Source organism: Ovis canadensis, chromosome 3 (assembly GCF_042477335.2).
Source record: "Ovis canadensis isolate MfBH-ARS-UI-01 breed Bighorn chromosome 3, ARS-UI_OviCan_v2, whole genome shotgun sequence".
Taxonomy (NCBI): domain Eukaryota; kingdom Metazoa; phylum Chordata; class Mammalia; order Artiodactyla; family Bovidae; genus Ovis; species Ovis canadensis.
Genome location: NC_091247.1, coordinates 221,132,741 through 221,238,027, shown reverse-complemented (window position 1 = coordinate 221,238,027; position 105,287 = coordinate 221,132,741). Strand labels below are relative to the sequence as shown.

The following is a 105,287-nucleotide window of genomic DNA, read 5'->3' as shown; positions in this document are numbered from 1 at the left end:
ACACACAGTGGGTGCCGGGGTGGGGTGCCAAGGGTCACAGCCTCTCTATTTTAACAATGAATCAGAACGTTGCCCGGGAGGTGGGCGAAGACCACGCCTCTGCCGCTCTCGCATAGGTTCTCCCTAGGTGCTTCATTTACATGAAGAGTGTGGGATTGGACAACCCGAGGGAAAGGGGCGGGGCGGAGGCGGGGCGGAGGCGGGCGGAGCCCAGATGTCTCCGAGTGCGGGACCCGCCGCACGTTTAGCCTGAGCAGCGGCGTCAGGGTTCCCAGGGGGCTCTCGGGGCGGCTGGCACTGGCGAGCCTGGATCTTTCTAATCTCTTTCCCTTCGGTTCATTCCCGCCGCAGTTCCCTAGTCTGGCTTTAGCCCATACCTTGGGCTAGAGACTTAATCTCTCTGTGCCTCAGTTTTCTAATCTATAAAATGGAAGTAGTAAATGTTGAGGACGAAATGAAAAGCCCAGGAGTTTTCAACTGTTTGCACATTCATTTGCACACTTCCATTGATGTGGAGCTCATTCATAAAATGCCCAGTTCCTCCTTTTTTAAAAATATGCCTTCTTTTTAAAGCTGATACTCTGCACTGTGTGCCAGCTCCTATTCCAAAATCTTTAAATCTATGAGGATGTAGTAACCTGAAGGATTCAGTACCAAGGTCCTCATTTCACAGCAACTAGGATCAGACAAATTAACTAACTCATCAGCGTCACCCAGCTAGTAAGTGGCAGAACCAAGACTAAAATCCTGGTGTGTCTGGACTCTGCTGGTCACTACAGAGCATCTTCAGTTACTAATTCTTTCAGACACTTACAGGTACCTGGTACACGCCAGGCCTGTGCTGGGCACCAGGGAAATGGTAACATGAACAAAGTGTGGCTCCTTCTGAAAGGGCACACCCACTGACTAGTGGGAGAGACGGACCTCTGAACAGGTCGTCCTGGCTCAGGATGGAGTGAATGAAACCACATCTCATAACAAGGATAATGATCTTTCTGCTCAGCCCCAATCACTGTAAGCAAAACAGGGAGCAGTCGGCCTTTAGCACGTCTTGGCTGTGTGACCTTGAGACAGTTACTTGATCTCTCTGAGCTGGGGGTGAGGTGGGTGCTTGGTTTGAGTTTGAAGCTCAGATATGGTCCTCTACCCACCATCAAGCAGTAAAACCAGGAGCCAACTCAGGGTGGCACTACTGACAGTTCAATTCATTCAATACTTACGGAGCCCCTGAGTTGTCAGTTGTATATGCTGAGGACTCATCAGTGCACGAAAGAGCAAATCTCCTGTTTTCAGGGCGCTTACATTCTAGTGCAGACAAACAGATCTCAGACAAGATAAATACGCAATATATGGAGTGTACTGGCTGGTGGTAGTGCTAAGGAGAAAACTGAAGCTGGGGTGGGGGTGGGGTTGGAAATGGCTGGTGTGGGGAGGGAGTCACTTCTTTTTGGGGGGAAGGACTTTTATTTTTATTTTTATCCTTTTTTTTTTTTTTTAACTGGAGGATAATTGCTTTATAGTGTTGTATTGGTTTCTGCCATACGTCATGTCAGAGAAGGCAATGGCACCCCACTCCAGTGTTCTTGCCTGGAGAATCCCAGGGATGGGGGAGCCTGGTGGGCTGCCGTCTATGGGGTCACACAGAGTTGGACACGACTGAAGCGACTTAGCAGCAGCAGCAATATATCATGAATCAGCCATAGATATACACATCTCCTCCCTCTTGAACTTCCCTCCCACACAGGGCATCACTTCTTAGATAAGGTGGTCATGGAAGGCCTCTCTGAGACGGTGACCTTTTAGCTAAGACCTGGAGAAGACAAGGCCAAGTGAGCCTACAGGTCCCAGGGAAGAGTGTTTCAGGCTGAGGGGACAGAAGCAGCGAGGCTGGAGTGGAAAGAATAAGAGGGTGTGGGGGAGAATCAGTGGGCAGGGTTGGTGGGCTGTTCTGAGGGGCTCTCTGTATCTCTGGAGCCTGCCTGGTTGTACTTCTCCAAGACAGGGGAAACCGTGGGGGGTTGGGCAGCAGTCAGGGTCCAGAAGAAGGCAGGAGGAGGGGGCTGGGGAGCCAAGGGTGTGTTGGGAGCAGCGAAGGGGGCTGTTTGAGGAAGCCCCCTCCTGTAGGGGACAGTGGTAGTTTCAGCCCTGATATGGGAAGGCCAGCTACAGCCCCATTATATAGACAGGAAACTCAGACTCGGTTCCTCGATGACAGTGCCTGGTCTAAAAACATACTCTGAGTTCTCTGGGGTGGCTCAGGGCATGATGGTGGCGGCCAGGCAGCATCACCTCTTGTCACCATTTCGCCCCAGTCTCCCATTCCTCTTTCAGATCCCTGAAGAGTCTGTGCCTGCTCGCCTCCAGCTCTCTGTTCACACCATTCCCCTGGGCCCAGATAACCTCTTCAGAGATCTGGGGAAGCAGAGCAATGAGTGACAGTTCTAACCCCCTCTATCCCTCTGAGCCTCAGTTTCCTCACTATTCAAGCAGGAATGGTCATCCCAGGCCTCCTGGCTCACCAGCCTGTTGGAGAATCATGTGGTCTCGGCAGGCAAGATAGTGATGAACGGGGCTGTGACTCAACTGAGCATGGGCAGGAAGGCATGAATCTCTGAAGGGGTCATCAGGGCAGGCTCCAGCCCAAGGCTACCCTGTGAAGTAAGTGGTGATTCAAAGCCACCAGGCTTGTTTTTACTGGAGAAGCTGAAAATCTGAACATTTAGATGAAACCTCAAATTTTTAAAATATGGCTAAGTCAAATTGCTTTTAAACACTGTGTGAGTAACCAAATGAATCCTCAGGACTTTTTCATGCAGTGTCTCTGGAATGGTAAATCACAGATTGTCATCCATTAGCAATGACTTAGGACTTCCCTGGTGTCTCAGCGGTAAAGATTCCCTGAACAGGTTATCCTGGCTCAGGATGGAGTGGGCAATGCGGGAGACATGGGTTCAATTCCTGGGTTGGGAAGATCCCCTGGAGAAAGAAATGGCAACCCACTCCAATACTCTTGCCTGGGAAATCTCATGGACAGAGGAGCCTGGTGGGTTACAGTCCATGGGGTCTCAAACGAGTCGGACACGACCTAACAACTAAACAACAAGAAGAAGTGATGATTTAAATGCCAGCCCCTCCAGGACGCCCTCCCTGGTTACCGCATACTTGGGGGAGGGCTCCCTCTGCCAGGATCTTGGGCACGACTCCCGATGGTCCTAGGACGTCTTTCACATTGTCGACCTCGTGAGTGGCGCCCCCTGGAGGTAAGATCCTGGATCTCCACTTTCCATTTCTCAGGCCGCCTTCAGCCAGTCTGGCAGTGTTAGTATACGTATCTAGAGCATGACGTATGTGAGGAAGGACCCACGACTTGGGCATACTTATGTTCTGGGTCTTTCCCTGGAGATGTACATGTGCCCAGCCAGAGACCACCTACAGCTTAAGTCCCAGCTCAAACAGACAGTGAATATAGTTAGAATTCAGCTAAAGCCACGTCCTGGCACACATCAGGGTGGGGTGGGGGTCACCTAAATCTGCCTCACCTGCAAAATGGGCTCAATGGAATTGCCTACCCTGTGGGGTTACCATGAGAACTCGGTGAGTTAAACCAGGTAAAGAGGGGCTGCTAAACAGTGAGTACCTCAACAAATGTTTTCTCTCTCTTCAAGTCTCCTCCTCTCCATCCCCATAGAGACAGTTCAGGGAATGTAAGTCCCTTGAGGGCAGGGACCACCCTGTTCTGCTCAGTGCTGAGCGTGTAATAGTACTTTACTAAGCACTTCCTTAATGGTGCTCAGTAAATACTTGGTCCCAGTCTTCCTCCCACCCTCAGTGTTTCCTGACCATGCCATCAGGGAGAGTTCTCTCAAATGAATCCCTGACTTTGACCCTCCTCAGGCTAAACGCCCTCCCCAACTCAGGGACTCCTGCTGGCCACCGGATAAGGGTCCAGATCCTTAGCTCAGCATCTGAGACCCTTAAGGTTCTGGTCCCTTCAGGCCTCTGCAGATTTCTCCTCTCCTCTGACCACCCCTCCCCAACCTCTGCTCCCCAAGGGCTCTCTGCCTGCCTGCCCATCCCCTCTCATCCACCTGGCCAAGCCATCTTTCAAGACTCATGTCAACGTCACCTCTTCACTGTTCTGTGCCCCACCCCCAGGCCTATACATCAAACCCTGACCTCCAGGGTGACCTCCACATGTCTGTCTCTCCCATGAGATGTGAGGGTCATGTCTTATTAGTTCTAACAGGGTAATCTGAGACTCAGTCTTCTCATCTGCCCAATGGAGCTAGTACCCATGTCACAATACTGTTGTAAGTTGATAATGTCACTAGCACATTGGAGGCGCTTGATAAATTTGTTTCCTATCCTCCTTCATCTGATTATTTGCCAGTCATGGTGACTAAGAGAAAGGGAGAGAGCAAAGTTCACTGGACAGGGAAGGTTTCAGCAAAGGCCTGAGGGAGATGATTGTGGTGAGAAGCAAAAACTAGATTTAGAAACTTGCAGACAGGCAAGCATGGCACTAGGGCCAAGAAAATTCTCAAAAAGATTATTTCAAGGATTATATGAGAACACTGGTGGGGAGGGGGACTGAGTTCAGTGTAATCCAGCCAGAACTGGCTGAAAACCTAGGGGCTCCAGTCCTGTGCGGGGGTAGACACACAGAAATGACCGACACAAACTTCCCACTCTGCTCAGGGAACCCAGTTAGAACATGATCGGTGTTTAAAAGGAAGAAACACAAAGTATACCTGGAGCCCAGATGAAGAAATGACTAATTCCCAGGGGTCGGGGAAGGCTTCCCAGAGAAGGCAACTGAGAGCCAAGGAGAGCGGGACAGGCTGAGGGCGGCCTGTGAACACCTAAAGAAAGGGCTTCTATAGTGTCTGAAGGAGGCAGATGCTTGTTCAGAACAGGACTTTGCTAAGACGGATCTGCTTACGAGAGTAGGGAGTGAGCACCCCACACTAGGATGAACTGGGAACCTCTCCTCAGAACCATCCACATAGCCAAAGGAAGGGCAACAGCTCAAGTCTAGGGAACATCAAGGTCAAGGGAATTTTTTTCCCCCATATTTATTTAGTTGCCTGCACAGGGTATTGGTTGCAGCATGCAGGATCTAGTTCCCAGACAAGGGATTGATTGGGGTCATGGAGCCTTAGCCACTGGACCTTCAGACAAGTCCCAGGATCCAGAGGATTTTGGAACAGGAAGCTAAGGCTTCCCTGACATCCAGGACCTCTCCTCCTCAGTTCCAGACCCACAGAGCGGCTCCACCTGGCCTCCTCACCCTAAGCTCCAGGGAGAATCAGGCTACCCCAAAACCAGAGCCTACTGCTGAGCCGAGGCCTGGCTCCTGGTAACTACGGCCATGGCTTTGTTTTACGAGCACAGGCCTGACCCATCAGGAAACTCGTGTAGTAACAGGAACCGATAAGCCTCTCCTATGGCTTTAGTTCCACGGTTGGATCCCGTCAGCCCTTTACAGTTCTGGCTCCTGTAGGAGACTCTGCTCCTTGCACCCCAATACCAACTCCCCCTTCAGCAACACAGTCCCCAATTCTTAGGGGGGTACATGGTTCTCCAGAACAAGCCACGCTCCTCAGCCTTCCTGGCAGCTAGAAGTTCCTTCTTCCTCCTGCCCTAAAGCCTTTGCTGCCTGCCTAGTAGCACAAGCACCATGTGTTTCTAAAAGGAGGGACCTGACTTTCATTCCTTCTTACTTTCTGTAGCTGAGGCAGATATGATGGCTGAAGCTCAGGCAGCCATCTCAGACCACGAGGTAGAACCCATGTTGAAAACGGCACAAATCCAAAAGCTAAAAGCCTGCCCTCTCAGCTTCAGGCTCACTGCCTTCCATTTCTGTTAACCTGAGAACTCTAGTTTTATATAAGCCAGTTATTTTTAAATCTTATTTCACATTCTATGTAGCTAAATCTAACCATTCCTGATTAAGCTCCTAAAGGCCCCAAACCGCAGGGCCTGACAGATGGACAGTGACAGGAAGACTTCAGGTAGAACATGGGAAGTTCTCCAGAGGGTTCTCACTCCACCACTTTCGATCTTAGGATTGACAAAGATCACTATGATTCAACTTCCTTGGTCTGCTGGGCACAGGTGGGAGACAGACAGATGAGAATGTAATACAGGTCAACATTACAAACGTAGATTGTAAGCTGTGAAAAGACCCTATGGCACTGGGGATGGAAAGCAGGGTCAGGTGTCAGAAGCAGCTGCACACACGGAAGGTCAGGAGCTGTGGAAAGTGGTTCACGCACGTGGTCTCACTTCAGCCTCTGGGCAGGCCTGCGGGGTAGATGTCTTATGACACTTTACATGGGGGGTAACAGTTCCAGGGAGGTCAGCAGTGGGGAGCTGACATAGCGGGCCAGTAATAGCAGTAGGACTCAAACCCCAGCCCGGCCGTGTGCAAAGCCCCCGGGCTCGTCTCTGCTCCTGCTCATGAGGGCCTGTCAGGAGACTCACTGCCCTGGGTCAAGTACCAGAACCATCTAGATGGCCCAGTAACAGACCCCGCCCTCTGCCCTGGATGGAGGCAGCCAAGTGAGGCGAGTGGCCCCACCCTAAGTCACATGGGGAGGACAACAGGAAGGCAGCAGGGAGATCAGGTGGAAGGAGCCAGAGAAGCCAGGTCACAGGGCCTCCCAGCCATATGTTCCCATGGCCAGGTGTGGCCTTTGGACATGCACAGCCAGCACCAGATGGTGTGTTTTTTTTTTTTGTCTTCACTGCTGCGCGGGCTTTTTAGTTGCAGCAAGCAGGCTCTAGAGCAGGGGCTCAGTATTGTGGCACACAGGCTTAGCTGCTTTGTGGCATGTGTGACCTTCCTGGACCAGGAATCGAACATATGTCCCCAGCACTGGCAGGTGGATTCTTTACTCGAGCCACCAGGGAAGCCCGATGGTGGGTTTTGATGGTGATGGGAGAGTGCCTGCCCAATGCAGGGCCAAGACTGTGTCCAGCAGGCCCTCCATGGTGAGTGAAGGGGAAGGCCTGCCCTGCAGACCCCAGATCCCTGCCCCCTTTCCTCCAGGAGCCCCGAGTGCAGGGGCGGAACTTGCATTCCCTTCACACACACTCAATAGCCCACCAGCTTCACAGGGGCCGAGAGCTCACCCTTCAGCCCTCTGCACTCCTGGTGTCAGGGCTGGGCATGGCTCCCCGAATCAGGGCAGCACCCAAAACTCCTGGGCCCTGGTCCACAACCACAGGAACCAGTCAGCGCAGGCAGGGTCTGAATCTCCAGAACAGGTGCTCGGGCTACCCACCCTCGCACCACACCCACCTGCAGCAGGCGGACCTACACCCTGCCACCAGCCCAGCTCCGTCACTAGAGCGGGGAGTGTGCTACAACAAGGCTGGTTTCCGTCGGCTCTGAAGCCGCACCTGGAAGAAGTGTGAAGAATTGGCAGCCCTCACCAAGCACCCACCAGCCACGCTTTCAGTGAGAGAGAGATTTTCTTTACAAATGACTATCACTCTTTTTTTGTTGGGCTGTCTGGGAGCTGCCGGAAACCTATGAAAGCTGCCCAAGTTTGGGGGTGAGAATACTCCAGGACTCCCCATCTCCACTCCTTTGATGTCAGCTGAGGAGACCAGCAAGGCCAAGGGGAGGGACAGGCCCAACGTCCCAGCTAGGAAAAGGCAGAGGCCATCCCTGCTCACCCACCAGCTGGCGTTCCAGGGCTGCAGGCAGACTCTGCATCTGCCAGGGGTGGCGCTGGGCTTCACCCCATCAGGGGGCCCAGGCCTAGCACCACTTTTACACACCCACAGGGAGAACTGTCGGACAGCGAGGGTGACCCATGTCCAGCAGTTTCCACTGCCTAAAATGCCTGCCCTTGGTGTGTGGCCTCAGGGTTAGGGACAAACCAACCACACATGTGCTTAGTTTCACAAATCTGATGAAGGTCCAGGGAGCTTCACATTTGGGCAGATGCCCCAAACTTGGTCCCCGGAGGCTCCTCCTGGGGGAGGCCAGCTCTCAGCTGCCCACACCTTCTGGAGCCCGAACCCCAGGCTGGAGGGGTGCTGGCCTCCCAAGTTTGGGCTGTAGTCATTGCCTGGGTGCAGGCTGGGTTATGAGATAGCCCAGCTGAGACAGGACAGGTCCTTCCTGAAAAGGCTGGTGCCTGGCCAGGGTCTCAGAGCTCACTCCCCGCTGTGCCGGGCTTTGCCTGTCAGCCGGCGGCGCTGTGTCTTGCTGGTACGAGTGGCGCTTGGGGGCTTCTTGGTGGTGTCCTGGGCCCGGCAAAGACGTTTCTTCTTGACCTTCTTGCGACTGTGTGCATGCAGTGAGGCCGTGAGACAGGAGATCCTATGGGAGGAAGGTTGGTGAGGCCTGAGCCTCGGTTTACCCTGGGGAATAAGGTATAGGCGGAAGGTTGGGTTGGGGGGTGCCTGACAGCCTAGCTCATGCAAAGGAAGTCAGGACAGGCCCCAAATCCCATTCTAAAGGCAGCATGCTCTGTCCCAGAGGGCCTGCCAGCTCCTCAGCTCACAGCTACAAAGGTCCTTTACCCCAGGCACTCTGCCCCACACCACCCACCATGGGCCAGCGGGAGGTGACTGTCACAACGCCAGCCATAGGAGCAGGCTCACAGGGGAGGACAGGCCAGGGCTCACCGCTGGGACAGCAGAGGGTCTCTGGACTTCCTAGGTAAGGCTCTGGTCAGCTTCTCCACGGATGACACCTCCTCCTCAGGCCCAGACCCGGCCCCTTGCTAAAGAAGCAGAGAACAGAAGTGGCGGATCAACAGGCCTGCACCTACCTCCTGAACGGTCACCCCTCTGCTGCCGCCCACGCCTGCTCGGCGCTCAGAAGGCGGCTCTAGGTGGGGAAAGGCCACGTGTGCCCTGAAGCAGGAATGACATGGGGCAGAGCTGGGTTCTGAAGTCCTCCACCGCCATGGCCCACAGCGGGCACACTCCAACACTCGCAAACTCAAGAATTCTAAAATGGAGACAAGACTGGTCTTTGTATCAGACCAGACAGAAGAAAGGGCTTCCCTGGTGGCTCAGACTGCAATGCGGGAGACCTGGGTTCAATTCCTAGGTTGGGAAGATCCCCTGGAGAAGGGAATGGCTACCCACTCCAATATTCTTGCCTAGAGAATCTCATGGACAGAGGAGCCTGGCAGGCTATAGTCCATGGGGTCTCAAAAAGTCAGATACAACTGAGCAACTTTCACACACAGGTAACAAATAGAAGAATAAGCATCAAACACAAAGCAAGTGTGAGCTCAGAAAGGATGTAATTAAAGCAGTGGCTCTAGAACTTAAAGACACTATAACCCACGCAAGGGGATGTGGTTTACCTGGTAACTAACTATACATATGTGTGTTAGTCACTCAGTCATGTCCGTCTCTCTGCGACTCCATGGGGTGTAGCCCGCCAGGCTCCTCCATCCATGTGATTTTCCAGGCAAGAATACTGGAGTGGGTTGCCATTTCCTTCTCCAAACTATACACATTCATGTGCATGAATCCCTACACAACCCAGACACAAGCTTAACTGAAACATACTTTCATAAGACAACACCTGCTGGGATGCTTTCTGACACTTTTGATAGTTTCCTTTTTTTTTTTTAAATGCTGGTTGGAACTTGCTATGACTCACACCCCACAGGTCAGAGCAGAGAGATGTGTCTTGCAGGGGTAGCAAGCACAATCAGCCACTCTCGAGGGCTTCTAGTGGACTGACCACCCTTATCCTCACAGCGACCCAGCAAGGCAGCTGCTATCATCAGTGACCCCCAATGTACTGGTCAAAGGAAGAAGCAGGCGAGGCAGAGAAACCTGCCCAAGCTTCCACAGCTGCTCGTGGTAGAGCTGACCTCTGAAGCCCCAGGGTTCAGGGCTTTGGTCCAGGCCCTGGAGGGTTACCCAGAGGAAAGAGCCCCTTGTACTGGAATCCTTGACATGGACCAGCGCTTACTGACTCGCTTGATAAGCCAGGCTGACCCTGTGTCCCTTCTTCCCCCAGGCTAGGAGGGAGCCCCACCTCAGGCGTGGGCAGGCCGAGCAGCCGGGCCCCTGAGAGGTCCAGGTCGCTGATGGTGGTCACGGTGACTGTGTGGTTGGGGTGGTCGTACTGCACCGACTCCGTCTTTGCTGTCACCAGCCGGTCTAGCTCGTCAGCCTCCTCTGTGCAGGGTGGGTACAGGACCAGGCCTCAGCCCCAGGACACAAGCAAGCAGGCTCCGGCACACACCCCACCCCTGACTCCATCCCTGGAATGTAACGGCCCCCTCTCCTCTATATAGTGGCACCCGAAGTCACTGGCTCCAGAGTCTGGCCAGCAGACAAGTGCTGGAAATGACCCAACTCCTCCCTTCATGCTCCAGGGATACCCCAGACCACCTGGTCCCCACCTGGACCCCAGGAGCTGCTGCCACCCTCAGTCCCTCCAGGCCTCAGAAACTGGGCTTTCTGCTCAGGATCCGTTTGCCAAGAGGTCTGGGTCTCCTCCTGGTCTCTGATCGACTGACATTTAGAGGTACCTGAGGACACCCCTGGCTCCTAGGGCACCACCAAGATCCCTGAAGCTAGGGATGTCAGCTTCTCTGCAGTCTTGTACCCCTTCCTGTCCACCCACCAAGGGATAAATAAACTCAACCGACTGGCTATTCTCCAGGTCAGGTCAAGGACTGGACTTACCCAGAGCCTCCTCTCTCTCTGCCAGCATCTTCAAGTATTCCTGGTGGCGCTGAAACCGAAGGGAAGGCAATATGATGAACATGGCCTCTCAACCCAGACACTGCTCCCCTCCAGGATGAGTAAGACCATGGCTTGGAGGGAAAGATCAAGGGATCTTACCCTGAACCTTCCCCACACCTGGACCACGGCATCTCTATCTGCATAAACTGCACCCCAGGCCTGCCTGCCCCCTCCCCTCAGCCCCTCAGCGAGGCTGCAGGGCCCCTGGGAGTCAGAGACACTTTCCTGCCCTCTCCCTCTGCACCTCTTCCCGGAGCTTCTTCTGTTCCTCCTTCAGCCGCTGCTTGATCTCCTCAATGGCTGCCTTCTTCCGCTCCACCTTCCTCTTGTGGAAGCCTGTCAGGTACTCCCTATAGCAAAGAGAGACAATCAGGACACAAGGAAAGAAGGGCTCACTCCAGGAAGGGGACGGGGGTGGGGGGGGGGGCAGCAGGGAAGCTAATACTGCACTCACCATGTGCTAAGCACCATTCCAAAAATGTAAACGTATTAACTCATGTAATCCTAACAACATGCACACTGGGTGGTTACTGTTGTTCAGTTGCTCATTCACGTCTGACTCTTTGTGACCCCATGGACTGCAGCATGCCCTGTCCTTCACTATCTCCTGGAGTCTGCTCACATTCAGATCCATTGAGTCGATGATGTTACCCAACCATCTCATCCTCTGTCACCCCCTTTTCCTCCTGTCCTCAATCAGATACCCATTCCCAATTCACAGATGGGAGACAATGAGGCAGAGAAAGGTAAGATGACTTGCCCACGGGGGTCAGAGAGTGTAAGGTTAGGGAAAGAGAGGGAGGTGCTGCCTCTCTCCCCACTCGACACTCTCCTGGGCTCTTAGTTGCCAGCAACAGGGGCAGGTGGTGGGCATAGGCTGAGAGCCTTTGAACCTAGAGCAGGTGAGGGTCCCTTCTTCACTGGCAAACTCTATTCCTCAGTGAATTAGGCCGCTTCAAGTGGGGCTTTCAAGGCCACCCTCACCCAGACCTCCACAAACTGTCCATTGGATCAACACCCATTTCCCCAGGACTCTGCCCCTCGACTCGTCTGTAGGTCCTGTTGATGCCTCCCTGAGTTTCCTGACGATGCCCCAGCACTTCCTTCCCCCACGCTCCATCTTATCTCAGGCCCTCTCATCTTCCTTAGATCCGGCCGCACCATTCCTATCTGTTATGGGGCCCAACACCAGGCTTTTCGCTGACCCACTACCATAGGTCCAGGTGGCACTCTGAGTGGGGCTAGACCAGACGCTAAGGCTTAGAGGACCGACTCAAAGGTCCGGAGGCCTTTGTTTCATTCGCTAATTACTCATCCAAAACAGCTGAGTCTACTGTGAGTCCATGGGATCGCAGAGTCCGACAGGACTGAGAGACTGAACACCACCACCTGCAAGCGAGACCGCCAGGTTGGGGAGGGTGAAGCCCGCTCTCGGGCCGAGCACACAGCATCACAAGGCGGCCTGGGGAGCAGAAAAGCGACGCGAGGGCGGGGCGGACGATTCCATCCCTCCGGGCTGGGGGGCCCAGAGCCGCGGCTTCCACCCGCCAGGGCTCCGCACCACGCCGAGAGGGCGGGACCGGAAGGGCCTTCCGCGTGAGCGTATGCGGACAGACCCGGCCTCGGCCTTGCCCGGCGGCCCGAACGGGATCCGCTCAGCCTTGGCACTCACCGCCGCTTCTCCTCGTCGAAGCTCAGGATGAGCCGCTGCCGCCTGTCGTCGCCATCTCGCTTCTTCTTCTTGTTGCGGCCCATAGCAGGAACGCTTCGGCGGCGAGGATTCCGCGCACCAAAGACACTTCCGGTTGTAGGACGGCCAGCCTCCCGGAAGTGCTCCGCAGCGACGCTCGGCCGTTCCGCTCGCCGGACCCCGCCTTTTAAAGGGGCCGCCCTGCGTTCCTCCCGTCCCTCTCTTCTTGTATAACAGGCGGGATCTCTGCCCCCGCCCCTACGTTCCCCACTCCCCGCAGCTGAACAACAGGGTGATGAACAACTGTCTCTCTGGCCCTGCACTGCCGCTAGTGGCCATGCCGCTTGCCATCCTTGGCACCCTACTGGGTAGAAGCATTGCCTTGGCTGCAGTGGTGCGCCCCGCCTTACCCCCAGCAAGATGCCCGGCGACAGGCCTTCCGTGGAGGCTCAGAGAGGGGAAGTAACTTAAAGTCAGCTCGTTCTCAAGTGGTGTGCAGCGTCACCCCCGATTGCTGCCCTGTGTGTGGAGTGCTTCTGCCCTCTTAGAACGTCCGGTCAGGTGCAGAGACTGGAACCGAGTAAGAAGACAGCTGCTCTGTGGGGATCTCTGTGCAGTCGGCCCTCGCAGCCCACCCAGTTGGAGCTGCCAGCCCACGAGGGGCTCAGGGAGGCCACATCTGCGAAAGTTCCCAGCGCAGAGTGAAGCACGCCACCTCGGGCAGGTGCCATTGTTCCAAACTCTTCCCTGGGAGTTCCAGGTCCCCTTTACTCCAGGGAAATAGATGTGGGACTGGCAACCCCACCCAGACTCCAAAAGCTTGAGAGCCCTTTGCTGCAGTTAGCTCACAGTCTAACACACTTCCCTTTTGGATCACTTTCTCCTTGTAATTATTTTTATGTTCATTGAGCATATTTTTATGTTCAGGCGCAGCAAGAGATGGCACATTTTCTTAATAGAAATGCTGATGAAGGTGATAAGCCAAAGAATTAACAGCAGCTGCCATTTAGTTCTTTGCACGATTATCTTTTTTTTTTTTCTGGCTGTGCCACATAGCATGTGGGATCTTTAGCCCTCCAACCCGAGATGGAATCCATGTCCCCTAGAGTGAAAGTGTGGAGTCTTAACCACTGGACCGCCACGGTCCCTAAATGATTATCTTTTTTGAGATATGAGTCCCATTATAATGAGGCTCAGTGAGGTGTGGTCACTTACCCAAGGTCACACAGACAAGAAGAGCAGGTGCTGAGGGTAGAGCCCTGTCATCTAAAGACAGAACTCTACTTATTGTTTCTCTGGACCCAGTTTCATAGGCCCTTGGGACACACGGGGTCTGAAAAGAGGTGAAGGGAACCAATGTTTACAGAGCCCCTACTTTGTGCTAGGCACAATGCAGTCCTCCTCATTATCTCAGCTAATCCTTGCAACAGTCACACTAGGTGGATACTAGTATTAATGCAATTTGATAGGCGAGGAAACAGGTTCAGAGAGGTTATGTAACTGGTCCAAGGGCACATAGTGATGGAACTGGGGGTTGAACATAGGTCTATCTGACTCCAAGCCCAGTTTCTTTCCTCCACAGTCAGTGATCTCTCTCCTAATCTGCCCCAGGAGCTTTCCTCCGCCTGGTTGTAGTCCCAGTCCTGGTATATTGTGTGTTCAGCCAGTGTGGAGAGAGTAAGTAGGGCGAGAAAAAGGCAGTCAAGGAGACACTTTCTCCAATGTCCAGCAGAGGGCGCCCCACCCACAGCCAGACTTCCAAAGCTGTCTCTCTCTGGGTGGCCACTTGGGTGCCCCAGGAGAGCCTGGAGATTGGGTGTGGCTCAAGGCAGCTCCCAGCCTGTGTGCTCCATCCTCCGAGGCCCACATAGAAATGTGTCCTGCAGCGGACCCACTGAGATGGGAGTGATCCACCCAAAGAGGCCAGTTGAAAATAATAGCCTGCATTTTACAGGTGAGAAAACTAAGGCTGGGGGAAAGAGACCTATCCAGTGTTTCACAGCTGATGCTAGCTGTTCTGGAGACTGAAATTAGCCAAGCTCCCACCCCACACACACCTCAGGAGGCTGCCCTGGGGTTTGGGGGTTGCCTGCTGAGGTTCTGATTCTAAGCCTTTTGGGAACACTGGCCCAGTCCCCAGGGGTTGTTTCCCAGGGAGGTAGGGGCCCTACAGGAGGGAGCAGAAAGGAAAGGGGGCAGAGGCGTGGTCAGTGTGCAGGGTTGCCCAACAATCAGCTCATGTCCCATCCCTTGTGACAAATGAGCATGATGGAGCTGGGTGAAGCCTTGCCCTCCAGAGTAACACAGCATGGCTGGCCTTGGAAAGCACATCCTCTGGAAACCGGCAGAAGGGCTCATGGAGGCCTCATCACAAGCTGTGTGAGTCCTCTGCACTCCTCTGCTCTGCAGGGAAGAAGAGGCTGTGTGTAGCAGGAGGCCTACCTGCCTCTATTTCTAGGCTCTTTGCAGGGGCTAGCATTCCCCTTCCCCCATTCCTCCTATCAGAAATGGGGCAGCAGGTGGTGCCAGGGCCATCGCCCAAGCCCACCTTCCCATTGTTGGGTTAAGGGTCCTGAGTTTCCAGACTGGCACCCTGGTTGCCCTTACACTCCAGCATTCAAGGGTGTGGCCAGGCACCACAAAGCTGGGGAGCTTGGGGAGCCCCAGAAGGCTCAGCTGGGCCTGGTACAGACTAGGGAGTCACCACCCAGAGCCCGTTTCCTCCTCTTCAGATTCAGGGGATAAGATCTCAAGCGATAGTGGGGCAGGGACGGGTATACTATCCACTGCGTGTTTGTCATGTGCCAGCCCTACGCTTGTCCCCCTTCACACACCTCATTTCATCCTCACAACAATCCCGTGAGAGGCTCCGTGCTATCCTCCCCGAAACAGGCTCAGTGAGGTCAATTAAGGCCCAGAAGGGCACACAGCTGGTTTCCCTGCACTGTCTGAAATCAGACGGCTTCTTAGTTTATGAAAACAAATGAGGGGGCCCCAGGTATTCTTCCCTCTACCTCCCTCTGTGCTGCCTGATACCATGGCATGAATCAGCCTGTTCTTGCCTCTCTCCCTGTTTTCATTTATTCAACACCTTTTGAGCATCTACTGTGTGCTGGGGTCCCCTGAATTGCGAACTGTTTGAGGGTAATGACGGGCTTATTTAGTATTGAGCTCACTACTGGGTACTGAGCTTTCTGTTCAGCCCAGGGGACCCAGGGGAAGAAGATGTCAGTGGCACGTAAGAGGAATGCCTGCACTTCAGTCTTTGCGACCCTATGGACTGTAGTCTGCCAGGTTCCTCTGTCCACGGGATTTTCCGGGCAAGAATACTGGAGTGGGTTGGAAGCCCACTTAAGAGGTATAACATCAAGGGAGTGCCCTGGCGGGTCCAACAGTTAGATGCTTTCTCTGCCATGGGCCTGGGTTCCATCCCTGGTCAGGGAACTCAGATTCCACGAGCCACATAGCACAGCCCCACCCCCCAAAAAGGTATGCATCAAGGTAGTGAATGAAAGTGAAGGAAAGGGCAGAGACAGGGCTTGGGGGAGTTGGTGGAACCCTCCTCTTCCACACCCACACACACAGGAGGCTGGATCAGGGGGAGCACAGGCAGCTGCCTTTATTGGGGGCCATGGGCTGGCTGGCCCATATGTCACTCAAAGGCCACACACTTGATCTTGAAGTCACCACCTGCAGCCAGGTAGTTGATGGCCTCCAGGTTGAGGCGGTTGGGGAACTTGAATTCGTATCCATCAGGCAGCTTGATGGTTAGGTCTGTCTCGTTGAAGGAGACGCATACCTAGGGATGCAGAAGGGCAGTGAGCATGTGGACCCCACAGAGACCCTTGACTCCACGGCCACAGCTGCAGCATGCAGGTCCTAGGCCCTCCCAGAGCCCTTTCCTCACTCGGCCCTGACAACAGCCCTGCTTCATGGGTGAGGCCCTGAGGTTGGGAGAAGGGGATATTGCTCACTGAGGATCACACAACTAGTGAGGGAAGGGCAGGGATCTGGGAAGGGAGAGGAAGGGGGACCGGGGTTGGAGGGTTGGGACCTAGGTCTCTAGCCACTCAACCCAGCTCTGCCCCAGCCCACCCAGTGCCCTGATCCCCTGCCGCCCCCAGGCCCCAGCCCACCTCCGCGACACTTCCAGGCTGGAAGGGGAAGGCAGATTCCCTCTGCTCGGCCCCCCAGGCCCCACCGTCCTTGCTGTTACACACGATGGTGTTGATGTCCCCATGCGCTTCGAAACGAGGGTTGAAGTGCAGGCACAGATTGTTGTCATCTTTGCCCAGGTTCAGCGAGAAGCTAGGGGGTAACAGGTGGGCTTGAGGCTGCCCCCACCGGCTACAGCCCCCTCAGACCCTCTAGTCTGTGCCCCCCAGTCCGTGTGAATGCACCTCGCCGGGGAAACTCACTGAGCTGAGAAGCAGGAAACCTGGATTCTAGCTGTGTCCCTGCTTCCTCCTTGCTTTGTGCCCCTGAGCAAGTCCCTGCCCCTCTCTGGATCTCAGTATCCATATCTACACAGCCAAGGCTGCACAAAGAGCATCTCTTAAGGGTCTTGCTATGCTGACAGCCAGGACTCTTGCAGACATGAATGTGTGTCCCAGCCCCTTTGATCAAGGTCAGAGACTCCCTCCAGATGGCGTCCTCTGGGAGAGCAACTGTCCTGGCCGTCTTGTCTATCTGTAGCCCTGGTGCCCAGCACGAAGCGTGACACACAGCAGGTAGATGCTTAATAACTGCGGGGCTCATGAACATTTGCTGAGTGGAGCTAACAGCAATGCCTATCTCTGAGGGTTTGGAAAGAATGGCACAAGTGGTGCGCGTGAAACCTGCGGCTCTTTTATACGGTCAGCTGGTCATCATCGTCACCGAGAGATCCAGCATTTCACCTTCACACAGCAACCTCCCCCCTCCATGAACTGATTAACAAATAAGGGTCAAGGCGGTGGGTTGACTGATGCAAGGTCACAAGAGTCCGGAGAAACTAGGCCAGCTGGCCGAAAGAATGATGAGTTCAGGAAGAAGTGAAAGAAAAAAAACGGATCTCGGAAGGCGGGCAGCAAGGGTGACGCCCTTTCTTCCCTTCTCCCCGCCTCCTCAGGCCCCGCCCACACAAGGGGCGGGAGGAAGGCCAGTCGAGGTAGATGACGAGGCCGCAGCTGGTTCAGTTTAAGGATGAGACAATGGTGGGGGCGTCCAGACCCCGCGGAGAAAGTGACTCATCCAGCAGACACTGCCTCAGCGGCCGCGGACCTGAAACCTGCCCCCGCCGGAGGGAGGGGCCGGACCCAGCCAGCCACGCCCCTCAGCGGGCCCGGCTCCTCCCTCGAGCTGAGCCCCCGCCCCTGCCGCCCGCCACCCCAGCCCTCGTCCCCCTCACCTCTTGGCGTCTGCGGCCACCTCGCCCCGCACTCTGAGGCACTCCCCAGGTTTGAGATTCAGGTTGCTGGCGACCAGACCCTGCTAGACGAGACCCCGCCCAGCCGGGTTAGAGGACGCAATGGCGGGGGCGGGGGGTGTCTAGAGAGGTGGGTGGGGATTAAGGGGTGGGGTCGTCCCCTTTTTAGGGTGCTCTGACCAGGCCGACCTGAAGCCTGAGGAACCCGGCTGCAAGTTCTAGGCTCTCCATCTTTGTGTGGTCCTGGGCAAGTCCCTACTCCCAGCTGGGTCAATTTCTTGTCTGTAACAGGACTGAGAGTCTAAGAAGACAGGATCTAGAAGTTTCTGCCGTTTAGCCTGGGGATTTTAGATGCCATGTCTAGCCTGCTCCATTGCCTGCCTCGCTGAATAGATGGAGAGAGTCAACCTCCACATGGTCTCTGCGAGTTAGGGGCAAAGGAAGGCAAGTGAGGCTGTCTGTACATCTGCTGGAGAGGGAGAGGAAGAGGCCTGGAGCTGGGCGGTGTCCACCATCCCCTTCAAGGCCCTCTGTGCAGAGAGGGACAGGGGCTGGAGAGGAGTCCCCTAAGGAGCACAGTTAGACCCCTCTAAGAAGGGAGAATGGGCCCCGGGGTAGGAGCCTGCACCCTGGCTGGTTCAGGGTTAACAAATGCAAATGCAAAGCTTAACTGGTGTGAGTGGTTCCTCCTGCCAAAAACTTGAATCCTGTCCCTCGGGGCCTGCAGAATATTCTAGCTTCCTCCTTGATATCCCTTATCACACAGACACACCCCTCCTAGCCTGGAGGAAAGGGTCGTAGGGCACTCTCCCCTAACCTTCATCTGACCATCTGGACAGAATCACCCACTGCTGCGGGCTAACCTATACAGGCTACCCCCAGGGAGTGTGGCTCAGATCCTGGCCACTTTTCAGAGCTCTCTGGAGCACAGGGTGACTCTGCCCTGGCCCAGGGACTGGGGACAGCTGCAGGGGGGAAGGGAGAGGAGTTTCTATGGGGTGGAGGAGGGGGAAGGGAGAGTGTCCTGGGCACTAAGAAAATGCTCCCCCCGCCCCCATGTCCAGTCGGCCACACCCTTTCCACTCCCACTTCTCAAAAGAGCTGCAGTAAGTCAGACCATGGCAGAAATAATTGTGCTATCAGACTCTGGAGGAATCCAGAAATTTCTTAAGCCAGAGAAGGCCTTGGGGGACTGTGGCCCTACCCTCATTTTACAGACATGGCTACTGAAGCCCAGAAAAGACACTTGTTCAAGGCCGCACCACGGGAACTAGAACCCAGATCCTGATCTACCCTAGCTCTCCCCAGCTGAGCCCCCAGACCATCTCTGGGCCTTAGGGTAGGGGGGTCCGCATACTCACACAAGCCATGATTGAAGAGAGAAGGATGTTCCTGGAGTTTCGGCACCAGCTGTCTGAAGACTCTGCAGGAGAAATGGGCTTTGGGCCGCTCCCACTCTTTTAAGTGGACCAGACCCCGGTGAGTCCCGCCCCCTGGATGCTGAGCCAATTGTAACTCAGGAATGGGATGGGGGCCACAGGAGGCGGAGTTAATGGAATTTTGAAGCCAGTTCTGAAGCAGAGATGACCAATCGGAGTGGAGACCCCCCCCTCCCCCGTCATTCCTTCTTAGCCACTCCCACAAGGTCCAGGGTCCACCTCCCAATTCTCCTACCCCTTCCCAAAATTGTGCTGTGGCAAGGATTGGGGGAAGCCAGTGGAAAATAGTTTGAGGATGAATTAGGTCCAAGAGTTAGCGAGAAGAGGGCCAGGGCTAGCTGGCTGAGCTGGGGGGATACCCAGAGAAAACAGCTGAAGGGGTGCAGGGTCCCTCGAGAATTAGATCTGGGGTTCGAGAGGCTCTGTTCCTTGGCAGGGGCCAGGGCGTGGCCCACTCTGGGCGCCTCTGCAGAGGGCCCAGGACCCATTAACCACAAAGCCCTGCCTCCTCCGGAAACAGGGATTGCGGCTGCTGCTCTGCTCTTCACTAGCGCTAAAGAAAGGCTGGGCTGGTGCCAGGCTTGAGGCTGCCGCCCAGACTCGGGACTCAGGCCGCAGGCTTTGGCCCTCCCGAGGGCCCTGCTGCGGATCCTCCAGGAGCCCCTGCCTAACAGCTTCTGGCCTGTCCAAGAGGGTCAGGCCTGGAAGGAGGCCCACGGTGAGCCAGGCCATAAAAAGTTGGGGTCCCGGGTCTGTGCACCCGCCTCCATTTCTCCCTCTGACACCAGGCACAACTTCTTTTCCCCATCCGTTTAGCAGGTATTTTACCGAGCACCTATTATGTGCCTGGCCCTGAGCTGGCCTCAGAGGATTCAAAGATGAAGCCCTCAGTCCCTGCTCTCAAGTAGCTCTCTGTTGGGGGCAGAATTTGACTGTGAACCTAATTAGGAAGTAGCACGATGCTGGCTCTGGGAGAAGTCATGAGAAAGCACTGTAGTGGGGTGGTCCAGAATGGGAAGAATGTGGGTCTTTCCTTTTTTTGGCCACCCCACGTGGCATGCGGGATCTTAGTTCCCTGACCAAGGACTGAACCCGTGCCAACTGCAGTGGAAGGGCAGAGTCTTAACCTCTGGACTGCCAGAGAAGTCCTAGAAGGTCAGTCTTCAAGGATGGGTGAAGAAGCAGGGACTGGCATTCCAGCATGGGCACAGAAATGAGACAGTACACGTCTGGGGAACTGTGAGCATCTGGGCAACTGTGAGCATCTGGGCATGGCTGGAGTTTAGAGGGTGCTAGGGAAAGATGGGGTTATGAGTCTGGGCGGCCAATGGTACTGGATCATGAAGGGCCTCACGGAGGGGTTTGGGTATTGTTTGATCTGAGGGTGTTGGGTAGGCCACAGAAAGTTATATGAAGATTGAGTAGTGAGGCCAGATTTAGACTGCAGGGAAAATCACTGTAGCAACAGACTTGAGGGTGGGTTCAAGGGGTGCTCACCTCACATTCAGAAACCAAGTAGAGAGAGGAGCACGGGGAGCCCTGGGCGGGTGGAGTGGGGGGCTTGCTAAGAGAGGTACCAACAGGCCCTCCTTCACATCACTGTCCCCCTTCTGAAATTACCAGCACTGAAGAGCTAAGATGTGGACCAGGGGTGACTCACATCTAGAGGCCCTGCCCCAAGCTCGCTGCCTCCCCAGCCCCCATCTTCCTCCAGAGACGGAGGCCCACATTGGCACAGGAGGAGAGGGGAGGGCAGCGGGCTGAGAGGCAGGCCCAGAGAGGCTGGGTGGCACCCCCCTGTGAGCCCCTCACCCCTCCTAGACCAAGCCAACTGCCTCAGAAACCAACCAGCAAAAGTGCTTCCCTTTTTCCTCCAGGGCCTCCCTCCAGACCTCCGCATTAGGCAGGGGTGGGTGGTGCCCAGGCCCACTGCCTTTCCTCTGTGCTTCCCCTCTGAGGCCCACAGACACCCTCTCTGCCTGGACAAGGAATGAGGGTATTTCAGAAGGAGCCCTGGACCAAAGCCAGAGATGCTTCAGATGCAGTCCCTGCTGTGACAGCCATCAGGTGGGCCTGGCTGGCTACTCCCCAGTGCTGGGGCTCTTGGGGCCTCAGGAGCTGCTCCTTCATTTCCTCCCCCATCCTGGAAGATGGGGTTCGGCACCAGGAAGTGTATGTTGTTGGATGAGGGCTGCTTTACTCCTCTGTGGCATTTGGCCTGCTGAGGACTTGTAGGGAGATGAAATGGGACGGTGACATGGGGTGGAGGACCCCGGAAGGCCCCTCTGGGAGTCTGGAGACTCACATTCCTGTGCTAGCCCTGTCATGCCCTCCCAGGGCATCCCAGCAAGTTGCTTCTCCCTGCTTGCCTCAGTCTGCCTGTCTGTGAATTGGGCATCAGCAGCCCTGCTCTCTTGCACAAGGTTAGCGCAAGGTAGAGTTCAGGTCTGTTGTATATTCTTAATAAATGATTCTTTTGTTCATAGAGTCTCAGAAGGGTTTTGCCTTCTTGTATCTTCTTCCAGACTGAGTTCGCTTTCCTGGGTCAACATTTCTGGGAGGCCACCCTCTCACCCCCACGTCATCCCTAGGTAGTCCCCCTCTCCCCAGGCTCTGGTGGGGAGTCTCTACAGAGTCCAGTGTCCCCTATAAATAAGAGGGACTGTTTTTCTGGGGGTGGGGGGCAGGGACAAGCTGCTTTATACCCCACCCACCCACCCACAGTCTCAGGGCTTTCTGCTGGTGGCGTCCACTTATCTGTTAGACCCTGTGCCAGGTGCTTCGCTTTCGTACGTTATCTCATTTCATCTTCACCTCCCTCCTGAAGCAGCCACGTGGGTCGGACTTCTGCACAGGGAAGCTGCTCTGGGGCCCTGAAGCGAAGCTGACATCAGAATCGGAGAGGAGGAGCAAGTCCTGATTTGGGGGCTACCGGGCTGTAACTCCAGCCAAGGTCCTTGTACTCCCTGAACCTGTATCCAGGCCTGGAAAGTGGGGATGTTACCCATCTGCCTGGAGTGTTATAGGAGTGATGTGAGGGGGGCTGAAAGTCAGCTCTCTCTCCTGCACTCTCCAAGGCCAAGCCCCTCCCCGTGCAGAGACTCTCCTATGCCTCACTGCAGTGGAGGCAGCCAGCTGTCTGGAATTCCTCCATCCTGCAGCCTGGCCCTACGGGCTGGACCTTGGCTGCTGCTGTGAGAAATGAGTTGAGCTTGTCCAGACAGGAGATCCAGGCCAGCATGGCTCTTCCAAGGCTGCCGGCTCCCACCCAGCCCCCAGGAAGGCTGTGGCTCCTCCAGCTGGCCGTGGTGGGGAGGGCTACCAGACCCCCTGACATACCCTCTGCACCCCCAGGCAGCCTGGCCGGCCAGCTCCAGAGCTCCTTCATTTAATGATCTGGAGACCACCCAGAGAGGGTGGCCATTTGGCCAGGGTCACATGGGGAGCTTGGGCTGCAGTGCTTTCATCTGCTGAGCCAAGGGAAGAACAGTGTGATGCTGGGATTCTTGGACCTCAAAAGTGATCTTTCCATGAAGGATCGGAAGGACTAGTTGGGGGATGCCCCCAACTTCAGATACTTTCCCAAGCAGATTGTGCTGAAGCCCACCTCCTCACTTGCCTGCTCATCCTTTCTCAGCTCCCTGCCTTTGCTTGCGCTGCTCCATGTGCTCAGCCAGCCATCTCCCCAAACACAGGGGGCTCTGTCACTTTGCCTTCCCACCTAGTGTTGGTCCCTCTCTGAACACAGGCCCCAGCTTGCCTTTGGAGAATCACCTCTCCTCTCGTATGAGGTCTAGGTGAGGTCCAGACCCTGTCCTTCATTATCCTCCAGGGCTCAGGCATGAGTCTTTTTTTTTTTTTTAATGGTTCTTTGGTATGTGTGTGTATGTGGGCAGGGGGCGGGTGACATAATTATAGACTCAGAGGAAGCTAAGAGCTTTTTAAGAGCTTAGAAAATATTTGAGACTTGAAGAAAAAAAAAATGTGTTGGCCCCCAAATACTAAGACTGCAGAGCTGAAGTTAATAATGTTTACTTTGGTCAAACCTAACCCTTGCTAGTCATAAAAACTGTATTACCTTTGAAAACAATTTTGTGGGTGGAATTTTCTTCTTCAAAAGCATGTCCAAGCCTTCCTAGAGATTGATCACTCTTACATTAGATCCCCATAGCCAAATAATCTCTAAAATGAAAGTATAAAAATCATTGGAGATATGTATAGTTCAGTTCAGTTCAGTTCAGTCACTCAGTCATGTCTGACTCTGCGACCCCATGAATTGCAGCACGCCAGGCCTCCCTATCCATCACCAACTCCCAGAGTTCACTCAGATTCACATCCATCGAGTCCATGATGCCATCCAGCCATCTCATCCTCGGTCGTCCCCTTCTCCTCCTGCCCCCAATCCCTCCCAGCATCAGAGTCTTTTCCAGTGAGTCAACTCTTCACATGAGGTGGCCAAATACTGGAGCTTCAGCTTTAGCATCATTCCTTCCAAAGAAATCCCAGGGCTGATCTCCTTCAGAATGCACTGGTTGGATCTCCTTGCAGTCCAAGGGACTCTCAAGAGTCTTCTCCAACACCACAGTTCAAAAGCATCAATTCTTCGGCGCTCAGCCTTCTTCACAGTCCAACTCTCACATCCATACATGACCACAGGAAAAACCATAGCCTTGACTAGATGGACCTTTGTTGGCAAAGTAATGTCTCTGCTTTTGAATATACTATCTAGGTTGGTCATAACTTTTCTTCCAAGGAGTAAGCGTCTTTTAATTTCATGGCTGCAGTCACCATCTGCAGTGATTTTGGAGCCCAAAAAAATAAAGTCTGACACTGTTTCCACTGTTTCCCCATCTATTTCCCATGAAGTGATGGGACCAGATGCCATGATCTTCATTTTCTGAATGTTGAGCTGTAGGCCAACTTTTTCACTCTCCTCTTTCACTTTCATCAAGAGGCTTTTAGTTCCTCTTCACTTTCTGCCATAAGGGTGGTGTCATCTGCATATCTGAGGTTATTGATATTTCTCCCGGCAATCTTGATTCCAGCTTGTGTTTCTTCCAGTCCAGCGTTTCTCATGATGTACTCTGCATATAAGTTAAATAAGCAGGGTGACAATATACAGCCTTGATGTACTCCTTTCCCTATTTGGATAAGTATAGTAACCCCCCCATAAATATATTTAATGGGGGCTGTGGATGCATTTTAATGTTTTCTATAAATGCTTGGGACCGATGTATCAGGAGAGTTTGGGGCTGCAAGTAACAGAAAACTCAAGGAAAACTGCTTTAAAATTAAGAAAAATTCACATACCAAGCAGTCTGGAGCTAGGAGGTTTCCATAGCAGATTAATTCAGTGGCTCAATGAAATCATACAAGATCTGGGTTCCTGTCTGATCATGGACTATGGCCATATAGAGAGTCCTCACTCTTCTGCACAACCACAATCCACAGTTAGCCCCTGCTTTTAGGACAGACAGTGTAAAAGATTTAAGATGAACTGTCTTCACATCTGTAACATACTCTCGAACAAGCCTGTTTAAAAATGTCAGTATACATACAGAGCAACTAAGCAAACAGGACAAATAGAAAACAACTGGGAATGTAGATGAAGGGCATGAGTGTTCCTTGTGCCATTCTTACACCTTTTCTAGGAGAGGGCAATGGCACCCCACTCCAGTACTCTTGCCTGGAAAATCCCATGGACCGAGGAGCCTGGTAGGCTGCAGTCCATGGGGTCGCGAAGAGTTGGACACGACTAAGCGAATTCACTTTCACTTACACCTTTTCTGTTGGTTTGAAACTTTTATAAATTAGGAGCTTTCCTGGTGGTCCAGTGGCTAAGACTCTGCGCTCCCAATGCCGGGAGCCTGGGTTCTATCCCTGGTTGGGGAACTAGATCCCACATGCCACAACTAAGAGTTCACATGCTGCAACTTAAGATCCTGTATGCCACAGGTAAGAGCTGGTGCAGTCAATAAATAGATAGTAAACAACTGAGGGAGTGTGACATAGTAAGAAACGTGTATTTGGTTTATAACCCTGGTTCCTGACCTAGAGCTCCTAAATCCTGTGGAATTTCCTGGGTGATAGGAGCATTTTTTGTTCTGATGAGGTGACTCTTGGTGGGCACTTGGATGGCTTCAAGGTGGGGGCTGGTCACCAGAAAGATCAAGCAGTATTCAGAAGCTTGGGACTTTCAGCTCCGCCACCTGTCTTCCAAGAAGGGGAGAGGAGCTAGAGACTAATGATCTATCATGCCAACATGATAAACCCCCTCCATAGGAATCCCCAAGCTACACAGTTTGGAGATCATCCAGGTTGGTGGACACGCCCACATGTTGGCAAGGTGGCACACCCTAACCCCACTGGACAGCAACTCTTCTCAGTACCCTCCAGGACCTCACCCTGTATAGGTCTTCATCTCGCTGTTCACTGGAATGCTTTGTCATATCCTTTATTATAGAATAAACTCATAATCATAGTTTCCCTGAGTTTTGTGAGCCATTGTAACAAATGATCAAACCTGAGAAGGGGGTTGTGGGAACCTCTGATTTATAGCCGGTTGATCAGAGTACAGGTAAGAACCTGGCATTTGGGCCTGGCACTGAAGTAGGGGAAAGTCTAGGGGGGCTGAGCCCTTAACCTGTGGGGTCTACACTGACTCCAGGTAGTGTTGAAATTGAATTAGGTTGTAGGACATCCAGGCGGTATTTGCAGAAAACTGGAGAATTGCTTGATGTAGAAACCTCGCACATTTTGGTGTCAGAAGTACTGTATCCTGTGGGTAAACAGCTTTCCCTTTCAGTTGGTGTCAGAGAAGTGGGATTTGCTACAAAGGCCCTGGCTCATAGAAATGTGTGGGTTGAAAAGAGAAAGTATGAAAGGGCAAGGGTGAGGAACCTTTGATTCCTAGGTGGTCACGTGGTCATCCATGCTCCAAGCAGCAGTGCAGCCTTGCCTCTAAAGTAAACCTAGAATTCTCTGGCACTGCAGTGGTTAGGACTGGCAATTTCATGGCCCAGGGCCTAGATTCAGTCCCTGACTGGGTAACCAAGGTCCTGCAAGCCACGCAGCTTGGCAAAAAGCAAAAAAATTATGTGCCTTCTTAAAAATTTTTAATTAAATAAAGGTAAATGTTACCAGTGGAATTTAGACATGGCTCCAAGTCCTGGGGAGTCAGCTAAATGGATGCATAAGGAATTGCGAAAAAAGTAAAATTTACAGACCTGTAGTTATGATTAACTGTAATAGATAAAATGAAATCAAAAGGGAGTGCTGTGTGGGACTCTGATGCTAGACTAAGCTCAGATTTATTTCAGCGAGTCTGAACTTTGGCCCTTAACTCAAAGCCACTCCCAGGGGGAAAAATTATGGCAGGAACAACAGAAGGTCCCTCTCAGGCTTCTGTTCACCAAGAAAGTAGTCAACAGGCAGGGGTGGGGGTGGGGTGAGGCAAAACTAGGAAACTATTGAAACCAGGGGGTATAATGTGAAGGAGTTGTTTTATCAATCGGTGTCATTGGTTTCCTGAAATATTAGCTAGAAATCTAGTGAAGACCATATGGTATTCATTGTGCTGTTCTTAGACTTTTTCTGATGGTTTGCAACCTTTAGAGGTCTAGGGAAAATACCCTCAAGTGCTTCCCATTTTCCTGAAGCAGAGTCACAGAGCAGAGAAATATACTGGGCCATGCCTTGTGATCACATAATGGCTGCAACCGCTTCCACATCCAAAGCCCGTAAGAGTGAGAGGATGAGGGGGATGCACCTGGAGGGTGTTGGACCACTTCACGGGGCAGCCAATAAACTCCTTTATGCCTTAACCAAAAGTCACCAGAAAAGCACATTTGCTCCTACCTCCTGATGCAGCCAGACTCAGTCAAGCACTCCATCTTCCCAAGAGGAACCACACTGAAGAGAATTTTCCAGACCTCGAAGTCCCATCCCTCACTTTACAGATGAGGAAACAGGCTGAGCAGGCAAGGGGCTTGTGCAAGCTCAAGTGATAAGTGTTATCAGTGACAGTCAGGCCTGCCCATCAACCAGCTTCTGGCTGGGCACCTGCTCTGGAGGCGGCCCTGGGAAAGCTCGAGGCCAGCAGGGCAGACAGTCACAGCAGCAGCCCAGGTGTGAAGGATGCGTGAAATCCCGTGGAGGGGTGTGCACTGCATCTCCCCCGAGCTCCTGGAGGAGGGCAAGGACCTGTCTCCCCCTTCAGTCTCTATAGAGCGGGGCTGCAGCCTCTCAGAGTCAACACAAGTTTCAGCCCCACTCAGGTGGTCACACTTTCTAGGTGTGTGCCCTTCTGTAAGCTAACATCACCTTTTTGATCCTCGTTCCCCAAGGAGTAAAGTGGAATGAGTAATGCAAGCTTGCTGGATTTTCCGAAGGACTGAAACATATTGTTATACAAAGACTTAGTGAGGCGGACGCTCCCTGGTGGTCCAGTGGTTGACTCTGCACTTCCAGTGCAGGGGGCGGAGGTTCAACCCCTGGTCGGGGAACTAGATTCCACATGCCATGTGACATGGCCAAAATTTTTTTTAAAAAATAAACTCAGTGAGGCATAAAGTGCTATTAAGCTAAGGTACCACTCTACACAGAGAACATGCTGGAACTGGGGTGGATCATTTCACAGAGGGAATGGGCCAGTTTTGGGGAGAACAGGCTCAGGCAGGGGCTCCTCCCCCCGTCCCACCCTGGACACAGACTTGAACCCACACAGACACTCCTACTCGCACTTTATTAAGTACGGGAGGACTAGTTACAACAGGGGTAGAGGAGGCGGGGGAAGGCTCAGCCCCCACCCCCACCATCAGTGGCACACGATAATAAATAACTGGGGTGGGCACGGGGAGAGGTGGCACAGCAAACACTGATAGCAAGGCGGGGGCACAAAAGCCCCACTCCCAAGCTGTGGCCACCATCAGCACTGGTCTGATACCATGAGCAGGGAGGGGTGGGGCCCTCACTACAGAAGCCTCCCGAGTCACTAGGGCCCCCTTGTGGAGGAGAGGCGTCTTCAGCACTTGGACCCTTCTTTACGAACAGAAATCTAGACCCCTGGCTGGTCCAGTCAGACCCAGATAGTCGAGAGGCCACTGTCTTCTCAGACTTCTAGATTGTTCTATTTAGGATCCAAGAGACGAATGGCTCATTACTACCTGGGGTCCTGATTGGTCTACCCAGGACCTAGGACCTGAGAGGGTCACTGTCACTTAGGCTTCCAACAGGTCCACTCAGGACCCAACAGCAATGCATCACCATCACTTAGCCTTCTGATTGGTCCATTCAGGGCTCAGGGCAATAATGATTCCTGGTTACCTAGACCTCTGATTGGTCAACAGGCACCCCAGGCCAGGACCCAGGAAGAGCTCTAGGGGCCCCAGGGCGGAAGTGGGGAATTAGGTGCTCAGGGTTGGGGAGATCTTCACAAGGCAGCAGGGCCCAGACTGAAACAAGGGGAGGTCACAGGGCGGGATATAAGGCCACCTGGCTGGGTCAGGCCGGGGTGAACCAGTAAGAGGGGAGGGGGCACCTTCTGGGATACCAGAGTGCCCAGCCACTGCTGGGAGTGGGTGTGGGGACCTTGACTCCTTCCCTGGGTTCCAGTCCCACCCGGGTAGAAACTGGGGTGCAGGAGCCGGTAGCCCTTAGTGCAGCTCTTGGCCCATCACCTCCACCTACGGGAACAGGGTAAGGGAGGGTAGTGGCTGCACTTATGTCAGTGGGCTCAGTCCTCCAACCCCTCCATCAAGTCCGCGATGCTCTCCACGTAGTAATGGGGCACGAGGTCATGCTGGCCGGCCGCCAGGTAGGCCTGGGCCTCCTCCAGGCGGGAAACGCCCGTGAGCGTGAGCACGGTGGTCATGCCACAGCGGTGGCCGAAGAGGATGTCAGTCTCCAGGCGGTCACCCACCATCAGTGTGCGGCTGGGGTCCACGCTGAAGTGCTCTGTGATGCACTCGAACATGTAGGGGCTGGGCTTGCCCACCACCAGGGCCTGGCGGCCCGAGGCTATCTCCACGGCGGCAGCCAAACTCCCAGTGCCTGCAAAGACACGGACACTTGGTCAGTGCGGGAGGCAGCGGGAAAGGCATCCATCCAGGCCTGGGAACTGGAATCCTCAGAGGCAGCTTGGCACGGGGGTTAAATCAGGCTGAAATGAGTGAAAAGGCCGCCTGCTTCCCAGTCTTGGTGTGGGGGTTAAGGGCATAGATTCTGCAACCAGCTGCCTGCATTCACATCCCATCTCCACTTTTCTTGGGCAAGCTATTAACCTCCCTGTGCCTCAGTTTTCCCATCTCGAATATGGAGCCACTGCACATAACCAGGCCTGGCTCAGTCAGTCCTGCCTATGGTTTGCTATTTCACCCTGGCAGCCATACACCTCTGGGCAAGCCAACCTCTCTGAGTTTCCTTGGACTCACTGGAAAGAGGGATCCAAGTGATGCCTGCCTTCAAAGAGGTGCTGTGGGCACCACAGGGGCAAGTGCTTTGGAAATGGAAAAGCATTTAACCAACGGCAGTTGTGGTTATTGCTACAACAATGTGTTCTGGCATCGGAAATTGGCACCAGCTCTTTTGGAACACAGCAGGGCACAGAAATGTTTGCACCTCTGACCTAGTCTGCCTCCGCTGGGAGTGATCACAAGGCGAGAATTCAGACTGGAGACAAAAGCTACATGCTTGAAGATGTCCGTGGCTGCAGTAACTATAATAAGCAGAATTGTGGAACACACCCAAGTATTGAACAATAGGAAGGCTGTTGAGAAAAGGACGGTTCTGATTCTCAGCCCAGTACCATCCTGCCCCATACAATGAGTCCACTGTGCCCGTCCCAGCGGTACGTCTCTGTGCCAGAATGTTCTACCTTTACACTAATGTCCTTGAACAAATGATGATGATAATCACAATTTACTAAGCACATTCTAAAGTGCCAGGGGCTGTGCGGGAGCTCATGAATACCCATTTTACAGATGAGAAAGCTGATGTTCAGTGTTGTTAAGTAACTTGTCCAGGGTTCCACAGCTTAGTAAGTGGCAGATAAAGGAGATGCATTCAGGTAAGTCTGACTCAGACACACGAGGGCCGGCCTGTACTGGCTCTGGAATGCTGAATGTTTCCTTTTCAGGAATTCTGTGAGCTGGTAGTTAAAGCCACTGTTTAAAGTCAACTCATATGAACTTAAATAAAATAAAATGTTTAAAACAAAGGTAATAAATTCTCAAAACTCATCGGTGCCTAATTACTTTACCAGTATCTATGCTCTTGAGGTTATTTACATCCGTAATGATGAAAATATTACAGAATGATGTGTACTTACTTTTCTTCCCAAGCCCATGATGGGAAGTGACCTCATGTTGGTAGGCTGAAATCGGCCACCGGGGGGAGTACGAACACCACAGAAATTGGCAAAAGTGTAAATCAAGGCTCTTCGGGTTCTTAAAGATTTATCAGTATACCACTGGTCTGACCCCAAACACTCTGGGCCTCCTGTCTCCCTTCTCACAATGAATGACATTCAACGTGATTAAGCCAAAGGCACAGAAGGTGCACAAACAGCAACTGTGAGGAGGAGGAGGAACTTCCCTGGGATCAAGGCAGCGCTGGCCCAGAGTGACCCTGTGGGGCAGGTCTCCTTGACTTCTGACCTAGAACTTGCCCACTCAGTTTCCTAAGAACTGGGTCAGAAGGAAAAGCCATTCGCCCTTTGATTAGAAATTCCTTCCAGAATGAGAAGGGCTAAAGGGATTTTCTCGGCTCCAGGACCATCGCTCTGTTAGCATCTTCCTTTCCTACCAGGTCTGAGCCTATCACTCTTGGCCCCTCGTGTCCCACCTCACTCAGCCAGTATTACTGAGGCCCAACTATGTGCCAGGCGCCAGGGACAGAGCAGTGAAGGAAACAGAGATCCGTATTCTGGGGCAGCAAACATCCCAGCAGCGGCGTCTGAACGCAACTCTGCCCTCAGACCATCACATCCCAGTCTTCTCCACATCCTGTCAGGCAAGAGTCCTGCATATTCTGCTCGTGACGTATTCCTAAGACAGCAGGCCTTTCTATTTGCCGCCTCAAGTGGCTCAAGTGGCTGCCACGTGGTAACAAGATAAACACACAATTAAGCAGACACATGGGGATGGGAGGGGAAACTGGGGTGAAATTCACATTATTTCAGATTTTATGCATACTGGGGTCTTTATTTAAAATGTTATCCACTTACAAAGCTGCACGATTCAGTCGTGCTCAAACAGGACAGCAGTGGTGTATTTCCTGAGCTCTGTCTCCCCCTCTTGGCTGTGGGAATGACCAGCAGAGCTGGTGGGCACAGCCAAGTGGCTGCTGAGATTCAAGGGGCACACATGGGCAGGACCTGGTCTCTCCCCAGCACCATCCCTCCTGAGCCCTTGGGCGAGCTTCTGAACCCACAGCCTTCACCTGAGCTTTGAGGCCTTTGGAGAAACTCACTTTTCACAGCATGGCCTCAGGCAGGCAGGAGCCGCTGGCAGCTGGGAGCCCTGAGCAGTGCTCTCCCCTTGGATTTATGGGGACACTGAAGTGGTCATGCAGCAAGCAGGTCTGCGGCAAAGCCAAGACAGGCCTAGAACTATTAAGATTCCCAGCTTGGAACTGATTCTGCCATGGCCCAAGCCCTGTTCCATTCCTGAGAGCCCTGTCCTGCAAGATGCCTCCTCCAGGAAGCATTCCCAGGTCTCCTCAGCCCTAGGCCCTCCCTGCCACCCATCATAATACTCTATCTACTCCATCAATTTCACCCTGCCCTCCTAGGATCTGGAATCGATACAGTCAGTCGCCAGCAGGGAGAAAGTGATGGCGATCTCTCCCTCAGCCGACTGATGGGTTGTCCCTGCTGTCAGTTAGCCTTTGCTACTCTCTGCTCTTGTCTACTGTGAACCCTCCAAGATGTAGGAGCCTCCTTTGCTCCCGCCTCCTCTGCAGATGGGAAATTCCCAGAGGACAGCAGCGAAGAGTGCCCTGGATGTGGGGGTGTGGTCTAGAGGCTGGGGATAAGGTGGTCTCAAGAGCCAAGTTCAGGTCTTCCTGATTTGGGGTAGCTCACGCCCCTTCTCTTAGCCTTAGTTGCTTTAACTTGGAACAATAACTTCCACCTCCAGAATAATTCTGAAACTAAATAATACACCAAGGTGCTTCATAAAGCTCTGTAACAGGAGAGGGCTCAGATACAATTTACATCATCTGAGCACCTATTACAGAGCAAGCGCTTGCCCTGATCACTCTCTCCTCAGCGAAACTAAAGCTGACATGGTTAGTATTCCCATTTTACCCCCAGAGAGGAAATGCTCCACGGTTATGTAATTTAACAAGATTACAGAGCCCTGCAGCTGGGAACTCAGGTCAAACTCCATCCACCGCCCGTTCTCTCCGCACACCTGCCTTCAATCTGCCGCCAGAAACGCCTGTTCCAACCCTCGGCGGGGAGGTGGGGGGGGGGGAGGGCAAGCTTTGTCCCCAACTCTCCCACCTCACTCCGATGGCGGGTGGAGAAAATGACAGGAGTCATGGAGGCTGGTTCAGGAAGGCTAGGGTTGGGAGTCGGGGTCCTGGATTGCACCTGTGACTCCCCGAGCCACAGTGTCCTCATCTGCCCAACCGGACCCCACTTCTGCCCCTCACAGGGTGGCAGCTGCAAGAAAGCTGCAAGAAATACCAGATGTGGCCATGAAGACATGCTGGGCTGTTGCTGGGTGGGAACCGCCTGCACATCCCTCCAGTCCCCCTCCTATCGCCTGGAGACGCCCCTTCCCCAGCCCTCACCCCCAGGCATGGAGCTGAAAGCGCCGCCCCCCACCCCAGCTGTTTCCCCGCGCTCACCGGGGGTCCGGCTGCCGTCGCTGAGCGGGTGCCACGGGTCGCGGTCGGTGGCCACCAGCAGGCAGTCGGGGTCGCGCAAGTGCGCGCAGGCCTCGCTCAGCTTGGCGAAGGAGAAGTGCTCGTCGTAGCCCACAAGCACGGCGCGCACGCGCGGGGCCGCGCCCGGGTCCTCGCTGGGGTCCCCCGCCAGGCGCAGCCCGGCGGCGCGCAGCTCGGCCCGCAGCCCTTCACCGCCCAGCACGAACACCGCGCCCTGAGTGTCCGGAGGTCCGAGCAGGCGCTGGCGCAGCAAGCGCGCGGCGCACAGCGCGGAGCTGAAGAGCTGCTCGGAGCGCAGCCCCCCGAAGCCGAGACGTGCGAAGCGGAGGGCCAGCTCGGGCCGCGCGCGCCGGCTGTTGTTGCTCACGAAGAGCGCCGCCTTGCCAGCCTGAGCCAGTCTCTCCAGCAGCTCGGGGGCGCCCGGCACTGCGCACTCGCCGTTCCACAGCACCCCGTCGCAGTCGAACAGGACTCCCTGCGCCCGGCCCACCACGTCGCGCAGGGCCGCGCCGCGCAGCCGCTCGCAGCGCGCCATGCAGCCGGCTGGCTGCCCGAACACCGGAGCCGCCCCGCTCTCTTCCCGCGGGCACAGCGCGCTCGCCCGCAGAAGGCTTGTCGCGGGCACCCGCCAATCGGCGCGCCGGAAGGGCCAGGGGGCGGGGCCACGACCTGATCTGCAGCCAATGGGAGGGAGAGTCTCGGAGAGGAGCGGTCGGGGGGCTGGGAGCTACAGGAGCCTGGCGAAAAGGGCGGAATCTCGAGCGCCACCAAGGGAAGGGGGACCAATGAAGACCTAGCCTGGTCCTTCATCCCGCCTCTTAGCTCCTCTGGACCAGTAGCCGCAGAGCATCAGCGCCGACTCGCCGCCTGCCGGGAGAGGGATTGACCTTTTTGACCAATAAGGAGTTACGAATGGAAAAATAAGGCCCGTTCCTCGTTCTCCAGCCAATCACAAGCTTAAGACAGATGGTTGCTAGGAGGAAAACAAATACTAAAGGAGATGTTATCTTTGGGTCAACTCTCACTGCCTTCCTAACCCTAGATGCTCCAGTTCCGAGCGGAGCCCTGGGAAGAAGTCCTGGGATGCAGTGTGGTTGTGATTGGGGAGAGAGGCACATGGTGTCCCCTCAGACGCTGGAGCCCTTGGCCTGGACCTTTGGTTTTCCACCCTGTCTGCGCAGTAGAGTTCCCAAGGAAACGTATTTTTTTTTAATTATATAATTCACATACAGTAAGATGTGTGGATCTTAAGTGTATAGTTCGATGCCTTATAAAACGTGTGATAGGGCCCCAGAAATTCTGATTTTAATTCCTTTGGGTGAGCCCTGGCTTTTTTTGATTTGTTTTTTAATCACCCAGGGATTCTACTGTGAGGCCAGAATGGAGAGACACTGGGCTAGAGGCAGCTTGGTCCCTACTTGGTGAGGAATGTGTCACAATTCTAAGGTTGTCTGCCAACCTCTGAGAAGACTCTGAAGACTGGTCTGACCCCCAGGAGCAACTGGAGCTTCAAAGACCCGAGAAAAGGCACACCGTTCAGCCTCTGGGGCTTATATTTTGTTTCTCATTGGCCTGGCTTTTGCTCCTGACCTTTGCATAGGTGGTCTCTTTCACTTGGAATGTTCTTCCTTCTTCCTCTACCTGGCCAGCTCCCGAAAGACTGGCCCCTCCAATACTGCCCCCTCCAGGAAGTGGGTTAAACGGCTTGCTCCTAAGTGGGCTCTCATGGGTTCCTGGTGCCATGACACTTAATTTTTCTTCTTTTCCCTGTCACACAGCTTGCAGGATCTTAGTTCCCCAGTCAGGGATTGAACCTGCATCCTTGGCAGTGAAATCGGAGTCCTAGCCACTGGACCAGGAAACTCCCATGATACATGATTCTAATTGTCAGTTCTCCTGCCCTTCTCCCTGGGCATTGGGCTGAGTTGGGACCTCGCCTAGAGTCTGGCACAGAGCATGTCAGGGAATGTTTGAGGACAGGTTCATCCTTGCTCCCTGGGAAGCCTTCCCTGGGAACAGAGACCACAGGTGGGGGAAAACAGCGACGGCAGCCATCACTTGCAGGGCACTTCTGTGTGCAAGGGCAGTGCTTCGGGCTTTACAAGTGTCTCATTTAATCCTCACAACATCTCTGTGGTGGAAGCTGTTAAAGTAATTTCACATTTGAAGAAAAGGAAACTCCAGTTGCTCAGGATGTGAGGGACAGGCTCTGGAATCAAGCAGACCTGGGCCAGGTCCATGCCTCACTCGCCATGTGACCTTGGTCACTTTCTGAGTTTCAGTCTCCTCACCTGTTAAGAGGTAATGGGATTTACTTCCCCAAAATAGGATTAAGTGAACTCATGCGTAGAAAAGTACAATGTGTAGTAAAGAGTAAGCACTAAAAATGTTGGCTGTTACTATTTCAGACAAGAAAAAAGAAAGCAGGCAAAGAATAAGTAATTTTTTCCCCATTTATTAAAGTGGCTTCTTTATTTCAAGGACAGAAAATAGAACTATCATTTGGGTAGCTGCTCCAGTTTTGTCCAAAATAATTTATTTGCCAGCCTTACAAAAAAAAAAAAAATGTTGGCAAGAGAAAAAAAAAAAGTCCTGTGGGAGCAGGCAAGCCTCTGCTTCCTTCCGGTGGCTCCCCTGGGATCCTGCCAGAGAGCAGGGAGGTGGCTGAGGGGCCCCTGAGGCCCAGGGTGATCCAAGAGGAAAAGGTCTGGAAATGGAGGACTGTCCTGAGTCCTTCTTGCCCTGGGGACCGACCCAGCGGGCACCAAGGCACTTTAGGCAAAGGCTGGAGGCTCCCGCCCCCTTGGGAGGGGTAAGGGCTGTGTCCTGGGCGGACGAGGTGGGAGGGAAGGGGTGCTGAGGGGTGTCGGGGAGGAGCTGTGGGCTCAGTTGGTCTCTGAGGCGAGGCTCCTGGGCCGGGCCTGAGGGGGGATGACTGGGGCAGTGGGGGCCCTGCCTGCAGCCTCAGGGCCCTCTCCTTCCTCAGTGGCCGCCCCCAGGTCCACATGTGCAGGTGAGCTCAGAGCAACTGGGCTGAGAGAGGCCGGACCTGGGGAGGCTGGGCTGGGGGAAGCTGGTGAGTGCCGGCTCTGACGCCGGGCAGGCTGGGGGGCAACGGGGGGCAACGGGGGTGGCACCGTGGGGGCCCGGAGGCTGCTGCCAACCAGACGGCGGGGCAGAGCCCGAGGGGTCACAGGGCTGCCAGAGCCAGGGGGTGGCAGTGGCGCTGGAGGGGAGCTGCGGGTGCCGGAGACCTGGGGGGGCGGCATGGTGGGCCTGGCGGGTGCTGGGCGCTTGGCTGTGGAGGAAGGAAAGGGGTGGTTAGGTGTCTATACTGCCTGGGGCAAACCCCCAAGCTTGATGCCACCACAAGAACTTTTATCTGCTGTCCCTTCTGCAGGGAACAGGGTCCACACTGGCTGCTCACCATTCAGGCCTCTGTCCACATCTGTCCTCAGCTCGAAGGCCCCTCCCTGACCCGGCCCCAGTTACTGTCCTATCTTCCAGTCATAATTTCTTCATGGGGGACTTCGTCCTCTGGAATGATCTTGTCAGTTTTAATTTTTCTCCCTTACTTCTTGTCTCTCTGACTAGAACGCAAACTAAGTGAGGCCATCTTCTGTCCAGCTGGCTGGCACAGCACATGGGTGGCACAGAGTAGGCACTCAGTACATATTTGTTGGATAAAGAAATGCCGCCTGTCCCACCGGCCAGCTGGGTCCTCCTCACCCCTCGCTCAGAAGCCCACTAGGGCTGCCCCACCTCAGAGTTGTCTGCATGGTCCAGCCTCGCAAGGCAGCCGAGGGGCTGGGTGGGGCCAGGACAGCTGGGCTCTGCTCCAAGCTCTGCCTCCACCCACTGGGGGACTTGTTGCTCAGTTGCTTCATCGCTGAGATGGGGTGACGGCTTTGACTTCCCAGGGCTGCCGTGAGGATGAGCCCAGGCGACAGTCCTTTATCTTGTCCTCTGGTGAGCTAACATCCCATCTGTCCCCACCCCTTCTGGGAAAAGTGGCTAGATGCCCCCTCCTGTAAGAAGGTCCCTGTGCGACCTGCCAGCTCCAGCCGGTCCAGAGCTTTCTGCTCCATCCACTGCCATCCAGGTGGAAAACTCTAGCGCCTCCTGGGCTGGGCCTTTCAAGTGTCCTTGTCACCCTGGCAGATTCTCCACTTGAACCCTTGACCTTCTCACCTGCCTGACTTTAGGCCACTTCAACATGTAATTGTACCAGAGGCACGGAAGGAGACCAGCTGACCACCAGCACTGCCACCCCTTCATTCACTGTGCTTTGAAGACCCCACCTCCCTCTGTACTCCGTGATCCTGGGACTTCTTGAGGGACTGGACTCCACTGCCCTCAACACTCACAGTCATTGACTTTTATGGAGCATTTACTGGGTGCTGAGTATGGGCCAGGTAGCCCCATTTAATTCTCTAAACAGCTTCAAGGTAGGTGCGGTTATTGTCTCATTACACAGAGGAAGAAGCTGAGGCACAGACAGGTGAAGTCATCTGTCCAAGGTCACAGAGCTGGAATCTGATCGCAGAGTGTCAGGCAGCAAACCCAGGCCCTTAGCCCCCTCGATTCCATGCCTCCCCTGACTGTCTGAAAACATGGGGCAGTATGGGATTGTTGATCCCTCTCCCTGCCCACCCTCTGCCCCTTCTCTTCCCACGGCCGACTCACTCCTCCGAGCCATCTCCTCTGCTGGGGCGGCCGCCTCCGGGGGGCTCCGACTGACCTTGGGGGAGGTTGGTCTGTGGGGTGCCTCGGACTCTGCCCTGCAAGGGAAGGAGAGGGTCAAGGTCAGCCATGGCATCTCCCAGAGGTCTCCAGGCATCTGGGGAGACTCCCAGCCAACAGGCTGAGTCTGGGTCCTCCTGGAGCTGTTCCCCACCACCTTGTGGCCGGGCCTGGGGTCTGACAAGATCCTCTAGCATTGGCCAGAGTTTGCGTCCACTGAGGCCTGGCTGCTGTGTGCAACTGTGACAGTGTCCATGGTCCCCCATGTGGCCAGGATGTGGGGGCAGAAAGTCTCAGCTCTCAGCCTCCATGCGATCTGCTTTTAAAAGTAATTGATTTGGCTGGGTCGGATCTTAGCTGTGGTACTCGGGATCTTTCGCTGTGGTGCACGGACTCTCAAGTTGTGGCTCGCAGGCTCAGTCAACTCTGTGGCATGTGGGATCTTAGTTCCCCGACCAGGGATTGAACCCATGTCTCCTGCATTGCAAAGTGGATTCTTAACCACGGGACTACTAGGGAAGTCCCAGCCTCCATGTGATCTTTATGGGATGTTTCGACCACTGGAAGCCACAGAGCGGATGAGAAGCAGAGGAGGCCATGGCTCATTCCTGGCTCTGCTTTATTGGCCACTCCTTGGGGAGGCCCTTCCTGACCCCCACTTTCTTGATCCCTGTTCCCTACTCGACCATCCAGCCCTGTTCTACTGTTCTTCGTAGCACACATCACTGGCTGACATTATACTGGTGTTCTGGTTGATTCTGTCTCCCACCCCGTGGAATGCAAGCCCTAACGGCAGCACGTGTCTGTCTTCTTCATCTAAGGAAATTCACGTTCTGGGCCCGAGCAGTCTGTGATAACTGAACAACACCCACTGGCTAAGGAGACAGTACAGCACCACGCAGCCCTTCTTCTGGTTTAAAGGATCAAAGAGAAGACTGGAAAGTACGGTATTTACAAACTCCAAAATGCTCTGTTCCCTAAATCTCCAGGGTCTGAGTCAGTGCCTGGCACAGAGTAGGTGCTCATTAAAGAGCTATGGAACATAGCAGGGAACATATCAGAGGCTGAGAAGAATATGCCTGAGTCCCACCCACTCCAAACTGGGAAACCTGGTATTTGGGAGGAAAATATAATAATGATATTTCCTAAAATGCTCTTGGATGCCCTGAGAGATAGTGCCTCTGACTGGGCATCTTGGGGCCAGGACGGGGCCCTTCATACCCATCAGTCCTTACCTTTCCTTGGTAGCCACTGAGGCCAGGGTAGGGGCCAGACCGAGAGCCGGCACAGTGGCTGGGGTAGGTGTGGGAATCGATGGAAGCTCCTCAGAAGCTGGCCTGTCGCTGACCTTGTCCTGGGGGGCAGGCGCTGAGAACAGGCCCGACACGTTGAAGTTGATATCTGCAGACAGAGGGAGCAGGTATGAACTTTCAGAGCTTCCACCGGCCTCCCCACCTTGGCAGGCATCAGGACCACTTTCCCTTTATCCTGATGTTATCTAGACTTTGTTTCACCTTCCCACTCCCAGGTGGGCCTCACGGCAGTCCCACAAAGCAGGCACAATCATCCCCATTTTACAGATGAGAAACTGAGGCTACGGGGGAGAAGCCACTTCCTCCAGGCCTCCTGGTGAGTTTGCGGGGCTGCCAGGGACTGAAACTGAGTCTGGAGGGCGCCAAGTTGGGTGGATAGTTCATAAAGACAGGAGTTTTACCTCCAGGAAAGAGGGTGTCAGTGTTCTGTATCAGAGCCTCGACCACGCCTACCACCTGGATGGATGAGACCGAGGCTGCATCCAACTGGGCCAGATCCCTGGGACAAAAAGAGAGCCAAAGTGAGTCATCATTTAGCAAAGTCTAGTGACCAACTCTCTGGGCCTGTGCTGGGTGCCGGGGACACAAGGATCAATCCTTTTGTCATCTGTGGCCAGGTGAATTACAACCCCTCACGTATCACCGCATTTTACAGTTTATAACACATTTCTCTATTTATTATCTCATCAAATTCCCAAAGCAAAAATTCTCAATGTTTGTCTAGTTTCTCTCCAACTTACAAATAAAGAAATGAAGGTCCAGAGTGACTTTATAAGGTTCATCCCTGGAAGGTTGGAGGGGTGAGGCTGGAACCAGATCTCTGGCTCCTGCAACAGGCCACCAAGCACCCCATTAAAGCCATTACCCAGAATGTCTATCTCTGAAGCCCGGTGGGGTCCATGATCCCATGATCCTCACAGCAGCCTTGACAACAGAAGCTGCTCAACCCACTCCAAGGATGGAGAAACCGGGGCCCAGGGGGAAAATAAGCAGATGTTGAAACAGGGGGCAAGACTGCCACCCTCCCCCAACCCACAGCCCCTCACCCTTCTTTCTCAGGGGGCCACAGCAGGTTGGGCCCCAGGACAATGGCAATGTTGCTGGGTGTCATCTTGTTCACTTCCTGCTCCTCAGCCAGCTGTGCTAGGAACTTCATCAGATACCTGGGGGGTGGGAAGGAGGCTTGGACCAGCGGCCGGATGTCTTAGGCCATGAATACCCATGGATGCCCCCAAGGCCGGAGACCTTCCCAGCCCAGGGTTTCCAAAGAGCAGCAAAGACACCATATGGGACATTTAAACATTTTTTTCACTAGTTACATTAGCTGACCTACTGAACACCACCTCCATGGCTGGCGCTAAGTTGCGAACCCCCCAGCCGCCCTACAGAACTGGGACTGTTATGTTCCATGTCTTCCACGTGAGGGCGCCAAGGCACAGAGCGTTAAATTTCTAGCCCGGGATAACAGAGTGGCAGAGGAGCGATCCAAAGCCACTGGGTGGGATGGCTTCAGGGTTCAAGCTATATATTCAGTTCAACATCTAGTATTAAAAACACATGGCTAATACATCAAAGAGGTATTTTCAGAAATATTGCCTAGTACAAGGCAGGAGGACCTCAGCCCAGGGCCCTGAAGGGCCAGCTGGGCTTTGGCTGGGGAGGCCAGGGCAGAGGGTGTGGTGGGGGTGGTGAGGTGGGGGGTGGGCTGGGTACTAACCTGAGGTTGCTGAGGTTCTCGTGGGGCAGACGGCTGCACACTTCCTGGAGGGCCTCCAGTCGGGCTCCTGGCTCCTTCAGGCTGGGGAGGAGGAAAGACCGGGTGAGCTGTCCTGGACGGCCTATCTGCAGCCTAGTCCTCCCCAGCACATGCCCCTCATCCTCACCTGGCTGCCCTCATCCAATCATCATAGAGGTCAAAGGTCATCAGGGGCTCTGGCAGCTCCCGCAGGTAGGACTTAAGGGCACCTAGAGTGGTGGCAGGGACTTAGATTCAGCCCCCAAAGCCCCTACCTTTACCCCCAGTGCCTGGCTCTCTCCATGTTAGGAACCTGTAGCTCTTGTTCATACTAACATGTCTAGGTCTAACCCTGATGCTGAAGCTGAAACTCCAATATTTTGGCCACCTGATGCGGAGAACTGACTCATTTGAAAAGACCCTGATGCTGGGAAAGATTGAAGGCAAGAGGAGAAGGGGACAACAGAGGATGAGATGGCTGGATGGCATCACCGACTCAATGGACATGAGTTTGAGTAAACTCTGGGAGTTGGCAATGGATAGGGAGGCCTGGAGAAGGCAATGGCAACCCACTCCAGTACTCTTGCCTGGAAAATTCCATGGTCGGAGGAGCCTGGTAGGCTGCAGTCCATGGGGTCATGGAGAGTTGGACACCACTGAGCGACTTCACTTTCAATTTTCACTTTCAATTTTCACTTTCACACATTGGAGAAGGAAATGGCAACCCACTCCAGTGTTCTTGCCTGGAGAATCCCAGGGACAGGGGAGCCTGGTGGGCTGCCGTCTATGGGGTCTCACAGAGTCAGACACGACTGAAGCAACTTAGCAGCACCAGGGAGGCCTGGCATGCTGCAGCCTATGGGGTCGCAGGAATCAAACATGACTGAGTGACTGAACTGAACTGAACTGAATCGTTTCTTTGGGTCACAAGCTCTCGAGAAAACGATGAAGACTAGTGATCTTGTCCCCAGAAAAACGTACACGTGTTTCAGGGGGCTGACGATGGACCCCACGTTAAGGACCCCTATGCCTCCTCAGGTGTCTTCTTGGCAGAGTATCAGGCCTTAAGCTAAACTATTGTGGGTCCGTTTCAGGCAGCTTCAGGGGAGGGCCCTGGGGGAAGGCTCTCCACCCAGGGCTCCTCGGTGCAGGTACCTGCCACAGCATGGGGGTCAGAGCAGAACTCCTGCAGGCTGCGGGGGTCTGAGGCCATGGTCTGCTTGAGACGCTTCAGCACCGATGCTCCAGCGGCCAGACGGAAGAGGCCCTGAGGGGCAAGAGGGGGCGAGTGGGAGTCACAGAGGGGTCAGGGTGGGGGCAGGACCCCCTGCCTAGGAGGCGCTGGTCCACTCCCGGCCCAGGGGAAGGGGGCCTCAGGGGCCCCATGGGCTGGTGGGCAGAGCGAACACTACTGTGTCCGTGGCTCCTCTCGACTCTCAAGGTCTAGGATTCTGAGCAAAACGAGAAGCCTGGGAGGAGCTGGGAAAATCATGAGAAGACTGGAGTCTGGACGGGAGTGGAGGAAAGACAAGAGGCCCCGCAGGACTGTCCTGAAGCCTAGGTCTGTCTCTGAAGCATGATCCACCTCCTAAAGGCCTGCCCTCAGGAAAGCAGCCGACGTGCTAGCAGGACCGAGGAGCGCAGGATGGATGAGGGCAGCACGGGGCCGAGACTGACGTGGCTTCCCTGGCTTCTCCACCAACCTTCTCACCTGCCACTGGGCACGCCTACCCACTGGCCTCTGTCTACCTCTTGCAAAATGGAGCCAATTTTGCAAGAGGTAAGGCTTGCAAAAATGGAAGGCTCCCTGCAAGGTTTACTGGGGTAATGCAACGGAGCAAGGTGTGCAAAGGGTTGATAGCACAGGGCCTGGTCCATGTGAGCATCACTAAGGGGGAGGTGGCATCAGTTCAACTGCAGGAGGCCATGCCTTCTCTTGGCACCTGGGCGCTAATGGTGGGATTACACCCCAGCACAGGCATGCGTGGGAGGGGTGGGACCAGATGAGGGGCCCGTGCTCCTTCCCCACCTGCCCCAGCGAGCCCCACCTCTTCCTTCATGCCCTCAGAGAGCAGCATCATGACGCAGGCCTCAATAGGCAGGGCAATGTCCCGGCCCAGCTCTCGCAGGTGGATTCCCAGAGGCACCCCATACACCCTGGAGAAGGGGGCGGCCGTCATCGAAGGGGAGGGGTCTGCAGGGACGAGACAGATCAGCGGCCCAGGGTCCTCCCACCTCTAAGCAGCCAGGTCAGGGGGCTTCCACCACCCTCCTGACCACCCACAGGACACATCCTGAAACCATCCCACACATCTCTCCAAACCACCCACCTCCACTGCCTCCACCCCAGCCTGGGCCTCCGTCACTTCCCTTCTGCCTCCTAACAGGTCTCCATCCTGCCCTTTAATTCTATTCTGCATGCAGCCGCCAGAGCAATCTCTCCATCACAAATCTCACTGAGCCCTCCCCTGGATAGAACTCATTCCAGGCTCCCCAGTGCCTTTCGGGATGGAGTGCAAGCTTCTTAACAGGCCCTGAGCAGGGTGGGGGACAGGGGTGGGGGTCAGGTCCCCACCTGTTTGGCTGTGGTTCTCCCTCAGCTCAGCCAGGGCCGTGTCCAGCGAGCTCAGAGACTTGCGATGGTAATCGGCCTGAATCTCCATGAGCTGTGGGGACAAGGGGGCACCCCCCCACCCCGGGGGGCGGGGGGAAGTGAGGGAAGCTGAGTCTCCTCCAGGGGCCACAAACGCAGACCCTTCCCTCCCACCACCTTGCAGGGGATCTCAGTGGCCCCCGAGCTCCAGGTGGCTGGAGTCTGGTCTTGGACTCACGTGGATGAAGTAGTTGGCATAGGTGTCCTCCTTAGTGGCAAAGTGGTACAGGTCGGCCAAGTACTCGTCCTTGGGGACAAAGAGAGCAGGGCTTGTACCAGGGAGGCTGGGGCCTGCTGGGGAAGCTTGGAGCAGGTAGAGGTTTGCCCGAGTTGTATGGGAGGGTTGGAGTCCACTCTACTCTCGCTCTGCCAAGGTTTGCTCCTGGGCCAGCCCACGGGAACCCCTCCAAGCTCTTGAGGGGCTCTCCTGTTCCTCTCCTCTGTGTCCACATACCCTCACCACTCTCTCATTCACTCACCCTTCACTCATTCACTCAGCCAACACGCCAAGATTCTCCCCTCCTGCCCTCCTCCCTGTCCCCTCCTGCCCAGGTGTTATGGGTATGATACAGACAGAAGCAGCTACCAGGTAACGGCTGAGTACACAGACCCCAGAGCCTGGCAGCCCGGATTCAAATCCTGGCTCAGCTGCTTCCTAGCCACACGGCCTGTGCAGTGGGGACAGCGCCCACCCCGCCACCCCCACCCCCAGGAAGCTGCCAGTGCCCCTCACCTTGCACTGCTCCACCTTCCTCTTCAGCTCCTCCTCCTCCTCCTTCAGCGTCTCCACCTTGTTGGCTGTGGTGGTGTGGCTGCCTGGGCCGCCGCCCAGGCCCTGACTGCTGCCGGAGTTCTTAGCTGCCTGACTCAGCCTGAGGATCATCCCAAGGTGGGATGGTCACTGTCCCCATGGCACATTCAGAGCTAAGTGCCCCCCATCGGCCCAACCCCATAGGATTCTGGGGGTTGATAGACGCAAATCCCAGGGCGGCACAGGTCTGGGGTCTCGGCTCGGCATGAGCAGTGCTTTGGGGCGCCCCCCTGGTGGCAGGCTCGGTGATCCTAGCCATCCACCTCCAGAGTGGAGGGTGGGGGCCCTCCAGGGTTCTTGGAGGGTTGTTGATGGCTCTCCCAGGTTTTGAAGTTACCTCCAGCTGGCACAAGCATGTGCAGAGAGGCCCCATCGCATGCACCATTACCATATGTCTTCCTAAGCCCCAGGTGTGTGCACAAAGAAACACACTATACCCCTAAGGACCTTGCAGCATCCTCCTAGTTGTGGGGGGGGTGGTCTCGAAGCTCTGCGGCCACATCCATGGGCTGACCTAGGCGTGAACCACCCCCCTAGAGGCTGTGGCTCCCACCTGCTCTTAAGCGTGTTCCAGTCAGACACCAGCTTCTGCAGGCTTTTCTTGTGCTTGAGGATGGCTGGCAGCTCCTCCTGGGGGCAGGCGTGGGTAGGAGGTGGGGGTGGGGGTTCAGCGGGCTGCAGAGGTGGGGGCTGGGGGAGCTGGGGGCAGAAGGTGTGTGTGGAGGGGTCACCTCGCTCAGCCGGTTGAGTGGTTGCAGTACGTCCCTCTCCAGGGTCATCTCAAACTCGGCCAGGATGCGGGCCAGCTGGTTCTGAATGGCACAGCTCATCTCCAAGGCCTTCCTGTGGACACAGCACCCAGTGGGCCCGGGCTCCCACAGCCCCTCACCCCCTCTCTGGAGAGACTGAGGGCCTCTTCCCTCCCTATCACCTCCTGTCTCTTTTTTAAAAATTCTTTTGATTATGTGCATGGCATGTGGGATCTTAGTTCTCAGACTAGGGATCGAACCTGCACTTCTTGCATGGGCAGTATGGAGTCTTAACCAGTGGACTATCAGGGAAGTCCCAACCTCCTATCTGTTCTGTCTCTCCTTCATCTTCACCGAGCCCAATGCCCTCCCAGGCCTGGCTGCCCTCACTGACCTCTGGACACTGTTCCCAGCCCAGGCCTTCTTCCCACCCAGGTCAGCCTTCCACAGTGGGTGCCCTCTCTGATCGGGACCCTCTCCCAGCCCAGATCCCTCCTCGGCATCTCCAGGTGAGGGCTGAAGGCCCTGTCCATGCTCACCCCATGCTGGAATCGGGGTCCAACTCCTTGAAACTCTCGGCCATCGTGGTGGACAGAGCCATGAGGGGAAGCTTCTTCTGCAGGGAGAAGCAGGGGTGGCCGTGAGTGTGAGTACACACGCATGCTTGCTGGGCTTCCCTCAACCCTTCCCCACCCTCCCAGCCCCCACTCCACGGGTCTGAGCACATGGCAAGTCTCTTGGTGGCAGAACCCCAACAAGGCCTTGGGCTTGGACACGAGCGGCAGGAACCCAGGAGGGCCGCGGCGACAGGTGAGAGTAGAAGCGAGATAATGACAAGGCACAGTGGAGGTGACATCTCCGCGTGACAATGCAGAGCCCCGACCCACCTGAGGCCCCCTTGCCCCCTCCCAGAAGCCACTTGAATGGGTAAAAAGGAAAGACCAAGTCCCATCACTGAATGGAACACTAAGAACAGGGCGCAAGGAGCTTGCCTGAGGTCCGTGCACAGTTAGGGGAGACTGGGGAGCCAGGAAGACAGCCTTGGAGTAGACCCTTACCCCTGCCGCAGGGCCTCAGCTGACCTAGCTTCTGAGGAATTCGAAACCCTCCACGGCTCCCTATTGCTCTGGCCATACTGAATGGTTGTCTGATTATAAAACATGCCTCCCACGTCCCTAGCTAGTGTTGTGGAGAGCACCAGTTTAGATCAGGGAGACCAGAGTTCAAATTTCGGTTTTGCCACGTACTAGCTGTGTGACCTTGAACGAGTCCCTCTACCCCTCTATCTCCATTTCCTCCTGCAGACAGTGCTAATAAAGGCAGCCTCCTCCCACGGCTGTTGTCAGCGTTCAGTGAGGCAAGGCATAGACATATCTTAGCAACAGACTAGCCGTAATCAGTCCATAAATACTGGCTGCTGATTAATACTAGTGAGTAACACAAAATCCAGTTCAAATGCCGCTTCCTTCAGGAAGCCCTCACAGGCTGCGGAGTTGAGAGCACCTGCTCTGGGTGCTGACTGGACAGAGCCGTTCAGGTGGTCAGGGGCCTGGCTTTGGTGCAGAGGATTGGCGCTGAGGGGGCGGGGTCAAGAAGGGGAGGGGAAGAAATAGGACCTCATGAGTGAGGGGCCGGAAGAGCCTTGGGACACAGCAACCTCCACCCCCTTGGTGCCAGACTCAGACTAGCAGGGTGACCCCAGCCCCTACCTCACTGTCCCACTGGACCGAGATGTCCTGCCCAAGCCCCTCCTCCCTGGGACGCCCACTTACCACCCGTTTGTCCATGTCCGCCCCGCTCTGGCCCTGCAGACAGGCCTGCAGCCGTTTGTGGACATTGTGCGCTGCTCGCTTAGCTGGCTCCAGCCGCTGCTCCACCTGGGAGGGGGTCCGGGGGTTATAGATCATGGGGGGTTGTCATCCCCCGTGCCCCACTGCCCTCTTCTCCTCCAGAGCAGAAACTATCTTTTTCTCGCTCCTCCCGGGGATCCCATGGCCAACAGAGTGGGAATGACTCAACTCGGGGGCCCCCACTGGCATCCCCTCCTGGGCCTCTGCGGACAGCCTGTACGGACCTGCCCTGCCATCCGCTGCCGGCCCAGGCACGTACCTGCTGCAGGTCCTCACCCAGGAACTCTGCAGTCTCCGGGGTGCTGCAGTGGGGAGAGAGGTTCTGCTGAGTGGGCCCAAGTTAGGAAACCCCCTGCCTCCTCCTGCCCCCCTCCCCAATCAGGGCACCTGAACCCCTGTTCCTCCCAGTGCCCCTCCCAGTCAGGCCGCCCTGGGTGGCCCGCCCACTCGATCCCAGTCGGAACACATTCCGTGAGGGTGGGAATGGGATACTGGGCTTTTTCCTCCTCCACCCAGGGCTGTGTCCTGAGACAGGGCGGACGAAACTGAAGCGGTGACTGGAGGAGTCTCTCTTCTGCTGACCCAGGGAGAGGAGGGTTGGGCTGGCCCCAAGAACGGGAAGTGTGCAAGCTCAGACTCCCAAGCTGCTGGTCACACAGGACTCTGGACTGTGGTGGCCGGCAGGGGCCCAGGACATGGGTGGACACTGCGGCTCAGAGAAAGGTGGCCTGGCTGCCCACGCTTGCACAGGTGTCTGTGCGGGTCTTTGGACACCCAGACCCCTTCCCTGGGCCCAGTGGGTAAGAGGAGAGAAGGCAGGCTCTGGGAGCTCCCTATATTTCCGGCCTCCATCCCACCAGCCCAGAGGTTTGTGGACTTGTGGACTTGGGGATGTTTCCACCTGAGGCTACGAAAAGCAGAAGCAAGACAGAGAAGCAGGAGGCCTCGGGGCTGGCGGTGGCAGGAAGAGGCGCAGGGCAGGACAAGGGCAAGCCCCTCCTTCCATCACTGCCTGCACCCGTTGTCTTCTGTTCCCCCTAGGTCTGGGTCCCTAAGCGACCATCACCTCCCCTAGGCAACCAGGGATGGTTAACATCCCCATTGTACAGAGGGGACAAGTGAGGTCAGGGAGGACCATCCACTCCAGGGCTCCTAGAGACAGCGAAGACCCAATATCCTTGATCCTCCACCCACCCTCCAATGAGAGCTGGGGGTTCCCCTGCCCCAAAGGCCAGGGCCTGCTCCTCCTGCCTTGGAGGTGGGGGTGGCCTTCGGGGGAAGGAGGAGAGGTGGCCAGTCATAAGGTGGCTGTCCAGCTGTCCTTGGCCTCCCCAGGGTCCTGCCAGGGTGAGGATGGGGCTGGGAGGAAAGAGTTGACACTCACCGTCCCAGGCTGCCCGTGTGGGCCAGCTGCCGCATGCGATGCAGCTGCCTCTTCATCATCTTGGGGGCAGGCTGGAGGCCGCGGGGTCACGGTGGGGGTCGAGGGCCCGGCAGCCCCCGGCCCAGCCTGCCTCGGCCTGCGGCGCCTCTCTCGCCCCGGATGGGTGGGCGGTGCTCCTCGCTTCCTGGGCCAGCCGCGCTCTGGCTGCGGCTCGCTCTCTCCTCCCCCGCTGGCGACTCCGCCCCCGGCCCCCAGGTCACTCCTCTCTCCCAAGTTTGTTTTCTCGCTCTTTTCGCGTCTTCCGGTCCCCTCCGGGCCCCTCGTTGTCCCCCGCCGGTCCCGGCGAGTGTGGGTCCGCCGGCGGTCCGGCGATTCACAGGTTGTGTGTGCGGCCCCTCCTCCCCTCTCCGCCCCGCCCAGCCCCGGTGGCGGGAAGCAGGTAAGCCCGTTCCAGCCGCCGCGCCTGCCCAGCTTGGCTTCCTGGGTTCCTGCCCCACCCACTGGCCTGCGGGGCCAAGGTATAAATAACCTCAGCACCCTCTTAAAGGAGACACAGGGTTCCATGCTTAGGAGTCAGATGCCAAGAACAGGTCCATCCAGGTTTCCCAAAAGGATGCTGTCCTGCCACTCATTTCCCCAAAGGACCCCCTGGCCACCTGGAGCCAAAGGTCAGCCTCCTCGCACCTGCTGGAAGATGATTGGCTGGCCACTTTGGCGTCCTGGGGCACCTGGCTGCCGTGTGCCCTGGGACAAGTCCCTGGAACTCTGGCCTCACTGCCTGTAATGGCCTGTGGGTCAGCTGTCCCAACCCTGCCCACCTGGCAGAGTGGACGAGATACCCCTGCCTGCTCCTGTAGCACCCGTTTCTGCTGGCATCTCCCTTTTCATGGGGGTACTCACCTTCCTTCAGCCACGGCAGACGCTCTCCACCATCCTGCTCTCTTCCGGCCTCAACATGGAGTTTCCTCCATCTATGAAGTCCCTTCACTGGGAGGACTTCCTCAGTCCCTGCCCTAACTTCTTGTGAGGCAGTGATGTGGCTGATGCTTTGACCTCCCCAAACTCAGCAGTAGTTATTTCTTTGAGCCTCCACCCAAAACAGACTTGGACATACAGTAGATGCTCCATGCGTGCGTCACTTTTCAGTCGTGTCCCACTGTTTGTGACCCAATGGACTGTAGCCCACCAGCCTCCTCTGTCCATGGGGTTCTCCAGGCAAGAGTACTGGAGTGGGTTGCCATGGCCTTCTCCAGGGAGATGCTCCGTAACTGCTAGTAAACTCAAAATGAGAGCCTTTGGGCAACAGTAGGCTCTCTTTACTCTGAACCTCTGCACCCCTTGGGCATCAGGAGCTCCGAGGGTAGGGGGCGGGGGGCCTGAGGTAGAGTCCTGGTTCACTCACTGCTCTTTGCCTTGTTAGAGCTTCAGTTCACTTTGAGGGTTACTTGAGCACCTACTACTGTGTATGAGTGGGCAGACTGGGGACTTCTGAGAGTAGAGCCTCCAATTTGGACATCTTGACACATTTCCAGTGCCCAGCATGGGCCCTGGCACACAGTTGGGCATGCGTTGGGCACTGGTTGCCCCTCCACTCTTTAAAGGGAGAGCAGGCAGGCCCTAGCGGGGTGTGGAGGGGCTGCGAAGGGAAGCTGAATGCGGAATCCTGGCCGGAAGTTGAAAAGTTGTTGGATCAAAGGCTCAGGCCAGGATGAGGGGATCAATCCCAGGCTAGGTTTCCTTGCCCACTTCCCTTCTCCCAGCTGGAAGGCCCCCCAGGAGGGATTCTTGAGGAAGGCAGGGCTTGATGAATGCCTTGATGGAAAGAGACATCAGGGTCCAATGTAGACTTGGCTTCTTAAGATGTGGGGCTGCTCTTTGCAATGTCTGGGTTCTAGTTCTAGCCTCTCCACCTTCGCTACTGGACTTCATGGTGACTCAGTTTCCCCTGTCTTTGCAGTTGTCGCAACCAGCTGTGTGAAGAATCAGGAAACGGAAGACTCCCGAGGCAGCAACGTGACACCAGGTGCCACTGTCCTGGCATATGGGAAACTTCCAGGTCCCCACCCTGTTCCAGCCTTGCCTTTGGCCCAGACCATACTGGCCTGGACTTGATCACTTCCCCAGCTGTTCTGAAGGGACTTGAGGGCAAGTCCTGGCTTGTACCTCTGTCCTTCCCAGTTTTGCCTGAGTCTGAGCCCCCAGCTCCAGCTTAAGGAGGGTTCAGTCCATGTGGACTGTAGCAGCAGCTGCTGTGGAGACAACTGGGCCACATGATCAGGCCATCTGAACTCTGGGCCTCCCCTCTGGGCTTCAGACTTCCCTCCAGCCAAACCCAAGAGCTTTTGCAGGAAGGGCACCTGGCTCTTCTGTGTCCAGCCTGGGTAGCACTGCCATACCTTTTAGCTGGGTAAGGGGTGTATTTTAGGATATAATTAAGCCTGAGCACACTCAGATCATCAACAATCATATAAAGGTTTGAAGCCCTTGTAGGTGGAGCATAAGCTGTTCCTTTGAAGGATGTTGTCATCAGAGACTTTCAGACACAGAGGTTTCAATCAGTGAATATTGAGATCATAGTTTTAGAACTGCATATGTGGGACTGCAGAGGTCACCAGGCAATGACTTGCTCAGTGTCCTCCTGACGAGGGCCTGCGTGTTGTCTGGCTCATGCCGAATTCAGGGGCTGAACAACGTGCCACAGTCACAGGAGCTCAACAAACAGTTGACTTGAATGGCAAGTGAAGACATTGCATCAGAGGACATTTATCTCCAGCCCAGAGGCAGCAGGAACAGAGTTTACTGGTATAGACAGAGCTGACTAGCTGGGCTCAGCCTCTCACTAGCAGGGTGACCTGAACTGAGGCAGTTCACCTTCCTGAGCCTTTGCTCACTTGAGAATAACAGTAGCATCTACCTGATAGGGTGTTGTGTTAAATAAATTGATATGTAAAATGCTTAAGACCGTGCCTGACTTTATTATTCAGCCTGCAGAGTCAGGAACGGAAAGATCGTTTAACCCCCATTCCTGCCTCAGTTGCCCCCTTGCCCTCTGTATCCTGCTACAGGGGGACAATGGCACTTATTGTCAGATACTCTAGCACCTTCTCCAGTGAGGTTGGGATCATGGGGTTTTATAGGTGAGTAGACCCAGGCTCCTGGCCCACGTCCCTGGGCGGCTAAATGGTAGAAGCCAAGTTAGGAAGCAAATCCGACAGGCTCCAAAACAGCCACGTGCTCTCTTGCTGCGCCAGATGGCACTGCCTGGAGACTCCAGAAATGCTGGTCCCTTCCGGCCCCCGCCTCCCGCCTTAATCCCCGTGGCTGCTTCAGGAGGCCCAGCAGCTTCAGTGCAGATTGTCTGCAAAAACCTGCAACGGCATGGGAAGCGCCCACTGCTGAAGCTCCAGCAGGATGTGGGCAGGGAGGCCAGCGGCTGGCGTCAAGGTGGTGGTAGCAGGGGTCAGCGGTGGGGCCGCAGAACCGAGCAAAAACATCCCCTTTTAGACACTTGACAAAGTGTTTGTGGCCGGATTGGTGCTGCCGTCCATGTGGAGGCTTCTGCCCGAAGCAGCTAGGCGGGTGGCAGTCATTTCTGTGGCTCCAAAAACGTCCTCAAGCCAAAAGGACTTCCCAGGAAATCCTGGGTGGAGCTGGGGCAGGGACACACCACAGTCCCTACAGCCCTGGAGAGCATGTGTCCTCAACCCTGGCCCTGGGGGACAGCACCTGCCGGGGGGTGAGGAGGGTGGTGATGTGCAGTCAGTGTAGTCACTTCCCAGGACTGCTGGTCACACTTGGGCCCTAACATGTGCCTGCAGGCACTGGATAAGCTCCCCAAGCCTCAAGTTTCTTACTTTTACGGGGCTGGAGGGAGGGGCTGCTTGCTCCAGGCCTTGCGCAGCACCAGGTTAGGCCAGCTCCCCTCTTATCTACCTTGCTGGCCTGGAACCCTGCCAGGAGGCCTGTGGAGGATGGGGGCAGGGGCATCAGGGAACAGCAGAGACAGGCTCTCTGGGTGAGTGGCGGCCTCTGTCTCTTGGCTGCTATGAAGGGAAGAGCAGTGTCCTGTGCTTGCTCTTAGGAAAGCAGCTGCCTCCAGCGGCATAAACAGAAGTGGAAGTGTGGCTTCGAGGCCTGGGAAGTCCCACTGCTCCTGGGGTGGAGGTGGGGGTCACCCTTGAGGAGGCAGAGAACACTTCCTGTGTCCCTCTCTCCCAGCCCGAGGGCTCCGGAGGCTCTGGACCTGTCTAGATTGACACCCCGTATTTGGGAATGATGCAACAGGTGGTGGAGGCAAAGGGTCCTCTCTTCTGATTAGAGCACCCCTGCTGGCCCCTCAGACAGATGCAGGCTTGTGGAGCACCTCCCGTCCACCTCCAGCTTCTGGTGGCCATGCTCCTGGCTCAGGGGTCTGAGGACGGGGCTGTTCAGGAGGCATGTGGCAGGACGGACAGGCAGACAGCTGGATGGGTAGACTGGATCGAGGGTGGTCTAAAAGACTGAACAGATCTTCTTGCCCCTGTGGTCACTGCAAGTTGACAGCCAGGGGGCCCTTTGGCCCAAGGAGTCTTCAGAGGGGACTTACAGGTCACTGGGTCCCTCCCACCTTTTCAAACAAGTAAACTGAAGGCCAGAGAAGGAAGCACCTTCTTCAAAGTCACACAGCCCACCAGAGCTCCCAGGTTCCCAGCTGGCAGTCACGCTGGCGCCCAGGCCCACAACAACCCTTCCATGGCCTGTGGAATACATGCTCCGAGAGGGAGTTTCTGGGACCCTAGGGGCATGCTACAGGGAGCACGGTTTTGTCTCATGTAAAAGAATAACATTCTTCTTAAAGAACATTCCAAGGAGAGATTATCTTTCTGAGGCATCATTTAAGTGTTTAGGCAGAGTCCGGCCCAGAGAGTAGGGAGGTGAACAGGAAGGAAGCCAGGAGCCTGAGATCAGGGTGTCTGCAGGCCCAGATGTGGGATGGTGGTCACACCAGGCGGATCTGACAGGAGGCTCCTGATTGTGAGGAGCTGGAGATGCCGACTCAGAGGCCTTGCTCCCTCTCCTGTGCCCTCGACAGCACGCCCTCCCCGTTGAGAAGCCCTTGCCCTGCGCGTCCAGTGTTGGCTGGCACAGAGAAGAGCTGTCATTTGCTGGATGAGCACACAGGTTGGACTGGCCTCCAGCCCTTCCCAACAGTATGTAAGGGACAGTGTTCAGCGCCCAAATTCAGACTTGGGAAACACTGGGTTAGACAAAAGTGAAAACTCGCATCTTCAAAGCAGAACTCCCACCATATTCTAGGAAAGAGAAGTGGCGGGCAGGCTTCCCCAGATGCCTGTTAGCAGAGGGCAGAGGGCACACAGAGCCTGCTCCCTGCCATTGGCAGGCCTGCAGGGGGATGCCTTTCAATGGCTCTGCTGCATGTTGGTTGGCTCCCTCAGCTGCCAGTCTCTAAGCCACGCCCCAGGCCGGGACCCCAGCCTCCCAATGAAGAGAAACACCCGGAAAACCCAGGGGGAGTGTGCTGTCCCCGGGAATGGCAGGGGGCCCCTGCAGAAAGAGGCCGCGGTTGGTGGCGCCTGCGCCCTGGGAGCTGCCTCTGGAGAGAGGGAGAAGCTGAGGCAGGGGCCTCAGGCGGCGCTGCACTGCAGCTGTGCTTTCAGGGCTGAGTACAGCAAGAGGAAGTTGTGAGTGGCCAGGGGCCTCCCCTTCAGTGTCTGCAGCAGCTGGGGCTCCTGGCAGGCCCAAGCAGCCACTCGCTTCCAGCTGGGATGGCTCTGGGCCCCCCACAGCCCTGCGGGTCCTCTCTGATGACTCAGCAGTGGCCACAGGCCCCCAAGCAGGGCCTCTTCCGGTGCCGGGATCTGAGGCGAGGAGGGGAACCCTGGCCTGATTTCCCAGGAGAGGCAGAGGAGTCTTCGGGGCAGCCCCTGGGGACCTCGCACGCCTGGATCCTTCCTGACTCCCTCTCTCAGAAGGGCCACAAGAGCAGCTGGTCCAGGAAAAAGGACGTTTTATTTCCATAAATACTCCTGCTCTCACTCACGCACTGACCCCACTTCTGCCCATGGATAGATGGGTGAACAAAGCCCAATGAATGAAAGAGACACGCAAGAACTCCAGTGTAGGACCTCCCTTGGCCAGGAGCCCAGGAGCCCTCAGCTGGGGCCACCGCCTGGGGCATTACCTTTGGGCCAGCAGTCACATGACCCCCATAGTCCCCCCCACCCAGAGGCCTGACAGCAAAGGGGCCAGGCAGCTAGAGTGAGATCCCCAGGAGTGGGGGACAGGTGAGGGGTCTCCCCACACTGGCCCCCTGAGATGGTGACCACAGGGCCACTCAGAGAGAAAAGCTAAGAGAATCAAACCACAAACCCAAGAGTGCAAAGGGCTGGGGGTGCGGGCGTCACCCCCACAGTCACCCGGTTCCTATGGAGGAGGCCTGAGCTGGTCCCGGCTCCAGCACGGCCCCGAGTTATGGCTGGGCCTTCCCATAAGGCATAAGAGACAGGCAGGGAGGACCCCTCCCCAGGCTAGGGTCTGGAGTAGGCCTCAGGCCCTAGCCCTTGCCCGACAGCCATGCTTCTCCCCTACGACTGCAAGTCCTTCCGGGGCCGTGTGGGCCCTCCCTGCTCCAGGCTCCCACCTGTGATGACAGTCCCCACCAGTGCAAACCCAGGCCCAGCCTCCTGCTGGGTTTGGTTCCGCAGGGGAGGGGGCAACGATGGCGGGGGCTGCAGGGGTGAGGGGAGAAGCACCAGACCCAGGGGAATATGGCCGTGGGAACACACCCAGGCCGCCATGGCCTCCACCTAGGCTTGGCAGCAGCCAGTGCCAAGGCCCCTCCTCTCCCCAGCCTTCTTGGTTCTAGAGGCTCCCCCAGGTCTCTGGTGGGGGGAACTGGTCCACATCCCCCATCTCGTTGTAGGTCTGGTCACCCATGGTGAAGAGGAGCTTGTAGCGGAGGCGAACCTTCTCCTAAAGCAGAGATGGTGAAGGCAGAGGGTCAGAGCGGGAGAAGAGGCTGCCCCCACCCCACGGCCACACCCTGTCACAGCCGGGCCCCTCACTCACCTTCTGGGGGTTGGCAAGGAGCAGGACCTGTGTGATGGCTGAGGGGTGGACGATGGGGTTAAATGCTGGCAGCTCCGTGCCTGAGGGTGGCTGAAGCTTCACCTTCATGACCTGTGGAAGGTCAGAGGGCAGATTGGAGACAGCCAGCCCTGGCTTCTTGTCCCCAGTCCCTCAGGAACAAAGCCAGCCTCCTGTCCGCTCCACCCTGAGGGCCCCAGGGCCCTGCCTTTGGGTTCCCTTCTATCCTCTGACTCCCTGAGAGAAACAGAGGCCCTACCCCCTGCCCCAGAGAGCTGACTCCACATCCAGCCCCAAATCACCCTGCTTTGAGGAGAGAGGCACACCCACGTCACCTTGGGGACAGCTGACTGGAAAACGATGTTGCGAATGGGCTGGGGGGCGGTGCTCAGCATGGAAACCACCACCACCAGCACGTCGGAGCGCCCAGGAAGCGGGTCTCGCGCGAAGTGGAAGAGGACCCGGAAGCCGTGCTGGTCATACACGGTCACCGGCAAGATGCTGCCTGGCAGAGGAGACGGGGAGAGGTTGATGCGGGCAGGGGGTGGAGGCGGGGTGCCAAGCCTGAGCCCAAGCACATCTGATCAGCCCCTCACACCCGGCTGACCCCAGGTGCTCGCTGCTCTGCTGAGAAAGAATGAAAAGACCCAGACCCAGCGTGCTGCCTTGACCCTGGGCAGCAGTGCAGTCAGGGGTATAGTCTGGGGCCAAGATGGGCAGGTGGACTTCTAGCGTGATGGTGGAGGCAGGACGCCCACCCTGGAACTGAGTCCTAGTCGGGCTCACGCAGTGCCGTGTGGCCACTCCTGGCATGCTGGAGTAGAAGGGCTGTGCAGGAGCTGTGGGCATGCTCTCGCTGTGTGACCCAGGCACAGTCACTCTGTTCCTCTGAGTGCAGGGTCCGCCAGGCCAAGACAGTGGCACCACTAACCAGCTCCCAAGGACTGCCCCTGTCATCGAGATGGACGGCGCTGAGAAGCCTGGCCAGCCTTCCTCTGTCTGGGTCATAGTCTGGTGCTGTAAATGGCCCCTCTTTTGCTCCTGGGCAGAAGCACAGGCTCGGACCTGGGTCTTTATCCCTATGGTCTTGGGGAGACCGCCCCCCCAGACCTCCCTGTGTCCTGGCCCTGCCCTTCCCGGGGAGCGATGCAGGGGCCACCCATGAGAAGTCCCCTGGAGCCACCCTGGAGTTTATTTATTCTTTTGGCCATGCTGCATGGCTGGTGGGGTCTTAGATTAAACCTGGGCCCTTGGTAGTCAAAGTGCCAAGCCCTAACCACTGGACTGCCAAGGAATTCCCCATCCTAGAGTTTCGAATGCAGTTCTGTGACACTCCAGGACCGGTGAGGAAACTGATTCCTAGGAAGGGGAAGCGTCTTACCCAGAGTCCCCCACCGAGTTGGGCAGGGCTGGGAGGGGAGCCCATCTTCCCACCTGCTGCCCCGGATCTAGCTCCCAACAGCACAAGGTAGCGAGAGGAGGGATGCGCAGGCAGGGAGCTGCCCCAGTCGGGCCGGCCGCTGCCGTGCCGCTGCCCTACTCACTGGGTTTGATGGACTCCAGAGGCACAGTGATGTTGGCCAGCGAGAGCTCGGTGGGCGTGGGCTGCTGCGGAGGCCCGGGGGGCTCAGGGGACACGGTGTGGAGCAGGCTGGTGGCACTGGAGCTGGGCAAGCTGCAGCTGCTCTTATTCTGCAGGTCCCGGAGTGTGAGCCGGGGGGCTGGCTGCTGCTTCTCCCTTATTGGGGGGATGGTGCATTGAGAGGTGAATCTTCAGGGCCCAGAAGATGAGGGGCACAGGAGCAGCTGGGGTCCTCGCGGTCCCTGACGGCTGGCTCAGACACCTCATTTCTCTGGCCTTGGCCTCCTCGCCTTGGAGCAGGCACCTCGTGCTCCCCCACCCATTTGGGTTCAGCGCCCTCCTTCCTGGCAGCTCGCTGGGTCTTTCTTAGGGGCCAGCAGGCCTGGGGGAGGGTGTGTGGGTGGGGCATGGACCCATCTCTCATACGCTCCATGCCCTGCTGGATGGGCCCTGCGTCTGCCCTGGTCACTGCTGTGTCCCTCGAGCCCTGGGCAGCACTTGGCATGCGGTGGTGTTCTGGCCATGCCATTCACTGAGCAAACCAGCACCGGGCCTCTTTCTGCTGGGTCCGGGGCAGAGGAGGGTCTGGGCAGGGCGGACCCTCACCACCGCACTTGCTGGGACTCCGGGGGTAGCGACTGCTGCAGGAGGGTCTTCCCCAAGAGGTCGAGGTCATCCAGACCACTGCTCGCGGGCGGGGGTGTCTGCGCTGGGGGCCGACTGTCCACACTGGGGGCCGGAGTCAGGGCTGGGGCTTCCGTGCCATCGGACGACTGTCGGGTGTACAAAGGGTGCAGGGGGTGAGGCTGCGCTGAAAGGTGTCGGGCACCTGGCGCTGCCCTGGGGCCCCCTCCCCTCCTGGCAGGTGGTATCTGGGGAAGCGGCAGCAGAGGTGCAGACGACATCCCTGCGGGCCTGAGCCCCTGACTCCAAGGCCACTGGTGGCCAAGTCTGATCTGGGGTTCCACTCGAGAAAACATCCCATTTCAAGGACCTCAGAGTCACAAGAAAGGAACGGGGAGCCCCCAGCTCAACCCAAGGCTGAGACCCCAGGGAAAAGTGCTGAAAGTGAGGAGAGGCCTGCCCACCTCCCTCCATCCAGGGATGGGTGCTCCCCACCCCCACCACCCCTGCCGTGGGCCCCTCCTGCCCACCTCTCCCGTCCCTGCCTCCTCAGGCTGCCTGTCCCAGCTGCCCTACCCCACCCCTCCTACCTGGAAGCTGTTCCACCCAGCACCATCCAAGCCAGAGAGGGGTGTGGGGTCGCTGAGGCCTACAAGGAAGTGAGACAGAGGTAAAGGAGATGGGTTTGTGAGCAGAGGCAAGAGAGCTGGGGGGACTCTGTGTCAGGCCAGGGTTTCCTGGCTTCCACCCTCCCCCTGCGCCCCCTCTTCCAAGAGGCTCAGCTCAAAGGTGACAACCCCCCTCCCCATCTCAGCAGAGAGAAGCAGAAACTGAAGATCCCAAGGGCCTATTCCCTGGCCCAAACACGCTTCCTCTCTTGCCGCTCAGAGGCCAATTCAACCACTAAGGGCAGGGTTGAGGTCGCCTTTGTTTGACAGTGGGCAGGTGGGAGCTGGCGCGGGGGGTGGGAGACTATGTGAGGTCTGTTTTCTCACAGATCCAGGCAGCAGGAGTCAGCATCCTATGCCCGCCCAATGACTGACTCGACGGATACCCTCTGAGCATCAGAAGGGCGCTGGGCCCAGGCCCGACCTAGACTCTGAGCAACCCTGGGCTGGACCGCAGGGGCCCTGAGCACAGCATGCGGATGATGGCCAGGGCAGACATAAAAGGCCTTGTCTGCCCTGACATGTGCCAAAAGGTTGGCTGACGGGGGCAAAGAGGGCAGTGGTCCCTCTGGAAGGGCCTGCTCACTGCCTGCTCGTCAGTAGAGGGGGGTAGGTCACCAGGCAGTCTGACCTCTGTCTTGTTTGTAGCAAAGCCTGAATAAGAGTGAGGCCTGGCATGCTGCAGTCCAAGGGCAGTCACAGAGTTGGACACGACCGGGCTGACGTGCTACCTGACGGGCAGAGGTGAGGGAGGCTGCAACTGCGGGGCCTCCTCGTCTGGGCACGTCTGAGACCAAGGCCCACAATGGAGACTATCAGCTCCCACACCTGAGGCAGGCACTATAGACATGGGCCTCAATCCTCAGGCAATCTTCAAAGGTGGGTGTGGGCTTCTCACGCCTCCCTTAGGGATGAGGAAGCAGGTGCTCAGAGGGGTTAAGCAACCTGCCCACGGTCACACCACTAGAAACCCCAGAGTCTGGACGTGAGCAGAGCAAGGCCCGAAGACTGGCGTTCAGACACAGCTCTGCCACTCAGCTGTGACCTCGGGCTGGTGACAACCTTCCTGCGCCTCCGGAGACAACAGCAGCATCTGCCTCTGAGGACTGCTGTCGCTAATGAATCGGACAATTCAGACGCAGAGGCGCCGGGCGCCCTCCCGGGCAGGCGGGAAGCCTGCGCTGCCCGCCCCACCCCCACCCCGCGCCCTTCCTGCCACAGAGAACCGCTCAGGAGGAGCCCCCTTTGTGGTCCCAGGCTTCCTCCACTGCCCCGAGCTGGGGGAGCTGGGCGGCTGCTGCCCTGCCACGTCGGGTTCTGGTTCCCACATTTTCTTCACTTTGAGCAGCAAGCAGAGGAAGCTGGAGGCTCAGGGCTCTGCTGAAGTGACGGGGGTGGGGGGGGGGTGGACAGGAAGTGCGGAGCACACAGCCTTTCACAGGGAGGTGGCTTCGCCGCAGCCGCTGGCTGGGGGTGGGGTGGGAGCTGGGCTCACATGCCCGCTGCCAGGTCAGGTAGCTGCTGCCCAGCGCGGGCTCGGTTCTCTCAGTCTCCCCTGGCTCCAAAGGCAAAGGGGGCAGGTGGTGGGATTCCAATGCAGGCCTCAGGACGCACTGTGGTCAGAGCCTCCCAGGGAAGGAGTGCTGGCTGACCGGCCCGCAGAGGGGACCTCAACCTGGTCTGCTATTCCCCTTGTCCCCCTCCGCACTCCAAGTCCTCGCTTCCCTGTCCTGGCTGATGGCCAAGTCAGAGCAGCAGAGAGGCTCCCAGGGAGGCTTCAGAATCGGAGGGTCTTGCCCAAAGCCTGTGGCCCTTTGGGCAAGTGGCTCAGCTTTCAGAGCCTGGCTCTGGCATCTGTAAACCAGGGGTGCTGGCCTCACTGTGTCCTGGGCTGAGGGGAGTGGGGCTAAGATAGCAGCATGGTGTGTCAGGGGTGCCCCCGCTGGGACCCCAGCCCTCCGTCGCTTCCTGGAGTCTGTCAGGTATGGGTTTTACCTCAGAACCAACTCGGGAGAACTCAGTCTGACTCGGCTTCCAAGTCACTTTCCTAACATATCCTCTGAGGCGCCTGTGACAGGGAAAGGTTTCCTGTGACAGAGCCCGACCACCTACCTCAATTTTGCCATAACTTCAGGGCCACCGTGAGGAGGTAGCTGCTAGGCTCTCGTGCTTTGACGCTCTCTGATGGGGTGGCTGCCCCTGGAAGCTGGGAACTCGAAAACTGTGTGCCCGGCTGCGTGCCCTGCTCTGCCCCAGGGTGAGCCCGTTTCCCCGCCAGGCTCAGGAGCCCCAACCCATCCCGTAGTGACTGCAGGCCTGGTCTGGGACCAGCGGGAGTCACAGAGCTCAGCTTCCCTGGAGCTTCTGGTGCTCAGAGCCTAGAGCTCCCCTCCTCTTCCTCTCAGGGGCAAGGAGATTACTGATTTTTGCCTGGGTAGCTCCCCAATTCTAGGCTCTAACCTGCTGTAGCGAAGTCCCTTTGTTTTCCCTTAGGCCACCAGAGCCTAGGTGTGGCTGGCTTATCAGAGGTGGGGCCAGCCTCACCCTTGACAGTAGGACCTGGCAGGATCTCCTTGCTTTCTCTGGGCCTCAGCCTCCTCAGCTATGAAATGGGCCTGGTGCCCATCCCCCATCCTCCAGAGGACTCAGAGGAGGAGGAGGAACAGGCTGACCTGACCACACTCTGAAAGCTGCCTTATGTGCCAGGGCTGTCTCCCCCCACCTGCAGCTGAGCCTCCGGGCCTGGCCCCAGCCCCTTCCTCACCCAGAGACATGAGCTCATCATCAAGCAGGGAAACCGAGGTGCTGGGCTGCTCCGGGCTGGCCTGGTCGCCAGGGCGGGTGGGCACAGCTGGGTAGGTGGTGCCTGTCGGAGGGAGATCCAGGCCTGAGAGGTCCAAAAGGGCCGAGGTGCTCCCTGGGGTGGGAAAGGAGAGTCAGGCCAGCCCTGGGTGGAGAACACGCAGAGTCCCTGGGGTTGGGGAGCAGCAAGCTCCCCACCTGGCCCCATCACCCTTGCCTGGGATCTGCTTGCCAGGCCCCTTCTTTGGCACGTGGTGTCCCTTCTGCACAGAACGTACTTCCTGCTTCCCTCGTACTTGGCAGATTGCCTCTTGTCCTTTAAGGCCCCTCTTAGACTCCACTCTTTCCGCGTAGTGTCCCCCAGCCTCTCCCAACAGGGCCCACTCCAGCCTCCCCTTGCTGTCGCTTTACCCGGAGTGGAGCTGAGCTGCGATGTTTATGTGTCAAGCCCTCCCTGTGCACTTCTGATAATTAAACTAAGCCTTGGGATGCCATCCAGGCCCGTACAACAGGCGTCAGATTTGTCAAATGAAAGGGAGGCCCTCTTTCTCCAGCCTGTCCTTGCCAGACCCTCAGCCCCCTCCCCTCCACCCCGCATCCAGACTTCCTCCCCTGCAGCTGCAGGCTTGGCACAGACTCCTCCCCCAGCTCACCCAGTGGGGGGCTCCCCCATCTTAAGGGGCCACTGAGCTCTGGGACCAGTGCCCCACCCTGGATTCTGGCCGATGGGCCCTCCCAGTTCTCCCGCCACCTCCTCACCGGGGATGGAGGCGGCGGTGGCGTCGCCGTTGACCTCCTCGCCCCGCACCAGCTGCTTGTACAGGTTGATGACCTGGGTAAGGTTGTCGTTGGCTTGCAGGATCTCCGCTGGAACAGGCAGGAGGGGAGGGGCTGGGCTGAAGGACTGTGGGGGCCTCTGGTGGGGAGGGGTGCCCCACCTGCATCCCAGGCCTCGTGGGAGGGGCGGGGCTTGGGGGCAGCCCTTCCTGACTCCTTTGCCTCAGGCACTTCGTGGCCCTCATCCAGTGCCCTGGCTGCCCCTGCCAGCCCCTCAACACAGACGCAGGCCCTGGCCTCCAGGCCCACACACTGGCCCTGCTGTCTGGAGACCCTGGATCTCCACAGGGCTTCACTCTTTCCTGCTTTCCAGTCTTTACGCACGTCACCTCAGGGAGGCCCTCCCTCACCCCAGCTCCACACCCCAGGTCCTTCCCTGCGCTCCTCCATGCCCCTTACCGCCGCCCAACAGACTGCCAGGCCCACAGCCCCAGTTCCTTGTCTCCTCTCAGGGGGAAGAGCTCCTGGGGGATTTGGCTCTATTTGCTTTGGTCACTGCCATAGCCCCGGGCCTAGAACAGTGTCTGCACAAACCAGGTCCTCCGGGGCCAGGGCTGAGGGGGAGCTGAGGGGCGAGCCTCCTGGGTGCACCAGGAACTTGGCACGTGGGAGGCGCTCAAGGAACTCCACGAATGGAGGCTGAGATGGTACCCAGACCACTGCCGGGGAGGCGTGGCTCGTGTGGTGGCATAGAACAAGGATGAGACCCTTACGTGTGGCCACGGGGCCCAGCTCTGGAGGCGCTCAGGCCTGAGGGACTTGCTCGTGGTTTCAAGCTCACCCTTACCAGGAGGCAGCATCTGGAGGGAGAGCCTCTGGTCCTCCCTGGCCCTGCCACCGCTCTGCTCCCTGATCTGGACAGGCCACTTCCCTCCCTGAACCCCAGCTGTGAAAAAGGAACAATTCCCCTTCCTGTGCAGCTTACAGGCAGTAAATAAGATGTCTGCCAAGGAGGGGCTTGGCCCATAGTCTCTCAGGGTCAGCCCCTCAGCTTCACTTCCTTCTTCATCAAAGTGGAGAAACCCAAGATCACTGCTGGAGAAGGGGGGGCCCCTAGTGGTAGCTCCTTCTAACTGCAGCTCACCTAAGGCCTCGTCATTGTCCTCCGTGTCACTGGCCAGTCGGAAAAGGGTGGGCCGCATGCGCTCACAGCGCTGGTACAATTCCTGGGGGCAGCAGGGCGAGCAGGTCAGGGCCGGTGGGGGCACTGGGGTGGGGGTGGGGAGCCAGGTGGGGGCGGGCGCACCTTCATGAGGTCCTCGCTGCTCCGGGCCACCGCGCCACCCTGGCTGTGGTTCATCACCATCTCAGTCAGCAGCTTCACGTTGTTGTTCACCTCCTCGATGGCGCTCGCCCGCTTCGAGATCTTCTCCATTCGCTTCTGGTCCTGGGGAGGCATTGGCAAACAGCCCCGGAGAGCCCGGGTCAGGCCCGGACCTGAGCCAGGATGCTGCCCCCCACCACCCTGGAGGGCGCCCACTGGGTGTGGGATCAGCCCCTGCGAAGAGCCCCTCGGGCCCCAGACAGGGCACTCTGGTCCAAGAAGCCCTTGGCCAACCCTGTGTTCACTTTTCCTCTCCTCTCGCCAACACCCTAGGCGCACAAGCTCAGCAGAATCTGCAGGGGTGGCCCAGGAATCTGTGAGTCCAGCACATTTGCCAGGTGATGCTGGAGGCCTGGGGCCTAGATCCACACCTGTGGCTCTCCACGACCCTCCCGCTCCTTGTGTCTGTCCCTTGAAAGGAGGTGCCTGTACTTGAGAGGGAAAGGGAACCTGAGTGGTCACCAACAGAGAAACTAGTGCCGGCACCCCGTGAGGTGTCTGTCAGTGTGTGGCAAGTGGCGGGGAGCTCACGGCCTTAAAAGGCTGCTGCAGAAGGGACCCTGCTATCCTGCACCTGCTCTGCTCCCCCCGCACGATACTCCCTTGCGGAATGAAAGGCGGGCTTGTGCTGTGCTGTCTGACACAGTCGTCCTCCTTGAAAGGGGCTGCCCTGACTTTCTCTGGGTTGTCAGAGCACACAGCTTACCCTAAAATAGCCCAGAACGTCTGCCTCTGTGTATCTGGACTGCATACTTTTAATGACTTACCCTTATCAATAAAAAAGATTTCAGCACGGCCCCCCAACACAGGTGTACGTCCTTATGAAATACACGTATATTCTTCCTTCTCTGTATACATACTCTATCTTCAGTACAGTAAGAGCTAATTTCCTTCTAACTTTTATAGAAGAGGTAGTCAGTCTCACAGAGGCCAGCGCAGGTCAGCTCGGCTGCTGGGAAATGCTTTCTTCTGTGCTTACTGACCCTGGCTCTGCCCACAGGGTCCCCTGACTCGGTCAGCCCTTTCTGTGCTTCACAGCCCTTTAGCTGGGTCACCGCAGAGTTCCACACATACACACAGCTCCCCTCGGTGGCCCAGCTCGACATCCCCTCCCGCCACCGCCTTGAGCTCAGCTATCACCTCCTGCACCATCTCCTTGATGAGTTTGTTGGCTGCTCGGAGGTCCTCGGGGTGGGAGCTCTTCAGCAGGCGGGCCAGCATCTGTGGAGACAGAGGTACACGCTGGGACGGCACTCTCTGGGCCTGGGGTCCTGTGCTGGCTCCTTTTCCTGGAGGAGGGACATGAATAAGTCACTAAGCTCTCCATGGGGTGGCAAGGATCTATTCAGAGTGGGGACATCCCTAGCTGTCCAGGGATTAAGACTCCACTCTTCCGCCACATGGGGTGTGGGTTCGATCCCTGGTCAGGGAGCTAAGATGCCACATGCCGACAGGCTGATGAAATAAAATAAATGAATCTTGTATTTTTTTTTAAAGAACCTACTGACATCTTGAATCTTATGTGGCAGCCACGAACAAGTGGCACACTGCAAATAAGTGCTTCCCACAGTGCCCAGCAGAAATAGGTTCTCCACAAATGGCGTGAAAAATTACATTAATATTGCTAGAGAACTCTTCTGGAAGGAAGTACAGGAAACTCAACAGCAGTTATCCTCTGGGACTAGACTGGGTAGAGAAGAGCTTTTTTTTATCTTACCTCTGGGCTGTTTTAAGTTCTTGCCCATGAGCACATGCTTCTTTAACAAAAAGCTAGCAAAATTACTGCTGAGAGAGTCACAGACATAAAGATAGGCAACCTGCTGATCAAGCTATGAAATGCCCTCAGACCAACCCCCCGGCCACCAGGCTCAGGCCTGTGTGTACCAAGTGACGGCACCGCGCGGGCAGCATCAGCACGTGTAAGGGCTTAACACCTGGCGCCTGCACCCGCCACGCAGCCGCACTCAGTGTGAGCCTCCGATCCAGGGACAGCGCCGCCAGGGGCTGGGATCCGCTGACCCTCAAGGGACCTGGGGTCCTCCTCTGGCCCTCCCTGAAGCTTCACCTTGGATTTCTCCTCATCTTCAAAGATCACATTCTTTGGCCGTGGTGGAGGAACAGGAAAGGTGGCGTCATCTGGCAGCTTGGGGTCGGCCTTCACGATCCCTGCAGCAGAGGGTGGTGGGGAGACTGTCTCGGGGCTGGGGCGGGACGGGGTATGGGGGGCAGGCAAGGGTAGGAGGGAGCATGGAGGACAGGCTTTCTCCAGCGCACTGGTGCTGCCTTTCAGGGCTCAAGGCTTGCTCCTGAACCACCATGCCAAATAGCAGCCGGCAGAGGGCGTAGTTAGGAGCCTCTATTTTGAGACCATTCCACGGGGGGCCACTCTCTGAAGGGAAGGCTGACTCAAACCCATGTTCCCTCCAGCCCATCTGGCCTCAGGCAGAGCCATAAAGACCACTGACTCTGCGGTCTTGAGCAGTTAAAGGGCACACCCATGATCTTGCTGCCAGGGCCCTGAAGCTGCTGGAGCCTCAGGGCAGAACAGAGGGGGTGGTCACCCCCACCTCTGGGGCCTCACCCTGCTTCTTCAGCATCTGGTAGGCCTCTGCAATCTTCACCTCCTCGGGGAGGCCAACCGTCCAGCTGTAGAGAAGCTCCAGGATCTTGTTCTTCACCTTCTCTGATGTCCGAGAACCTAGGTACTTCAGGGATGGAGGGGAGAGGAGGCTTTGCATTGGCTGGCCTCACTCACTGCAGCCCCAACCCCAGCCCAAACCTGGCTGCCACCCCAGGACTCCCTCTGAAACCTCAGCCTACAGGACCCTCATGTCCCACCCGACCAGCCTGGCAGAGCTCCAGGCCCTGCTGCTCCCAAGCTGAGCCGGCCCTGGGCGTCCCAGTCCCCCACCTGTTCAGTAAGGTGACAGCAGCGGGACCACACTGGGGATGCAGAGCTGAAAGGCCCAGAGCCCAGCATCTACTCACAGTCGGCTCATGGAAGCCCTAACCTTGTGACCTCAGGAAGGAGGAGCCACCAGGCTCCTGGCTGACCAGGGAAGGAGCAGGCGTGGGACCATTTGGCCCCAGGCCCCATTCAGTTTCCCAGCAGTACAGTCGGCTGAGGGAACTAGCTTTCACACTGATCTACTCCTGAGAACAGCTGCTGGGTCATTCAGCTGCTCGGGCCAAGGGATGGGCCTGAGTGAGGATGGGCGAAAGGGATGGGCTCTCACCCACCCAACAAGGGGCTCCAAACCTGTTCGTGCCCTATGGGAGGACTCTGGGGCCTCAGATCCGAGGCCTCAGGAGGCCACTCTTGTAAGTGGGGACAGGGAGACCCTCCACTAGACACCTAGGTGGGACACCAGGGCACCCCGCCCTGGTGCCCAGACCTGCCATGGCTAGGTCTGCAGGGAGAGAGCTCAGACCCGAGCAGCCCGCACTGGGGAAGCTGTCTTTCATTGCAGTCATTCCTCCCTAAGTGCCGAGCCGCTCCAGAGTCAGCCAGCCACCGGGCAGCCTGGGATATTCTTCCTAGAAGCCCAGCTGTCCTGAATTCAGCTGTGTGAAGACCCTCGAGAAAGGGTCTGTGTTTGTGCCAGGTCAGGAGGAAGGCCGTCACCCTCCTCTCTCGATCTGGGATCCTCGCTGCTCAACCCTCCATGGCAGCACAGGTCTGAGCATATGGCAGAGACACCCACCTTGGGAGACACAACCTTGATGAGCTCGTTGAGGAAGCGGAACTTGCCCACCTCGTCGTGGAACCTTTTGCCGCAGCTCTTCATGCATGTTTCCAGCACCTGGGGGGGAAGGTGTAAGGTACGGGGGGCCCTGGGTGAGTCAGGGGAGGCAGCCTCTCTCCTACATCTCAGCCAGGGCCCAGAAGTCCAGAGACCAGTCGTGAGAAGGGAGAAAATGATTTGAGGAAAAAAAGGGATTCTGAGGTTCAGAGACCTCTGAGATTGATCACCACCCCTGGAAGACAGGGCCGGGCCACTCTGAGAGCCTGGTGACACCCAACTCACATCACTAACTTAGTCCCTTCATGGCCTGGCCACATCTGAGTACCACTTGCAAATTATTTTCTTACTATTTTCCTTTGATGGTTTTTTGGAAACGTAAATAGGCACCATCAACCTCAGCCTCATCCTAAGCCATACATATGTGAAATCAGAGAACTAACATGTGAGGAGAGGAAAAAAAACACCGAAACCCTAACATGTTAAAACAAACACCGAACTATTAACAGGGTGCCTGGTGTTGCTGTGTCTGGAGGCCATCGACAGGCTGGCCTTGTCGGGCCCCACAACACATCCGGGAGCTCTATAAACACGAAGATTCCTGGATGCACACACGACAGGTGTGCTGGTCAGCAGGTCTGGAGTGGGGCCCTGAGTCAGCCTCCAGAAGATCTGAGGGACAGCTGGAGCTGGGAATCCCCAGACCAGATGACTGAGGGCTTCCTTCCTGCAAGAGGCCTACCTGTGCAGGGTCTGGGATGGGAGGCCAGCCAGCTGGTTCACTGGTTGCCATGGCGTGCTCAAAGGCTGGCACACACCCTTACTCTAGGCCATCTTGGCACAATTCCCTTGGGCTCTAAAGAGGAGCCTGACGGGACCCCAAAAACCTCAGTCTCCCCCGCCAACCCCACCCCTGGTGCCATCCACGTGGTCAGGGGACAGATGGCACTGTTTCTCCTTCTCACCGTCAGGGCCTGGACTGCCTCCCACTCCTGCGGGGACTGGATCTTGTGGGCCAACAGCCGAGTGGCAAGTGGAGGCCTGGGGGAGAGGAAGAGCAAAGAGCCAGACTAGTCACAGAGCCCCAGGCACCGTGAGAGTGCTGCCACTCTTCCCCCCAGACCTGAAGTCTGCAGAGGCTCCTGCAGGGCACATGCAAAGGCCCAGCTCCCTCTTCGGACTGACTGGGGCCAGAGACTCTGGCACAACAGGGCAGGTCCTGGCAGGGCGCACAGGGCGGCAGCCTCTGAAAGGCACCAGCTCAGCTCCTTGGCTGGCTGTACTGAGAACTATGACTCGCGTACCCTTGGGTGGCTATAGAGACAAATACCGAAACAGGGGCCCAGCCAGGGCGCAGAACGCGGCAATGTGCCCAGAACATTCTGCTGGGAGAATAGTGACATCACCTACCAGATCCTAACACAGACATGCCCACGGTCTACAGGGGCCCAGCCAGGGAGCAGAACGCGACAATGTGCCCAGAACATTCTGCTGGGAGAATGGTGACATCACCTACCAGATCCTAACTGTCACCAGTGACAGCAACAGCTAACACATACTGAGTGCTTCATGTGCAAGGCGACTCACCTCCATTTTCCTGCCTAAGCTCCTAAGAGCCCCCTGAGGCAGGCAGCACTATCACGCCCACTTTACAGTTGCAGAGATGGAGGGTAAGAGGCATCCAGTACTCGCCCAGGCCACCCCCTAACTGAAGGGATAGGATCAGGCCCGAGCAGCTGGTCTGGGGACCACGCACGTCATGGTCCACATGGCATCCTGAGCGGAGCGCCTGCACTTATGAGGGGTGCAGCGGAGGTGAAGCATGCTGGGCTGCGCTCCTCGAACTTCAGCACCACCTGGGAGCCCACTAACAACATCCCCCTCAAGCTCCCTGCCGAGTGGTCTAGTCCAAGCCTGGACGCACCACCAATGGACAGTTTTGACAAGTACACCATGTGGGTTTCATGCAGGCAGTTCAGGCTCTGCCTTGAGCAGAGGGCACCCCAACTGGGAAGTATGCAGTTCTCTGGCAGGTCCTCCCCAAACAAGCCTGGGCACAAGTCAGGGAGCCTTGAGCCTCATCAGGTCTGTGAGATCTTAGGGCAACTGCTGAGTTCCCTGAGCCTCAGTTTCTTCACCTGTAAAATGGGTCCAGTAACGCCTACCTCAGAGGGTGGTAGAGAGTGCCTGCTGCCATCATTAATCTGGGAGCTCATTAAGAATGCAAACTGGGTCTCAACCCACCCTCGTCTCTGCCCAAGGCCAGGTCTGGAGGGTGCACGGCAGGTGCTGAGCACATGAGCAAAGGACAGGGAAGTCACCTACCCCTCAAAGTCCTCGTTGAGCTGCTCACAGAAGCCGTTGATGCTGGCCCAGTTCAGCTCCTTGTTCAGGGGGTTTGTGGCTCTGTCTGGAGGAGAACAGAGGGCTAGTGCAATCTGGCAAAAGGATACCCCTGCCTCTTTCAGTTCCTGCCCTGGGGTACCTCTGAGCACACGGAAAGGCCTCTCCTTGACTCCCTACCCCAACGGCCCCAAGCACCCAGCACTGACGTCCATCAGGTCACAGCACAGAGGACCTGCTGGCCTTTGGCATCCCCTCGCAGCTTCTCCCCAAAGGGCCCCAAGTCGAGGGAGAGTGCTCAGGGCCTGTTCCCTTACTGTCACTTCTGCTGTAAGCCTCTGAGCCTATCCAACCACACCTCCTCTGATTCTGCTCCTAAAATGTCCCTGTAATTCTCACGGAATTCACTCTCAGAGGAGACCTAGAGGTATGGGAAAAACAGCCACGGTTCCAAACACAAGGAGCTTCGCAGCTGGGAAGTGGGCCAAGGGCAGCTAGGTTCTTAGTACAAGGTGACAGAGGGAGGCAAAAGGGTCATGGGAACTGGGAACCAGGGGAAGGGACTCAGGGGAGGCTGCCCGGAAGGGGCAGCACAAGAGGGAGTACCAGGCTGGGGATAACATGGCTTGGAACAGCTCAAGGGCTGCATGTGAGAAGAGCTGTGGATAACAGCGCAGGGCAAGGCATGAGGGGCGTGATCAGGTATGCCTCCTCCTTATCTAAGGTCATACCTGCCCGGGGCAGCACTGCCAGGGCAGCGTGCGCCTGTGACCCCCAGACCTGACCCTCGCTGCGGGCCCAGGTCTGCCACTGCGTCGCATCCCATCGGTCTCCCCCAGTAAACGAGTGAATGGACACGGGCGCGGCGGCAGGCTGGCAGGGAGAGGTTCCGGGGGAATTCGAATCCAGAGTGGGTGGTGGCTAGGAAAGGGCCAACAGGAAGGGGTGATAAACAAGGCCAGACAGAGCCGCCTGACCGCCCCCCGCCAGTGTCGGTCAAACAACAATTAAAGATAAACAAGATCCTACTGTAGAGCACAGCAAAGGACATTCAAATATCCTGGGATAAACCATAATGAAAGGAATATAAAAAAGAATGTATGTATGGGTAGAACTGAGTCACTGTGCCGAACAGCAGAAATGATCCCAACACTGTAAATCAGCTATCCTTCAATAAAAGGAAAAAACACACACACACACACAAACTGTTAAGTCCGTCAGAACTTTCCCGAACCTCCATCTCCCCATTTGTAAAGTTGCGGCAAAATTAGGAATGATTTGGGATGACAACATACTCTACCCAGGGGGAGCGGCGGGGGCAGCCAGAGCTGGATCTCTGTCACCTCCCAGCCTGTCCCGGTCAGTTCCACCCCAGCCTGAGGACTGCGCGGGGGCTGTGGAGGGAACAGCCCAGGAGGTGGGACACAGGAGCTGTGGCCAGGGGCAGGCTGGGGACTCAGCGTGTGGCGCCTGCCTATTTGGGGTCCTGTGCTGTGGCGGGAGGCCTGGTGCCCTAGGGTCTCAGAGCCTGGCAACCAATCATTCAATTCATATTTATTCAATAAATATTTTGAGTGTGGGGCTGTGGCAGTGAACAAAACCCCCATCCTCTTGGAACTCAACGGCTCAGCATAGGAAACACTGACTGCTCAGACAAGCCACCACACAGGGTGCTGTACACTGCTGCAGAGTGCTGTTAAGAAAAACAGCATTAAAAAAAAAAAAGGAAAAGAAACTCAGAGCAGAGAGACGGTATAGACAGCATGTGTGTGTTTGTGGGGGTTGCTGCTCTCTGGGATGGCCCTCAGAGGTCCAGCTGAGCGGAGACCTGAATGAAGCATTTTCCCTGTGCACACGTCTCTGTTCTTGGAGCCCTGCAGAGCCCTGCAGTCCCTGGGAGAAACGAAGCCCCTGCTGACCACTCAGGAATGCCAGAAATAGCTGCCCTCCCCCCACCCCCCCAGCCATCAGCTCTGCCTCCCAGTCCTGCAACACGGACAGAGCCTGGGTAACATCAGTCTGCAGTCAGAAAGATAGCATGGGGCTGGATATTGCCTACTCAGTGACACCCAGCTGGGGGAACCTAAAACAGGAAGTCTCTTAAAGTGTCAAGAGACACGTGAGTCTGAGTGAGTTCCAGAGTCTGCTCCTAAGTCAGAAGCCAGGGAGGATGAAGCAGTGGCATCACGGGACATCTTCTCTGTATCTGGTTCAGAGCAAGGGCCTCTGGGTCCAAGGAGATCTGACCAACCTGTCTGGGCCTGGCCCTCAACTCCAAGCCCTCTTAGCTCTACCTGGGGGGAACACTTCCCTCAGCAGGCCTCAGCGCCGAACACCCAGGAAAGGAGGTGTTTCACAACAGGGCGTGACTCCACTTTGTCACTTTACAGTGGTGACAATGTCATATTTTACCCAACAAAAGCTACTCTTCACCCCCAGTCACTGCAAGGAAAGAGCTTACAATTTTGCCAGGGTACCAACAGGAAGAAAAAGAGAAAACACCCTCAGTTCCAGTCTATCAGAGTTCAGCCTCCTGCTGAGACGAAACTCCCTGGCCTCTCACAGAAAGTCCACTGTTGCTAACCCTGACACCATTCTGTATCACCCATGGCTCAAGGCCTGCCTCTGGTCAGATCTGTCAGTCAGGGCCCTGCCCATCCCCCACCCCCAAGTGATAGTGGAGACCTGGACACTTGTGGCATTCCAGAACCATCTCGATCGACGCTGAGTGCTTCCTTTCCATGCCCTCCCCCTCCACTGGCCAGACTGACTGTGAAACATCCCTGGAGATGGTGTGGTTCTGAGACCAACCTCCAGATTCAACGCTGCACAAGACTGGCTTAAAAGGGGTTGTCCATAATCCCAAATCACCCTGGGTGGCTCCCTGGTGTGCCTGGGACCAAAGGGCTGAGCTGAGGTTGGACCCAGAGGCTTCCCTGCAGCCCTGGTGCAGACGTGAGTGGAAAGGAAGAGCTGTCACTAGTCCAGGGAGAAGCAAGCCGTGCTCTGAGGAGCCGAGTCCAGAGTGGGTTATGAGGCGAGGATCTTCTGCAGTGTGAGACAGGGAGGCCAGATGGACCATGGAGGGGCCAGCACTCAGAAGCCGAAGGAGAGGGAAGCGGGGTCTGAGGTGACACAGGGAGGGATGCAGAGGCCTTTGGAGGAAACTTGGTGAGAGGCAGAAAAAGAGTTTGTGGTGGGGGTGCAGAAATCTGAGGGACTGGACTGAGGGTAGTGATACAGAACTTGAAATTACTTCTGGAGTTTGAGACGGGACCCTCCCAAGCCTGTGGAGTTCAGGGGTTTCTATGTGGCCAGAACTTGGGGGGGTTCCATGGGTTAATGGGTCCTGCCTTCCTGGGTGGGGAAACAGCCGAATATGAGTTGCAAGCTCAAGGAACAGATAGGAGGGAGTCCCATCAGGCACCGCCAGAAAGTGGAGGATTCGGGGCTTTAATGGGAACAGGGTCCCTCCCTCCTGGGTGTGTGGTGCAGCCCTCGGGGACGCTCGCCGAGCGTCCAGGGAATGACTTGGGTGTCCGCTCCGCGGATAACTCTGGGCCCGAGGAGGTTGTAGGCTGCGCTCTCCATCCCGGGCGTTCTGGGCGCCGAGCTGGGGGCAGCTCACTCGGCCCCGGGGGTCGAGGCCCAGGAATCGGAAGGATGGGAGGCACTTGCTCCCACTGCGGGTCCATGCAGCTGGTGGGGGTTTGCCTCCTTCACCGCAGGGTCTGAGGTTTGGGTTTTGGGACACCGCCCCTTACCGGGCCGGGGGCGGAGCGTGAGGAGGGGGCGCCCTGTACCCCGCCCCCGTCGGGAAGGGGACCGCCTAATGCCCCCGGTTCCGGTTCCGGTCCGGCCCGCGCCCCTCCCGGACACTCACTGATTCGCGCCTCCAGAGACTCCGGCTCCATCGCGGGCTCCATCGGCCACAGGCCCCCAGCCTCGGCACCGCCCCCCGCCCCCCGCCGCTCTCGCGGGACCTCCTTGGCACCGCCCTCCGCCGATTAAAGGGGCAACGTCCGTCCCGACAAGCTGGAGCGGCGCGCAAGAGCATTCGGCACCATAGAGATGAAGACGGGCTTGCCTAGAGCGTCACCTGGTCTCCCAACCCCTCCAAGCGGCGTCAACGTCGCGAGAGCGACTCGCCCCCTGCCTTGTTCAGAGCGCTCGGGAACGAGAGAAAGCCGAGGTACTCGGGACTGAGGGCTGCACCATGGAAACCCTGCGGGACGCTCTAAATCGCTGTGCGTCACGGAGATGCCTATGACCGCTTCCGGAAGAACGTTCCGGGGCCATGTTTCTGAGGGGCTCTGAGGTCACTTCCGGATCCCTGAGCGGATATTCCGCTTAGCTGCGAAAGTGGGGAAGGGGTCCTTAAAAGGGCAATGGCATCTTGGCCGCTGTGAAAATGACGTTTGAGTGCTTACAGTGTTCCAAGCACTGTTTTTAAGTACTGTTTTAATGATTTGCTATTTCTCACAACGTGAACCAGATAGTTTGAGATCACACAAGTGGCCGAGACTGAACCCTGTGCTATCTCCTGCATTCATTCTGCAGTCAGTTCATGCACTCTATTCGTCTTGCTCTGGGACAGGCGCTGAAACCAAAAGACAAGGCCAGATATTACACAACAAGATGGGGGAAGCCCAGGGATAACGGCAACACAGGAAGGACTCCCTACCCCAAACTGGGGCGGGGATAGGGGATTGAGGGGTGTCTTGTCAGGAGGTTTCCACAGAGAAGGTGATGTTTAGCTGAAAGACAGTCAGAATTCTCCCAGTAAACCTGGTGTGGAAAGGTACCCCAGGTGGGGGGAACCAAACATTTCAGGACTCACAGGATAGAAAGAGGATGATGAGGTCAAATAATTCAGAATAGCTTAATACGGCTCCAGAAGTTGTTGGCCTGGAAATAGGTTGGGGCAAGATCACGCAGGTCCTGCGTTTAGCTTTTTCTTGTAAACTATGCTGGGGGTGTCGTTAAAGAGTTTCAACGAGTGGTGATGACAAAGTCAGGCTTTTGTTTTAGAGAGATCCAGGCGCGACAGTGACCGGTGCTGGACTGAAATCAAGGAGGGCGGAATGAACAGACTTCCTAGGCTCGGTGCCTTTTCTGCCGTTTCTCCATCACAGACCCTCTTCATCTGTTTTTTCCCACCCGCGGCCGGAGGGAGCCCGGTTTCCAGGGTCATCCAGGTCTGTCGTCCCCTGGCGGCCCGTCGGGGAACTGACCCATGATATCCACTCAAGCCTCCCGGTCTTCGGAGGGTTAAAGCGGAGACCGAAACGGAATCTCGCGATTCCGGTTCTGCTTGGCCGTCGCCCTGGCAAGCGACCTCGATTCACCTTGCCGAACCACGGTGACCTCATCAGGGAGTTGCGAGGCATGTGCTGGGTCAGTTTTTCCCCTAAACTCAACCATTCAGCAGACTGGGATGTTTTTTAAGATTCTCCCCCACAGGCCATTAAAATTGTACAGGAAAATGATACGTATGTTTATTGCATTCCTCAATAAAAGCTGTAACATAAAATGTGCTTAGAGCTCTTTTCCTTTGTTTCTTTTATTACTGAAATGAATTATTACAGAAATAAAATGCAACCGCACTTACCACATTGATTTAACGGTATACACACGCTGTCAAGACTCACTTTTTAAAGATGGCATAGATCTGACCAAGGTTCAAATTCTGACTTGATTGCTTTCTAAACTGTGTAACCTAGGACAAGTAACATAGACTCCCTAGATCTCAGGCTTCTCCTCTGAAACTTGGTTGTGAGAATTCAATGGATGGGTGTCTGCAAAGTGAATCCCCAGTACATGCTCTCCAACCACTTTCTCTGCTGAACTTTTCTCCTTAGCACTTATTTCCACTGTCTATTTCCTTTTTCTCGTTGTGTTTTCTGTCTTTTCCCCCCACTGGAATGTAAGCTTTGTGAGGATGAGGAATCTCAGCTATGTGGTTCACCCGTGTATCCTCAAGGCTTGAAAGAGTAGCTGACACATAGGTGTTCAATCAACACCCATTGAATAAGTGAATGAGTTGAAACTATTATTCATAAGCTTTATGGATGGAAGGGTGCAGGAATGTGCTCTACATTGCTCAGGGAGTGTGTGTTGTATTGTGTGTGTGTGTGTGTGTGTGTGTGAGGGAAAACAGATCCTACCTTTAATGAAGGCTCTAGGCTTGCCTCACTAAGTCCTGGAGAGCAAGGATTGGCGAGGGAGACAGGAAGTGACTGTGAAGGTAAGGCCTGGGCCCAGACTTGGAGGAGGGGGAGTCAGCATAGAAGGTCTGGAAGGAAGGATCTGAGGATGGTGAAAGGAAGGAGGACCAACACAGGAAACAGGAAATGCAGGAACTGGGCCTTTGGCAGCTGTCCTCATCTTTGCCGTTTGCAAATGTGTTCCTCTGAGTGACCTGGGGAACCCCTAGGAGTGGATGGACAAGTAGACCTGAGTTGTCCATGAAACAGCTATAACTAACCCAACTGTTGCTTTCCCTGAGGTGACTACCTGTCAAAATCCCCTGAGGAGCTAATGCAGAATTCAGGCTCCTGGGCAGTTTAAGTAGGACTCTGGGTGTGTGGCCCAGGAATCTGTACTCCAAAGTTAGCCTTATCGTGTGCTCAGTTCCAGTTCCAGTACTTTGGCCACCTCATGCGAAGAGTTGACTCATCGGAAAAGACTTTGATGTTGGGAGGGATTGGGGGCAGGAGGAGAAGGGGACGACAGAGGATGAGATGGCTGGATGGCATCACTGACTCGATTGATGTGAATCTGAGTGAACTCCAGGAGTTGGTGATGGACAGGGAGGCCTGGCGTGCTGTGATTCATGGGGTCGCAAAGAGTCGGACACGACTGAGCAACTGAACTGAACTGAACTGATGCTCAGTTCACCCCCTGTTCCCTGAACCCCCTTTGCCTGCTCTGGTTCCTCAAGGACCTTAGATCCAAGATGTGCCCGTCTAGGGTAACACAGACCCATCCCGATGGTCTGACTTTGCACTGTGGACAATCAGCTGCAACTTAGTGAGACTCTGGTTCCCTACAACCCCCTGCCCCAGCTCTTGGTAACATCAGCATCTCCCAGCTCAGAGCTCAGATATACCAGATAGGGTCACACTTGCTGTGTGACTGAGTTGTGTGCCAACAAGATTGGAGAATAAGTGATTGGGGACTGAAAGGTCTGAGCAGCCCCATCCCCGCTCTCATCCCTCTAAACCCATACCCTTTACTAGCAGGTAGGAAGAACTGGTTTTTACAGGAGGGTGTGGAATGGGTGAATTTAACTCAAATGACCATTATATTTACTACTGTGGGCAAGAATCCCTTAGAAGAAATGGAGTAGCCATCATAGTCAACAAGAGAGTCTGAAATGCAGTACTTGGATGCAATCTCAAAAACAACAGAATGATCTCTGTTCATTTCCAAGGCAAGTCTATGCCCCAACCAGTAATGAAAAGATAGCCTTTTCATTATAGGGGACTGGAATGCAAAAGTAAGAAGTCAAGAAATACCTGGAATAATAGGCAAATTTGGCCTTGGAGTACAGAATGAAGCAGGGCAAAGGCTAATAGAGTTTTGCCAAGAGAACACACTGGTCAGAGTAAACACCCTCTTCCAACAACACAAGAGAAGACTCTACACATGGACATCACCAGATGGTCAATACCAAAATAAGATTGATTATATTCTTTGCAGCCAAAGATGGAGAAGTTCTATACAGTCAGCAAAAACAAGACTGGGAGCTGACTGTGGCACAGACCATGAAGTCCTTATTGCCAAATTCAGACTCAAATTGAAGAAAGTAGGGAAAACCGCTAGACCATTCAGGTATGACCTAAATCAAATCCCTTACGATTATGCAGTAGAAGTGACAAATAGATTCAAGGCATTAGATCTGATAGACAGAGTGCCTGAAGAACTACGGACGGAGGTTTAAGACATTGTACAGGAGGCAAGGATCAAGATCATACCCAAGGAAAAGAAATGCAATAAAGCAAAATGGTTGTCTGAGGAGGCCTTAAAAATAGCTGTGAATAGAAGAGAAGTGAAAGGCAAAGGAGAGAAGATATTCCCATTTGAATGCAGAGTTCCAAAGAATAGCAAGGAGAGATAAGAAGCCTTCCTCAGTGATCAATGCAAAGAAATAGAGGGAAAAAATAGAATGGGAAAGTCTAGAGATCTCTTCAAGAAAATTAGAGATAACTTGGGAAAATTTCAGGCAAAGATGGGCACAATAAAGGACAGAAATGGTATAGACCTAACAGAAGCAGAAGATATTAAGAAGAGGTGGCAAGAATACACAGAAGAACTGTACAAAAAAGATCTTCACAACCCAGATAATCACAATGGTGTGATCACTCACCTAGAGCCAGACATCCTGGAGTGTGAAGTCAAGTGGGCCCTAGAAAACATCACTACAAACAAAGCTCATGGAGGTGATGGAATTCCAGTGGAGCTATTTCAAATCCTAAAAGATGATGCTGTGAAAGTGCTGCACTCAGTATGCCAGCAAAACTCAACAGTGGCCACAGGACTGGAAAAGGTCAGTTTTCATTCTAATCCCAAAGAAAGGCAATGCCAAACAATGTTCAAACTACCGCACAATTGCACTCATCTCACACACTAGTAAACTAATGCTCAAAATTCTCTAAGCCAGGCTTCAACAGTATGTGAACCATGAACTTCCAGATGTCCACGCTGGATTTAGAAAAGGCAGAGGAACCAGAGATCAAATTGCCAATATCTGCTGGATCATGGAAAAAGCAAGAGAGTTTCAGAAAAACATCTACTTCTGCTTTATTGACTATGCCAAAGCCTTTGACTGTGTGGACCACAACAAACTGTGGAAAATTTTGAGAGATGGGAATACCAGACCACCTGACCTTCCTCTTGAGAAATCTGTATGCAAGTCAGGAAGCAACAGTTCGAACTAGACATGGAACAACAGACTGGTTCCAAATAGGAAAAGGAGTACATCAAGGCTGTCTATTGTCACCCTGCTTATTTAACTTATATGCAGAGTACATCATGAGAAACACTGGGCTGGAAGAAACACAAGCTGAAATCAAGATTGCTGGGAGGAATATCAATAACCTCAGATATGCAGATGACACCACCCTTATGGCAGAAAGTGAAGAGGAATTAAAAAGCCTCTTGATGAAAGTGAAAGAGGATAGTAAAAAAGTTGGCTTAAAGCTCAACATTCAGAAAACTAAGATCATGGCATCTGGTCCCATCACTTCATGGCAGATAGATGGGGAAACAATGGAAACAATGGCTGACTTTATTTTGGGGGGCTCCAAAACCACTGCAGATGTTGATTGCAGCCATGAAATTAAAAGATGTTTACTCCTTGGAAGAAAAGTTGTGACCAACCTAGACAGTATATTAAAAAGCAGAAACATTACTTTGCCAACAAAGGTCTGTCTAGTCAAGGCTATGGTTTTTCCAGTAGTCATGTATGGATGAGAGTTGGACTATAAAGAAAGCTAAGTGCCTAAGAATTGATGCTTTTGAACTGTGGTGTTGGAGAAGACTCTTGAGAGTCCCTTGGACTGCAAAGAGATTCAACCAGTCCATCCTAAAGGAAATCAGTCCTGAATATTCATTGGAAGGACTGATGCTGAAGCTGAAACTCCAGTACTTTGGCCACCTGATGCGAAGAACTGACTCATTTGAAAAGACCCTGATGCTGGGAAAGATTGAGGACAGGAGGAGAAGGGGACGACGGAGGATGAGATGGCTGGATGGCATCACCGACTCAATGGACATGAGTTTGAGTAAACTCTGTGAGTTGGCGATGGACAGGGAAGCCTAGCGTATGGGGTCGCAACTGAACTCTGGCCACAGAGGCCGATATTATGACCCTCCCTCTACTGGCTGGAAGGAAACTAGGGACCGTGGATTTCACCAATAGGGAGGCAATATGCAAATATTGCCCTGCCTTAATTGGTTGATGGACAGATGCGTACCATTCATTCTTGAGTTCTGAGACGCGGCTTGGAGCGCAGCTTTGAGGTAGAGGTTACACATGGAAGCAATTATTGAGCTCCCACCTTGTGCCAAGTCCTGAGTCAGGGAATACAGAGGCGAATAACAGGGGCAGGCGCCGCCCTTATGGCACTTGCATTCTAGTAAACTGATATGTGTTAGTCGCTCAGTCCTGTCTGACTCTGTGACCCCATGGACGGTAACCCATCAGGCTCCTCTGTCATTAGAATTCTCCAGGCAAGAATACTGGAGTGGGTTGCCATTTCCTCCTCCAGAGGATCTTCCCGACCCCGGGATAGAACCCGCGTCTCTTAGGTCTCCTACATTGGCAGGCGGGTTCTTTACAGCTATTGCCACCTGGGAAGACTACATAGCATATAGGTGCACTCAATAAATGCTGAAGAAAGTTCCGAGTGGTGACCACTCTTGTCATATAGGGAGAGTCCCTCAATTCTGTTCCCTAGATTTAGAATTTTGGTCCTACACCTCTTTTCTCCCTTTTCCCCAAAGCTTATAGCTTCAGACTTTCTGTCTTCCCTTCTCTCTCCCTTGGAGCTTTGCCTACTGGCATTTTGATTCCCTGCCTCAGGGGACAAGGACTCCAAGTACAGCAGGAAAGATGTGGATAAACTCCAAGAAAGGACTTCCTTGTCTTTCTGTCAGAGTTGCAGCTGCTGCGGGGAGGGAACTGGATATACTTCCCACTGATTTAGAAAATTCCAGAGCTGGGAGAAAGCTTCGAGATAACATATCACGTCCAGAGCTTTTCAACCTTTTTTATTTGGGGAGAGGGGACAGAGATACAATGTAAGAAATGTGCTTTACACCATGACCAAGTGAACTCAAGTTTTGTGGAGGCTGCAGTTGGTAAAGTTGGGGGACTTCTTAAAAATATATGTGTAAAATTTTGTAGGCAAAATCAGGTATTTATTTAGTGTTAGAAAATGAATTCCTATAAATTACAAACTTCAAAATCTGACAAATACCATAATCACAAAGTCAGGACAACAAGAAATTTTTACTTAACGACCTGACATGTCACTTTAATACCTTTATTTGTAATTTTTAAGGTTATTTTAGACTGCATGATTTTCATACAGCAGTGACTTTCTTCTATTCTTTTCTATAAGGAGAAAGAAAAGTCAGCCTTCTAACAGGTTTGATCAAAAATCTTTTTTATTTTGTTATTTTAGGAAAGTTTTTCTCAGCTTCACAATCTTTTATTGGCGATGTCATGTAAACCTGACATGTTTAATTTTGTCAGATCTGCGAAAGACAAATTTTCTATATTGTTTCACCAGGAATGGCAGATTTTGTCAGAACAAAACGTGTTGCCTGTGAGATACAACGCCATGTGTTGTGATATATGAAACGTTCAAAGTTATACGCAGATGTGCTTGCTATTTCAGTACTGTTCGGAGTTGGTGTCCTGCAACAGAGGTGTCTGATCAGTTCTGTTGCGTGTGATCCCCAACGCCCTCCAAAAACAGAAAATAGCATACGGTGCATTTGTAATTAAGTATGCTTTGTCATTAATCGTATCCCCAATGGCAAGGACATCTGCTGTAACTAGATCAGTGGGAATTAAATCTTCCACGTGTAACTTTACACGTCTGAGGATTGGGAGAGTTTTCCATAGACGAGCTGCTGGCTCTGTACAATGCAGATCTTGGTTCTCCTCCACTGCTCACATCTTCCCATGCCAGGTGCCTGGGACCTACGTCATGGTGACATAGTGACTGACCTGTGTCCCTCCACCTGTAGGTCAGAGCACCAAGTTAATCGGCATGGTGAGTGGGTGTGGGTAATTGGAGTGTTTCTGGGAACCATTCCCTACACTAGGATACTGGCAATCATCTAAATATTCTAGAAGTTGACTGTGAACCTTGTAACTGTAACCCAGTAAGCTCAAACTAAATGTATGCCCAGGTCAGTTTCCCATTAGTTGCATCTCACTCAAGTCAGACACAGCCTTTGGAAAGACAAAAATATCTTACTGATGTGAAACAATCTCCCAGGAACATTAAGAGAATAAAACCAAGCTACAAGACAGTAAGTATAGCACACTTTTACCTGTGTGGTGTGTAGGGTATCTCTGGAAGGAAGTCGGAGAAGGGTATTTGCCTCTGAGTGGCTGGGGAGACTGTACTGGATGAGGAACTTGCTTTTCCCAGTAAAACCCTTTTGAACTTTATGAAGTGTTTTTTAAATCACATATGTGTCAATTTTTCTTTTCTTTCTTTTCTGAGATAAATGTTTATAGCAGTTGACAAGCTATTTTTCTTCCTAATTTAGATTATTCTCCTAGTGGCCAGCAGGAGGAGGCAAATGCTTTCTCTCTCTTAGGGGGAGGTTTCCTCTTCTACAATCTTCAGAAAATGCCATGTCCAAAACCATCACAATATTGCAGAGTTAATTATCCTCCCCAATTTAATTATCCTCCAATTACAATTAAAAAATAAAATAGAAAAGGAAACACCGTGGCTGTGCCCTGTGGCTGGAACCCAGACTCCAAGTGGAGTCTTAAAAGGAAAATAAGTGAAAATAAGTTGTCATTATGGACTCTAGGACCTTATGGAATCTTTGATTTTAAAATAGCTTTATTGGGACAGAATTAACATGCTGATCAGGAGCTGGGAGCCAGTGGGAATTCTCAGCTGGGGGTTGTAATACAGGTGTCGATTCCATACCCCATGCATCTGCCTTATCAGCTGTGACCAGGCCATTGAGGCATCTGAGACCCCACTGTCCACAGGAAGATTGGGGTGTCCTGGACCTGGGAGGACCAACCAGGCTCAGTGCTGGGGTCTTCTTTCCCCCAGAAGGGTACTTGAGGACCATCCAAGTAACAGAAACAGCTTGCTGTATTGTTTCATTTCTAGAGAGATGTTCTCTATGGAAAAATGTTCCTCTTGCCACTTATAAGAGGTAGGACATCATGGTCTCTTATATCATCATTATAGGACATCATGGTCTCTTAAGTAAACAAACTCAGTACCACATGTGCGTAGGTGGGTGTGCCCCTGAGCCTCCCCAGTCCAAAGGGCTGGGGTAACATCCTGGGAGGGGCAGAGGGAAGAGGAAGTGAAGAGGCAATGCATCTCTGGATTGGAGCCCCTGAAAATACCCCCTTCTCAGCTCTGTGATGAGTGGTTCCAGCTGTTGCTCCATCATACAACCACCCATCCATCCATCCATCCCTCCCCCACCTGGCCAACCACCTACTCTCCTCGTCATCCTTCCGTTCACTCAGCCAGCCAGCCAGCCATCTTTCTCTCCACCTTTTGAATTAAGGCCAACCTGAAAAGGTCCAGCCAAGAGCTGAGGAAGAGTTCTAGGCGGAGGGAAGAGCAAGGACATAGTGTTGAGGATGGAAAGAGCTTGGTGAACCCACAGGTCAGCCTGGCCAGGGAGCAACTGGGATGAGATGAGGCTGCAAGGTGGATGGGACCAGATCAGGGGGACTTGGTCAGCCAACAGGGGATTTTGGATTTGTTCCAAGTGTGAGAAGTCACTGGAGGGTTTTGAGCAGGACAGTGGGGCGTTGTTATTTCCATTTCACCAAGACCACAGTGAGTGGTGAAAGGATTCTGGGGGCAGGAGCAGAGAACAGGGGAGTAGCTAAGAGACAGCGACCCATCCCTTCCTCCCTCATGGACCCTCCCTAATTCCAGGTGAGGTGAGGATGACCCAAGAGCTCCAGCGGATCTAGGCAGCCCTGGAACGATGCCCGCTGAGTGCTGCCAGGTGTACCCGGCAGCTGGGGCTCAGGGTGAGGCCACAGAACCTGGCCATCAGGTTAGACAAGGAAGATCCCTGGACCAGACAAGGTAAGAGCTCTGTGGATGTCCCTTGAAGAGCAAGCAGTCAGCCGGTCGGAAACGGAGAAGCATGGCGGGACAGCCAAACAGGCCTGATGATATTTCATAACAGCAAACATTTATGTATTCAGCACTGAACAGAGGTCAGCACTGTGCTTAACACTCCACATATTCTCCCTTAAAGCTCACATCTACCCTATAAGCTGTGACAGTTACAGATCCCATTTTGCCGATGGACCAGCTGAGCTCAGAGAGGTTATGTGAAGCTATAGATAGACTTCCCTGTGCCTGAGACTAACCCACCTGGGGAAAAAAAAAAAACACAAAAAACTGTGGGAATAAGAGGGAGTTTTCTCTGGACAGAGACTGGAAATCACGAATCATGGGTTTCCAGATATGTTCAGTAGCAATAGGGCCCCTAACTTGCTGATGTGATAATTTGGCTCCTTGAGGTGGTTCATCTGCCTGTCTCAGCATCTTCCTCACTCACCAGGCTCTGGTCTCAGGCTCCCTAGGCTCTGGAAGGACGGACCCTGCCTTCTTCAGAAGCCCTGTCCTCCAGGGCGCAGAAAGGGATGTGCTCACCAGCCTGGGTCCAAGCTGTTGGATGCTGCTCCTCAGACACGGCTGAGCAACTTCACTTCTGCTGACTCCACTGCTCTGGATACTTGGCGTCATCGTCTCAGATGAAACCTCTGCCCATTTAGGATCCTCCCTCAAAGCGAGGAAGGCAGGCATCTGCTTATTTATTTAATTCTTTAGCATCTAATATGCACGCCACCTGCTATATAGGTTCACTTCTTTAATTTAAAAAGATCTTTTAAAATTCTCACAATTGGGAATTCCCCCACGCTTCCACTGCAGAAGGCATGGGTTTGATCCCTGGTCAGGGAACTAAGATCCCCCATGCTATGTGGTTCACCCAAAACAAACAAGCAAAACAACTTATAATCAGCTTGTGAAGAAGCTATTATTAGTTCCCTTTCACAGATGAAGAAATTGAAGTTTGAAGTGACTTGACGTGGCTCCTCAGCTTGTAGGCGACAGAGCTAGGATGCACCATTGTCCCATCTGACCCCCAAAATTCAGTGCTCCCCATATGTCCACACTTCGTGCACCTTTCCCTATCCGGGAAAGAGGATGCTGGGGAGGAAACAAGCAAGGAGGGGGGTGCAGAGAGATATCACTGATGAGTTGACTTGTTTGTTCTCTGGGAGGAGAAGGACAGGAGAGGAGATGAGCAGAGATACCACAGACCTCAGGACCAAAGTCCCCCAACAGCAGGAGGCCGATGGGTGATACTTACTGGAAGCCACCGGCCAAACTCTCCCTTAGGCGCAGCAGACAGAGGCTCAGGCCCAGACACTCTTGGGGCCCACCAAAATGTTTTACTATCATATAAAATCAGAAGAAAAAAGTGAATTTTTAGGTAGATGAAAATATTTCAATATATAACATTGATCCATTTATTCAATGAAGCCATGAAATTATATCTATGTGTAGTATTTATGTCTGTGTATATATAATACGAGGCTTCCTTGGTAGCTCAGTTGGTAAAGAATCTGCCTGCAGTGCAGGAGACTCAGATTCCATCCCTGGCTGGGGAAGATCCCCTGGAGAAGGAAATGGCAATGGCAACCCACTCCAATATTCTTGCCTGGGAAATCCCATGGACAAGGAAACCTGGCGGGCTACAGCCAAAGGGCTGCAAATAGTTGGACACTACTGAGCAATGAGCACATCAATCATCTATGTTTTCTAATGGAGGAAGGGGCCCGTGAGGGCATCTGCACCTCAGGCTCACAAAAGTCACGATGGGGCCCTGGGAATTTGCAAGGAGAACTTCCTCACAAGCCTGGGGCTCAGACTTGGCCACCAGATGGGGGTGAGCGGCCTCCTTTCCAGCTGACACAGGTGGGGCACTGGGCTCCTGATAAAAACAACAAACATTTTCTGTTAACTATTAACGAAGTGCCAGGCTTTATCTCCCTAATTCTCACCATATTATTGCTCTCATTTTACAGAGGAGGAGACTGAACTCAGGTTAGAACTCAGATTCTAGTGCTGGCTTCAAAATGACATTCGAGAACCCTCCCTGACCCCAGGAATCTGGGACTTTCTGAAGCTTTCCATTGGGATGTCATTAATTATTTGCAGTCATTTCCTGTGCCCTAGCTTGTCTCTCTACAAGACTTGGCCTCATTTAAGGCCTGGCTTTATTTTGTACCTTTTTCTATGGAGGCCCTCGCTCCCGTGCATTTGAATCAAGTCCTTTGTGCCTGTGTCTCTTGGGGAGACCCTGTGTGGCCAGCCAAGCCTGTCCTCCTGGGGGCCTTGCTCCTCACTGCAGCCCCTCAGTGCAGCCTGGCGGCTGCTGTACAATTCAGTGCAAGCAAATCACTGAGGTCCCATCACAAAGTCCTGGGAACTCGCTTCTGTAGCTGCTTTATTCACTTCACATTGTACCATGAGCAGGGAACCACAGCCATCAAGGGTCTCCCAAAAATGTGATTTTTTTTTTTCAAAAAATGTGGTTTTTGATGACTGCATAATAGTTCATTTATATTTTTGTGGCACCATAAACTTAGCCAGTCGCACAGTATTGATGTTTCACTTTCCAATTCTTCCCTAATGGTGATGATGACGTTTGCTATTCAGTCAATAAACACTTATTCTTAAGGATGTACTAAGTGCTGAGAACAATTTTCTGATCATCTGGCTTGATTTAAGGGCAACATTTGGAGTACTGAGCAGAACTTCTGAAAACCTATGAGAATTGGTCAAAGTAGTAGGCAGAGGAAAATATATAGCCTTAAATATATTTATTAATGAGAAATATGTGTGTTCAGTCATGTAACATTTTTTGCAACTCCATGGACTGTAGCCTACCAGGCTCCTCTGTCCTTTGAATTTTCCAGGCGAGGATCCTGGAGTGGGTTGCCATTTCCTACTCCAGGGGATCTTCCTGATACAGGGATCGAACCCATGTCTCTTGTGTCAGCTGCACTGGCAGGTGGCTTCTTTATCACTGTGCCACCTCAGAAGCCCCAGTTAATAAGAAGAAAAGATGCAAAGTCAATGAACTAAACATTTAACTCAGGAAGTTAGAAAAAGAGCAATAAAAATTAGCATAAAAGCAGAAAATAATAAAGGAAAAAAAAATGAGAGCTGGATCTTTGAAAAGACCGAGGTAGTAGAAGGTCTAGGGACATGTGCAAACTGGGGATTCTTTAGTCGGGAGGCTTTCATGAATATTATTTCTCCCACCAAACTTCTGATAACAATAGCTTGGCAAAGTGTATTAGCTATCTATTGCGGTGTAACCAATTAACCAAAACCTATGGGCCTAAAGTAAGAAACACATTTCTTATAGCTCTTGGCGCCAGGAAACCAGATAGGATTGAGCTGGGTGCCTTTTGGCTCAGGGTCTCTTACAAGGCTTCAGTCAAGGTGTTGGCAACACCGGCCATCCCAAGGCTCAAAGGGGAGAAGATCCACTGCCAAGTTCACTCCCATGGGTATCGGCAGGGCTCAGGTCTGCATCACTGGTTGGCTGGAGACATCAGTTCCCTGGCACATGCGCTTCTCCATAGGACTGCTGACTACATGGCTCACTTCTCCCAGAGCTAGAGGGGAAAGAGAGAGAGTGAGAGAGCACAATCTTTTTGTAACCTTTCTTTTTATAAGTAGGCTTTTTGTAACCTAATCTACTAGTATTCTCTTCTAGAATTCTGTATGCTATTAGTTAAAATTGAGTCACTGGGTCCAGCCACAGTCAAGGGTAGCCAATCATACACAAGTATGAACACCAGGAGTAGGGATCACTGGGGGCCATCAAAGAAGCTGCCACCACACAAAGGTTTTAAGATCATATGCCTCCTGGAGGTCAAATATTCTTTTTGCTAAGTGACTGCCTTGGCAGTTATCTGAGGAATGGGTTAGTAGAAAAGGCAAGTTCGGCTACATATTGGTTGTGTGAGGCCTGGGAACCTTTGTCCTCATCTGAAAAATGGGGTCATAACAAAGATCACCTTCAGAATTTACTGAGTTTATTGTGATGAGGGGTGGGCATAAAATACCCTTCAGAAGTTAGGCATTACTAAGAGAACAGTGTTGGAGATTCAAGTGCCTGTGATTTTTTTTCTCTTTCTTATTAGTATTTTAAAAATCTTTCATTGATGTAAAACATACACACAGAAAAAATTCTCCAGGCCAGAATCCTGGAGTGGTAGCCTTTCCCTTCTCCAGGAGATCTTCCCAACCCAGGGACTGAACCCAGGCCTTCCACATTACAGGCAGGTTTTTTTACCAGCTGAACACCAAGAGAAGCCCAAGAATATTTGAATGGGTAGCTGATTATCCCTTCTCCAGTGGATCTTCCTGACCCAAGAATCGAACCTGGGTCTCCTGTATTGCAGGAGGATTCTTTACCAACTGAGCTATCAGAGACATAGAAAAGTGCACAATTCATAAATGTGGTCATGATCCCCTGTGTTTAAGCGTTCTTCTAAACCAAGTGAGCTTTCAAGTTCTTTTTACTTTGTGCACTCTCCAAAACCTTCCACAGTGAGCTAGAATTACTACTCTCGTCATAAAAATGTCACCTCTGCAAGGTGTAGTTTCTGTTGATTAGAGAGTTTCCGTTGATAAAGCACTTGCAAAATCCTTATCTTGCTTGAGTTTTATAATGGCCATGGGAAAAAGATCAAGAAAGGATCACGGATCAATTTCCTTATGGGTAAAATGAGGAAATCACTCTCCTCTGGCGGTGGGGACGGGGGAGGGAGCGGAACTGAAGGCGGTGTTTTCTGTGAGTGCTGGGCAGGGAGCCACCTGTCCGCTCCTGGCACCGAAAGGCCTTCAGCAGGCTGGTCCCCCAGCACCCCACCCAGAGTGGCCACCGTCAGCTCTAATGGAAAACCCTTCAGCTCGCCAAACCAAGGCTCTAGAAAAATTCTACTTCTGGGAATCCACGTTAAATAAGTTCTCATGATGCTGCCAAACTTTATGTGCAAATAATTGAATGCAGCAGCATTTTTAATAACAGACACTTAGAATTAATGTAAGTGTTCAGCAGAAGGAAATTAGTTGAATAAATTTAGTCATTGAAAGGCAGACTATTTCACTGCCACTAAGGTATCATTCTGAAATATAGATTTATGGGCTTTGGAGTTTACCGGATGAAGCAGAATCAACAATTGAGTAAGATAGAGGGGCGTCTATGATACAAATCCACTGAAAACCACATGGAAGGAAATGTGCCAATAAAGTAAGCAGATTCTATCCTGGAGCTGGGATTATGGGTGATTATTTTCTTTCTTTTATTTTTTTAACAGACATTTTAGGTGGTATATTTGCAACATAACTTTTTAATTCATTCATTAATTTTTGGCGGGGGAGCTGTTGTGCCGGGTCTTCACTGGTGCACAGGCTTGTCTCTAGTTGTGGCGAGCAGGGAATACTCCCAAGTTGCGGTACATGGGTTTCTCATCGTAGTGGCTTCTCACCGGCTCGAGGGAGCGGGGGCTTCAGTAGTGGTGGCACATGGGCTCCACAGCACAGGCTCGATAGTTGCTCTGGGACATATGGGATCTTCCCATATCAGGGATCGAACCTGGGTCTCCTGCATTGGCAGGTAGATTCTTTACCACTGGGCCACCAGGGAAGCCCTGTTTTTGCTTCTTTCTAAATTAATTGATTAATTATTTAATTTCTTGACTGTGCTAGACCTTCGCTGCTGCACGGGCTCTGCCCCAGCTGCAGCGAGCAGGGGCTGTTCTCCACTTGCTGTGCAAGGCTTCTCCTTGCAGTGGCTTCTCCTGCTGTGGAGCACAGGCTCTAGGTGTGTGGGCTTCAGGATCAGTGCCACGAGGGCCCAGTAGTTGCGGTTCCTGGGTTTTAGAGCTCAGGCTTAACAGTCATGGCCCGCGGGCTTAGTTGCTCAGCAGCCTGTGGGATCTTCCTGGACCAGCGACTGAACCTGCATCTCCTGCTTTGGCAGGCGGATTCTTTACCACGGATCCACCAAGGAAGCCCCCTGCTTTTCTTTTTATTTAATACCTCCCATTGCATATGGTAAGCATGTCAGTTATATAAATAGTAGAAGTAAAGGGCAAAGCACTGAAATTCCATTACCCACAGCACACCCCCAGCCCCTCTACTCCCTTCTTTATTTAGTTTGTTGTAGATATTTCTAGGTATTTTCTTTAAATCCACCATGGATTGCTTTTAAAGCTTAGATGTACAAAAAAAATGTTTAACCCCCCCCCCCAAACCTTACTTGTACAATCAGAAAAAGCATGGGGTGAGGAGAGAAAACAAAAGATTCTCAAAGTGAATCTGGACATCATAGAAGCATAGAGGTTTTTACAAAGCAAATCTCTCTGTTTGAGGATGAGAAAGTGGGGCTTAGGGTTGTTGGGTGGCCTGCCACTCTCACATGGTTTGTGCCAGCTCCTGGCGCCCAGCGCAGCGTTGCTTCCGGGGTCACATCCACTAGGGCTCAGGAAGGAGGCGGGAGGCTGAGCTGGAGAGAGGCCAGGAGGATGCTCTGGGCTGGGCAGGCTGGGGTGGGGCGATGAGCCTTCTGCCTATTTGTTCTGGGTACCAGGAGGTGCGGGTGGAGAGACATCCTGGCAGAAGGACCAAAGTCCCCATTTATGGCCTGGGGGCAGTTAATGTGTAATATTCTAGGATATCAGCTGGACTGCAAGGTGAGACCCTGAGCCCAGACCTCCAGGAGCAACCCAGAGCTGCTGTCCGGAGCCGCTACCATGTCGGTGAGAACGCCAGCTCCGAATCTTTACCTGAGTGGGGGTGGGGTGGATGCTGGAGAAAAAGCATCGCTGCCCCTCCAGCCTTGGTTTCCTTATCTGTGTAGGGAGGAAGTTGGACAGATCGCCTCCACTGTCCTTTAGCATCAAGGCTCTCTGTTCCCCCCACCACCATTTTGAGTCTGTCTCTTTCCCCCTCCAGCCTGGTTTTCTCATCAGTAATTTATTTGCTTATTTTTTGCCTATCTCTTTCGGCTCGCAGGATCTTATTTCCCCAACCAGGGATCAAACCTGGGCTCACTGCCGTGGAAGCACTGGAGTCCTAACCTCTGAACAGCCAGGGGATTTCCTCTCAAAAACATTAATCTCGGCAACAATGATAACTACTAACACCTCCTGAGCTTTAAAAGATGACAAAACTGAGACTGGAAGGTTAACTTGCCCCAGAGCAAAATCTATAAATTGCAGGGGGTCAAGTGGATCTCCTTCAAGGTTTCTCCCCAATTCTCTGATTCCAAACTCTGCTCTGCCGTAGCCTGCTGTGTGGCCTTGGAGAAATCACTGCTCCTCTCTGAGCCTGTCTCCTGTATTTGGGGAACTGGGTTACAGACAGCATCTTCTGAGACTGGTGTGATGCTTTCCTGCGGCTGCCGTAACAAATTAAGTCTCTCTCAGTTTTGGAGGCTTGAGGTCTGAAATCCAGGTGTTGGGAACTTGCTCTCTCCGAAGGCTCTAGGGGAGGGTTCTTTCTTGCCTTCTCCAGCTTCTATTCATTGCTGGCAATCTGTGGTATTCCTGGGCTTGCGGCTGTCTCCCTCCAACTCCTGCCTCTGCCTTTACACAGCTTCTCTGCATGTCTGTATTTCTGGGGTCCAAATTTCCTCTTCTTCTAAGGATGTCAGTCATATGGAGTTTGAGGTCCACCCTAAACCACTACGACCTCATCTCAACTTGGTCCTGTTTCCAAATAGGTCCCATTCACAGGCTCCAGGGGGGCATAGTTTTCTGGGAGAGTCAGCACAGGTGGGATGTGGGCCTGGATGTGACTAGATGGTCCAACGTGGACGGCATGGTGCCCTCCCCACCCTCTGCCTCTCTGGGAGGGCCTCTGTGCCCGACTTCTCCTTCCCCTGATCTCACCCTCCCCTTTCTTTCCTCCTTCTTCAGAGACTTCCTAGTCCAAATCTCTTACAGTAAAGAGAGAGGAGGGGGACGTCCCTGGTGGACCAGGGGTTAAGACTCTGCTCTGCCAATGCAGGGGGCACATGTTCAAACCCTGGTCGGGGAACTAAGATCCTACATGCCAAGAGGCGAGGTCAAAATATTAAAAAAAAAAGATGGGCGAACCGAGGTCCAGAAAGGGGCACCATTGGCCCCTAGTCACTCGGTTAGTCACCTGACCACTGACACCTGCCTCCACCCAGCTTTGCATCCCCGTCTATCTCTGTGCTCCAGACCTTACGGAGGGGGGACAGGTTACTAGGCCTTCCCTCTCTCGTGGGGATCCCTGTTTGCCCAGATGGACCCCTGAGCCCGGCCTTCCTCTCACCCCTGCCCTGCAGCAGCTCTGGGGGCTCAGATTCTTCTGTTTGAGCCAGGCAGCCTCCAGGAGCTAGGCGGGGAGGCGAGGGTGCTTCTCCCCACCTCAGTCTCACCCTAACCATCCCAGGGAGGATACCGGAGACTCCTCATGACGCCTGGTGGGGACTGTGGGTGCTGCAGGGCGCACACCGTGAAGGGCTGCTCATTGGCAGGACCCCCATGCTCCTCTGGGAGGGACAGGACAACCTCTCCAGGGGGTCTGCTCTCTGTCCTTCTAAGAGAGGCTGAAGGAGGATTTTAATCCAGTTTGGCTGGTGATCCACGTGTTACATTAAGCACCCATCTGAGGGGTTAGGCCTCTAAGCGCCACTTTCTCAGAGCAGTGAAATGCCACCTACCCTGGAGACATCTGGGCTTCCCTGGTGGCTCAGACGGTAAAGAATCCACCTGTCATACAGGATACCTGGGTTCAATCCCTGGGTTGGGAAGATCCCCTGGAGGAGGAAATGGCAACCCACTCCAGTATCCTTGCCTGGAGAATCGCTTGGACAGAGGAGCCTGGTGGGCTACAGTCCATGGGATCGCAGAGTCAGACAGGAGTGAGTGACTAACACACAGGGGACATCCGGAGGCATTTTTGGTTGTCACTGCTTAGGGGGAGGGTGCTACTGGCATCCGGTGGTTAGAGACCCGGCCTGAGGCTCTACCTCCTACACACACAGGACAACCCCACAACAAAGAATGATTCAGTCGGAAAGTCCAGGGCGCTGAGCCTGGAAAACCCTGCTCTGAAGCATCGTAGGGTCCAACGTGCCATGATGCTCCACCCTCCTGGGCTTGGCGTGGCCTCTTTCATGCCTTCCTTTTATTTATTTTATTTTTGGCCATGGCCGGCAGCAGGCAGAATCTTAGTTCCCTGACCAGGAATGGACACTGTGCCCCCTGCTTGGAAGCACAGAGTCCTAACCACTGGACCACCAGGGATGTCCCCAGGCCTCCTTTTAAAATGTACTGACTCCAGGAGAGGGCTTCTCTGCTGGCTCAGTCAGTAAAGAATCCATCTGTAATGCAGGAGATGCAAGAAACCCAGGTTTCATCACTGGGTCAGGAAGATCCCCTGGAGAAGGAAATGGCAACCCACTCCAGCATTCTTGCCTGGAGAATCCCACGGACAGAGGAGTCTGGCAGACTACAGTCCATGGGGTCACAAGAGTCAGACACGACTGAGCGACTAAACCACCACCACCAAGAGAACTGGGCAACCTTACACCCGTGTAGGAACCCAAGGACTGTCTTCCCCCTCAGTGGAAAGGAGGCAGCTGCCAGCGGGGAAGTCCTAATCTACCCCTCACGGACAGTGCCCTTGACTTTCAGCAAAGCACTCCAGTCCCACAACTTGTTTCAAGGCTTCCCAAGTGAGCTCCCTCCAGAAAAAAAAAAAAAGAAGACATCAGTGAACAGAAATCCTATAATATAAATGTGTTCCCCCATTAAGTGTTCTAAGTCTTTTGTGGCTGCTGAATCCTGTCTGGCCCAGCCTCACACCCTCCAATCATGGATAATTGGACATTTTCTCAGGCTTGGGTCATAAGGTTTGAAAACCCAGCTTCGAGAACCTCCCTTCTAACTAGAGCATAGAAGTCAGGCGCTGCCCAGGTCCTATGGAAAAATAGGAAGCAGAAGGATACCACAGTAGCAATAAGTAAGCCTAATGACCACAGTCCCTCGATTTGCTTTTAGTCTGTGCCAAGTCCCGTTTGAGGGGCTTCACAAATGGGAGGTCTCATCCTCCAAACCAGGGTGAAGAAGGTGCTGTTAACCTCAGGGCATCCGATAGCATCTGTCACAAGGGTGCTTGGGAACTGGGTTTGAATGAATAAATCAAACCAGCCCATTTAACAGATGTGGAGTGTGGGATTTAGAGAGGGACTTTGATGGACATGTTCAGACGTGTGACTGATGGAGTTTTACAGATTCTCTGTTTGGGATGGTCCTAGACTTGCCTGTCATACAGTTATTTTCTTTTTTAAAAAAAATGAAAAAAGATTTGTCTACAGTGTGTCTTAATGGTGGTGCATGGGATCTTTCTTAGTTTCAGAACATGGAATCTTTTAGCTGGGGCTTTTGAACTGTTAGCTGCAGCATGTGGGATCTAGTTCCCTGACCAGGGATAGAACCTGGGCCCCCTGCATTGGGAATGTGGAGTCTTGACCACTGGACCACTAGGGAAGTCCTAATACAGTTATTTTACTGACTCCCAAGTTTGTGCAAGAAATAAATGTACCCTTGTTTGTGGGATTTTGCCGAGGGCATTGTGCCTCATCACTTGACCACATTTGGGAACAGTGGGGTTGGCAGGGGTCACTCTACCCATTTTATAGATGGGCAAACGGAGGTTCCCTCAGCTGGGCCCTATGTCTCCAGATCCAGCTATTCTTCAGGCTGGGGTGGATGAGAGTAAAGCAAAAAGGGCAAGAGGAGGCTCCAGGAATCTTTGATCTGAGCTCTCTGGCTTTTTCCCTTCCTGGCTCCAAGGCCTCATGTGGGGAGAGGGAGAGGGGGGCCTGGGGCCTGGTTGGGATGGGAGGATGCTGGCGAGTGGGCTTTACCAGCAGAAGAGTGTGATTGATTTGTATGGAATGTCTCTCTGTTGGCACAGGGGAAATTTGAGATTGCGAACATGGACATGAAGATGGGGTCAAGCCTGAAGATCAAGGGCAAGATCGCTGACGGGGCTAATGGGTGAGCCAGGGAGGGGGCGGCCTCAGACCTGGCATGGGCTGGGAAGATGGGGGCAGGCAAGGCAGCCTTGTGAGATGTTGGGACAGTGGGAGTGACCTCTGCCCAGGGGGCCTTTTGTACGTTCTCGCTCCTCTTGCACGCCTCCCTCGCCCTTGCTGGCTCCATGTGGGCTGCTTTCACATCTGAGGCCAGGTTCAGGGACCTGCAGAATTCACATGGGACGCCATGTGCTCAATTCCTTGGCCCCAACAGACAAAGAAGGGGCAAGTGAGAAATCCCTGAGTCTTTGCCCAGGTCTCTGCGAGTCAGATGCCTCTACTGAAGGCCCCAACCCCTGGGGACACTACCCTCTTGATACTGCTGAAGGACCAGGGACTGGCCTCTCACATGCATTAAACCAGGGATAGCTCAGTTGGTAAAGAACCCACCTGTGATTCAGGAGACCAGGGTTCAGTCCCTGGGTCGGGAAGATCCCCTGGAGAAGGAAATGGCAACCCACTCCAGTATTCTTGACCAGGGAGCCTAGCCCTACAGTCCATGATGTCGCAAAAGTCAGACTTAGCCACTACAACCAGCACCAAACCAGGGGCAGCCACTAGGGGGCACCTAGTGGTCTGGTTTGTACCCTCTCCATTGGAACCGGAGACCTTTCTTACCTCAGGGGCTACAGGTCAGCGTTAGGCTGTCCTGTGTGCAGGACAAAGGTCAGTATTTCTTGAGACTGACCTCAATCAGTTTTTGATTGGGGAGGGGCAGGCAGAAGCATTGGGTAGGAGCCAAGAGAAAAATCACCTCTTTCTCCTACTTGGGTCCCTCAAGTTTGCAGAGATGTGGGATACCTCTGGCCTGAGTCCTCCCAATGGAGACACCCCGTGACTCAGAATGTCCCACTCTCAGGGACCATGAAGGGCTAACCAAGGCCCCTGTTGTGATCTTTCTAAAAGATCACACAGCTCCTGATGGCAAACTTCTAATGACAGGGACCTCACTACCTTAGGCATACAACTATTTTTGGCCACACTTAATGGGTCTTCAGAAATAGTTAAGAACAGCAGTTTTTCCCAAGGATAGACACCTTCATTTCCTGAAATGTCACTGTTAGTTAACTTGTCAGGAGCCTTAGTCTGTGCTCTAAATGGAATGTGATACTCCAGTGCCAAGTCCGATCAAATTGTCACCTCCCTTGTTTTAAGGCACAAACCTCAGTTAACACAACCTTTGGTGATTCTACCAATTTTATGGTCAAGACGCTGCCCCCCAAGCTGTTATACCCAGGGCTGGCCCCTTATCCTCACTCCTTACTCCTTCTCTGGCAGCTTTGTGATTAATTTGGGCCAGGGGACAGATAAACTGAACCTGCATTTCAACCCACGCTTTGGTGAATCCACCATCGTCTGCAACTCACGTGATGGCAACAGCTGGGGGGCGGAGCAACGGGACAATCACATGTGCTTCAGCCCAGGGTCAGAAGTCAAGGTGAGGTCAAAGGGGAAAGGGGCCTGAAAACAGATCTCAAGGGGGGAGCACAGATTGTGGGGGCACCCTGGCCTAGACATGTGCTGGGACTGTTTGAGCCACCAGGAATGGCCCTGGCCCATTTCCAGGGTGCCTCCTGCCTCCCTGATGCCCTCCCTCCCACTGCAGCTCACTGTGACCTTCGAGAACAATGAATTCAAGGTGAAGCTGCCAGACGGGCACCAGTTGACCTTTCCCAACAGGCTGGGCCACAGCCACCTGAGCTACCTGGGTGTGCAGAACTTCCTCGTCTCCTCCTTCAAGCTGGAGTGAGGCAGCACCTCACCGGAGAGCAAGACCCACCCCTGCAAGCAGATCCCTGACCCAGAGCTGCTCTTCATGTGGGATCAGCCATGCACCTACTGTTCCTAATCCTCTGCCCTCAAGGCTCAGAACCAACAAAAGAATCCACCTTTATAGTCTTTCCAACTGTTGTGTTTTCCATTATCTTGATGCTCCTAGCATCCTCATGATACAGACAAGGAAACTGAGGCTGCCCAGTGGGGGATAAGCTCCAAACACCTCAAAGCCACTGGTCCTGCCTGCTAGTGCCCTTTTGTCACCAGGACAAGTGCCAAGTTGCTCTGTGGGATTACAGTCCCAGGCACCTGGGCCAGGGGCTGTTCCCGGAACTGCAGATAAGGGCTCCCACCTGGGCTTCTTATCTCAGGGCTATTCATTCCAGTCTGGTTACTCATTCATTACCCCCTGCCTCGGTCCCTCCCCTCACTGGGGGCCCTGGTTGGGGAGAGGGATGTCCTTGGCTTTCCAAGCCCAGTGCTGAAGGTACTCGAGCAGGTGGTGCAGACACGGTCTTCCCAGGTCCTCAAGCATCTCGCGGGACACCTTTTATCAAAAAAAGCCTTTTTAATCAGGACCTAGAGGCAGGTCTGGGGTGCACGGGAAGGTGGGACCCTCCCCCTTCTCAGTGAGGTCACACCTGACTTTTCTGAGGCTTCTGGGACATGGGGCTGGTGGTGGGAATGTTGGGGAGGCAGCTGTAGGGGCTCTCAAACAGGCAGGAGGGACCCTGCTGGGGGCAACTCCAGGATGAGCTGGGGCCGAGGGTCTCTTCGGGAGAGGAGACAAAGGCTCTATGTGGTAGGCTCCCCACCCCCACCCAGCAAGGGCAGCTTTCCCAACACAAAGGCTGCACTGTGAGGCTGGGCCCTCCAGCGGGTTGGGGGCCTGGGGTGGAGGGTGGGCCCAGGGAATAGCTACTGTGTCCGGAGGTCCGGAGTGGCAGTGGAGGGAGGCGGGGTGGCCGAGCAGGCCCAGGGGAACACCTGGGTCCTGGAACAAGCCTGGTCTCCCCTGGCCTCCCTCCCATGTCTGTCCAGCAGAGGTGTGTAAGGGCCTGGGGACAACTTGGGTTCTCCTGTCTGTCGCTGGCAAGACCCAGCTGCCAGGGGCTGGGGCTGCATCTGGGCTCCTCGCAGGCAGTGCCCGGAGGCTGACCGGGGTTCTCAGCCTGTGCCCAGTCAATCACACCTTTACCTCGTCGTCCTCCTCAGCATCAGCAAACTCGAAGGTGTTGGCCTGCACTGTGCTGGGCACGGGGGTCCTGCTGCCTGCCTGGGATGCTCCCCACTCTTCATCCAGACTCCCCCAGGAGGCCCGAGCCTGGGACAGCGCCCCCAACCCCTCACCCCGAGCATCCACCTCAGTGTAGTGGCGGTGGCTTTGGCTGCCACCCGAGACAGCTCCCCAGTGCCTGCTGGGGCCCTCGTCAGCAGGCGCACGGGGGCCCTCTCCCACCGCACTGGCCCTCGCCTCAGCCACTGGGCCCAACCTGGTGGTTACCCCATTGAGGCAGCGTCCACGAGGTGAGGGGCTTGAGGCAGGGGCCGGGGGGGTTGCAACAGAGGCTGGGGGACTTGCAGCAGGAGCCGGGGTGGGGGTCTCAGCTGCAGAGCCTTCTGAGAGGCTCATGGCCCCCAAGAGCTCAGTGAGGAGAGAGGGCCCAAGGTCAAGGTCCAGGCGGAAGGACAGGAGGGAGTCAGAGCGGCGAAGCTCAGGCTCAGCGGGGAAGGAGCTATCACGGTCTCGGTCACGAGGCTTTTCAGGGCGAGGCAGGCGGGAAATGGTGCAGAACCCGGAGTCCAGGCCTAGAAGACAAATAGGGACCAGGGTCAGAGCTGGAGGCCCTAACCAGGAACTGGGGAAGGCAGAGCCAGGACCAACACCTGCTTGCTATGTGGCCTTAAGCAAGCCACCCCCCAATCTGACTGCAGCTTCCTCCATCTTTCCAATACAGTGAACTCTATAGTCTCTTGAGTAATCTTGTCAGCCCTGGAAATCGACATAATCCTCATTCCCATTTTCCAGATGAAGAAAGTGAGGCTCAGTTTGGGACAAGGGGAAAGGCTCGCCCAGGGCCACAAAGTCTGATGGGCTGGAGCTGAGCCTGGAGCTCAAACCTCCTGACTCTCAGGCCCAACACTGAACCTGAATGACCCCTGGTCCCCTGCCGTGAATCCACAGCACATGTACTGGTTTGTGGGCACAGGATAGAACCAGCAGCCAGTGTGACAACATAGAAGTCAAGACCCAAAGGACAGACAAATGCCTTCTAAACGCCCTCTGTCTCAGACCCTGGCTCCAGGACTACCAGGCCTGAGACATAGTGGTGGGACCGTGGACCAGTCCTCAGTGGGATTCTGAGCATCACCCCTGGACAGGGAGTACCAGAGGAAGCCTCTGGTGCTGGGCAAAGCTGCACGGCAGGGAATGGTCACCAGGCGGCAGCAGGGGCCCCAGTTCGCAAGTAAGCTGTCCAGAGGCGCCTAGTGACACCCACCCCTCCCCACGCTGGCAGGAAGGGCCTCTGGTGTCTGTCCATGTGAGGGGTTTTCCAAATCTGTCAAGTTACAGGAACCTCTGTTCAAATAACAACAGAGCAACAGCTCCTGTGTCCTGAGCACCTACTGTGTGCGAGATTCTAGGCCACAATCGAATATGTGTTATCATTTCACTGAATCTTAGCAGTGGCCCTAAGTGCCCATTATAGAGGTCAGGACTTGACTTCACAGAGGTCAATTTGCTCACTGAGAATCAGGCAGAACCAGGATTTGAATCCAGGGCCCTGGCTCTCCACCTCTCCCCTGTATTGTTCTGACACAAGGGAGCTGCTTCCATTGAAGCAGGCAAGGGATAGGAGAAGGAGGGTGGTGGGTTGGCTTAGCCGAGGGCCCAGAGAAGGGGAGGCAGCTTAGGGGCAGGCAGAACTCAAACCCCACCTCCTCACCTCTCAACCTCAGTGTTGTGGGGAGTGAACTGGCTCCCACCCTCTGACCCACCCTTGCCATTCACGATCTCAGGTTTGGGTCTGACTTCCATGGAGACCAAACTACTGTGGGGAAGAACTCACTTGGAGGGTTGGCTGAACCATCAAACCCGCTGCACCTCAGCCCCTGAAAAATAGGCAGACAGCACAGGCCCTCACCGTAAGCGGAGTGGCCATCTGTGGAGCTGGCAGGGCTGCGGTCAAAGCTGAGCTTGCCCACCACGAGGCTGTCGTAGGCCGCCTGGTTGAGCTGAGGCAGGGAGATGGCATTCTTGATGATGGGGGAGATGGCTGGTGGAGCAGGCGAGGGTGCAGGCGGAGAAGCCATCCTCCGGGGCGGGGCCCCCACTCTCCGCACCAGCTGCAGCTTCTTGGCCAGGAAGCCCCGGGGCGAGCGGTGGGTGCTCCCTGAGCCGCCACCATGGTTGCTGAGGAAGGAGGTGTCACCGAAGACATCCCCACCGCGGCCCACGTGCATGGTGTGGCGGAAATCCCCAAGCGGGGGGCTGATCATGTCCGCGGTCAGCCGCTTCTTCCCCTGCGAGCTGGACACCCAGCCCACGGGTGAGAGCTTGCCCAGGTTCATGGTCGGGGCTCCTCCAGCCCCCTGGGGGCCCGGCATCGGCTCTGGCTGTTCACAGCTGCTGGTCCATGCTCACCGGGGCCTGGGGAGAGCGCTAGGCTAGGTGAAGGGTTCACTTCTCAGCTCCCTCCTTCTTGGTGGGAGGGGGTGGAAGGAAGCTGCCCCTCTGTGCTAAGGTGCTGCCCCCACATGCTGAGGCTGTGGGGGGTCCATGGCTTGTCTGCCCTGAGGCCTGGCTCCCAGTCCCGTGGAAGGAGCTGCAGATGTTCTGGCCAAGGACGCAGATGGCACCAAACGTGCCTCAGATGTGGACAGTTCTCCTGCCCAGGAGCGGAGACCTAAGAGAAAGAAGGTAGTGGAGGGTCTGGGGGCATCTTGGTCCAATAATAACAGCTGAAGAGAATACATGAGGATCATGGAGAAAATGCTGAACAGACCCACAGAGGAGGGCATGTGGCATGATTCCACATCCAGGAAATTTAAGTGCAGGTGAAACAAAATCCCATGACAGAAGAGCCTGGAGGGCTACAGTCCATGGGGTCGGACCGAATTAGCAACTAACAACGACAAAACAAAAAAATTCATGGAGCTGTACTCTTCTTCAACTGTATACTGGTTAAAACCTATGAATGGTCATTATATGGTCCCCATTGATGAAGCACCTACTGAGTGCCAATGGCTTATGTTCATCACTCATTTAACCTTGAGGGAGGCACTATAGGCTTCAGAGGAGACACGGAAGCCCAAAGAAATGAAGGGATTTGCCTGAAGCTACACAGTAGGCAATGGTGAAGCGGAGCCTCCAACCCCAGAGCCCTTGAGCCCCAAACTACACTGCCTCCTGCTGGCAGGTGGAGTTAAGTCACCTCACTTCTTGGTGGGTTAAACTGTCTTCCCCTCACAGAGGCTAGGAGGTGACAGGCAAAGGCTTTATGAACTGCTGTGTAACCAGCAGAACCCTTCGCTTTCTGAATGCTTTCTGGAAAAAGGATCCTGTGGTCAAAAGTGGTTTTTCCAGCTGCTTATTACATGTCTGAGCACATTCAAGGCTCTGAGAAGGCCTGCAGGAAGAAAATTATTTTTTTTCAAACTGATGTCAAAGCCTTGTTACCAGGGAACAAGTTTTGGAAAAAGCTCAGCTGGTGCCAAAAGCTGTTCTTTGCCTACTCCCTTCTGTTCTGATCTCTTCCTCATCCTCCTCCTCCATCCCAATCTTCTCTAAGCTTCCCTTGGTTTGACATCATCACCCCTTCTAGTACCCTAGGAGTATACACTGGAGGACACCTATGAACCTATGGTCCCATATTTGGTTTTCCTGTGGCCTGGAGAGGCCAAGCTTCTTCAAGTTCACATCAAGAGAACGAGTAGATATGTCATTTCAGAGCCTCTGACTCACATGGCTTTTAGTGGCCCGTGGAGCCCTGTCTTGTCTCTCCAGAATGTAATACACTCTAAGGGTGGGGCCTGGATTTTCCTGCCTCCCTCCCTCCAGCACTCAGCTTGGGCTCTGCACACGGCCAAGTGCCCAATCAGTACCAGGAGTTCTCCGTGATACCTTCATGCCAAAGGCTCACCCTTGCCACCGACCGAGTGAGGGCAGGTAGAGGATTTAGTGGCCTCACAGTGTGACCTTGGGCAAGTTATTTACCTGCCCAGACCTGGGACCCGAGCTGATAAAATTTGATAATGATAGATTCTTAACACCTAGATCTGAGTGTCAACTTAAAAAAAAAAAAATTTTCTGCTACCTCCAAGCATAAAAATCTCAATACTGCCCTTCAAATGTTATTTGAAATTCAAAATAGGTTAAATAACAAGATAAAAACAAAGGAGGCAAGAAGACAAAGCTTGCTTTCTTTTCTGACTGCATTCTCTTTCCTTCCCACCATGGGATCCTCCCCCAACCCTGACTCCTCCCCACCCGGGGGGGCGTATCTGAATCATTCCTTTCCCTGGCACCCCCGGCACCAAGATGTCCTCGTGGAATGTTTGCTGAAGTAATGAAGCACTCTGCAGTTGGCCAACCGCTGCATGATGTCATCTGATTCTCCAACAGCTCCGAAGCTGGAGGGTTAGCCCATTTTACAGGAAGAGCCAAGGCTTGGAGAGAAGGAACTTGGCCAGGGTCACGTGGCAGGTACCTTGCCTGAGCCATTTCCTTGCTCTGGGGAAGACTGAATCTGGGGGCAGAGGAGGTAACTGGGGGGGGGGGGGGAGTGTCATTCTGAAATGTCATGAGGAGAGGTCACTATGTCCGTCATGTGGCCACACCTACTTCTCCCCAGCCCCTCCTTTCTCAGCAAAAGGGGTCCTGGTCCCCACCCCACCACTGTGGCCACTTTGACTTGAGACACCAGCTTCTGCCCAAGTCTTGTGATAAGCCTATGTCTCAAATGCCTCTGGGCATCTCCAGAAGCTCTCCACCCTGCCCACTGTTGTAGGGACAACCATGGCACTTTTCAGCCAAGGACAGGACACTGCTACTGGGGACCTGTTTTCCCATGTGCAAAACAAGGCTGGTCCTCTCCCAGGACAGTTTTAAGAGTGGAAGGTGCTGTAATTAAACCCTTGGATCCTGAAGCAGGGCTGGGTTCAGAGCCAACATTCTTACACTAATAATGTCTCTCATTCTGGAGAGACGGAGAGGCTCCAACCTCAATGTAGCCTATTTGGCCCTTGAAGCTGATCATCAGGTATCGCTGGTGGTTAGGTGTGCCCCACCTGGCCCCGGAGTAAGCAGGGCTCTGTCTGTCCAGGTATGTGGCCTCTCTTTGCTCACCAACCCAGAAATACTACCTGCTAATGCTCACAAACACCCATTTTACAGATGGAAAAATTGAGACATGGAAAGGAAACTGACTTGTCCCAGGTTGGAGAGCAAAAAGAGAGGCGTAGCCAGGAATCTCCCCAGGATTCTACTGTTGTTAGTTGCTCAGCCTTGTCTGATTCTTTGTGGCCCCATGGACTGTAGTCCACCAGACTCCTTGGTCCATGGGATTTTCCAGGGAAGAAAAATGGAGTGAGTTGTCGTTTCCTCCTCAAGGGTCTCTTCCCGAGCTAGGGATCAAACCTGCACCTCCTGGGTCTCCTGCGCTGCAGGTGCACTCTTCACCTGTTGAGCCACTGGGGAAAGTCAGGAGTCTACCAGCCTCAGCAGTGAATGTCAGGGGAGTGGGTGAAGGCTCCAGGAGTGCTGAGCAGATGCCCAGCCGCTGAGCACAGCAGGGCAGGCCAGGGAGGCAGGAGACCCAGCCCTGCAGATTCAGCTTACCCTACAGATAGTCAGGCCCGGGTACTGGGGTAGGAGCTTACTCAATAGCAGTGGTGACCACAAGGACAAGGTTTGGGGCCGGAAGTAGGGACCTCGCGGTTAGGAGAGGCCAACAGGGGCTGCTGTGGAAGTGCATGTGGTTGGAGGCCAAGGGCTGTCTGATGGCTGTGGGGAAGGGGGCAGAGGCAAGGGTGAGGCGGAGGTGGGGGTGGCGGCACCCTAGGGCTCACCTGGGAGTCACGCGCAGGCCCCTAGGGGGCACCACCTCTCATCCTGGAAGCCACTCCCTGCTCACAGCACCCCGCCCGCCAGGGTCCAGCTGGGTAGTAACACCATCCTTACCGCTGGACAGAGGGACCCTGTCTCCGTTAGGGCTGTTCTAGCCTCCCAGAATAAGGGGTTAACTCCCTGGGGGCTGCCTTTTCAAGCTCCTCAAAGTCCAGCCGCTTCAAGAGGCAGAAACTGAGGCGAGAAAAAGGATAGCACGTTGTCCACAGTGGCAACCGAGACCCTGTTCTCAGGCCGTCAAGGGGGACAGTAGGAGGGAGCACCATGGACCCCAAGTTAAAGCCGAATCAGCCTTTGACGACGAGGCTGATTGGCCTAAGGGCAGGGTCTCCCCAAGTCCTCGGCTCCAGACACTGCGCCGCGTTTTGCGCAGCTGTGGCCTCCGCGGGCCAGCCCTTTGGCCACTCTGGGCCTCAGTTTCCCGATCCAGAAAAGGGGCTTCAAACTTCGTGAGTCTCGCATGGCTTGGCGAGAACAGAACAGTCTCGAGGGCGGTGGGGATGGGAAGTCCCTGAAAGATTTTGGCCAGAAAACATTCCCTCTGGGAGGAACGAGGTTAGAATGTTGGAGGGTCGTCGCTCCGCGGGGAAGGGGGCAGCCGGCTGCTTTGGCCCGAGGGGAACCGGACGGGATGACCTCACCCGCTGCTCGGGCCTGGAATGCGGCGGTTGGGGAGGGGGCAGGGTGCCTGGACCATCTCCCCAGCGGTCCCCACCACTTCCCGCTCTCCCCGCCGGCCTCGCCAAGGGGCCCGACATTCCGACACATGCCCCCCTCCCCGTTCCTTCCCTTCCTTTCCCAGAGCGGGAAAGAGCGTAGACGGCCTTCGGCTCGCCCCCTCCTCCCGCAACCCGCTTTACCTTCCAATTCTCTGCCGCCCTCTACTCGCCGGGACCAGCGCGAAACCACCCGAGAACTTGGAGCGTCCGGTGCCGCTCCCGCGGCCGGCGATCCCGACCTGTCCCTTGGCACCCGGGCGACTTTGGCAGGCTGGCCCCCTCCCCCGCCCCAGGAACCTAGGGGGTGCCAAGATCTTTCGGCGCCGCGATCCCCCTGCCCGCGTCCACGCCCACCCTGGGCTTGACGACCAGCGGGCCAGCTCGCGGTTACCTTCTCTCCGCGCGCCCCGGGAGCCGGGGGTGAAGGGCGGACGCGGCGGCGGCGGCAGTGCGTCCCCGCGCGCAGCCCTGGCGAGTGGCTGGGCCGGTCTGCGCCGCCCTGGCCGCGGGCTCCGCGGGCTGGCTCCGGGGGCGGGGGCGGGGTGTGGGCGCGCTCCCTCCTCCCGCCTCTCTGCTCCAGGCCGCGGGCGGGGCGGGGCCCCCAGTCCCGGGCACCGATCCGGCCGCCCCGAGCGGCGACTGCGAAAGCTGGAGGGGGCGCCAGGTCAGGCTCTTGTAGGCTGCCCTGGGCAGGGGGAACCGGGAACGTGGGGGTTCCCCGGGAGAGGTGACTCGGGTCCCCAACTCCCAAACCCTCTCCCACCGTCTCCTCGCAGGGCCTTGGGGTGCCTGACCTGACAACTCCGCTTGCTGGGCTCTCCAGCCGCACCCTGTAGGAGTCTGGGGAACCTGGAAGCCAGATCTCCGAGGCCCTGCACGACTCCTGCTTAAACCTTAAGTTCTACAAGCTGGGATACCCACTCCCTTTCTCCTAACCCCCCTTTCCTTTTTGCTCCAGTACAGCTCTCCCACCCCCACCCCCACCCCGCGTTACCAGAACACAGACATGAGCCACACTGGGGCCAGGCCGCTGGTAGAGTGGTGTGGTGTTGTGGTCAAGGCTGTGGACCCTGGAACCCAACAGCCTGGTTTCCTATCCTGTGCTGATCGCTGCTTATACTTTCCATGCCTTGGTTTTCCCAACTGTAAAATGGGATAATAACAGCAGGCATAAAGTGTTATGTGGCTAAGTGTTCTCTGCTGTGTCAGCACCTAGCAGACTTGCTGAACAATTAATTGCATGAGGTCACATCTCGGATGGGTGGGTTCCCGAAGCTTCATTGAGCACTCCTCAACTCCACCCATGAGGGTCAGGGAATCAGCCAGGCACAG

The 105,287-nt window shown here is 54.7% G+C and overlaps 7 protein-coding genes and 2 long non-coding RNA genes across 13 annotated transcripts; 3 read left to right on the top strand and 6 right to left on the bottom strand.

Annotated features, from left to right (window-relative positions):
- Positions 1–7,908: 7,908 nt before the first annotated feature.
- Positions 7,909–12,927, bottom strand: NOL12 (nucleolar protein 12). Of its 2 annotated transcripts, none has more exons than XM_069581579.1 (6): positions 12,413–12,927; positions 10,985–11,090; positions 10,681–10,729; positions 10,025–10,167; positions 8,647–8,744; positions 7,909–8,338 (listed from the first exon to the last, which is right to left on the bottom strand). In XM_069581579.1, exons 1-6 carry the CDS (start codon positions 12,493–12,495, stop codon positions 8,173–8,175), a joined length of 645 nt encoding a protein of 214 aa, XP_069437680.1. In that variant the 5' UTR covers positions 12,496–12,927; the 3' UTR covers positions 7,909–8,172. The 2 variants fall into 2 exon arrangements, with proteins under 2 accessions (XP_069437680.1, XP_069437681.1); XM_069581580.1 differs by lacking the exon at positions 12,413–12,927 and adding an exon at positions 11,195–12,321.
- Positions 12,928–16,024: 3,097 nt separating this feature from the next.
- On the bottom strand, positions 16,025–20,212 carry LGALS1 (galectin 1). 2 transcript variants are annotated; one of them, XM_069581582.1, is made up of 4 exons: positions 19,199–20,212; positions 17,820–17,899; positions 16,567–16,738; positions 16,025–16,229 (listed from the first exon to the last, which is right to left on the bottom strand). In XM_069581582.1, the coding sequence occupies exons 1-4, from the start codon at positions 19,205–19,207 to the stop codon at positions 16,083–16,085; spliced, it is 408 nt and encodes a 135-aa protein (XP_069437683.1). In that variant the 5' UTR covers positions 19,208–20,212; the 3' UTR covers positions 16,025–16,082. The 2 variants fall into 2 exon arrangements, with proteins under 2 accessions (XP_069437683.1, XP_069437682.1); XM_069581581.1 differs by having other exon boundaries at positions 17,820–17,902; positions 19,199–20,178.
- A 7,788-nt stretch (positions 20,213–28,000) lies between these two features.
- On the bottom strand, positions 28,001–35,642 carry PDXP (pyridoxal phosphatase). The gene is made up of 2 exons (XM_069581578.1): positions 33,131–35,642; positions 28,001–29,326 (listed from the first exon to the last, which is right to left on the bottom strand). Exons 1-2 carry the CDS (start codon positions 33,702–33,704, stop codon positions 29,010–29,012), a joined length of 891 nt encoding a protein of 296 aa, XP_069437679.1. The 5' UTR covers positions 33,705–35,642; the 3' UTR covers positions 28,001–29,009.
- On the bottom strand, positions 35,609–48,888 carry SH3BP1 (SH3 domain binding protein 1). The gene is made up of 18 exons (XM_069581576.1): positions 48,408–48,888; positions 47,283–47,325; positions 46,946–47,050; positions 45,713–45,789; positions 45,156–45,267; positions 44,978–45,054; positions 44,347–44,485; positions 43,792–43,860; positions 43,536–43,626; positions 43,009–43,154; positions 42,116–42,227; positions 41,109–41,190; positions 40,943–41,023; positions 40,272–40,388; positions 39,627–39,724; positions 39,148–39,313; positions 37,856–37,950; positions 35,609–36,467 (listed from the first exon to the last, which is right to left on the bottom strand). The coding sequence occupies exons 1-18, from the start codon at positions 48,464–48,466 to the stop codon at positions 36,055–36,057; spliced, it is 2,082 nt and encodes a 693-aa protein (XP_069437677.1). The 5' UTR covers positions 48,467–48,888; the 3' UTR covers positions 35,609–36,054.
- LOC138436078 (uncharacterized) lies at positions 48,584–51,366 on the top strand. The gene is made up of 2 exons (XR_011255327.1): positions 48,584–48,846; positions 50,365–51,366. It is a non-coding gene; the product is annotated as an uncharacterized lncRNA (long non-coding RNA).
- A 3,031-nt stretch (positions 51,367–54,397) lies between these two features.
- GGA1 (golgi associated, gamma adaptin ear containing, ARF binding protein 1) lies at positions 54,398–74,478 on the bottom strand. Its single transcript, XM_069581577.1, has 17 exons — positions 73,300–74,478; positions 69,399–69,483; positions 68,039–68,114; positions 67,035–67,133; positions 65,912–66,035; positions 65,396–65,496; positions 64,471–64,551; positions 63,253–63,393; positions 63,091–63,172; positions 61,929–62,036; positions 61,132–61,284; positions 58,290–58,348; positions 57,682–57,848; positions 57,038–57,231; positions 55,829–55,998; positions 55,476–55,586; positions 54,398–55,379 (listed from the first exon to the last, which is right to left on the bottom strand). The coding sequence occupies exons 1-17, from the start codon at positions 73,340–73,342 to the stop codon at positions 55,269–55,271; spliced, it is 1,905 nt and encodes a 634-aa protein (XP_069437678.1). The 5' UTR covers positions 73,343–74,478; the 3' UTR covers positions 54,398–55,268.
- LOC138436077 (uncharacterized) lies at positions 73,269–74,949 on the top strand. The gene is made up of 2 exons (XR_011255326.1): positions 73,269–73,608; positions 74,448–74,949. It is a non-coding gene; the product is annotated as an uncharacterized lncRNA (long non-coding RNA).
- A 14,848-nt stretch (positions 74,950–89,797) lies between these two features.
- LGALS2 (galectin 2) lies at positions 89,798–96,237 on the top strand. Its single transcript, XM_069581575.1, has 4 exons — positions 89,798–90,015; positions 94,211–94,293; positions 95,610–95,769; positions 95,938–96,237. Exons 1-4 carry the CDS (start codon positions 90,010–90,012, stop codon positions 96,079–96,081), a joined length of 393 nt encoding a protein of 130 aa, XP_069437676.1. The 5' UTR covers positions 89,798–90,009; the 3' UTR covers positions 96,082–96,237.
- Positions 96,238–96,655: 418 nt separating this feature from the next.
- On the bottom strand, positions 96,656–104,888 carry CDC42EP1 (CDC42 effector protein 1). 3 transcript variants are annotated; one of them, XM_069581574.1, is made up of 4 exons: positions 104,347–104,451; positions 103,291–103,410; positions 99,254–100,015; positions 96,656–97,916 (listed from the first exon to the last, which is right to left on the bottom strand). In XM_069581574.1, the coding sequence occupies exons 3-4, from the start codon at positions 99,714–99,716 to the stop codon at positions 97,294–97,296; spliced, it is 1,086 nt and encodes a 361-aa protein (XP_069437675.1). In that variant the 5' UTR covers positions 99,717–100,015; positions 103,291–103,410; positions 104,347–104,451; the 3' UTR covers positions 96,656–97,293. The 3 variants fall into 3 exon arrangements, with proteins under 3 accessions (XP_069437675.1, XP_069437673.1, XP_069437674.1); XM_069581572.1 differs by lacking the exon at positions 103,291–103,410 and having other exon boundaries at positions 104,347–104,888; XM_069581573.1 differs by lacking the exon at positions 103,291–103,410 and having other exon boundaries at positions 104,097–104,482.
- Between the last annotated feature and the right edge of the window lie 399 nt (positions 104,889–105,287).

Coding starts and splice junctions, on each gene's coding strand:
- SH3BP1 (XM_069581576.1), bottom strand. CDS start 48,466: ATGATGAAGAGGCAGCTGCATCGCATGCGGCAGCTGGCCCACACGGGC. Junction 45,055..45,155: donor CACTCAACCGGCTGAGCGAG/GTGACCCCTCCA, acceptor GCCTGCCCCCAG/GAGGAGCTGCCAGCCATCCT. Junction 41,191..42,115: donor TGACCCCCATGCTGTGGCAG/GTACCTGCACCG, acceptor CCACCACTCTAG/GTGCCCTTAAGTCCTACCTG.
- LGALS2 (XM_069581575.1), top strand. Junction 94,294..95,609: donor ATCGCTGACGGGGCTAATGG/GTGAGCCAGGGA, acceptor CTTCTCTGGCAG/CTTTGTGATTAATTTGGGCC. Junction 95,770..95,937: donor GCCCAGGGTCAGAAGTCAAG/GTGAGGTCAAAG, acceptor CTCCCACTGCAG/CTCACTGTGACCTTCGAGAA.
- GGA1 (XM_069581577.1), bottom strand. CDS start 73,342: ATGGAGCCCGCGATGGAGCCGGAGTCTCTGGAGGCGCGAATCA. Junction 66,036..67,034: donor TCAAGGTTGTGTCTCCCAAG/GTGGGTGTCTCT, acceptor CCATCCCTGAAG/TACCTAGGTTCTCGGACATC. Junction 61,285..61,928: donor CACCGCCGCCTCCATCCCCG/GTGAGGAGGTGG, acceptor TTCCCACCCCAG/GGAGCACCTCGGCCCTTTTG.
- NOL12 (XM_069581579.1), bottom strand. CDS start 12,495: ATGGGCCGCAACAAGAAGAAGAAGCGAGATGGCGACGACAGGCGGCAG. Junction 11,091..12,412: donor TTCGACGAGGAGAAGCGGCG/GTGAGTGCCAAG, acceptor TCTTTGCTATAG/GGAGTACCTGACAGGCTTCC. Junction 10,168..10,680: donor AGAGAGAGAGGAGGCTCTGG/GTAAGTCCAGTC, acceptor CACCCTGCACAG/AGGAGGCTGACGAGCTAGAC.
- CDC42EP1 (XM_069581572.1), bottom strand. CDS start 99,716: ATGCCGGGCCCCCAGGGGGCTGGAGGAGCCCCGACCATGAACCTGGGC. Junction 97,917..99,253: donor AGATGGCCACTCCGCTTACG/GTGAGGGCCTGT, acceptor TTTGTCTTCTAG/GCCTGGACTCCGGGTTCTGC.
- LGALS1 (XM_069581581.1), bottom strand. Junction 16,739..17,819: donor GTGGCCGCAGACGCCAAGAG/GTGAGGGGGACG, acceptor GTTACCCCCTAG/CTTCTCGCTGAACCTGGGCA. Junction 16,230..16,566: donor AGCCTGGAAGTGTCGCGGAG/GTGGGCTGGGGC, acceptor CTGCATCCCTAG/GTATGCGTCTCCTTCAACGA.
- PDXP (XM_069581578.1), bottom strand. CDS start 33,704: ATGGCGCGCTGCGAGCGGCTGCGCGGCGCGGCCCTGCGCGACGTGGTG. Junction 29,327..33,130: donor CGACGGCAGCCGGACCCCCG/GTGAGCGCGGGG, acceptor GTGTCTTTGCAG/GCACTGGGAGTTTGGCTGCC.